Source organism: Homo sapiens, chromosome 3 (genome assembly GCF_000001405.40).
Source record: "Homo sapiens chromosome 3, GRCh38.p14 Primary Assembly".
In the NCBI taxonomy this organism is placed as follows: Eukaryota; Metazoa; Chordata; class Mammalia; order Primates; family Hominidae; genus Homo; species Homo sapiens.
In genome coordinates this window covers 86,636,181-86,780,359 of record NC_000003.12, presented here as the reverse complement: position 1 = coordinate 86,780,359, position 144,179 = coordinate 86,636,181, and the positions used below count along the sequence as shown (strand labels likewise).

Genomic DNA, 144,179 nt, shown 5'->3' with positions numbered 1-144,179 from the left:
GCTATGGTTCCTTTTGCCCCCCAAAGAGCATATGTTCAAAACTCATTCCCCAGTGCAACAATGTTGGGGGTGAAGCCTAATGAAAGGTAATTAGGTCACAAGAGTTCTGTGCCTCATGAAAGGATTCATGCCATTATCTTCGGAGTAAGATTTCTAATCATGGGAAAATGGGTTTCTGATAAAAGGACAAGTTCCTCAATCAGCCTCACCCTCTCTCACCCTTTCACCTTCCTCTATCCGATGATGCAGCAAAAAGACCCTTGCCAGATGCTGCCCCTTGGTCTTGGACTTCCCAGCCTATGAAACTGTAAGCCCATCAGTTTCTGCTCTTTATAAATTATCTGGTCTCAGGTACTGTTTCAGCAGCACAAAATTAAGGAAGACAGAAATTTGGAAATGGAAAAGTGGGATTTTGCTATAACAAATACCTGAAAATGTGAACGTGGTTTTGAAACTTGGTAATGAATGGAGGCTGGAAAAATTTGGAAGAGCAGGCTACAAAAACCCTGTGTTACTGTGAACAGAGGATTAAGAGCAATTCTGGTGAGGGCTGAGAAGAAGAAAAGAACTATAGGGAAAAGATGGAACATCTTGGAGATTGATTAAGGAGTTGCATTCAGAATATTGGTAGAAATATGGTTAGTAAAGGCCATTGTGATGAGGTCTCAGCAGAAAATAAAAAATACCTCATTGGAAACTGGAGTAAAGGCCATCTTTGTTATAAATTGTCAATAAGGTTGGCTGAATTGTGTCCATATCCCAGGGCTTTGTGGAAGGCAGAGCTTAAAGAGATTAAGACATCTGGTGGAAGAAATTTTCTAAACAAAATATTGAAGGAGCTGCATGGCTACTTTTACTTACGTATAGTATGATATGAAAGGAGAGAAATGACGTAAAGATAGAATATATAGTAAGCAAGAGAGCAGAGTGGAAAGATTTGGAAAATTCACAGCCTGGCCACATAAAGAGTGAAAAGGCATCTTTAAGAGAGTAAATCAAGGGTTTGGCCAAAAGTCTGTTTGCTCGAAAAATTAGTACCCATAGGATCCTAAAACACATTTCTGAGATCTTTGAGGCAAGCTAAGACCTTGAGGGCCAGGTTTCTAGAGAGGCACTTTCAGGATCTCAGCCATTGCTGCCCCGTGCTGCCTCGAGTGTCTGATCCTTGCATTCAGGCACAGTGCTCTCCTGCTGTCCCATCTGTGCCTCGAGCAGAGTATAAGTAGTAAGCTTTGGCAACACTCATGCCGTGCTAACTCTGCAAGCCAACAGAGTTCCTGAGCTATGGGGGTATGGCTTCTTCCACCTAAATTTTAAAGGATGTTGCCTACAGCCTAGGGGTTCAGGCATAGACTTGCCATAAGGATGGAGAAACTGCAGAGAGTACCTAGTAGAACAATGTCCAGCAGAAATGTGCAATTGAATCTGCCACAGAGAGCCTCCACCAGGGCAATGCTTAGTGGAGCCATGGGAGCAATGCCACTTCATAGACTCCAGAACTGTTGAGCTGCCATCATGCAACAACAACTTTGGAGAGCTGCAGGCATGAGATTCCAACCTGTGAGAGCTGCTATGTGAGTCAAGCCAAGTAACGCCATATGAGTAAGGCTATCTGAGGCCTTGGGGGCCCAACCCCAGCCCTAGTGTGACCAAGGGGTGGCACATAGAGTAAACAATTTTTCTAGAGTCTTAAGATTTAGTGTTGTGTGTCCTGTTTGGTTTTGGACTTACTTGGGTCATATTACTTCTTTCCTTTTGCTTATTCCTACCTTTGGGAATGGGAATATTTATCCTATGTCTGTTCTACTTTGTATTTTGGAGAGAGATAACTTGTTTTGATTTCACAGTCTCATATTTGGAAGGGAACTTGCCTTAGGATTAATCGTGCCTTGGTTCCCAGTGATATCTGAGTTAGATGAGACTCTGGACTTTGGACTTTTAAGTTGGTTCAGAATGAGTTAAGACTTTGGGGCTACTGGATTGGAATAAATGTATCTTGCTCATGAGAAGAACATGCGTTTTAGGGCAGTCGTGGAATGCTATGGTTTGAGTGTGTACCTCAAAAAGCATGTGTTGGAAACTTAATCTCCAATGCAACAGTATTGGGTGGTGGGGCCTAATGAGAAGTGATTAAGCCATGAGGACTTTGCCCTCATGAATAAGTTAATGCCATTGGGAGTGTGTGTATTATCACAGGGATGGGTTCATCGTAAAAAGGCAAGTTTGGTCTCCTTTTCTCTTCTCTCTCTCTTATCCTCTGTCTCTCTTATCCTCTCTCTCTCTTTGACCCACTCTTATCCTTTTGCCTTCCATTATGAGATGACACAGTTTCTTTATAAATTAACCAGGCTTAGATATTCTATTATAGCAGCACAAAACAGACTAAGGCAAGCTCTAAGCTCCATGTGGATGAGGACTTTATTCTGCAATTCCTTAACATTCCCGCCAACATTTAGAAGACTTAAAAGCAGATTGTGAGTATTTTATGAGTTTACATGACTCCTAACTTGCTAGATTCTCAAAATAAAATTAGATAATTAATCTATTATAAAGCTTCTATTTTTTAAATAAGCACATGATATTCTTTTTGTAACATTATAAATGGCTTAGTTTTCAATGGGATTTAAACTTTTCTTGAAAAACAAGAGATAGATATAAGATAATAAAAGTATAAAATATAATAGCGAAATAAAAGACAAAATATTTAGGGATAATATTTATCATGTCTGCTGTATATGAAAGTAAAATGAAAATCCAATTGTTGAACATCAATTATGCATGACACTGAGAACATCCTGGGCCACTAACAGTGTATTGCCTTGCGATGGTTTGTGTTGTATGAAAATATTTTAATGGAATGACATAGAATGTGTAGAAAAAAAAATCTTTTCTTTCTTCTCAACATTGGTTAGAGTCTTAGTAAACCCCTGTGTATAGTATCATATTCTATTAATATAAGCAGATGTAGAATGTAGAGAGAACAGCAAATAAAATGCTTCAAATAGAACATGACTGATGCTAAAAACATATTTTTCTAATGTGATCGTTTTATCAATGCAAAAGAGAGTAGGGTGTTTCTCAACTGAAAAATATTTTTAAATGGTAAGTTTGTAGTTGCTAAGTTCGGGTTAACTTCAAGAATCCAAAAAAACAGGCACATATTTAAAGTTTAGTAGGACAGTAATATCAACTAGTGTCTTTAGTTGGTGATGTTTTTTCTCTTTTCTTTAAGTCTGTCAACATCCATTATATCTAGGGAAAATGTGGTCATAGAGGGTTGTGGGTTTTTTTTCATGAAAGTAACATTCTGGATAGATTTTTTAAGGGAAAAATAATTAGATTTTATGTGTGTGTATAATATGTATGTATATATCATTTTTCCTTTGAGATGAAAGAATTAGTAAGAAATTTTTAAGAACTAGTAAGGAACTAATCTATTCAGCTGTTGGCAGATTGATATGTGGTAAGGGTTTCCTAGGACGATTACAAGAGTGAGCTAAAAAAAATCAAGGGAAAAATTCAAAATATTAGGAAAAATATATCATATATATGTCAAGGTTAATAGATTGAAAAATATTCCCCCATTGATTTGTGCAGCAAAACTGCAGGCAATTTTAGCCTACAGGTGACATAGTAAATACAATTTTTGTTCTTGAGCTTTTTGACATTGTTATCTTACCACGTTTAGCAAAAGGTATCAAATCGATTTAAGCTCTTAGGATAATGTTTGGCATATTATAAGAAATCAGTCTGTGTTGGTGATATTGTTGTCATCATCATTGTGGTTATACTTCATAATTGGTGGATTGCTAAGTAATCTAGCAAATCTGAGAAATGGACCTTTTGGACGATAGAACTCCACTTCTGAATAAGAAGATGGCAGTTAGCACATATTTGGGAATCCTGTGCTTATATTGATTACCACTGGGCAGAAAACAATCCCAAGGCAGAGTGATGTGTTCAGTCATAATCTGCCAAAGAGTAACCTGGATCTTGCTTTTAATTTTGGGGCCTGGGGAGGGGAATTCCAATTTAGCCTGGAAATTAGAGGCTACTAAAATTACCTATAGGTGATGGTTTTTATCCAACTTGTCACTCCTAGCCTGAATAGAAATAGTAGGAGTTACTGAAAGTCCAGAATCTCTGGAAAATGTTGAAGGCTCAAACCAGGTGCCTGCAGTGGTCTTGGTGTGGCTAATGAATTTCTGTTAATATCTATCATTTTGATTTTTCTGAAGTTAGGTGATAAGAAGGTAATCAAATAATCCACAAATATTTATTCAATGCCTATATAATAAGAATCTCCAGACATTTAAAATGTTTCAGATACTGTCCCTGTCCATAAAGTGTTTACCCTCTTTCGATGAGAAAAATACTTTGAAAATATTTATTTTTTAAATATATTACTAGTAACATCAAAGGTATAGCAGAGAAAGTAAAATCTCATAAGACTTCAAAATGTTGCCTATATACTGTGTGCTATCATAATTGCAAACAGGTTTTAGTGTTTTGTAAGCACAGCTATGAAAATAATTTACCTACCTGAAGTGAGCATATCAGTCACAGAATTAAAGACTTAAAGAGTTAAACTTATTTATCTGTTTTTGTTGCTTGGGATTGTAGATATTTTAGCAAATAATAACATGTTTTAGAAAATACAGAAATGAATTCCAAATTTCTGCCCAGCAACTCAGCAATGAGAATCTTCCTTATGTCCAGTCTGCTTTATTTATGCTAAGTCAATGTGCCAATGTTTTTTTAAAAATTCCCAAAGAGTTCAGAAAAACAGAACAATCCGTATCCCTTTGCCCCACCAAGTAATTCTAAATCATAACTTTCTGATTCTTCGAGATCTTATCCCTATTTTCCAACTCATTCATTCAAACAACAAATGAGGAGAGGTGGAGAGGGAATGAAGGAAGATAAATAATAGGTGATAAATTTGGGGAGGAAAAGTAAGAAATGAAAAGACCAATCAGGTAGGATGGAACGTAGGAACACTGTAAAAATTCAACCTGAAAGTAAACAAGTAAGCTTATAATAGTCTAAAACTGAGTAAAAAATTTCTATCCATACACCTACTATGTACCCACAAAAATTAAAAATTAAAAAATTGTAAAAAGTTCCGTTCGAGCTTCTCTAAACCTGGCAACTAAAAAAAAAAAAATCAATTACATATTAATGAAGTCATTCTCCTCTCCTTCATTAGAATTTTAGGTCACTAAACTCTTTTCACTTATTAATTGGCATCAGTATGTTGATTTACTAAGGATCACAGAGTATATCCGCTGTGGAAGCAAAACCGGACCTGACATTTGCTAGCTCAGTCTGCTGCTTTCACATATTTTTTTGTTAGAAAAAAAAAAAACTGTCTCTCTTTGCGAGAGTAAAGACGAAGAATTATCAGAGAAAATATGCTATTATTTTACCAAATTCATCAACTATAGAAAGTAGAAGCATTCCTTCAAATATCAGTAGCTGTTTGAAACTTTTGATTAATCAGTAACCCTACAAAAATAATATGAATATGAATAAAGATAATTTAGAAGACACCTATGAGTAGCAAATTACATTGATTATAAAATATAGTAATTTAAATACAGTCATATATGTAATGATATAAAAGTAAAATGTTAGAGTTTATGAATATAAGTTATATTGAATTATTCTTAGCTAGAAAAATTTTAAATTAAGACTTTATCACAAAAGAAAATGTGAATGTAGGATGTCATAGGATTAGTTTACATTTTGCTTTTTCCTAAAGTATTATTCTATATAGGGTATAAAATTTGCCAGTGCATACACACTCATGTACACACATAGTGTTTACATATCGGAAATGTATTATATATTTCATATATGTATATATCACAAAGAATAAAATATTTCCTGTTAAAATGTATTTGGTAAAAATCTTTATAAAACATGTTTTCATAATAACTAAAAGCATACTGAGACCGAACACAATTTTATATATAAAATGTAATTCAAGAAAGACTTTTAAGTGCACTATAAATACATTTTAATACATGAGTATGTAATGGAAATTTTCTGATCTTTCTCTGCCACCTAGTGGTATACTCGACAGTTTGTCTTTTTTAAAAGGCTAGTGCAAAACTTATTGAATTGGAATTTACATATTGGAATTACAGACTCAGTCATTTAATACATATGAAGTTATGAGTAAACAGAAACAGAAATGCAGTGTATGCATTGTATGGTATTCATATATTACCTTGTCAATTACAAGGTTTTCCAAGGCTTGCTTTGCTATTTACAAAATGTAAAACTTCAAGGTTAGAACGAACAGGATAGAGCTGTTGCCGTAAGGCATAATCTTCCAAATCAGGTTCCAAAGGAACTGTCAAATGTTATGTGAAGTTTTAAAAGTCTAACTAGCTATCATGTACTGTTTAAGTATTTGTAATCATGTAGGAATTTCTCAAGCACTTGTATGTACACTGGTTCACTTAGTTATGTCACATAAATTAAAATGTATATGATGTATTTGTTGTCAATACTAACTTTAGAAATTAATTACCTATAAAAGCAGAAAAATATATTGAAGTTATTTGGATAGAATGATAATTAGACAAACAAAAATAATTATTGGTTGCACATTCATGCTCTTCTGTGTGGTAGAGAGTCTATTTTCTTGAATGAAGGAGAGGTTTGCGAGAGCAGATACATGTAGTTTCAAAATAAATGATAAATACAGAAAGCCATACATTTCTAAAATAAAACACTCAAAATGAAAAGTTCAGGTGTGTGTTATTTAAAATGCTCATTATACTCAAGGACAATATTGATAAGTTAATATCTTTCCTTTGAAATATTTGCTTAGTAAAAAGAGCTTGTTATCAGCCTCCCGCTGCCCCTGTCTTCATCCACCTGCTGGGAGATGCACGTGCTTTTGTGAGGGAAGGCTGGTGTATATGAAAAACTTACTGGGTCTTTATAATTATCTGTAGCTAAGAGAAGCAACTTTTTCATATAGTGAGAATTGACTAATGCAAAGATTAAAATGTCCTGGTACCTGGACACAATTAATATTACATATTATAGAAAGGGAAGTGATTTATTATAAAATGAACGAAAACATATGACTTATTTGTCTTAAAATTAACATTAATAGAAAGGAATGAATATCATTTTTTTTCTTTGAGAAAGGTCAATGTACCTTTGCACCTGTTTCTGTACTCTTAATCTGGGAAATGACTATTCTATAAGATTAGCATTCATAATTAATTTCTAACCCTGTTATATTGTTACAGGATCATTGGGGTGTCATTTTTCTGGTCGGAAACCTCTGTGGGTGGCATTGTTGCCCTAGTTGCCCTAGTAGCTCGGGCCTACTGGGCTTGTTTTACCTGCTTGTCCTGGCAATCTGCACTCAGCTCACACTACCAGCCTGGGTCCCATACTTGCCAAGCGTGATTCAGGTGTGGAACAGCAAAGGGTGTGTGAATGAATGTGGGGTCTAGCCACTGAGCACAATCAGATGTGACAGCTACCACAGCGGGACAGGCAGCTCCAGGTGCTGGCTTGAGATGCCAGGAACTGCAGAGCCCCAAAGAGTCACCGCCCTGGCTACAGAAGCTTCCAGGTCTGGGATTTCTGAAGGGCCTCAGTTCTTCTTTACTCTTCAGCAGCAGTGTGTCGAGCAAGGGACATGTTTCAGCCCTGTTTGTGTTACAGCTCTTTTAGCCCCACCATTTGACAGATCCAGAGTTCTTCTCCTACCACCATGAAGAATGAGATATGGAAACAAGTGGGACTATGAGCAAGATGAATAGGAGCTTTATTGAGTGATATAACAGCTAAGTCTCCTGCAGGGGGGCAGCTCCTTTCCACAGCCATGCAGCCACAGTGTCCAGATGAGTGTTCAGCTCCTAGCAGAGAGGAGGCCCTGGAGTGGGAAGCTTCTCTCTGCAGGGAGGTTGTCCTGTCTCCCCAGCTCTCAGCAGAGAGGAGGCCCTGGAGTGGACTGTTCCTCTCTGCAGCTAGTTGTTCTGATGTCTGTTCTGCTCTGTCTGAGCCCTGGGGTTATATGGGCCTCAGATGAGAGGAAGTGTGTGCTGATTGGTCCATGGGTGGCCATGGGTGGCCCGGAAAAGGCACCACATGCACTTACTCCAGTCTGCATGACTGGCAGCCTGACTGCCAGCCTTCAGGCCTTCCCTGGCCTGAAGGTGAGGCCTCACTGGGGACTGCCCCCTTCCACCCAGGAGCTTGTCTGTCTCCTGCTGCCATCTATGGTGCCCAGGCTGCTCATGCAAAGGGGCATCTGTAGGCCAGCACAGGGCTGTCCTTAGTCTCCCTTGGCCTCCCTCACATGCCTGTTGGCGCCCGAAGTCCAGAGGGGCTCGAGGCAGCAGGGGCCTTGTGTCTCAGCATTGTCCCAAGTGTGTGCATCCCTGGCCAGGCTGCAACAGTGCCCAGGCTTGGCCCCACATTGCTCCAAGACTGGAGTGGATGCTGACAGTGGGGAGAAGCCAGACAGTGGGAGCAGGTACTTCCAAGCCTGCAAGGGCAGGAGGGGTCTTCCTGAGACCCCAAGAGTGCAGGGATGCATGGATGCACAGCTGTGGTTTGGGTGGCTGCAGCTGTGCCTGGGAGGATGGGGCTCCTGCCTGCTCTGTGGAGCATGCTGTCCTGACCAATGCCTTCCTGCTGCAGCCGGCGTGATGGCAGTGGCTGCTTCAAACTGCTTGCCATTGCCATCAATATGACAGCCTGATAGAAAGGCACAATTTTTATAAAACTGTCTACAAGAATGGATGCAAGACTTATTTTTATAGGAGATAATCTATTAAAATTTTTTGTGGAAACTGGTGCTTATGAGAATATAAAAGTTAAAATGCAGATAGATTATTAAAATTATGAAATTAGTATATATTGTGCAATTGTTTTCCAATGAATATCCTAATACTATACTCACTAATAAGGTCAAAATGAGAAGAAAAAAAGGATGGATTTGCTGTGTTCCACTGTATACTTCAAGCATAGAGTCTTTTTGGCACTAGGCTAGGCTCACTCCTGATGGAAGTACGTATTTTATTCACAGATTTTAATTTATGTTGAAAAGGTATAGTATAATGTAGTCATTACAAATAGAAATTAATGCTATACAATATGCCGTATGTTTATTTGAAATTATAACTGCCAGGTGTCTAAAACATGGTAGTTATTTCCAAAAGTATTTTTCATAGTTTATTTTCAAATTTGCATTCCTCTTTTATTGTATGTACTTAGTATAAAAAATGTCATTCTCATGCAAGACTCTTACAAATGAAGCGTGGTACAAACTTATTTGTTTTTTCTGATTAAAAAATATATTTTTGACATAAAAATACATGTACAAAAACAAGAGAAAAGTAATACTGAAAAATACATTCTTATCAGGCCTATGTGTATATATAATATATATTTCAAAATATTTAAAACATATGTGTGTTTATATATGGTTTTATAACTAAGTTTGGAATCTAAACTATCAAAAATAATTTTATATCATTACTTTTTGCTTCAATAATATTTTATTGAGTGTAATATTTCATGCTATAGAGCTTTGTTCATAAGCTTTTGGTAACCAACCATTATTGTTGAATATTCTCTATTAAAATCAATAAACAGCTCTGATTATTTTAGTCTATCCATTATAATTATTTTTAATACAAATTTCTAATACCTAAGTTAAATAACAAAGATACATGGTAGATATTGATATGTATTTTTATATTGCCCTCAGAAACTTAGTTAAAATGCTGAGAAGCAATTGTTAACTAGGTATCAAAGCCTTAATATTTTACATCCTCTTATTGTATACTTCTAGTCCTTTAAATCTCGCCAAAGGAAAAACTCAAAAATGTATACAATGCTGTAAGCCTAAAATTTCAGTGTCATTTTTTACTTTGAAATATTAGAAACCTTGTATATACTTTAAATTGTCATAATGCTTAAGTAAATTCTAGTAGAGTAGTTTTATGAGATATTATGTAGCTATTATTATTATGACAAAGAATCTATAATAACATGAATAATATAGGTGATATAGCATTAAATAAAAATAATGACTTATAGCATATTAACATATTTTAAAGAAACAATACAAGGATACTAGAATATACACCAAATTAACCCTAGGCATCTTTGAGTGGTAGGAATAGGGGCCGCCTTTTCTTTTTCCTGCATTTTCTTCTTATTTAAAAATAGGCGTATGTTGATACATCAATAAAATTTGTAATTTTACTTTAAAACATTAATCATGTATGTGTATAATTCCCCAAATTGAATCCTTTGGCTCCCAAATTATTTACTTAATAGCAAAATAAGATTCTAACCATTGACATTTACAATGGAAAATCATAAATATGCTCTCCTGACAATTTCCCTTAAAATTTAAGAGAACTCACATATGAACACATCCCAGAATATGTTTTCTTCCTTTCTAGTTCATAAACGCTACATAGCTGTAATTGGCTACTGATATTTAAAAGGGGTAAATATTCTTATCAGGTGCAGAGTAGGCAAGAAAAACTACTTATAATGTGGAGCAGTACTTTCTAAACTAGCCTAAGGAACTCTAAGGGAGACAGTTTTTATAAAGATTCATGGATTCTTAGGTGTGCCAAATAACTGCCAAAAAATGTGCAGTCTACATATATATATATATATATATATATATATATATATATATATATATATATATATATATAATGTAATTGCAAATTCAATGAAGGGACCAGTGTCAGAGTCTTAGTAATATGAATAAAGAAATGAATGAAAATTTTGAGAAAAATTAACATTATTGTTGCTTTCTTTTTCAGTAGGTAAAAATACCTACATTCAATTCATTCAGTTAATGAATGGTAGAATTACAGTTATTACTATTTAGACGTCTATTATTTATATTAAATATTACATTGTGATGAGGTTTTATAGTAAAAAATTATCAAAATATAGCAGACATATGTTTCTATAAAACAGTTCAAATCAAATCTTAAACAAATGAAGCCTCAAATTGTAATTAAATCTCAATAACCTCTCCAATGAGACAGAATTTAAATGTTAAAAGCACATAGAAGTCCTATTGTATAGTTACTGCTTTTGAGATTTATTGTTGTTGTTTACTTTCTGCCTTCATGTCTTCTCTATTTTCTTCTCATACTGGCTTGCAGCTAGCAGGAGAAACTCTCTTCTAAGATGTGATTTACCCCTGACTCTTGCTGTGCCTGTAGATTTTACAATCTAAGTCAATCCCACTCACAGTAGGGGCCATTGGTAAAGTACTTCAGCTCAGAACAGCAAATTGGCTAAACTCTCATTTTGGGTGTCCAAGGGATGCCCATGGGCAACTGACTTCCAAACATCCAAACAAAAGATTTCTAGTCTTAGTAAGACAAATATATACCATATAAGCTTAGCTGAGATACAGTAATGCTTATAATCTATAGTCTCAAATATATTCACATCTTGCTTACCTGACCATTTTTATTGTTAATTATAATTCAAAAAATGTTTTACAGAAATGTAAACTTCCTACTCTCAAAGAAGCTAAATTACAGGCATATCATAAAATACAGGGTGTCATATTATAGAAATTTCAAACTTGTGGCTTTGCCAATAGCATTCACTTAGTCAAATCAGGTATAAACTGGCTTATTTCTAAATGAAGCTAAGAAGTAAACTTAATCTAAATTCTTGGATAAAAAGAACTTTTCAGATTTCAGCCAACTTCTTTCTCCTTCCTAATTTACTTATAAACAGAGTCTCCAGTAGAGACTGTCTGTTTATAAGTAAATTAATTTTATCAGCCTCTGAAGTCAGACTCCAATTTTAGGGAAAACTTGCAGGTGATTGTAGTGGACATGTATCAGTCTTTTTGGATATCCCATTTGAACTACTATCCTATGCTTGGGAAATTCCAAACTGAACGATGTCAGTGACATGCATATCCTTTCCCAGCATCACTTATGGGCAGAACATAGATGCCTGACCTGGGCTCTGTCAAACACAGCAAGCATGTGCCTAGATTTGGAATTAGGAGATAGTGAGGGAAAGAAAGGGAGCTACCACTGAGTCCCAGTAGAGACAGAAGCAGGCGTGGCTAATTCAGATTCCCAGGACAGTTGTGGCAACAGTGTTGGTGGTAGATCTAGTATCTGGGGTTAGCTTTTAGAGCTTCAGCATTCAGTGATGATTAGCAGCAATAGCTGTGATGCTGTCTTGTTGCAGGATGGGCCTGGGGTTCAGTTTCAAGCTAGAGAACCCTCAGACCAGTTCTCCAGCCCTTTCTGTGATTTTGGAACTATTCAGTATCCTTTTCATAAATTGCCTTTCTGCTTATAGAACTCACAATGATTTCTCTTGCCTGTGACTAGTAACTCTAATAAGTTGTCTAAATCAAAAAGACTGTGATTAAAGATGAAGGAATGCATAGAAATGGCAACAGTGATTGGCCTTCAAGTAAGCTTGATTATTCAGTCTTATGGTTGTTCCCCATTTGTTAGGTGTGAGCACTAGATGGTATAAAGAACCTCTGGCTTCAGTCAAAAGATGATTAAATTGAGTCATACATAAGATTAAATTAGGGCAGCTTTTGCAATAAACTTGTGTTTGGGGAGAAAATGCTTATACATAAATTGGCAAATACATAAACTATCGTGAAGACTTCATTTCATTGCTTAAACACTAATCTATTCACATAGTTCTCCTTTTACATTCAAGCCAGAAACTGTGTTTTTATATTTTTCTTTATCTTCGGTTGTAGCTCTTCAGATAGCAAGTTTACTCTTATACTCCTTGACAAGTTATATACAAAAATGAGTAAGTATATTAAAAACATTTAAAGGTGTTATCATTAAAATTATAATGAAATGATTTGACTAGATATAAATAAACTATAATCATGGGGATAATAGAAAGTTGTACATCAGAAACCAATATTTTTTTGACCATTGCTTTTACAGAACACTATTTCAAATAAGAGATAGCATAGTTTATGTAGAGCATGGGCCAGAAATGGAAATACCTAAACGAGCTGCTAAAAATGATAATTGTATGAATTGTGCTGTGCATAAGACAATAGGAAATGGTGATGGCAGTGACATATTGGTTAATGCATAATTTTCTTAAAGAATTTTAATTTAATTTTAAAATTTAGATATAATGAATACATACACACACACACACACACACACACACACACACCACTGTGAGTACTAGAAAACTTATCTGTAGGCTTAATTTTATCTATAAAACAGACCTTCATATAATTTCTCATTTAGAGTTGGTTTCAGGAAATATAATCCCTCCTCCTCTGTTTCCTTCTTTCTGAAGGTCTTTGTTGGCTTTTCAGTTCTATAACTCGAAGGACAATATATATACCTCTGTAACTCAATGAGTTAAAAGTCTGTTTATCTACTACCCATTGCAGATGAGTCTGTTTTTCTGAATAGACACTATTATTAAACACACAATTCTAAATTTGATCGATAAATTTAGAAGGCTAGTGAGTGAATATTCCTTGATTCCTGTTACATTTAAGGCAAAGATGATCTGATAGTATAAAGACCTTTTCATTAATGCTTTAAGAAAATATATGATTTTTCTTTATTGTAGTACACAATTAAGGGTATCCATCACCCAAATAAAGTAAAAGATCGTATATTGTCATTAGGGAATATGGTGAATTATTAATGTATTTTTCTCAGTTATCTATGTGTTAAGCAAAGCTTATAATATGTTACAAGGTTACATCCATTTTGGATGTGTGCATAATTTCTTAGTCACATAAAATAAGTGCGGAGAATGCAGAAAATATGCTGATGGCTGTGTTTTTAATGTTCATGTTACTGAATGTTAATAAAATTATTTGATCTGGAGGTCAAAAACATTTTTTTTTAATTTCCAAAACTTTCTAGAGCTGTCTGCACTTTTCATTTGGAAAAAGAAATTGTGTATGGAAAATATTTAGCTGTTTGGGAAAAACAATTGCTACATAATACATCAGTTACCACACAACTGTCATACAATACAATGAAGTGGTTACCAAAACAACATGTTTAATTTATTTGTTTGTTTTATGCACATAAATATTTTCCACATGAATAATGTCAAAATGTCTTCTGATTCAAATTGAAATTCACAAACACCGTTTCTTTCTTCTCCAAACAAATTTTAACATGTAAGATTTACTTAGAAGTTCTTGCTGAGACATGAAAGTTAAGGTGAAGCCTATTAAATCATTTGCTCAGGTAAGATACCTTATCACAATTCACAGCACTGCATCTACAATATTCTCTCCTAGGAATAATTTTTTTTCAAAGATTTTTGAACTTCAATATATTAGTGTAGCATAAAAAGGAGTTAAAGAGTTCTAGTGTTTGGGAAGGCAACTGAGAAAATTGTGAGTTCTCAACATAAAAACTTTAAGAAACCACCTACAGGTGTTTTGCAAAGTTTTTTGTCCTTTTTTTTCAGAAGTAACTGCTGCCAACATATATGTTGAGATTTTTTTTGAAATGGTTAGCTCTTAGTAGAGTTACAAAGAGTTGATCACAATCCCATCAACTGCCACCTATACTTGTATTTCAAAAGTGTCTGGTGATCATTTGTGAATCATATAATTTTCAAGACCAAGATCATACGTTTGGTATCATGAGAACCATACTGTAGCAAATCAAAGTGCAACAAATGTAAGTATCAATAACATATCTCAATGATTTTAAGATCAACTTGTTGATTTTGTTAATTTCTGGCCCGATTTTGAAGTTAAATGATTCCTCATCCCTTGAAAAAACAGAAATGTACTCAAAAACACTTTTTATTGTATCTTTGTCTGCTGTCAATTGTTTCTGTATATTGTGAAATGAAACTAACCCATCGGCCAAGGTGAATGAGAGAAGGGTGGTCACACCCACTTTGTTCCCAGAGAGGGCAGCTTCAGAGGAACATCTTGTTTGCACCTCTGAGTTAAGATGGTTCCTGTAACTGGAGCTCAAGCTCTGGTGGGAAAACTCCTTCCACCAGCGGCCTGAAAGGGGCAGCTAAAAAAGACTTCTGGTTTGAGCTTGGAAACTACCCAGCCAGAACTTAACTGTATTCAACCAATTAGGACTGAACAAGTTGGAATTCTTCATATGCATATGTGGACCTCATTGAGGGCTGAGGCAGAGACTTTCCCTATTCATTAAGCAAGGCCTGCTCTTTGTTATCTGGAGCTTACTTCACATTTGTTTCAAAGGTGTCTCCCCTATCTGAATATTGCTTTTTGTTTTTGTTTTAAAAACAAAACTCTCCTTTGTTTTTCCTCTGAAGACCTCATTGGCTTTTGTTAACAATATCAGGTATTTCTTTGATTGCAACATCATTGGGATCTAAAGAGTTTATGTAGAATATATTTCCACTCATTTGAGAATATTGGACATGAATACTTCTAAAGGTAAAAAAAGAGCTAGAGCTTTTTTTTGTTGTTGGTTTTGTGTTGTTTTTATAGATTCAGGGAGCACGTATGCAGGTTTGTTACGTAGATATATTGTGTAATGGTGAAGTTTGGGCTTTTAGTGTGCTGGTCACCTCAATAGTGAACATTGTACCCAATAGGTAGCTTTCCACCTTCTCTCAGTCTCCCTCTCTTGGAATACCAAATATCTGTTATTTTTCTGCCTAGGGCTGTTTTTAAAATTTGTGGAAGAAAATGCTCACAGTTATCTTTAAAATGAAACTTTGGATTGTTTCACATTCAATTGGTATGGAAAATATCCTCGGCATCGAGAAGCATAATAAAGGTGATATTTGCAAATAAAACACAAAAGTAGAATTTTTTAAAGCTACAGTAGAGTTACAACATCAAAACTTTCATATATGTAGTCTCTGTTGTTCCTGTGCAAGGTAACTTTTTGGATTTGATGTAAGAATTTTAAACTCCCGTGTTTTTCCATATGTAACTAAACATTAAAACAAGATCATAATATCATTTCTTATTAAAAATTTGCCTGCTGGTCTTTTAAGTACACAACTTATTCACACATATAAATTGATAATATATTAAATGAGAAATGTAATTAGTATTTGCTCATTTTTCTTCTTTGAGAATTTTGTGAATAAATGTTCATTAATCTAGTGGCAAATGTACCCTAACGTTGTATAATTCACACCCTTTCTGCATGAGTTTACTAAGATGTAATCTATTTTTCATTTTATCTCCTCTCTTTGCTCCAATTGCACTTCTATAGGTACTAAATGTTTATTTATGTACGTATTTGATTATTCATATGTAAACATCTGTCAACTCAATAAAACTCATTGCAGGGTACTCATTACTTTAAAGAGAAAACTGGGCTCATTGCAGTGAAACTAAATGTAAAAACCATCAATACAAATTTTTAAAAATAACAAATCAGAAGTTTGGTCCTTACTTAATTGATTGGACCCAAATACCATCTGAGAAAAGCGTATTCTTTTACTCTTTCAAAAGTCTTTAAAATGTGTTGTGCAATATATTTTGAAATGTCTGTGTTTGGGTATATATACTTTTAAAATGTTCTAAACATAAAAACTTAAGCAAAATATTATACTTGAAACAGCTACAGTATTAAGATTGATTTTTCTTATCTGAGTACAAAGTTCAGTTTTTCCCTAAATAGGTGCATCCTCCTACAAATCAATACCAATAACAATTTAGTCTGTAATACTGAGGATAAAAGTTCTGAAAAATATGGGAACATCAATCATAAAGTAATACATCATAAAATTGATAGCACAGTGTATTCTACAGAATTGTGCAGTGTATTTTCATATATATACATAAGATACAGGATATTTTGGAAATAGGTAACATAGAATGCTGAAATTATTTTTTCTGAATTTTATCATATGTATAATGTTTTTCTCATTTACTCTCCAGAAAGCCCCATCTCTTTTAAGGTTGGCACCCTCCTCCTAGCATAAAAACTTTTTCTTCTTTACTTTGTTCCTAGAGTACCTTCCCCATAATGGCCAATAACTTCAGAAGAGAGGTGGCCTACTCTGAAATCACAGTCTCAGGCAAAACTGAAGATAAGGGAAAGCCACTCCTTCCTGCAGAGGGATACAGCACAAGGCTCAAGTCTGGCTTTATCAAAAGATGTCACTTGAATTTTAACTAGAAAGCTTTTATGGCCTTTCCAGCGGATATGGTTTGGTTATGTCCCCACCCAAAACTCATCTTGAATTGTAATAATACCCACGTGTCAATGATGGGACCAGGTTGAGATAATTGAATCATAAGGGCAGTTTCCCCTATGCTGTTCCCGTGATAGTGAGTGAGTTCTCATGAGATTTGATGGTTTTATAAGGGGCTTCCAGGCTTCCTCCTTCGCTTGGCTCCCATTGTGTCTCTTGCTGACATGTAAGGGAGTACTGTTTGCTTCCCCTTCCACCATGATTGTAAGTTTCTTGAGGCCTCCCCAACCATGCAAAACTTTGAGTCAATTAAACCTCTTTTCTTTATAAATTATCCAGTCTCGGGTATGTCTTTATTAGCAGCATGAGAACAGACTAATAAACCAACCCAGTAATTGCCCTCTCCATGGCCAAAGGTATAATGTGAAGATGAGTCCAAAGGGTCACTTGTTAAAGACCTGTGAGTTTAAGTCTTCCATAAGACCTGATATATGGCCAGTAGTAATTCTATTAAGGTTTGGGTTTGTTTGTTTTTCTTTGGTGGGGTTGGGGGGGAATTTTGTTGTTGTTTTTGTTGTTTTTGATAGAAGGCAGGTTTGTTTGTTTTTGTTTTTGTTTTTCCATCAGAAGCCCATGGGCAATTAATGGCCATCTTGAGTAGGTACAAAGTTCCAAAAAGCATGGTGCCTTCCTTGTCTTGTTCCAGTTCTCAAGGAGAATGCTTCCAGTTTGTTCCCATTCACTATGAAGTTGACCGTGGGTTTGTAATAGATGGCTCTTATTACTGTGAGGTATGTTCCCTTGCTGGCTAGTCTGTTGAGAGTTTTTATTATGAAGGGATGTTTGATTTTAATTCTGTTTATGTGGTGAATCACATTTATTGATTTACAAATGGTGAAACAATCTTGCATCCCAGGAAAGAAGTCTGATTAATCATGGTGAGTTAAGTTTTGATGTGATATTGGATTTGGTTTGCTATTATTTTGTTGAGGGCTTTTGTGTCTCTATTCATCAGAGATATTGGCTTGTAGCTTTCTTCTTCGGATTGCTTTGCTGGATTTGGTATATTATTGGAAGTGCTAGCCATCCCATCAGGAAAGAGGAATAAAAGATATTCAAATAGGAAAAGAAGTCAAACTATCTCTCTTTGTGGATGACATAATTGATATAATTGTATACCTAGAAAACCTTAAGGACTTTACAAAAAGGCTCCTGGAACTGATACATGACTTTAGTAAAGTTTGTGCATATAAAATCAATGTACAAAAATTAGTAGCATTTTTCTATGCCAATAACATTCAAGCTGAAAACAAAATCAGAAAAATCCCATTTATAACAGCCACAAAAAATTAAAACACAAGAATATATATAACCAAGGAGGTGAATGATATCTACAAGGAGAAATGCAAAACACTACTAAAAGAAATTATAGATGACACAAACAAGTGGATAAACAGTCCTTTCCCATAGAGTGGAAAATTCAATATTGCTAAAATGGTCATACTGCCAAAAGAAACTTCCAGATTCAATGCTATTTCTATCAAACTACCAATGACATTTTTTATACAACTAGAGAAAACTATTTTAAAATTCATATGAAACTAAAAAAGAGCCCATATAGCCAAAGCAACCCTAAGCAAAAACAGCAAAACCAGAAGCATCACATTACCTGACTTCAAACTACACTATAAGGCAACAGTAACCAAACAGCATTGTACTGGTATAAAGAGAGACACATATACCAATGAAACAGAACAGAGAACCCAGAAATAAAGCTACACACCTACAGCCATCTGATCTTTGACAAAGTTGACAAAAATAAGGAATGGGAAAAGAATCCCCTATTCTATTACTAGTGCTGGGATAACTGGCTAGCTATGTGCAGAAGAATGAAATTGGACCCATACCTTACACCATATACAAATATTAACTCGAAATGGATTAAAGATTTAAACATAAGACCTCAAACTGTAAGAGTCCTGAAGAAAACCCAGGAAATACTCTTCCTGACATTAGCTTTGGGAAATAATTTATGATTAAGTTTTCAAAAGGAATTGCAACAAAACAAAAATTGACAAGTGGAACCTAATTAAACTAATGAGCTTCTGCACTGCAAAAGAAGCCATCAACAGAGTAAACAGACAACCTACCAAAGGAGAGAAAATATCTCAAACTATTCATCCAACAAAGGTCTAATATCCAGAAACGATAAGAAACTTAAACAATTAAACAAGAAAAAAACAAATAACCCCATTAAAAATGGGCATAGGACATGAAAAGATACTTTTCCAAAGCAGACATACATGCTACCAAAACAATGTGTGAAAAATGATCCATATCACTCACATCACTAATCACCAGAGAAATGCAATTCAAAAACCACAATGAGATACCATCTCATACTGGTCAGAATAGCTATGATTAAAAAATCAATAAACAACAAATGCTGGCAGAGAAAGGGAAATGCTTATACACTTTACGTGGGAAAGTAAATTAGTTCAACCACTGTGGAAAGTAGTTTGGAAATTCTCAATGAACTTAGAACTACTATTTTACCTGGCAATACCATTGCAGGATATATATACAAAAGAAAACAAATCATTTTTTCTTTTCCCCAAGATTGTGGATTGGAAGCAGTGTTAGCATGCCTCTCCCACTTGGAAGGAAAGAATAATGTGTAGAGATTCACACTGTGAACTTTTTTCTAAGAAACAATGCAGGAACTTAATAGGAAAACCAAAAGAATCCACAGACCCTTTGAAAGAAGGAGCATGCTGAAGCCTACTCCACGAGACCAGTGAAAAACTCTTAAGTCCCTAGAGTGTGAGAGGCATAGAGACTTCTTCCAGAATACACATTCCCACAGGGAACCTGAAAATACATGCCATGAGAGAAGGCTTTAACCTCACCCAGAGCTGGAATTGATGTAGAGAGTGGTGAGAAATATAAAAGTAGAAGTAGCAATGGGAAATGGCTTGCAGGCATTCCCAGGCTCCAGCATGGGCCACGGGAAGCCATTCCTGATTATATCTCACTGGCTACCTGGCCTTATAGGCAGATGGGGAGGGACATGGCCTGTAAGCCATGCTATCTCTGCAGGGAAAGCTTATGGCTTGGGGCAGGTCTGAGTTCTGTATGCAGACTGCCTGGATCTTAACCTGGTGCTATTAGCAAAGCACTGAGGGAATGAGAGCTGCCTTGCCAACTGTATAGGATTTGGGTGAGGCTTACTGCTGCCTGCTATCCCCTACTCCCTTTGCAAACTCTTCTGTGCAGCAGAGGCAGTTATTTCCTCTCTGGAATCTTAACCTAGTGGCCTGAGAAGCATCCCCTGACTCTCACAGGGGCTGTGGCTTGCCCCTTTCAAAGAGATTTCAAAATGAAGACCCACCTAAACTTGCCCCCATCTAGCGGTGCCCCTCCACCCTCCCTGGTAGCTTAACACAAAGAACATAAACTTTTAAGAATTTTATAGTCCCACCAATCCCGTAAGAAACCAGAACACTTCCCCGGGGAAATTTAGGGCATGCTCAAATCCCACCGCTACTACCACAGCTGGTGCTTTTTTGCAAGAACCACCTCCCGGCTGGAGGCTAACTGATACAGTCTATTGCAGCATCTCTAGGTAAAATAACACTGCACTCAGGAAAGAGAAAATGGCTGCATGACCTCAGCTCTCCTCACTGACTGCAACACCATGGCTAACCCGAGATCCTGAGTTTGTCTGCAAAACAAGTTCACTACGATTATAACTTGCATAAAAGAAAGCCAGCACACTAGGCCAAGGCAGGAGGATCTCGAGGTCAAGAGATAGAGACCATCCTGGCTAACACAATGAAACCCCCTCTCTACTAAAAAAAAAAAAAAAAAAAAAAAAAAAATTAGCTGGGCATGGTGGCGGGCGCCTGTAATCCCAGCTACTCAGGAGGCTGAGGCAGGAGAATGGAGTGAACCCGGGAGGCGGACCTTGCAGTGAGCCCAGATCGTGCCAGTGCACTCCAGCCTGGCGACAGACCGAGATTCTGTCCAAAAAAAAAAAAAGAAAAGAAAAGAAAAAAAGAAAAAAAGAAAGCCAGCACACTAAGCCTATCTACATTGAAGGAATCTCACAGTCTACGTCACTCCCCTGCCACCTCCATCAGGGTTGGTGCTGGTATCCATTGATGGGAATGTTGAACACAGCTCGCATCACTGGACCCCTTGCAGACATTCCCTAGCACCAACCTAGAGTGTGGCAGTGTTATTAGATGGCTAGACCCAGAAGAGCTATAGCAATCGCTGTAGTCTGGCTCTCAGGAATTCCTACTCCTAGGAAAAAGGAGAGAACACTACATCAAGGGAACACCCCATGGTGTGTCCGGAATTGGTGGGTTCTTGGTCTCACTGACTTCAAGAATGAAGCCACGGACCCTTGCGGTGAGTGTTACAGCTCTTAAGGTGGCATGTCTGGAGTTTGTTCCTTCTGATGTTTGGATGTGTTCGGAGTTTCATCCTTCTGGTGGGTTCGTGGTCTTGCTGGCTCAGGAGTTAAGCTGCAGACCTTCGCTGTGTTACAGCTCTTAAGGCAGCGCGTCTGGAGTTGTTCTTTCCTCCCCGTGGGCTCCTGGTCGCGCTGGCTTCAGGAGGGAAGCTGCAGACTTTCCCAGTGAGTGTTAAGCTCATAAAAGCAGCGTGGACTCAAAGAGTGAGCAGTAGCAAGATTTATTGCAAAGAGCAAAAGAACAAAGCCTCCAAAGTGTGGGAGGGGACCCGAGCAGGTTGCCACTGCTGGCTGGGGCAGCCTGCTTTTATTCTCTTATCTGGCCCCACCCACATCCTGCTGATTGGTAGAGCTGACTGGTCTGTTTTGACAGGGTGCTGATTGGTGCATTTACAATCCCTGAGCTAGACACAAAGGTTCTCTACGTCCCCACTAGATTAACTAGATACAGAGTGTGGACACAAAGGTTCTCCAAGGCCCCACCAGAGCAGCTAGATACAGAGTGTGGATTGGTGCACTCACAAACTCTGAGCTAGACACAGGGTGCTGATTGGTGTGTTAACAAACCTTGAGCTAGATACACAGTGTCCATTGGTGTATTTACAATCCCTGAGCTAGACATAAAGGTTCTCCACCTCTCCACCAGGCTCAGGAGCCCAGCTGGCTTCACCCAGTGGATCCCGCACTGGGGCTGCAGGTAGAGCTGCCTGCCAGTCCCGCCCGGTGCACCCACACTCCTCAGCTCTTGGGTGTCAGGGGACTAGGCACCGTGGAGCAGGGGGCGGCCCTCATCGGGGAGGCTCGGGCGGCACAGGAGCCCACGGAGTGGATGGGAGGCTCAGGCATGGCAGGCTGCAGGTCCCGAGCCCTGCCCCGCGGGAAGGCAGCTAAGGCCCCGCGAGAAATCGAGCGCAGCGCCGACGGACGGGCCGGCACTGCTGGGGGACCCAGTACACCCTCCGCAGCCACTGGCCCGGGTGCTAAGCCCCTCATTGCCCGGGGCCGGCAGGGCTGGCCGGCCGGCTGCTCCGAGTGCGGAGCCCGCCAAGCCCACGCCCACCCGGAACTCCAGCTGGCCCGCAAGCGACGCACTCAGCCCCGGTTCCCGCTGGCGCCTCTCCCTCCACACCTCCCTGCAAGCTGAGGGAGTGGGCTCCGGCCTCAGCCAGCCCAGAAAGGGGCTCCCACAGTGCAGCGGTGGGCTGAAGGGCTCCGCAAGTGCCGCCAAAGTGGGAACCCAGGCAGAGGAGGAGCCTAGAGCGAGCGAGGGCTGTGAGGACTGCCAGCATGCTGTCATCTCTCAATGGGACAAAATAATCCAGACAGCAGCCCTTGATTCCCATATCTTTCTGCTGGTGGGAAGTGTCTTACAGCAGAGACACAGTTGCAGTGCTGGAGTCTGCATCTCTAACCCAACAGTCAGACAGCCTTCGTACTTATGAAGGGTCTTGAAGAAGGGGTTCTTGTTCTTCCCTTATCTACCACTGCAGACACCGCTGAGGTTTCTCTCATAGGAACTCAGTGTAAATGCACCTATGGAGAGCCTTCCTGAAACAATTCGGGGTGATTGCATCCTCACAGGAGGAGCAATCCCCAGGATCAGGCTCGCAGAAGAGGGAAAGTCACAGTTCCTTTCAACCTGGAACATTAACATTCTTATAGATAAGAAGAGGTGTCTGTCTGATCTGAATAGCCAGAACACTGGGACAGGAGTGAGGTTGGGAGGTGGATAAATTTTCTTCTAGCCTGGCAGGGGAGCTGAAATAGCTCTCACTCTTCACTCTGATGAAACCTCAGTACATCTAATTGAGAACTCCCCTAGCCACTTTCATCAAGGTGGGGACCTCTACCAAACATTAGGCATTGCATCTACCCACCTTGTTTAGCTACAAACAGTTCCTACCCAGGGGTACCTCTCTTACTCCCCTGAAGCTTGAATTATCAACTCAGTAAATCAAATACTGAGGAAAAAATAAATAAATAAATGAAGTGCACACCATGGGGGGAGAATGAGATGACGTTCAAGAGATCCTTGCATTTCAACCCCATAGGAGACAGTGAACTTTTCCACACACCAAGTACATACTACTACAGCCAGCATCTAAAAAAGCCAGCACACCATGACTCTCTCAAGGAACCTATATAAAATTTTCACTTCTAAAAGCATCAAATTAGGCTATAACAAACTATAAACATTAAAGTCACATCCTTAAGAGGGGAAAAAAAGAAATATAAAAAACACAGTCAAATTAAAAATAAAGTCAAGAATAATTTGAATAAATGGCCTATCCAAATAAGAAGGAAGCAGAAAAGTAATTCTGGTAATATGACAAAACAGGGTTCTGAGACATCCCCAAAAGATCACACTAGCTCTCCAGCAATGGATCCAAACGAAGATGAAATATTTGAAATGCTATATAAAAAATTCAGAAGGTTGATTATTAAGCTAGTCAAGGAGATACCAGAGAAATGTGAAAACCAACACAGAGAAATTTAAAAGCAATTCAGGATATGAAAGAAAATTTTCACAGACAGATAGAAATCATAAAGAAAAAACAATCAGAACTTCTGGAAATGAAAGGCACATTTAGGGAAATGCAAAATGCAGTGGAAAGTTTCAATAGACTGGAACAGCAGTAAGAAAGAATTTCAGAGCTCAAAGACAAGGCTTTTGATTAATCAGACAAAGATTTTAAAATAAGAATAAAAAATAAACGAGTAAAGCCTCCAATAAATATCGGATTATTTAAAGTAGCCAACCCTAAGAATAATTGGTGTTCCTGAGAGAGAAGAGAAGGCTAAAAGTTTGGAAAATGTATTTGAGGGAAAAACTGAGGAAAACTTTTCTGACCTTGCTAGAGATTTAGGCATTCAAATACATGAAGCTCAAAGAATTCCTGGGAAATTTATGGCAAAAAATATCACCACCAAAGATCACCGAGGCACATAGTCATCAGGCTATCTAAAGTTAACATGAAAGAATGAATTCTAAGGGCTGTGAGGCAAAAGTATCAGGAAGCCCACTCAGAAAAACCTTTCAGACTAACAGCAGACTTCTCAGTAGAAAACTTACAAACTAGAAGGAATTAGGACCCTATCTTTAGCCTACTTAAGAAGAATAATTTTCAGCCAAGAATTTTGTATCCAACAAAACTAATCTTCGTAAATGAAGGAGACACAAAATCTTTCTCAGACAAACAAATGCTGAGGGAATCTGCCACTACCAAACCAGCACTACAAGAAGTGCCAAGAAGAATTCTAAATCTTGAAACAGAAGCTCCATATGCACTAAAATATAAACTCCCAAAAGCATAAAACTTACAGGGCCTATAAAAGAATAACACAATGAAGAAAACAAAGTATCCATGTGACAACTAATATGATTCATAGTTCAGTATCTCACATCTCAATATTAATGTTAAATGTAAATCACCTAAATGCCCCACTTAAAAGATACAGAATTACAGAATGGATTAAAAAATGCAACAAATCAAATATCTGCTGTCTTCAAAGAGAACTACCTAACACATAAGGATTTATATAAACTCAAGGTATGGGATGGAAAAATATATTCCATGCAAATGGAAACCAAAAACAAACATAAGTAACTATTCTTATATGAGACAAAACAGACTTTAAAGCAACAACAGTCAATGAAAAAAATAGACAAAGAAAGACCTTATATAATGATAAAAGGATCAGTTCGACAAGAAGACATTACAATTCTAAATTTATATGCAGCAACATTGGAGCTCCCAGATTTATAAAACTATTACTACTAGACCTAAGAAATGAGATACACAGCAACACAATAGTAGTAGGGGACTTAAATATTCCACTGACAGCACTAAACAAATCATTGAGACAGAAAGTCAACAAAGAAACAATGAACTTAAACTATACCCTAGAACAAATGCACTTAACAGATAGTTACAGACCTTTCCTCTCAACAACTGCAAAATATAATTCTTCTCATCAGCACATGGAACATTCTCCAAGATAGACCATATAATAGCCCACAAAACAAGTCTCAATAAATTTAAGAAAATTTAAATCATATTAAATATCTTGTACATCACAGTGGAATAAAACTGGAAATCAACTCCAAAGGAAACCCTCAAAATTATACAAATACATGGAAATTCAATAATCTGCTATTAAATGATTGTTGGGTTAATGATGAAATCAAGATGGAAATTTAAAAATTATTTGAAATGAATGATAACAGTGACAGAAGTTATCAAACCCTGTGGGATACAGTAAAAGCAATGCTAAAAGGAAAGTACCTAGTGTTAAATGCCTACATCAAAAAGCCTGAAAGAGTACAACTTGACAACCTTATGTAACACCTCAAGGAACTACAGAAACAAGAACAAACCCAAAGCCAGCAGAAGAAAAGAAATGACAAAGATTGGAGCAGAACTAAATGAAATTGAAACAAACCAATACAAAAGTTAAATGAAACAAAAATATGGCTCTTTGAAAAGATCAATAATATTGATAGACCATTAGTGAGATTAACCAAGAAGAGAGAAAACCCAAACAAGCTCAATTAGAAATGAAACTAGAGATATTACAACTGATACCACAGAAATACAAAGGATTATTCAAGACTGCTTAAGAACACCTTTACATACACAAACTAGAAAATTTAGAGAAAATGGAAAAAATTCTGGAAACATATAACCCTCCGAGATTAAATCAGGAAGAAACAGAAACCCTGAACAGGCCAATAACAAGCAGCATAATTAAATCAGTAATACAAATGCTGACAACAACAACAACAACAAAATCCAAGGCCAGGTGGATTCACAGCTGAATTCTACCAGACATTCGAAGAATAATTGTACCAATCCTACTGAAACTATTCCAAAAGAGAAAGAAAGAGGGGTTCTTCCTTAAATCATTTTATGAAGCCAGTATCACCCTAGTACCAAAACCAGGAAAAACCATAACAAAAAAGAAAACTACAAACTAATATCCCTGGTAAACATAGATGCAAAAATCCTCAACAAAATACTAACTGAATCCAATAACACATCATAAAGATAATATATCATGATCAAGTGGATTTTATCCCAGTGAGGCAGGGATGGTTTAACATACATAAGTCAATAAATGTGATACATCACATAAACAGAATTAAAAACAAAAACCATACAATCATCTCAATAGACACAGAAAAAGAATTTGATAAAATTCAGTGTCCCTTTATGATAAAAACCCTCTACAAAACAGGCATGGAAATGACTAACCTCAAAGTAATAAAAGCCATGTATGACCATCCCAGAGCCAACATCATACTGAATGGGGAAAAGTTGAAAGCATTCCGCCTGAGAACTGGAACAAGACAAAGATGTCCACTGTCACCACTTCTCTAAACATAGTACTGGAAGTCTTATCCAGAATAATCAGACAAGATAAAGAAATAAAAGGCATCTAAATTGGAAAAGAGGGAGTCAAACTGTCACTGTTTGCTGATGATATGATTGTATACCTAAAAACCCTGAAGACTCATTCAAAAGGCTCCTAGATCTGATAAATAAATTCAGTAATGTCTCATGTTACAGAATCATTGTACACAAATCAGTAGCACTGCTATACACCAATGGCAACTAAGCTGAGAATCAAATAAAGAACGAAATCCTTTTACAACAGCTGCAAAAAAGAAATAAAATACCTAGGAATACACTTAACCAAGGAGGTGAAAGATCTGTACAAGGAAAACTACAGAAAATGGCTGAAAGAAATCATCGATGATGCAAAACAATGGAAACAAACCCCATGCTCGTGGATGGGAAGAATCAATATTGTGAAAATGACCATACCGCCCAAAGCAATCTACTGATTCAATGCAATTTCCATCAAAATACCATCATCAGTTTTCACAGAACTAGAAAAAAGCAATTATAAAATTCATATGGAACCAAAACAGAGCCTGCATATAAAAAGGAATATTAAGCAAAAAGAACAAATTTGGAGGGATCACATTATCCGACTTCACATTAAACTACAAGGCTATCGTTGCCAAAACAGCATGGTTCTGGTATAAAAATAGGCACTTAGACCAATGGAACAGAATACAGAACCAAGAAATAAAGCCAAATACTCTCAGTCAATTGATCTTTGACAAAGCATACAAAAACATAGATTGAGGAAAGGACACTCTATTCAGTACATTGTGCTGGGAAAACTGGCCAGCCACATATAGAAGAATGAAACTGGATTCCCATCTCTCACCTTCCAAAAATTAACTCAAATGGATCAAAGACTTAAAACTAAGACTTCAGTGAAACCATAAAAATTCTAGAAAGTAACATTGGAAAAACTCTTCCAGACATTGGACTAGGCAAAGAATTCATAGCTAAGAGCCCAAAAGCAAAAGCAATAAAAACAAAAATAAATAAATAAGACTGAATTAAATTAAAAAGCTCTGCACAGCAAAATAAATAATTAGCAGAATAAACAAACAACCCACAGAGTTGGAGAAAAAATTTGCAAACTCTGCATCTGACAAAGTTCTACTATCTGGAATCTACAAGGAATCCAAACAAATAAGCAAGGAAAAAATGAAATAATCCCATCAAAAAGGATATAAATAGATATTTCTTAAACGAAGATATCCAGGCCAGGCACGGTGGTTCATGGCTGTAATCCTAGCACTTTGGGAGGGCGAGGTGGGTAGATCACAAGGTCAAGAGATCGAAACCATCCTGGCCAACATGGTGAAACCCCGTCTCTACTAAAAATACAAAAATCAGCTGGGCGTGATGGTGCATGCCTGTAGTCCTAGCTTCTTGGGAGGCTGAGGCAGGAGAATCACTTGAACCTGGGAGGTGGAGGTTGCAATGAGCCAAGATCGCATCATTGCACTCCAGCCTGGGTGACAGAGCCACACTCCGTCTCAAAAAAAAAAAAAAAAAGATATCCAAACAGCTAACAAGCATATGCAAAATGTTCAACATCACTAATTATCAGGGAAATGAAAATTAAAATCACAATGAGATACCACCTTACTCCTGTATGAATTGACATAATTAAAAGGTCAAAAAACTATAGATGTTGATATGAATCAGGTGAAAAGGGAATACGGCTACACTGCTGGTAGGAATGTAAATTAGTACAACCACCATGGAAAACAATATGGAGATTTATTAAAGAAGTAAAAGTAGATACACCACTTGATCCAGCAATCTCATTACTAACTACACAAACAAAAAGAAGCCATTATTTGAAAAAGACACATACACACGCATGTTCACAATTGCAAAGATACAAACCAAACTACATGCTCATCAACAAATGAGTAGATTTAACAAATGTGGCATATATACACCATGGAATACTACTCAACCATATAAAGAATGAAAATAAAGTATTTGGAGCAACTTAGGTGAAGCTGGAGGCCATTATTCCAAGTGAAGTAACTCAGGAATGGAAAGCCAAATACCACATGTTCTCACTTTTAAGTGGGAGCTAAGCTATGAGGATGCAAAGACATACAGAATGATATAATGAGCTTTGAGGACTAAGGTAGGGGAGGTTAGGAGGGGTGTGAGCAATAAAAGACTACATATTTTGTATAGTGTACACTGCTTGGGTGACAGGTGCACTAAAATATCAGAATAACCAAAAATCAACTGTACCCCCAATACTATTAAAATAAAAATAATAGTAATAGTAATAAAGAAAACAAATCATTCTACCAAAAAGACACATGCACTTGTATCTTCATCACAGTGCTACTCACATTAGCAAAGACATGGTATCAACTTAGATGCTCATCAGTGGTGGACACGATAAAGAAAATGTGGTGCCTATAAACCATGGAATACTACACAGCTATAAAAAAGGATAAAATCATGCCCTTTGCAGCAATATGGATGTAGCTGGAGGCCCTTATCCTAAGCAAACTAATGAAGAAACAAAAACCAAATACCACATGTTCTCACTTATAAATGGGAAGTAAACATTAAGTAAATATGGATATAAAGATGGTAAGAATAGACACTGGTGACAAATAGAAGGGAGACAGAGGGAGAGGGATGAGAGTTGAAAAACTACCTCTTGGGTACTATGCTCAGTACTGGGATGACAGAATCATTTGTACCCCAAATCTGAGCATCAAGCAATATACACAGGTATCAAAACTGCACATGTAGCCTCTGAATCTAACATCTCTTCTAGAACAAAATTTCATGATATTTTTAAAGAAAATGCTTGTGGTATAGTTTATGGCATAGTCTCACTGGCTTGTTGCTGAGTTGGGTTTTGTAATGAACAGACTTATGAGTTACTGTATAATTAAATTTTAATGAAATTTATAAATGCAAATGTTATCTCAAAAATCCAAATAGATCCAATAAATATTATTAAAGTTCTTTAATGAGCATGTGGGTATCTGTATGTGAAAAGAGTATCATCAATACATCTTATACCTGAATTCCAAAGGACAACTAAATTGGGATTGAGATTTTATCTATATAGTTTATATGTGATGTCTGGACTATTCAGGTATTATGGGATGCTGAGTAAAGGTGCATTGTTTCTCTTTGAAGGTAAGAGCAAATTGCAACTAGGTCAAATATGACAGCAAGATATTTTCTAATTTCCAATTACATGGAATTTGTTATTTTAATAATTTTGGAAGTAGATGTTATAGGAAGCAGCACAGAATTATAATTTGTAGTCAGGTATCATTCATTTTTATTTTGTTTGAATGTTGGCTAAATTGAACTATGGAAGGGAAGAAACATCGGACTAATTATCTTTTAGAAGGTTTTATGGGTTGGGTTATAACTTGATAGCCTTTATTAGTTGATAATTTTGGGTTCAATGGCAAATATAAAGAGTGTAGTTCAATAAATTTCATCCTCAGGGCTGAAGATTTAATTGTAGGTAATTAGTTGTATTGGGTTTGGATCTTAGATTTAAAGCCAATTTTTTTCTCCCTTTCTTTATATGACCCATAAACTTTGAGTTTTTACCTAAGAGTTTTTATTTTGCAAAACTGGATATAAATATTTATGACTTTTTTCTCCTTTTTGCGATAATTTTGTATTTATCTTTGTAATTTAGTATACTTCAGGAAGATTTTAATTTTCTTTTCTTCTCTTGAAAAATCACAATGTGGATCAGAACATTGTGATAGAATGGAGGACATCATCACCAACTGTAGCACATTTGACCCTGTAACACAGTGACGTAGTGACATAGTAACAAGTGACCACCTAGGAGATCCACTATCCTTTTAAAGACAATGTTCTAGAAACAGGAAAATCTGCACCTCTCCAAGATGCACCACAATGGCCCTAGTCTCTCCTTTCTTCTTAGCCTCTATTCCCTTTTATGCTTCCCCAACCCAACCTGATATATGGCTCTTTGCAAATTTTCCTCATTCATAAGCGTCAGCTAAAATTGAATAAGTTTTAAAAAGAGTCACCTAGCATCCTCTGTTAGATGTCAGTAAGTGTCCATCCCCAAATTTATGAATGTCAGGATGAATGACACATAGGTGCCAATGGACAGAAAATAAAAGCAAATGTACTAAATAATCAAATAATTACACAAGGAGAAGGGCACAGGAATGGTTTGGAATGGAGGAGCTGGCTGGATTGTGTCCATATGCATCTGATGTTTCGCAGCCCATGAGTCTAGGGCTGGTCTGTGAAATATCAATAGATACACTTTATTTAAAGTTTTATTAAATGCATTAGTCCACTTTCATGCTGCTAATAAAGACATACCTGAGACTGGGTAATTTAGATAGGAAAGAAGTGTAATTCAACTCACAATTCCTCATGGCTGGGAAGGCCGTAGGAAAGTTACAGTCATGGTGGAAGGCACCACCTTACAGGGTGGCAGGAGAGAGAATGAGTGTCCAGCAAGGGGGGAAGCCTCTTATAAAACCATCAGATCTCATGAGAACTAATTCACTATCACAAGACTAGGATGGAGGAAACCACCCCCACGATTCAATTATCTCCAACCTGGTCCCTCCCAGGACACATGGGGATTTTCAGAACTACAACTCAAGATGAAATTTGGGTGGAGACACAGCTGAAGCATGTCGTTTCACCCCTGCCCTCTCCCAAATCTCTTGTCTTCAAAATTCAAAATACAAGCATGCCCTTCCAACAGTTCCCCAAAGTCTTAACTAGTTCCAGCATTAACTCAAAAGTCCAAGTCCAAAGTCTCATTTGAGACAAGGCAAGTACCTTCTGCCTATGAGCCTGTAAAATCAAAAGCAAGTTAGTTACTTCCTAGATACAATGTGGGTACAGATACTGGGCAAATACACCCATTCCAAATGGGAGAACTGGCCCAAACCAAGGGGCTACAGACCTCATGCAAGTCCAAAATCAAATAGGGCAGTCATTAAACCTTAAAGCTCCAAAATAATCTCCTTTTACTCCATGCCTCACATCGAGGTCACACTGATGCAAGAGGTGGGCTCCCACGGCCTTGGACAGCTCTGCCCTTGTGGCTTTGCTGCATACAGCCCCCCTCCCAAATGCTTTCACGAGCTGACGAGTGTCTGCAGCTTTTCCAGGCGCACGGTGCCAGATGTCAGTGAATCTACCATTCTGGAGTCTGGAGGACAATGGCTGTCTTCTCACAGCTCTACTAGGCAGTTCCCCAGTGGGGACTCTGTTTGGGAGCTCCAACCCCACATTTTCTTTCTGCATTACCCTAGCAGAGTTTCTCCATAAGAGCTTTGCCCCTGCAGCAAACTTCTGCCTGGACATCCAGGCATTTCCATACATCTTCTGAAATCTAGGTGGTGGTTCCCAAACCACAATTCTTGTATTTTGCACACCCGCGGGACCAACACCATGTGGAAGCTGCCAAGGCTGGGAGCTTGCATCCTTTGAAGCAATGTCTTCAGCTGCTCCTTGGCCCCATTTATCCATGGCTGGGTAAAAGAGGAGGACTGAATGAACTGAATGAACTGATGAGTGTAAATTTCTTAATGACTTTTTATTTGAAAAAATCCTGGCTCCCTAATACTTTCCATATTTATGTAAACTTCTTTTGTTTCTTTTCTCTTATGGTATAATACACAGCCAAACCACATCATTAAAGTTTAAACTTTTCATGAGATACTCTGAAATTGGTTTATAGAAAGAGAAAGGAAGAGGAGCAAAGACTGGTTTCTGGCTACTGCAAAGTGTAAAATGGGAAGAATAGCCAACAATGAGATCAAAATTGATATTCTGGAGGAAGATCCAATGCAGTAGAATAAAAACTTGAGGAGTGTGATTTAATGAAAGACAAAACAGGGTAGGAAGGTAGACTCCAAGAAAGATACTCAAAACATAATTTCAAATAATGGTAAAAGTATGAACATTCAAGTTGGAGAAGGGCATAGAACATGATGGAATGGTGAGTGACTCTTATTAGGTTGGTGGAAAAGTAATTGTGGTTTTTGCCATTACTTTTAATAGATAAGCCTAATAGATAGGGTTTTCCTGGAAGACATATCTAAAGAAATGATTTCGGCAAATATCTTGATAATTTGAAAGAGAAAGTCATGTGAAGTTCTAGATAAAGAGTTCTCCAGGTCATGAAAAGTACGCATGAAAGCTGAAAAAGGTACACACTTAAATTGTTGCAGGAATACCAGCCTGTCCAATGTGGCCAGAGCTGAAGGAAATGTAGTCTAAGATGTGGACAAGGCCAGGTTAAGTGAGACTTTGTGTACTATGACAAGGAATTGGCATTTATGAATGGTGCTTTTCAAGGTTGGATGAAACAAGGAGTTAAGTAGTATAAGGAATCTTCCAAAAGTGTATAGAATTAAGAGAAATCCTTATGATATTTCCAACAGATTTGACCCTTAAGAATAATATTCAATTGCTTAACATTACCATGTTTACTTCAAATATAACTAGAAGATTTAAAAATAGACAGGTAGGTAGGTAGATAGGTAGATAGATATAAATAGGCAGATTTGAATTAATAGGAGGTATTTGAAAGGTTTTGAGAAAAATTGTATTTAAAAACAAAAAATCTTTATGGGGATAAAGACTGTAAAAAATTTAGAAGTTGGTTTTAGTAGTTCAGACTAGGTATGATGATAGCTTGTATTTGGTGGTAAAAACTGTCAATTTTGACTGGATTTTAGAGGTAAAACCCACAAAGAATAATGATAGATTAATTATGGAATTTGAAGGAATTGAAAGAGTTGGTGCTTGAGAAGAAAAATCACTTTACATTATATGATTTGTATCTGATATATTTACCAATATATTTTCAGTTTTCTGATACCCAAAACAGTAATTGCTTATAGAAAAAGAACAATACATGTCTTTTACATTTAAAAAAATTGCAAGAAAGGGTTGAAAATATTAGAATTCTGCTTGTTACGTTAGAATATTTAAAGGAAAAGAAATGAAGCATCAAAGTTCTTGAAGACAATTTTCCAACTTTTTACAAATTCTACTTAAAACAAAGTAAATAAACAAAAAGCTAACAAAACCAAAACTTGCCCATAGAGTCTAATCACTTCTTCATAGAATCTAATTCTTATATGTGATTGCATGCTAACAGTGATTATAAAATGAAAATAATGTCTACGATTGCTGAAAAGAATTAGAGCAAGCTAATCATGTAAAATATGTCTACAAAAAATATGTAAGAAAATATAAACTTGGGTGACATTTTCTGTGAGCTATCATATATAGATACATGTTTCATTTATACATTTCATATATTTATACGTAAATATATATTTCCATTTTTTAACTCTCTGAGGTGAATAGAGTAAAATTAAGACATTGTGTTTTAGTCTCAAAAATGTAAAGATCGAATCTGTTAGAAATACATGAAAGATTCCTCTTAATTTTATACACTTTTGGAAAATTACTCAAAGCTATTTAACTTATTTTATCCAATCTTGAAAAATGTCACTCATTAACGTAACATGTTTTACATTTAATCTATAAATTAGAACCTAAAAACAAATTATAATCTTTGATCTTGGGTTAGATAATTGGAATATTGTCCTGTAAATTTTCCAAGGGTCCTAAAATATGGAATTATAAAAAAGCATAAAAGATTAAAGGATCTGTTTTGTTAATAATATGGAGGCTGAAGATCTATGAAAACATTGAATGTCCTCCAATATTAAATATGGTATGAATATCCAGATAAATAACTGTGGCAAAATGTTTATAAAACACAAAACATTTGATGATTTTGATGAAAACACATAATCTCATGATAATAATTTTCAGAGTAGCTTATCTAACATAAACATAAATCTATGTTAGATATTCTCTCTCTATTTTTCTCTCTACTTCTCTTTTTTTCCAAATTGTTAGAGCTACCAATGTACTCCAGCACAATTTTAAGACCACTCCAGGAGGCATATCAATCATCTTCTTCCATGTACATTTGGTAAAGCTTAGAACATTTGTACTTCCTTACATGACAGCTAGATCCTCTTGTTTCTCCCCAGTTCTTCAAAGCTGCCAACCACATCTGAAAAAACTAACTCAGAAATAAATACTATACATTTAAGAAATAAATACTATGCATTTAAGAAATAAATACTATGCATTTGTTGTTATACCAACAAACCTAAGGCTGTGAAGTATTGGGCAAATTACTTGCTTTCTCTGAATGTTAGTTTCCCATCAGAAAAAAAGGGCTTTATTATTCCTGGCTCACAGACTCATTGTGGGATGGAATGAGACCACGGACCTGAGAACAACACTGCATAGTGGCCTAGAGCTCAGATGGGGAGTTTCCTGAATGGTCACTATGTTGCTATGTGATGCTCAGGCCCCAAACACATGGACTTATGGGGCCAATTGTGCTTCGGGTGATATTGCTGTCTTCCATTCTATCACAATATTTTGATCCACCTTGGGATAAATATATTCACCAGATGATTGACCCTCAAAGAAATCCACAGCTCTTTGGGGAAGAATCCTTTTGGTGTGTTAATAGTAACGGTTATTGGTATAACATGAGAAACAGGGGTTACCAAGGAAAAAACACATTTACTTGATGACTCAAGTCAAATTCAAATAGATTGTTTTGTCTTTTAGTCTATTTTGTTTTGTTTTATGGGCACACTGTTAAGTCCTTTAAATGAATCTGATATACTATTTAGTCTTTATTTACTAAGTGTGACATGATTTTTGAATAGGTAATTTGTATGAGAATATTGAAAAGTCTGATAACATTCTGGTTTAGAAATTTATAACTTTTTAATTTTTTACAAAACACAGAACTTTTGGAACTTGTGTGTTTGTCAAATAAGTAGAATGTAAGATGTGAAAACTGCATTTTGATATGGCCACAACAAAAATTCTTAACTGTATAAATTTCAGGATTGTCCTACATTGCTGGAAATTTTAAGTACAAGTAAGAATGACAGATTATAATTAAGTGTATTTGTCTGTGCCATCTGGAGGCCTTTTACAGACCATTAATTGGTAGGGCTATTACTATGCTCTCAGTTAATGGATTCTGTCAGATTCAAGCTCCAGATTTTTTTGTAGTTGAAGGGCTGTTTGTGGGTTTGAATTAAGTGCTTAGTTATTTCAATGATGTGTGTGACTATTACTAAATGCTACTTATTCATCTCTGTACGTCTTACTTTTTTAATGGATTGAAACTCAAAAATTTTACTGAGGCTTTTGCAATTTTGGATCAGCAGTAATGAAAATGTACTTATTGTGTGCATAATTGCACACAGTCTGTAGAATACTACTTACCCTTTATTTAGGGCTACCTTAGGTTAAGTGAAATGTCTTCTCAGCATAGCAGGTATTGGGGGGCAAAAACCCCACATCCCTTTAATTAAATATGTATGTCATTGTTGTAAATAAAAAAAAGTCTGGTGTTTTTTTCTATGGTTCCTGGATGGAAACTTATAAACCACTGGGATATTTCTGTTGCTAGGAACAAATCAAAGGTTGAGTAGTGTAGGGTAGGATTTAAACCACATTTGAATTTACGAAAAGGAGATAACTCAGGGTGTGGACTGGTCATATCAGAATAATCGACCATATAGGTAGAAATGTGGGACTTTTGAGCCACATGATATTAGCCTGACTTCCTGGCTTCTGGGAAGGAGAGAGCTGAAGATTGAGTTCAATCACATGGCTAACGATTTAACCAATCATGATTACATAATGAAACCTAAAAAAAAAAAAAAATCCAGAAACTGAAGCTGAGCTGAGCTCCCTGACTGGTGAACACATGAATGTGCCAGGTAGGTGATACATCTGAATTCCATGGGGAGAGGATATGGAAGGTCTGTGCTCAAGATCCTCCCAGACTTGCCCTATGTGTCTCTTCATTTGACTGGTTTTAATTTGTATTCTTCCAAATAAAACATTAGTCATAACTGCCCTGAGTTTTGTGAGTCATTCTAGCAAATTATTACAACTGAGAAGGTCATAGGTATCCCCAAATTTCTAATCAGTTCATCAGAAGTACAGGTGGAGATGGACTGGGACTCCCTAACACTGTGGCTGGCATCTCAAGTGAGATCAGTCTTACTGGGGGCTTGTGCTAACTTTTGGTGGTCAGTGTCAGAATTGCGTCACAATATTTCAGCCTTTCAACTTATTTCCACCTAGCATTCTCCATTTCACCCTAGAAGTGCTGCCTAAAAGCCTCTAAGAAGGCCAGATTTGAAACTGTGTAAAATTGTATTACTTGTCAGCCGAATAAACTGATTTTCCATGTTCTGATCATAGGTACGGTGACCTTCATTATATAAGTCAAACGTAGACAGTGTTAATGTTGTGAAGAGGCAAAATGGCTCAGTGAAAACAGAATGAAACTTGGGAGTTAGGAATTGAGTATTCTCAGAATAACTCTATTGCTAACAAGAACTGTGGTCTTAGAAATAATTGGCTAATCACTTAGAATCTGTTTATCTATCCAGAAAAATAAGGCAGTTGTACTAAATAATCTATAACATCCCTGGTACCCCTTAGGCTGCAAGATTTTTTTGAATTTCAATACCTGTTTCCTTGTCAGCAGAAGGGAGTCAATCTGACTGAATCTCATTCAACTATGATAAGAAATAACTGAACCATTTCTCCCTGTAGAAAAGAAGCAGACTCTATCCTTTCTGAATATGTTAGGATTCTCTTAAAATTTGGCAATGGAAAGTCTCAGTTTTTATGAAGCCTGCAGTCTAGTAGACTAAATAGTAAAAGTGTTAGCAAAAGACAAAGTAAATATGTTTTAAAAGTACCAAAGTTTTTTGTTTTTGTTTTGTTCTTTTTTTTTTAGTTAATGATTAGTGGCTCAAGGATATAAATAAAAAGAAGGGGATGGATGTTAACAGTGGTGGGGTCAGGTACAAATATGTTGATCCTTAATTTCATACACAGTACTTGAAATTCGAAAGACCTACCATATCACTGATACATCAAAATAAACTTCATGATGTTTGCCAGCAGTGTCTATTGTGAGTTTCCTCCCACACCTGGTGTTTCACTTATTTTGGGCACTGTACTTTGCCCATCAGCACTGGAATAAGGGTTGGGAGAGTCAGCATTCAGTCCAATCCTTCCTTCACCCACCTAACTTACATGGACAAACAATTAGACTGTCAAAAGAATGCATTACTCATGAAATGAGGGATTTAGACTAGTCATGGTTCTTAACATGGGTCCATAGACTCTAAAATTTGTGAAAACTACGAACTTAGATTAAGAAAAATTATATATTTATTTTCAAAAACCTCTAACTGAAATTCAGCTTTTCAATTATGAATAACTTTAATAGTAACAGCATTTCCTATGAATACTTCACCAATAGAAGTCACAGATATCTTGTATTACATTAGTGTTGTTATAGATATCTCAAATTATTATTTAGTCCTATAATTATAGAAAAATTATGGCAATTATTAGTTCTTCCTATTAAAGGCCTTAATAAAGAATATACCCAAAGGACTATAAATCATGCTGCTATAAAGACACATGCACACGTATGTTTATTGCGGCATTATTCACAATAGCAAAGACTTGGAACCACCCCAAATGTCCAAAAATGATAGACGGGATTAAGAAAATGTGGCACATATACACCATGGAATACTATGCAGCCATAAAAAATGATGAGTTCATGTCCTTTGTAGGGACATGGATGAAATTGGAAATCATCATTCTCAGTAAACTATCGCAAGAACAAAAAACCAAACACCGCATATTCTCACTCATAGGTGGGAATTGAACAATGAGATCACATGGACACAGGAAGGGGAACATCACACTCTGGGGACTGTTGTGGGGTGGGGGGAGGGGGGAGGGATAGCATCGGGAGATATACCTAATGCTAGATGATGAGTTAGTGGGTGCAACGCACCAGCATAGCACATGTATACATATGTAACTAACCTGCACAATGTGCACATGTACCCTAAAACTTAAAGTATAATAATAAAAAAAAAGAAAAAGTAAGCCTACTAGTTTTAATAGAAAGCACTTTTCCCTCAGCATCCATCAGTGAAGCAAAATATAATTTACAAAGAGAGAAACAGAGACAGAAATTGTCCCTGTAGTTGAATTCTCTAGGGATATAACATCAACATTAATATGGAATGGCAATCTTAGTTAAAACATTTTTAAAATAAGTGACATATCTGCTTACTGCTTGAATGTATGTGTTCAATTTTGTTTTGTTTTGTTTTCTATTTCTCATCGCACTCTGGCTTTTTGAGGGAAATTACTCATATCAGTGCAGAAGCGAAAGTATTAATACAAGTCAGGAGGCTCATCACACATTAAGGCACATGTAATCCTAAGCACCGTGAGAAAGGAGCAACAAGTCTGGAATTTGGAGTAAAGCAGGGCCATATGTAAGTCCAAGCTGCAACACATACCAGCCATGTCATCTTAAACAACTTAAACTTTTCTTAGTTTCAATTTTCTCTTTTAAAAATTCCTACTTTAAGGACTATAAAATATTTAGTGTTTAGCACAGTGATGAGAACATAATACATGATTGATAAGTGGTAACCATTTTCAACGTGATTATGAGATCCTGTTTTTCTTTGTTGGCTTCAATTTCTTCTTTTTTTTTCAAATGAGCCACTTGGACTAGGTAATTACTAAGGATAATCTCATTTTTAACATTCTGAATCTTAATTTTTTAAATTTAATTTTGACATTCTGTCACCACCTCACTCCATCAGTATAATTTACAGAGTCACATTATGCAATTATTTCATAAAATAATTCTCTATTATTTCATGCTATTATGAAATGAGTCTCTATTATTTCATGAAAAGCAAATAATTAACTGAAACTATTTATATTGCCTCTGATATTTCACAATAACTCTGATAGAATAGTATAATAGCTTTTTGGAGTTTCTCCGACCTGTCATCTTTCGGACATATTGCCACATCTTTCAGAGGCATTTAAAACCATAGGTGTATTATCTGATGGTAGAACAATGTTATTTTTAAATAAGTTATCTTAACCTTTGCAGTTTGCCAAAGATTTGTTTAGGAACCCCTATGGAAACAGGAAATTTCCTTATAAGCATATGACTGGCACAACACTTAAATAGACATTCTAACTTAAGTACTCACTTTCAGTAGGTGTACAACATTGTGTTAAATAAAATGTTTGTGAAAATTGAGTAGGACCTAATGATAGGTTTTACAAATAAATACAAATACAAAATTTAGTTAGATAGCATTTACATTTTTGCATTTCAAAAATTAATGATTTACACTTTTCAATTTATATTCAAAATGTTCAAGGGTATAGGTCCCATATAAATAATTAGAACTACAGTCTATGTTGCAGATACTGAACTTTGGATTTTTCATTCGTAATGCGAAGACAGTCATGTAAATTGGATGACTGAAGAACAAGAATGAAGTTTCTAATTAATAGCCAGTTTAAGTACACATTGCAAAGCTTTGGGGTCTGAGTTACTTGTTTTTGGTACTTTCCTTAAAATCTTTGCTCCTAACATAATTACTATGAAGCAAAAACAAAAATCCTTGTCTTTAAAATGGTTGAGGAGGGAAAAAATGGGACAAAAATCATTTATGTAAACAGTTAATTTTGGACTAGTGAGAGAAAAAACCCTACAACGAAAATTGCCTATTTGCTAATGAAAATTGTTAAATAAATATGTTACTTTTTAGAAAAAGTCAAAAGGGTGACTAAGTACTCAAACTCTACATTTTTTTGTGTGTAGCGGTTTACAAGACTATCATCATCCTTTCACTATACATTTGATTTTTATGGGCCTCAAATCTTCTTTGTATTGAATTTCTGTTGCATTGTAATCACAACAGAAGATTTATTACAGTACAACTCTTTTGCTAAGTGGAGGACTGAGCCTGCAAACTGACTTTTGATAGCACATTTATGGAATGGCAAACTATTAGACAGACAAATTTTTTTTGGTGGTAGTTGCTAAAACCCACAACAGAGAAATTTCCTTTACCAGTAAGAATTTAACGACCAATAAAAGCTGTATGGGGAAGGAGAATCAATATAACAATATGAGAAATTTCAGGAAAATGCTGCATATTTTGACCTATCACAAAATGCTATTATTTCAAATAAAAAATGAAAATATATATAAGATTAGATTTATTTTTTAGGTTATGAGAAAAAAATCTTAGAAATGGGCCATATGTAACTTCACTTATAACTTACTGAGTATGTATTATAGTGTCATAAATTCAAAAACAAGGTGTAACTGATTCCAATTGACCTCGATGTAGGTCTATTTCCTAGATGGATGGTTGAACAATTTCTCAATTGACATAGTGTAGAGCTTTCTTTTCCTTTATTTATTTATTTATTTATTTATTTATTTATTTATTTATTTATTTATTTTGCATGGATTATCTAAGGTAACTGATTAGATTTCCACTGCATATTTTCACAGTGTAGAAACAGACTATGAATCTTCCCAGAAGGCAGGTCAAATTCAATTACATTTTTCATACTGGATGTTTCAGTCTCTGATTTCTCAGGTACCAACAATTCATACCAAATGTCCATATCTGGCCCTAACTTTCATCTGGCCCTGATGTTATTAGAAAGCCTTCTAATGGAGTAATAAGCAATTTGAGTGGGTGAATCAAGGACAAAAACATTTTTCCAATATTCTCTGGTCAAAGATGTTGGGAGGGTTAATCTTGATTCTGCAGCTGTTCCTCCAATACATCTTAAAAGTTCTTTCCAAGCAGTATCTTTATTTTAAATATTTTGATTATGCTACATATTCATTAAAATGTGGCTGATGTTAAACTTGCTGATCTGGGCACAATGAGTCAAAAGTCATGTAAGCCTTAAATTATAAAACATAGGAAACAGGCAAGACAAAATTAATAGGCATGTAATTTCAAGTAAAATAATTTCTTTATGTAGATATAAATCAAGAAAAAATAGCATATAATTTTTTTTATCCAAAAGCAGACCACCACTGAAACACAACGAGTTATCTTGGGTGGCACTATCCAAACCACAAATATGGTTATTTTATATGAATCAATAAATAGCTACATTATGATGTTTAATCTAGCTCATAACATTCATCATTAACTAAAATATAATAGTTTGTCCTTTTTATTTTGTTGCTTGTATTCCCGGCTCTTATTCCATTAATGTAAGCTTTCTGATTGAAGGCTTTGTCTGCTATGTTTGTCACTACCTACTTCACTGTAAAAGCTCAATTAATATTGGTGACCAACAGATACTGAGTTCCTATTTACCCTATCTCTAACGGGACTCCAGTGATTCTAATTTTTATGTATGTAGAACTTCACAAAAACTTCTGATACATTATCTTTTTAAACCTCCAACATCGCTAGAGAGCTTAAGATATGCATTCTTTCTTTTGTCATTTAACGGTTGAGAATATAGAGGTATACAAAGTCAAAAGATCTAGAAATTGAGTTGAATCTATGTTATCGCACTAAACAGCTTGTGTTCGCTCACATGTGATATGATTTTAGGAGGCTTCGCCTTTAATGAAAGTGAAGGTGTTTTAGTGTTCTCGTTTTAGTTTCTATTTTATAATGGTCAAAGACTGAATGCATTACACAGGACAAATCAGTCCATTAGTGACAACAAAAGGAATTGAAAATACAACCTAATAACTAAGTAATTGGATTGGTAAATAATGCAGTATGTGATAATCTCTCTCCCAAAATAAAATGTTAAATTCTTCTGGAAAGTTCTATCAACATTATTTGAAAGAGTAACTTTGAACTAACACCAAGATATATTGGAGTAATAACCATCATTTACCTCTATAGTATTTTTACATGACTAAGCCATTGTTCAGAACTCAAATAATTGAATTTGACTGCTAAATTTTTTGTTGCAAAAATCTAATAACTGGAAGCAAATGTAAAGTAAATGTTTATTCAGATCTATGGAGAACTCTTTTTAACTCCAATATTTAATAGAGTGTCAAAGCAAATTGTGACTACAAGTTGCAAATTTTATTTTCTATATGCTATTTCAAGCGTGTTTTGTTTTTTCAGCAGACCAGCATAGATGGGAGTGGGGTAGCAGAATCTGAAAATAGAAAAGCAAATTAATTCAACTGTGGATTTTGTGTGAGATATGATGATCTGGTTACAAAGTTTTTAACTAATGTCATAGGTTTGCTATTTCTTATGCCCAAAGCGATAATCTACTCTGTGACACTGGTTTGTGAGAGATTTGATAATACAAAATTTCTCTATTGTATATATAGTGTCACAGTGGTTGCAGAGTTAAATAATAAGCTTATAAACAGCAATATTTGTTTTATTTCCACCCAGAATTCATATAGTAGGATTCTTTACTATGAAAAACGTTTATTAATAAGAACAATTTATACTAAAATATACTTATAATACTAAATTAAGGTGGATTAGCATGCTTTAAATATAGTACAGACTCCAATATGATATATATGTTATGTTAACTTTTTGAGGGGAATATTTGAGGGGCATATAAACAGAAAAATTTTAAAACTGAAATCATACTTTTGGAATGAAAATTCAGGGCTTAGATAAAATAAAGCCTTAGTAATGCAAGACTAAAATGGCTCTTACTCTTATGGAGTCTATTTGTGCTCATATTAAGTTTTTACTCAGTTTTGTAACTTTCATTTTTCTATTTCAGAATTTAACCACTTCCTTTTTTTTTTTTTTTGAGACAGTTTCACTCTGTCATCCAGGCTGGAGTGCAGTGGCGTGATCTCGGCTCACTGCAACCTCTGCCTCCTGGGTTCAAGCGATTCTCCTGCCTCAGCCTCCTGAGTAGCTGGGATTACAGGCGCCTGCCACCACGCCCGGCTAATTTTTGTATTTTTAGTAGAGACGGGGGTTTCACCATGTTGGTCAGGCGGGTATCAAACTCCTGACCTTGTGATCCTCCTACCTCGGCCTCCCAAAGTGCTGGGATTACAGGCGTGAGCCACCTCACCAGGCCTGACCACTTTCCATTTCATGTCTTATTATTTATCCCAAAACACCAAGAAGGGATAATTTTGTAAGAAAACTGTGTAGTTGTCTAAGCGTTGAAACTGATGCCTGTTGTTAAAATTTATCTGATCTTTTATACAAATTGATCTTTACAAACCTTTTAATGGTTCATTTTAGTTTATTTTTTTTCTAGTATTTTGAGGGAAAATGGATATTAAAAAATAATTTAGTTTAACTCTCTGTTAAGAAAATTATTACTGATGATAGGTCTTTTGTGCAAAGAAAATCTGTTCTTAAAAAAATCTAATACTTCAAAAGATTCTTATTCACCTTTTAAAATCTGATTACTTTTTCCTTCATTTCACTGAAAAATACGAGCATTTTAATGGAGGTTATGGGTAGAAAAGAGAAGGAAGGAATAGTCCTTTCAGAAAATAAAGAACATCAAGGGACAATATACCTAGAGTTGGAAATGAAGCTAAAGGTCTGTTTGAGAAAAGGCATGACAAATTATTGAATAGGGTATCAGAGAAGGAAGAGGCAGAGAAAAACTTTACATTTATCAAAAATTTTGCTGAGAACTTGTTCTGTGCAATGTTCTCATTTTAGGACTCAACCTAATTCAAACTATTTAAAGATGAGAAGTAAACTTAAGAAACAAAAGGATATTTTTTCTACACACTAATAAACAACAGTCAAGTAGGTTACCCTAAGTATTTTAGACATAGTCGACGTGATTTTATCAGTAATGATAACAGTGTGTGTGAAATGAGGAAATTAAATATACACAGTCTAATTCCTCCCGACCTCATAAAATGTTCCAATACTTTAAATAGACTTTAACAGTGTTTCCACAGAAAAGGAATCTATTGCTGCCAGTGGGCTTAAATAGTGTAAAATGCTATTTATAAAATATTCACCAGCTGTAGGTAAAAAACAATTTTTCTCCAAATTGAGAAAATAGAGGCTTAATATTTTTGAACCAGTTATTTCCATTTTGTTGTATTTTTGAAAGTGAATTTCAGCAGTTTTGGGGGACTGGTAAAATGCTGTCATGTTCATTTTCTCACTTCAGTGTTGTGCTTTAAGGCTTATCTTCCTAAGTAGATTTTAACCCTTTACCCTGTTTTTCAATTAGTCAGATATCCTACACTTTAAGGGTAAGTTTTGTTACATCTGCCAGTGAAAATACAAAAAGTCGAATGATATTGCTTGAATTCTAACTAATAAACTCTATCTGAAAGACCTGAGTATGGGTCTAGCAGTAACAATCGATAGCTCAAAGCCCAACCCTAACCACACAATCATGATCATCTTTTTGCAGGTATGTTAGAAAAGTGGTAATTCAATAATGCTGATTTTCATTTAAACCACTGAGCCTCTTATAGGTTCAAGTAAAAGCTTTTGTGAAACTAATATGATATCCATTCAAGGGCTAGATAGTATAGCTGAACACTCTGCCAGGTAAATTGTAGTTTGTTCACCTACGATAAAAGTAACAGCTTTGTGTTCCACAGATTTCCGGTGCCTAAGTTTGGTAGTTTGGTCTTCTGTAACATTTTTTTTTTCCTTTGAGATGGAGTTTGCTATGTCACCCAGGCTGGGGTACCATGGCACAATCTCGGCTCACTGCAACTTTTGCCCCCCGGGTTCGAGCAATTCTCTGGTCTCAGCCTCCCAAGTAGCTGGGACTACAGGTGCACACCACCACGCCCAACTAATTTTTGTATTTTTAGTATAGATGGGGTTTCATGATATTGGTCAGGCTGGTCTCAAACTCTTGACCTCAGGTGATCCACCCGCCTCGGCCTCCCAAAGTGCTGGGATTACAGGCATGAGCCACTGTGCCCAGCCCGTAACACTTTTTGAAGAATGAAGATTCATTAACAAAGATAGCGTTTGTACAGACAAATATTCAAAAGAATACAGAAAATACCTGTAGAGCTTTCTGATTTTCCACTGTGGGGCCTAAATTGCTCATAAACATTATTCATTGCAAATACACAAAATAGAAAAAAATCAACTGAAGTTATTTCTCTGAATTTTCATTTTGAGTTTTGTCATTATTGAGTTTTCACAGAAATATATGACAAAATACAGCCATATGTGTTAGTGTTTAATGTATTCAACATGATGATTGTGTAAGAAAGAATGTATAACTTTGTTTTTAAGAAGAAATTACACCAAGTAGACTCCACATAGTTCAGTCAAATTCAATAATTCTGAGGAAGGTCCTTTGGACCCTGTATAATAAAATGTTCATGCATTTATTAAACACTTAATTCACACACTTCTATACCTATTAGTCTGGCCAGCTGTGTAAGTGTTTATCCTCTTGTACTAAATTCCTGAGAGAACAAGTGTGTTCTTGTTGACATCCCTTAAACTCCTGCTGTCCCATAGCGGTTCAAAGCAATGAAGCAAGAAATTGAGTTGACAAGGTGGAGAGGACTCTTGATAGTATCAGCAGCAAACTATTTTGTGCTAATCATCAGACATGGCCTTGGAGAATTCTGGGTCCTAACTACGTCTCTTTTGATGGCTCTGTTAACCTGCAGGAGTTGGCCAATCAGATTGTGTCTGCAAGAATCTACAATTATAAATTAAAAAGCAAAATAAAAAAGTTGGACATTTAATTCTATGTTGTGAGAGGTGACAATGTGCTAGCAGCCCTCTCTCACTCTCGGGGCCTCCTCGGCCTCGGCGTCCGCTCTGACGCCGCTCCAGGAGCCCTTCAGCCCGCCGCTGCGCTGTGGGGGCCCCTCTCTGAGGCTGGCCCGAGGCCAGAGCCTGCTCCCTCTACTCGCCCGGAGGTGTGGAGGGAGAGGCGCAGGCGGGAGCCGGGGCTGTGCTCAGCGCTCTGGGGCTGGTGCAGGTTCCAGGTGGGCACGGGCTCAGCAGGTCTGCACTCTGCCCGCCCACACTCCGTGCCTGCTGGGCTTCATCTTCCCACCTGCTGGGCTTGATCAGGGGAGGAGCTCCCTCTGGGCTGCCAAGTGCCCGGGCTAGGTGACACAAAGTCCGGCAGCCAAGTGCCATTGAGAGCTGCTTCTGGGTTGGGTGGGGACTTGGAAAACTTTTGTGTCTAGCTAAAGGATTGTAAACGCACCAATCAGCACTCTGTGTCTAGCTAGAGGTTTGTAAACGTGCCAATCAGCACTCTGTGTCTAACTAAAGGTTTGTAAATGCACCAATCAGTGCTCTGTGTCTAGCTAATCCGGTGGGGACTTGGAGAACTTTTGTGTCTAGCTGAAGGATTGTAAGCTGAAGGATTGTAAAGGCACCAAACAGCACTCTCTGTCTAGCTAAAGGTTTGTAAATACACCAATCAGCACTGTGTGTCTAGCTCGAAGTTTGTAAATGCACCAATCAGCACTCTGTGTCTAGCTCAAGGTTTGTAAATGCACCAATCAGTGCTCTGTGTCTAGGTAATCTAGTAGGGACTTGGAGAACTTTTGTATCTAGCTCAAGGTTCATAAATGCACCAATCAGCACCCTGTCAAAATGGACCAATCAGTAGGATGTGGGTGGGGCCAGATAAGGGAATAAAAGCAGGCCACCTGAGCAAGCAGCAGCAACAGGTTTGGGACCCCTTCCATGCTGTGGAAGCTTCGTTCTTTCGCTCTTCGCAATAAATCTTGCTACTGCTCCCTCTTTGGGTTTGCGCCGCCTTTAAGAGCTGTAACACTGTAAAGGTCTGCAGCTTCACTCCTGAAGCCAGCGAGACTACAAACCCACCAGCAGAAATGAACAATTCTAGATGGGGGGAACGAACAATGCTGGACGCATCACCTTTATGAACTTCAACACCACGAAGGTCTGCAGCTTCACTCCTGAAGTCAGCAAGACCACGAACCCATTGGAAAGAAGAAACTGGACACATCTGAACATCTGAAGGAACAAACTCTGGACACATTGTCTTTAAGAACTGTAACACTAACCGTGAGAGTCTGCGGCTTCATTCTTGAAGTCAGGGAGACCAAGAACCCACCAATTCCAGACACAAAAGTACTGTATAACAAACATTCTGACTTTCTTTTCCAATAAACCAATTGGGTGGAAGTAAACATAGATGTGCTCAGAGATCAAGTGTTATCTTGAAAAAATAACATCCTATAATAGAAAACCAAATACATGAATAGTAAGGAGCCTCCTATATAAACACGTAAGGATGCATGTACAGGATTACAATGCCAAAGGACTTACTTATATTTATTTATCTTTATGCAATAATTCTATTTTTTTAAAATAACTATGTTATAAATTATCTGGTAGATTCTACAAGATACTGAGAGGTGACAGTGTGCTGGCAGCCCTCGCAGCCCTCGCTCGCTCTTGGCGCCTCCTCGGCCTTGGTGCCTACTCTGGCCATGCCTGAGGAGCCCTTCAGCCCACCGCTGCACTGTGAGAGCCCCTTTCTGGGCTGGCCAAGGTGGGAGCCGGCTCCCTCAGCTTGTGGGGAGATGTGGAGGGAGAGGCATGGGCAGGAACTGGGGCTGTGCGCAGCGCTTGTGGGCCAGCGCGAGCATGGGCTCGGTGGGCCCCACACTTGGAGCGGCCGGCCAGCCCTGGGCAGTGAGGGGCTTAGCAGCTGGGCCAGCAGCTGCTGCGCTCAATTTCTCGCTGGGCCTTAGCTGCCCGTGGGGCAGGGCTTGGGACCTGCAGCCCGCCATGCCTGACCCTCCCCCGACCCGCTGTGGGCTCCTGCGTGGCCCGAGCCTCCCTGCTCCACGGCACCCAGTCCCATCGACCGTCCAAGGGCTGAGGAGTGCGGGCCCATGGTGCGAGACTGGCAGGCAGCTCCACCTGCAGCCCTGGTGCGGGATCCACTGGGTGAAGCCAGCTGGGCTCCTGAGTCTGGTGGGGACTTGGAGAATCTTTATGTCTAGCTAAGGGATTGTAAATACACCAATCTGTACTCCGTAACTAGCTCAAAGTTTGTAAGTGCACCAATCAGCACCCTGTGTCTAGCTCAAGGTTTGTAAATGCACCAGTCAGTGGTCTGTGTCTAGCTAATCTAGTGGGGACTTGGAGAACTTTTGTATCTAGCTCACGGATTGTAAACGCACCAATCGGCACCCTGTCAAAATGGACCAATCAGCCGTCTGTAACATGGACCAATCAGCAGGATGTTGGTGGGGCCAGATAAGGGAATAAAATCAGGCTGCCTGAGTGAGCAGTGGCAACCCGCTCGGGTCCCCTTCCACCCTGTGGAAGCTTTGTTCTTTTGCTCTTTGCAATAAATCTTCCTGCTGCTCACTCTTTGGGTCCACACTGCCTTTATGAGCTGTAACACTCACCACGAAGGTCTGCAGCTTCTCTCCTGAGGCCTGCAAGACCACAAACCCACCGGGAGGAACGAACAACTCCAGATGCGCTGACTTAAGAGCTGTAACACTCACTGCGAAGGTCTGCAGCTTCACTACTGAAGCCAGCGAGACCACGAATCCACCAGAAGGAAGAAACTCCAAACACATCCGAACATCAGAAGGAACAAACTCCGGACACGCCCTCTTTAAGAACTGTAACACTCACTGCGAGGGTCCGTGGCTTCATTTTTGGAGTCAGTGAGACCAAGAACCCACCAATTCCGGACACAATACAATGAAGGGTAAAAAAAGATTCCTGACCACATGGAGATTACAATCTAAGAAAGTAGTAAGACGTGAGGCTAAAAGCAATTAATGCTAAATACACAGCTGAAAACAACGAAGGCAAAGGTCTGATTTGTGGAGTCAGTAAAGAGAATCAATACGATCTCTTTGATTTAAAACAAGAAGGCCTATAACTTTAAAATTGTCTGTCCCTATGTGAGAGGTACATAAAGGGGCATCTGTTTCTTAGCAGTTTTAATTTAAAAAAATTAAGCATATTTGTATCTGGAAACAGGTTGTCTATTTTTTTAAAGTAAAAGCATCATTAAATGCAAGTGGGAACTGTATTTCAATGCTTAAGTCTCTTCTGATGTCATATTTTCAAAGTGGACTTTTTTTTTTTTTTGAGACGGAGTCTCGCTCTGTAGCCCAGCCTGGAGTCCAGTGGCGTGATCTTGGCTCACTGCAAGCTCGGCCTCCCGGGTGCACGCCATTTTCCTGCTTCAGCCTCCGGAGTAGCTGGGACTACAGGCGCCCGTCACCACGCCCTGCTAATTTTTTTGTATTTTTAGTAGAGACGGGGTTTCACCATGTTAGCCAGAATGGTCTCAATCTCCTGACCTAATGATCTGCCCGCCTCGGCCTCCCAAAGTGCTGGGATGACAGGCATGAGCCACCGTGCCCGGCTGAAAGTGGACTCTTTTTAAAGAATAATTTACACTTAGAGTTTAGACAGATGCTTTTTACAATGGTTATCTTTCTGGATGCATCTGTTCAGTGTGTTTTTCCCAGTTCCAGCAAAAAGGTGATATTTTGGGCTGTGATTCTGTCATATAATCACACGGAAACCTGTTAATTCTTATTAACACCTTGACATTTTATTGCTGTAAATTTATCATAAGTTCTTCTGATATAAGATAGATTTAAATGCATAGAGTTGGGCTTTTTGTGTGTGTGTGTCCATTAAACTCTTGATCCTTTGCTCCTTACATCAGCAAAACTTTCAGTAAAGTAAATCAGCTGTTAGCCAGAATACAAATTATAGACTAGGACCTGAAAGGTTAACAGCTTGCTATTTGGAATACAATTGAAAAGCTAGAGAAAACAGAATAGAGGTGTGTTAAAATCTTTCGTATTAACTTCTACACCAGGTAACTCTGACATGTAAAGCTCCTTGTGTTTAGACATTACCCAGCAGAGGTGCAATGGTTTCTTATTACCACAATATAGTTCTTCTGTTAATAGAAGGTGTTAACCTTTCAATTGCTACAAAATTAAAGGTTTAGCCTGGAAACCTGTATCTAGACACAAAGAAAAACCATTATCTAAGGCTGTAATGAGACTCATCAAAAACCGGAAAGTTTCCAGAGATTATGCTCAGGTGCATCAGGATATAATATATGGAAAATGTCACCGTGATATTTTGTCTGTGTTGCAAAGAATTAAAGAACTATGAACCTAATTCTGATCCAGTATGTAATAAGAATATTGAATGCACATCAATGAATGTATAACAAGAGGCAGCCTAACTAAAGGGTTGTTAAAATTCCATCTAAAAAGAATCACAATTTCTCAACCATTTATACTGTTAATTTAAATAATTCAAAAAATATATATTAAAAATACAATGTAGGACACTTACATTTATTATTATGCATTTATGTCCAAGAATAAATTTAAATTCAAGACAAAATTATTAAAGACTGCTTATTTCAAAAGTATGGCAAGGGAACTCATCTGTTGCATGAGTTCACAGATATTAGAAAATAGTACATTTTATAGAGTACTAAAAAGAAATACTGATACATCCCATGAACAAAGCAATTGTTCTTTGAAGATGAGGTTTTTGGAAGGGAGTTTGGAGGTGAAACTGACCCAATGGATCCATAGACAGGTTTTTTTGTTTGTTTTTTGTTTTTTTGAAACTAAATATAGAAATTGACCTTTCTGGTCTTAAAGCTTGACATTTACATTTGTTTTATCTCAGTTCCCTCCAAAGGAAAGAACCCCAGGTCTCTCAAAAAGTCTCAAAGAACTGAAATTCACATGATGATGGTATCCAGACACTGAGACTCAAGGTCCCTCATTCATCATGATTGCTTTCTTGCCACTCCTGAGTTTTCATTTTCTCACACATGGTTATATTTCTTCCCTGCTAAATAAACCCCCAATTTTAGTTGGTCAGGGAGTTGGATTTGAGACTGATCTCCCATCTCCTTGGCTGTGGCACCCAATCACAGCCTTCTTCCTTGGCAATAATCCTTGTCTCAGTGATTGGTTTTCTTTGAGGTGAGCAGCAGGACCTAGACCAAATCCCTTATGTCTTGGTAACAGAGAGATTTCAAACTAGTTTTCAGGTATATTTGGCAGTCCTTGGTTGGCTACAGGGGACAAGTTTGGAGACATTTCCAAAAGAAAGAATTCTTTATTGTTGAGGTTGGGAAAAGGGCTTTCTGGGGCCAGCCATATCTTGATTCAAGTCAGAATCAATGGGGTGCTTTTTGGAGGTCAAACTCTCATAATGGTTTCCATAGACGGAGAGAGGGAGACTATTACACCAGAGAGTTTTTAATTTGTTAAAGTGAGTTTGCATTTATTGACCATGAAGTGACCTATTTGAAGGTGGAAATTGATGATGACATCTCCCTAAATCTGTTGATGGCAAGGAAAGCCATCCTGCCATGAAGTCTGACATACAGAATCCTCTTAAAGTATACCCCCAAGAGATGTTATAAATATTGTGGCTATTGGAAGACAAAAAAACCCCATAATTTAAAAATGCTTAACTCTATAACTATTTTATTGGTATGAACTGAAAATAGAAAATACATTTCGTTGTCATGTAATCACAAATTCTATTTCTCTTCATCATTAACACAAGAAATGATCACCATTTGACTCACCACAGAAAGCATGAAATAGAACTATCTTGTTTTTTATGAACTACTCTCTCAAGCTTGCACATCCTCCTCCTTTTTCTTAATAAATATAGATTATTTTTCTTAGTCAAAAAATTAATCAATGAATCAGCAAATAGGTAATGGCAAGGTACTTTGCTAGGTGAAGTGAAGAATGGGAGTGTTCCCTGCAGTCTAGTTATTTACAACCTACAAGAAGACACTACACACATGCACCAAAAAATAAGAAACATTAAAAGGCAAGATAAAGTTTAAGTGTGTCCTGAGTTTTACGGCAAGTATAGATGAATTGATAGACAATGGGAACCCTAAAGCATGACTAAGGCATATTACATATTACAGAGTTCAAGGTGGTTTGAAGGACCTGCATGACATGGCATATGAAGAGTCACAACATTCTATATGGAATGCCCTCAGTAAGATTCCACTAGCAGATTGATGTCTCAATAAAAATGTAAATAATTAAATGAATTGCTCCTTGGATGAATGGTGGAATTCAAAGACAAAAGAGCAGAATGACAAGGCAACGTTAAAAATACAATATTTTTGTTTGGAACAGATTAGAGCAGTCTAGTTTTTGTTGCATCTTTGTGTAAACACTAGTGAGGTTAAAAAAAATTGATTGGGGCAATATTGCAGTTGCTAAATAGATGGGACTTTAACCAGGAATTAAGGGTTCTTTATGAGATGATTTCATACCTCAGTCTCTGGCTTTCTTCTCATAGTCCTACTCTCTTCTCATTATCTCTTTCATAACCGAAAATGTAATTATTAATTATCCTATATGCTCACAGTCTGTTGCGTATATATCCCTGGCTGGTAGCATTCTCTTAATATTTAGAGATGTATAGAAAAGTACATATTAGGTGGGTCCACCTCAATGTCCTATAAATATTTCAAACCCAACATATTTAAAGTAAACATGTTGTATTTCTACTGTAAATTTACTTCTTTATTTTCTGTTTCAGTAAATGATCCCACCTAACATTTGTTCTTGATATCTGCTTCATTCTTACTCTCCAATCTGATGCATTACCAAGTTGCAACAATTCTATCTCTCATATATGTTTCGAATTCATTCATTTTTTCAACCCTCTGTCACAAATTTAGATAAAACACCATTCATCTCTTGTGTTGTTGACTCCAGTAGCCTCTCAGCCTCAAAATTGGTTCCTCTGCCTTCAGTCTTGCTCCTTTTCCAGTCCTTCTCCATGCAATAACTAGGATGATCCTTAAACATGCATATTTCATCACATATGCATCAATTAATTTCATAAATATTAAATACCTCATGTAAGATTTTCATAAATTAGTGAATAAAGCTGAACCTGACTATATAGAATTCACCCTAAATATAACGAATATGGACTTCATCATTGCACTTTAAACTCCCCTTTCTTCACAGTTGTTCAGTTTTTCTTACTGTAATTCCTTTTCTCTCAGATCTGGTTGTTAAATATCCACATTTTCCATCAGAGTTTTAAATAATATTAACAACATTTTAAAAAATCACAATAAGAGTATTGCCTTAAATCGTATATGCTCATTTACAATTCCCAAATGTTTCCTCAAAAATAGAACTTTCTAAATTAGTCAGGGAAGACATCATGATTAATACTTATAAATAATATCACATCTCAGAGAAATTAAGTTGTCTGTACAAGGTCACATAGCCATTAAATGGCCACCTCTCCTGTTTCCAGACTTCACTATGAAGTCTCTCTCCGGAACTCTTTTATCTCAAAGCTCATGATATTTGATTTCTAAATATTTTGGCAGATGATAACAACAATCTCTTACATATACAGTGCTTCTATATTTATAAAACCATGTTCCCATGCTAAACTCATTTCTCTTTTTAAATAAACATTCTATATTAAAAATTTTCAATTTACAGAAAAATTACAAGACTTTACTGCGTTCACATAAACATACATCAATTTATTATTAATATATGTTAATGTAGTATATTTTTTCATAAGTAGTGAACCAATATTGATGTAGTATTATTAACTAAAGCCATACTTTATTCAGATTTTCTTACTTTTTAGAAAACCAGTTTCTTTCTTTCTTTTTTTTTTTTCTTTTTTGAGACAGAGTCTTGCTCTTTTGCCCAGTCTGGAGTGCAGTGGCGTAGTCTTGGCTCACTGCAACTTCCGCCTCCTGGGTTCAAGCAACTCTCTGCCTCAGCCTCCCAAGTAGCTGGGATTACAGGTGTGCCCTACCACACTCGGCTAATTTTTTCTATTTTTAGTACAGACCGGCTTTCACCATGTTGGCCAGACTGGTCTTGAACTCCTGACCTCATGATCCACATGCCTTGGCCTCCCAAAGCTCTGGGATTACAGGCGTGAGCCACTGCGCCAGGCCAGAAAACCAGTTTCTCATATTTTAATCTAATATTCTTTGCTTCCATGAACCCATCTAGAATATCACATGACATTTAGTTATGTTCCCTTGGGATTCTTTTGACAGTAATAGTTTCTCAAACTTATTCTGGATAACCTAGATGGTGGTAAACAATACCAATTTTTTTTTTTTTTTGTAGAATATACTTCAGTTGGAATTATCTGTTGTTTTCCTCATGATTACTCTTAAATTACAATTTTTTTTAAAAGAAGACCGTAAAGGTAAAATGTCGTTCTCATCACATCACAGCAGGAGTACATATTATCCAAATGACTTATCATTGTTGGTGATAATCTATATCACTTGGCTAAGTTTTTGTATCATAAAATAGTCGTAAGATTACTATTTTTCCTCTTTCCATATTCTGGATGAAAATAACTACGTGGCTGGGCACGGTGGCTCAAGTCTGCAATCCCAGCACTTTGGGAGGCTGAGGCGGGCAGATCACGAGGTCAGGAGATCAAGACCATCCTGGCTAACACGCTGAAACCCTGTCTGTACTAAAAATACAAAAAATTAGCGGGCGTGTTGGCGGACCCCTGTAGTCCCAGCTACTTGGGAGGCTGAGGCAGGAGAATGGCGTGAACCCGGGAGGTGGAGCTTGCAGTGAGCTGAGATCGCACCACTGCACTCCAGCCTGGGAGACAGAGTGAGACTCTGTCTCAAAGAAGAAAAAAAAAAAAAAGAAAATAACTATGTGCAGCTCACACTTAAACAGTTGGAACTTATGCTTCACTTGCTCAAGGGTAAATTACTTAGGTTATTTGGAATTCTTCTGCATGGGAGATTTGTCTATCACCATTTATTAATAAATTTGCTTATTCATTCAGTCATTTCTTTGTATCAGAATATTTATTTTATACTTTGGATTATAATCCAATAATACTTTATATTGCTGCTTAAATATTTTCAGTTTTGGCCATTGAGAGCTCTGTCAGTTGGCCCTGATTTGTCTTTTATTCTCACAGATTCTTGGAGAAGCTATATCATTCTTTCCTTCCTCAGCATACCGATGCTTCTCCTCATTTTGTATAATATAAAAAGAAAAAGTGTAAACTATTTAGCTAGTTAAATTATCTTCATCCCCTATCCTGACCTCTTCTGGTATCAATCTCCAAATATAAAGGAAATTAACATTGGTTAATCTTTTATAGCTCAGGTATTCTATTAGTTTTTAAAATATTTCTTCAATTTTCCTTTTTTTTTGTTTTAGTAAACATTGGTTGTTGAGTTTTTTGTTTGTTTTTTTTTATATTCCCCATAAAGTATGGATATACAAGATGTTTTTCATGCAGATAACCCCAGCAAGATACTATACAAGAAAATCATCCTCAAGACACATAGTCATCAGATTCTCCAAGGTTGAAGTGAAAGAAAAATGTTAAAGGCAGCTAGAGAGATGAGGAAGGTCACCTACATAGGAAACCCCATCAGGCTAACAGTGGATCTTTCAGAAGAAACTCAATAAGCTAGAAAAGATTGGGGATCTATATTCAGCATTTTAAAGAAAATAAATTTCAACCAGTAATTTAATATCTAGCCAAGCTGAAATTCACAACTGAAGGACAAATAAGATCCTTTTCAGACAAGTAAATGTTAAGGGAATTTATTGCCACCAGATTTGCCTTACATGAGATCCTAAAAGAAGTGCTAAATATGGAAAGGAAAGAATTGTGCCAGCTACCTCAAACACATACTTAAGTACATAAATCATTGGCACTATAAAACAACCACACAATCAAGTCATTGTAATAACCAGCTAACTACATGATGACAGGATCAAACCTGCAAATGTCAATATTAACCCTGAATCTAAATGGGCAAAATGCCCCAATTAAAAGGCACATAGCAGTCATTTGCTTGAAGAAGCAAGACCCAACTGTATGATAGTATTGAAGAGATCCATCTTACATGCAATGACACCCATAGACTCAAAGGAAAGGGATGGAGAAAAATATACCACACAAATGGAAAGTAGAAAAAAAAGTAGGGGTTTCTATTCTAATTTCAGACCAAACATACTTTAAACCAATAAAAATCAAAAAAAGACAAAGAAGGGCATTACATAATAGTTAAAGGGCTCAATTTAACAAGAAGATCTGTCTTAAATATATATGCACCCAACACAGAAGCACCCAGATTCATAAAGCAAGTTCTTAGAGACCTATGAAGAGGTGTAGATAATGCCACAAAAATAGTGGAAGACTTCAGCATGCCACTGACAGTATTAGAAAGATCACTGATGCAGAAAATTAACAGATATCCTGGGCCTGAATTTGACATTTGACCAAATGGGCCTAATGTATATCTCCAGAACTCTCCTCCCCAAAACAGCAGAATATGCATTCTTCTCATCTGCACATGGCACCTAATCTAAAATTAACCACAACTGAGGGACTGGGGTTAGGGCTTCTCATTACTGAGAAAAAAAAGAAGACCCTTTATGACCTTTACTGAAATAATCTAACTTACTGGCAATATCAATTAATTCCACAATAATATAGATTAAATCAGTTATTGAAATCAGTAGTTAGGGTACATCATCCAAAAGTCCTGATGAAACAAAAATTATTGAACTCCACCTCCAGAGTTTCTAACCAGTAAATTTTAGGTGGGACCAGTATTTTTCAGTTCTAATAACTTTCCAGGTACATTAGTTTGCTAGGGATGCCATTACCAAATACCATAGACTGCGCTCCTTAAACAACAGAAATTTATTTTCTCAAAGTCTGGAGGCTGGAAGTCCAAGATGAAGGTTTCAGCAGCATTGGTGTATTCTGAGGTCTCTCTCCTTCTCTTGCAGATGGTGGTCTTCTGGGTATGTTTGCACATGGTATTTCTTCTGTGTCTGCAAGTATCTGGTGTCTCTTCTCTCCCCTTCTTATAAGGATAACAGACATACTGGATTAGGAACCACTCTAATAGCTCCAGTTTAACTTAATCACCACTTTAAATGCTCTCTCTCCAAATATAGTCACAGTCTTCCAAGTTAGATCTTCAACATATGAATTTCAGGGTGACATAATTCAGCCCATACCAACTGGCTATGCTGATGCTGCTGTCTGGGACCACGTGTTGCAAATTACTGGCTTATGTCATTAAATAAATCCAAGAATTTGCCAAGAAAAACTGACAGTGATTGGGATAAGTAATGGTGCAATATCAGTAAGGAGAATTCAGAAGATGAATTCTGGATATAGAGGCTCCTCTTTCTCAACATTGATCGAGAGTGACAATCACACACAAGATCAATTAAGAAAAAGAAGCTGAGTTGTAGTCAACATGATCCTTTGTCCCTTGCCTTCCATGAACCCTGAATCAATAGAAATATTCCATGTGAGGGATATTTAATGTCACTAGAAACTCTTAGCTCTGACAAGTAATTTGCAGGTGCACTGGTTCATATATTGTTTACTGCTTTGTGTTTGCCTTGTGGCTTTCTATAGATTACTCTTAAATGTGTTCACTGTGGGACACTAGATTTTCCAGACTTATGGTGGCATTATTATGAATAAAAGTCCTATGGACAAACAGATCCAAACTTGTATATAAACACCCAGAAGATAAATCTAGGTTCTTTAGAAAACAAGCCAAAATTAGGAGAAAAGGAGGAGAGAAAAAAGTATTTTCACATATTCATTAGATAGATCAGATTATCTAATAGATTCATTAGATAGATCATATTATCTAATAGATCAATCATAGATATTATCTATGATAATGATTATCTAGATATGATTGAACTATAGATCAATCATATCAATTTTTCTGTAAAGTTGACTTTTTAATATCAAAATAATTTACAGTAATAAATTTGAAACCAAACTTTAGTTCAAAATAAATTTTCTTCAAGTGCATGCTCTTTAAAAAATATTTAGATTTGACCTTCAGTCTTCTAATCTGTCAAATGAGTTAACAATACTTGTATTAAGAATTTCCCATAATGTGGCCTGGAGCGGTGGCTCACGCCTGTAATCCCAGCACTTTGGGAGGCCAAGGCGGGCAGATCATGAGGTCAGGAGATCGAGACCATCCTGGCTAACACGGTGAAACCCTGTCTCTACTAAAAATACGAAAAATTAGCCTGGTGTGGTGGCCGGCGCCTGTAGTCTCAGCTACTCGAGAGGCTGAGGCAGGAGAATGGCGTAAACCCGGGAGGCGGAGCTTGCAGTGAGCCCAGATCGCGCCACTGCACTCCAGCCTGGGTGACAGAGCAAGACTCCGTCTCAAAAAAAAAAAAAAAAAAAAATTGCCATAATATTTAATGAAATGCTGAATATTCAGTAATAGATACCTAGGACGTATTCAAAATGGTGGTTATAATTATGAAGACTGCTATAGAGTATTAAACAGAGGTAGTCGATAGTGTACATACATTGTATGATTTGGCAAGTGTCCCACTAAAGAAAATATTTAGTGGAATCGGCTAAGTTATCAGCATTCTCTTCTCCCCTACCTTCAGATAATCTTGACATCTCCTATGTTTTATTCTAGTATGAATATGGCCACTCCTTCAATTCTTTCCTCAAAAAATCTACTCTCAACAAAGCTCACCAGAGTAAGTTGATTCCTGGAGAAAATTAGAAAAGTTTTCAATGCCAACATGGGAGATTTGTCTAAGAATGCAAAATTACATGATAATTTCTTTTATTTTGAGTGGCTATAAGAATGCCATGCATATATGAATAAGGTCTTCTAGAGCTGACATAACAACATATCTGAGACTGGATAGCCTAAACAACAGGAATTTGTTTTCTACAGTTCCAGAAGCTAATAGCCCAAGAACAAGGTGCTATGAAGGTTGGTTCCTTGTAAGGCCTCTCTGCCTGACATGTAGATAACCTCTCACATGGCCCTTTCTTTGTGTGTGTTGGGGAAAAGAGAGAGAGAAATCTCTTGTGTCTCTTTTTGTTCTTGTAAGAATACTGGCCTAGGGCCCAAAACTCATGACCTCATTTAAACTTAGTTACCTCCCTAAAGGCCTTATCTCCAAATACAGTCACATTGGGGTTCAGAGTTTCAACATATGAATTTTGGGAAGACACAATTCAGTCCACAACAGAAAGTAACTAATAATATGTTAAGGTTTGCAAATCATCAACAATATTTCACAATATGAATAGGTAATGAATGCATACACGTTTTATTTTTTCACATCATCTTTAACACTAACGTGCAATGATTCTGAATGGTTTTATTTTGATCACACAGAGCCCATATACAATTTTGTTTGCTGTGTATTTGCCTTTTTAAGTAAAATAAAAGTGTTTGACAAAGATTACGAGACATTCATAAAATCCCGTAAAATAAGTGGAGAAAATTATTCTACAGTGTTTTCTACTTTTTATACCGTGATATATTTGGAGATATGTCTGGAGATTGAATAGGAAGAAATGTACAGATAAACAACCAAAGGTGACATTAAATCTAAGAGTTTATGGTAAGAGTCAAAAATATTTTTATTTTCCATGGAAACAGTCAACTATGAAATTAACATAAAACTTTTTCAATAAAACAATTTTGTTTATTTCTCCAAATAACTTATCCAAACTAGAAATCTACAAATGTAGATCAAAGCATTCTGGTTCTTAAAGAGTGACAAAATATTCATTTTTACAAATATTTTCAATCTTTTCTTGCAACTTCTTATAAAAGTCATGCTTGACTCTTGGGCAACATTTGATATGCCAATATATGTTTGGTATATAGCATTCAACACTTTTCAGGGATTTGAAAATACAACCACATTAAATAATTAGTGATTTTCTTCTAAAGCTTGTGACAAATAATGTATTTAAGAAACAGAACTAGGATTTGTCAATTTTCATTCATAAATGCATTCAGCCATGTTTTCAAAGCATGCCAGGAATATTAAATCCACCAAGTCAAGAAATAAAATGAATTGAATAAATGCAATTCAGATGAAATTCTAACTGAGACATTGAGTAGTGAAGGGAAAATGTATTATCTGTTAAATTTTTCTCACATTAAAATAAAAGAAAAAACTTTAACCTGGTTAAATATCAGACATCAGTTTAGATAAGAATTGTATACATTCCTCAAATCTGTTCCAGCACTGAGTCTTGATTGTGATTCAGAGAACAAGTGTCTGCATTGCCTGTTTATTCTGATTCAGTCCAAATCTTTTAAAACAACAAAGACAGAATTAAGTCAATATGACCTACTTTCACAATTTTTTAAAAAAATTTTTTCTGCAATTCCTGAAAAAGACCTAAGCCTATTATATATTCGGTAGCATTTTATGTTAGAATGATCACTAGAACCTGGAAAAAATATTCTTTAAAAAGCTAACACTCTTAAAGTTAAAAAATAAATCTCACTCTTTTTGCTGGAATATTTTGATGAGACCACATGTTTTATGAGCTTTCACTGGAATATCTCACTGAGTAGAAAGAAAAGGAGAAGCCTCATTGAAGGCATTGTTTCAGTACATTATCAAACTGCTCTTATATATTGACAAGCATAGTGGTTCAAACAAATCCTTTTGGAAAAAGTATTGAATTTGGATGGTAAATACACATTTTGTAACTGAAACTAGTTTAAAAATTTTAAATTATACTAAAGGAAATGGCAAACTATGGCAGTGGAAAGGAACATGACACGTCATTACCACAGAATAAAATTTCTTATTCCTCAAACTGAAAACAAGCTGACTCCAGAACATACAAGTTTACTTTTTCTAATTAGGAAAATACAGGACAATAGAAATAGATAATATAATAGTTTAGGGATTACAGAATAATTCTTATCTTGGGTTAGCAAATTTATAACACAATTTACTTCTGTAAAAGTGCAAAAGACATAACTGTGGGTGCTTTTTTATATAAACTTCATGATAAATAAAAACTATACATTCTAGGTTATCTAATTATTAGTGGCTAAGCAATTAGAGGTCTGTGTTAGTCCATTTTCATACTGCTATGAAGACTGGGTACTTTACAAAGAAAACGAAGTTGAATGGACTCGCAGTTCCACATGGCAGAAGGTGAAGTAGGAGGAAAAGCATGTCTTATATGGCGGCAGTCAAGAGAGTACGTGCAGGGGAACTGCCCTTTATAAAACCATCAGATGTTGTAAGACTTATTCACTATCATGAGAACAGCATGAAAAATCCTGCCCCCGTGATTCAATTACCTCCCACTGGATCCCTCCCATGACACAAGGGGATTATGGGAGCTACAATTCAAGATGAGATTTGGGTGGGGACACAGCCAAACTATATCAAGATCCTTAACCAAAAATGTGACAATATAATCTCAGATTTGGGATTTTAAATTTTAAAATTTAGTTTTCCAGATGTACTTATTCATATATCTTGTATTCATTCTAACAAACACGTATTAACTGCTGCTTTTTCAGATGGTATAGTTGACCTTATGCAAAATGTCTAGAGTAAGGGTTACAAACCTGAGTGCCCAAAGGAGTAACGTAAATGAGCAAAGCTGGCCTGTGTGAAATGAAGCTCCCTGGAGTGTGAGCATCCACCAAAAAGGGACAGGTTGTCTTCAGCTACAATATGGTTATGTGGGCACAGTTTTTCCAGATTTACCATTTTTTAGAGGAGATTGGAAATCTGACATTGTAATTGCAGACTTCTGATTTTAAAGTACCAACAACTAATTAAGTTTAAAAAATCGTGTTTTTTTAATATATAGATAGCCAAACAAAACCGACCTGATGCAGCCTGACTGTTTAAAGTTTTTCCCACTGATACAGAGATTTATCAATACGTTTGAAGTCTGACATTTTATTCAGATTTTTGGCAATGAATAAATAGCCTCCAAGTCTATCATTGGTTCTAAAGATAAATACCTGATTCTCTGTTGTCTGTTCTGATTCCATGATACTCAATCTTTCTATCAGTCCCTTGGAAAATGACATTGTCAGATCATCTTTAAGTTTGTCTGATGATACCTATTTGTAAAAGGAGAATGTTACACTGTTTAATACAGGTCAGAACTGAAAAAGAAAGTATTCTGAGAAAATAAAACAAGATATTATTTGAGTAAAAATTATTTTATGTGTACATCATATATATACACACATATCTATATGTATGCACATTTTATATATATACATGCACACACACAGTAAAAGATTCACAGAGATTGAATCAATAGTCATCAATCAAACTTTATGTTAGTAGGAATTATCTGAAATAAATGTATTTTTTAATATGTGGTTTTACTCCAAGAGATGCAGATTCTGTAGTATTTAAAGAGGACCCAGGGCCTTTTCAAGAAGGCTTCATATGATTTCAGGCTCATGGTTATAAGATTGATGTTACAAACACTATGGTAGATTAAAACACTGATAAAGAATAAAACATCAATTTGATACAAAATTAGCATCATTTCAGTGAAAGTAGTCAAGGTCCTACCCTTTACATTTTCCTTTTCAAATAAATGACAGTTGACTATTGGATCATCCTCTTTAGTGTGAATATTCTATATAGTGGAAGAGTAAGTAAATATAGATGGTCCCTGACTTGTGATGGTTGAAATCACAATCTTTTCTTTTTTTTTTTTTTGAAATGGAGTCTCACTCTGTCACCCAGGCTGGAGTGCAGTGGCACTATTCCAGCTCACTGCAAACTCAGCCTTCCAGGTTCAAGCAATCTCTGCCTCAGCCTCCTGAGTAGCTGGGATTACAGGCACCCGCTACCACGCCCAGCTAATTTTTGTATTTTCAGTAGAGATGGGGTTTCACCATCTTGGCCAGGCTGGTCTTGAACTCCTGACCTCGTGATCCACCCGTCTTGGCCTCCCAAAGTGATGGGATTACAGGCGTGAGCCACAGCGCCCGGCCTGAAGTTACAATTTTTCATTTCTATGATGGTGCAAAAGTGTATTCACCTTTCTCATGCAACTGATAAAAACATACTCAAGAATGAGTAATTTATAAAGAGAAAGAGGTTTAATGGACTCACAGTTCCGCGTGGCTGGTGAGGTCTCATGATCATGGTGGAAAGCAAAAGACATTTCTTACAAGGTGGCTGACAAGAGACAATGAGATCCAAGAGAAAGGGGTTTCCCCTTATAAAACCATCAGATCTCATGAGACTTACTCATACCACGAGAACAGTATGGGGGAAACCATCCCCATGACTCAATTATCTCCCACTGAGTTTCTCCCACAACACGTGGGAATTATGGGAGCTACAATTCAAGATAAGATTTGGGTGGGGACACAGCCAAACCATACCAAAAATCAATACACATTTAGTAGAAACCTTACTTCAAGTACTCATACAACCATTCTGTTTTTCACTTTCGGTGTTCAATAAATTACATGAGATATTCAACACTTTATAATAAAACAGAATTTTTTGTTAGGTGCTTTTGCCCAACTGTAGGCTAATGCAAGTTTTCTGAGCACATTTAAGGTAGGCTAAGCTAAGCTGTGATGTTTGGTAGGTTAGTTGTATTAAGAGCATTTTTGACACAGGATTTTTTGATATTTTGAACTCACGGTTGATTTATAGACCCCATTATAAGTCAAGGAGCCTCTGTACTATTTCACAATTGTTAACCAGATGGTTGTGCTCATTGGCTGACAACTTTAAATAAATATAAAAATAACAATAAAAACAGTAAAAGCTAAAATTGAAAACAGTACCCCCAAACACATAGTTATTATTGTTATTCTGATTTTATAGATAATGAAAGGGATTAGCCAAATATCTTCCAGTGAGGCAAATTGCCAAGCATCATAATATTTAATAAATGGTTTCTCCATGGAGAAAACAACCAGAAATCCCTCTCATTACAAGGGGAGAGAGGATAAGGTAGTCATTGTCCTAAGCACCAATCTCCCATGTCACATTTAGTTGGCATTTCAAGCACAGGGTGGCTAGGATACAACAGGCAATATTTTTACATTTTGTGAGTATATACCACCTTAATCATGAAATCATATATAATTTATCTTTTTTTTTTTTGTGATCCAACAATTTTCTCTCATCCCTCTGTCCTAAGCATGTAGCCATCCTAGAGTTTTCTAACAGAGGCATAATCCTCTTCTGAGATAAGCCCTTGATATTTCCAATTGGTTAAAAGTGACACTCACTGTTTGATATTTATCTGTCTCAGCTCTCATTGAATAGAGACATTTAATAAGATGGCTAGTTAAATCTTGCCAGTCAATCTCTTTCTTCTTCCTACACCTATACTAGCATCATGCTGGTCACAGATGACAGTACGCTCGCAGATCTTGATCTAGTCACAATGTCAGAGGATTGGAAATAATATAATGGCCCTCTCGGGACAGAATAGGGAGGTAACATGATGTAATGTAAAGAGTAAAAGAGAAGATTTTTCGGGGGGTTGAATCCTAAATATATTAGTTTTCTAGCTCTTTGACCTAAGGTAAATTAACTAAGTTATCCTTTCTCAGTCTCCTTACCTAACATCTCTACCTCATAGGGTCATTGTCAGTGTTCACTCAATAACTCTTTGCTATTGTAGTTATCATTAACAAGGAAATATGCATGGCTCACGCCTGTAATCCCAGCGATTTGGGAGTCCGAGGCGGGTGGATCACGAGGTCAGAAGATGGAGACCATCCTGGCTAACACGGTGAAACCCTGTCTCTACTAAAGATACAAAAAATTAGCCGGGCGTGGTGGCGGGCGCCTGTAGTCCCAGCTGCTCTGGCGGCCGAAGCAGGAGAATCGCTTGAACTTGGGAGGCGGAGCTTGCAGTGAGCCGAGATCGCGCCACTGCAGTCTAGCCTGGGTGAGGTGACCGAGCAAGACTCCTTCTGAAAAAAAAAAAAAAAAGAAACAAAAACTGGGATTTTTTTTTTAATGCATATGCCAGACTACAAAATGTAAATCGTGTGAAATTCCGTACTCACTGCCATCATTTTATTCTCTTACCTGATTATAGTGGTACAGATGTAACACTTCCATATGATACAAATTAAAATAAAGGAGGAGTTATAACAAAAGGAGATCTAGGAGAATCATTAAAACTAAAGTTGATACTAAGCTCTGAGATAGAAAAAGAAGAAAGGGGGAAGGAGAAAGAAAATACTGCAATAGCTTCTGAATATTGATGAGTATTAAAATTGTTGAGATGATAAACACATAATTTTGGCATTCTAGACCCAGATATTTTGACTCAGGAAGTCTGGGGTTAGGTCCAGAAACAAACACTTAAATTTCCCCTGTGATTTGGATATTTAGCTCACTTAGACCACCCCTACATAAATACTGAAAGAGGGATCGCTTACTCTGAAAAGAAAGCTCAAAAGGACTTTTTATCACTACCTTCACATTCACAAATAATACTTCACTGAGTAGTATCGTCATTGTTTTTTCCATTCTCTCTTATAACTAAAAGTGAAGAAATAAAATTAATATACTTGTTAAGGAATTTTATCTTAGCTATCAGAAATTTTTTAAAAAATTAAAGAGTAAAAATATAGAAATCAAATACTGGTTATCTATGGTTATGGATGTCCTAGTTTAGCAATCTTTTAAAACAAAGACTAAGTATTATCATTTTAGTTACAGATTAGGAGTTAAACTGTCTAGATTACTTTTAGGAAAGAGAACTAATACTTAACAGCCCTCCTATATGTGAACATTATTTTTCTTCATCTAATCCTCACAACAACCTTTTAGGGAGGTCTCACTCACCATTATTTTTTACGTGAGTATGTTAGGCTTGGAAGCACCAATAACCTTGCCCAAATTTACATTATTAGTCAACTATTACACCAACTTGCAAACTCAAGACCCCCCCCCAACTAGAAATTCCTTCATTTTCTTTTAGCTGGCCTCTCTCCAGACTGAAATATTCCACAATAAACATATTTCCATTCATCAATTTTTTCTCCATAGCACAGCACTACAATTTCTCTCCAGCTACTGCAGGCCATCTACCAGCACTAAAATCTTTAGTAATTTCCCACTTCTTGCGGAATTAATTCAAAATTCCCTAACAGAGCACAGAAGATCTTATGTAACTTGTTTCTAACCTATTTCTTCTGCCTCACCTTGATTTCTCCCCAGCCTTTTATTAAATAGATTTATCTTTCTTTGTAGAATGACAAGGTATCTTGATCAGAGTTCTCTGCCTGGAATACCTTTAACAGTCTTATCTTCCTAGCTCATTCTGAGCCATTTTTTGAAGCCTGCCATAAATACCTTTTCTCTGACACCAACAACAGAACTAATTTTTACTCTTTTGTAATCTCAGGCTATATTCTGTACATTTCTCCCTTTGTCATTCATTCATTTGTTACATGACATTACCCACGATTGAAATAAGCAACTTGAAGCGAGATCCCAGCTTTATTCAATTTTGTATCCCCAGTACCTAGTTCTTAGTAAGTGTCCATAAACCCTAATGAGGTAAATAAAACTATGATTATAAAATAGTTAGTGTTGTTGTTAGTCTTCTTTAGCAATACATTTCAATCCACCATGGATGCATCCCATTATTAAAATATGAACTTTAAAATTCACTACATATTTATAAGGGTGGTAATTATAACTTATTTTCATATTTTCATTAGCATGTCAAGGTATCTTCCTAATAAATAATTACAAAAAGTTTTAAAAATTCTCCTCATCAAGGATGAAGAGATTATCTACTATTAGCTAAAATATGACTTTGGCTTGTATTTAAAATTAACGGCAGGTGTATTGGCATAATTAATATGAAGGTATTTAAAATACTTAACATTGATATTATTTTCCATACCAAGAAATAGATTGCATCATGCAGTTATAAATTTTTTCTCTAAACTCTATTAAAATATGACTTTGTAAATATCTATAAATTATACTCATTTTATATTACTAGCAAGATATAGAGGACAGACAAAAGAGTCAGCTGATGGGCCTACACATTTGTAGGATGAACTCCTTTGAGGCTCTGTGGGATGAATACAAAGACACCCTCAATAAATTTGTATTTATTTTTTATAAACAAATCTGGAAGCCAATTCAAAATGTATGCTCTAAGCTATTTTATGCATATCTTGTATGCTTGTGCATTTTTCTGGAGACATGCATAAGGACTAAATACATTTCTTCAAAACCCTTAACTCTACACTTACTATATGAGATTATAATGACTGAGGCTCCCTTTTCACACGCTTCAAGCCCTTTGTAGTATTCTATATCCATTAGAATATATCTGCAATTTATGAGTAACACTAGAATTTTAACACATTCTTAGAATCTTAACACACCTTTAGTTTCATTAATTTTGTGATTTTTCTTTTTTCTTTTGGATTCTAAGTATGCTGGTAACTAGACCATTCTTTGAAATACATATTTCTAAAACTTTTCTCCCTGTTCTCTCTTCTATCTTTCAGTCTCAGTATAATAAGTTCAACTGATTTGATTCCAATTAGAATTTTTTTTTCTCTTTCAGTCCACGTGAATTCAGTTCTCTATGTAGCTTTGGAAAATTGCCCGAGAGAGGACTGCATCATTGATAGAAACAGGTGGAGTGGTTTACTGAAGGAATGCATTATTTCTAATCTCCTCCATTATGTGTCAAGGCAACATCTTGACTGATGTTGCTGAATTACCTTTAACAAGACCATTTGCAGCTGCAATTTGAAAGTGATGTATTCTATGAAGTTCCTGATACTGCCAAGAGCAGAGGCTGGGTTTTTGTGGCCTTGATGATTGTTAGCCAAACACTTGAATTACTGGACTTCACCAAAGTATAATTCAGTAAAATTGGAGGAAAGAAAAAACAATTTTGGAAGATAGCTACATGTACTTTTAGGAAACATTGGACCTTGACAAATCATTTCAAAGACATCTCAAATTAATTAAAGCATCTTAGTTCAAACCTCAAAAATACTATATTCCTTTATGTGTTAGATTATAGGAAAAGCCTAAAAATGCTGATCTAATCTAAAGTGGTAGAAAGCAAATTTTAAAATAGAAAACAAAGAGTAGAAAACCTCGAAGTGCTATTTTGAATTTCATTTAAAAATATAATAGTATGCTTCAACAATAAGGTTTTTAAGCACTTCAAACAAATGGTTTAATATACTCCCCTTTTTACTTTTTCACTAAAAGTGGAACAATAAAAGTAATTCTAATTAGTTCTTCACATATGTAGACTACAGTGATGTCATTCATGGGTTAAGGATTTTAACTTTCTCTGCTGTGTTTATCCATTTCACATGAACTATCCAGCACCTAAGCCGGAGATATTTGTTCCTTTTCCTTCATTATTGCGGGCCTTACAGGTATGTCTTGTCCCTGAGGAAAAATTCCTCTACAAGTCTAGAGATAGAAAAGCTATGTCTCACATCGTAGGGTAGAAGCTTTATTGCTTTGCCTTCATTTTACCATAGCTGTGAGATGTCCAAAGCTAAATTTTATTCGCCATTATTCTTTGCTCTTGGATTTTTTAAGATAATTTTCTTTGTTTCTTATATGGTTCTTATATTTTTATCTAAATTTTAATTGTTTTATCTTTAAGCCATTCTGTGAAAACCATCTTAAATCTTTTTTGAAAACTTGCTTGTTACAAACAATTTAATAAATTTGCAGGAAAAAGAAGTAGGATAGCCTATGTTAAGCTACAAGACAGCTTTTGAATAGCTGTCTGCACAAAATATTTTCTCTAGTGACATTCAAAATTCCACTCTTGTTAAAAAAAATGGTAACAAAGAAAAATAGCATTCTTTCCGCAGCCATTCTCTGTATATGAATTCATCAAATTAATCTCCTTAAGTAACTAACAGAATCATGGAATAGTGGCCTCTGAAAAGAGAGGAATACTGAAGAAAGAAGACATACTCCTTTCTTTCTTTTCTAAGATTGACGCTTCCCTTCCATTACTACATAGTAGTTTCTAGAAAGTACAGAAAGAATAACTTACTGAGATTAAAAAAAAGAAAAAAGAAACCCTCATACAGTGTGGGATCAGTAGAAGGATGATCACAAACTACTGCCATGTAGGAACTTCAGCCATACATAATCATCTTATCTTCATGAAGGAAGACTCAATCACCTTCGAACTCCATGTTACATTATGCAAAACTCTATTTCAGACAGTAGGTTAATTTGTTAATAATTTTTATTGGTTGTGACACCTCTTTAAAAATGTTCCTTGAGGACCCATATGCATGTTTATTTTAGTATTCAAAAGGGCTGGGTATGGGAAAAGCTTTAAAATTTGGTCAGCTTAATATATCATAAAATTTAGACCATTGATCCTAAATGTAAGTTATTTATTTCCTATCTTTTGTTCATAAATCTATATTATATTTTTACTAGCCTTAGAAAACTTTATTAATGTAATAAAGCTATTGTCTCATGTATATAAAAATGTTTTCCCCAGGTTGCTGTTGGCTACAGCCTGCTTTTCTTTCTAAGCTCCTTTATCTGTGTAGTTTTGTATCCAAAATTTAAAGGTAAATCAGACTACTCATTCAACTTCCATTTCCCTAGTAAAAATTTAACCCTGTACAGCTAAAACTAATTATGCACTAGGCTTTTCCTTGAGCTAAGCAATATGAAGTACTAACTCAGGCCCCAGAGTACTATATCATGCAATGAAACACTCACTTTGCTTAATGCCCTAGTGAATTGAAGAATTAATACATTTCTTAAGTGCCAAATATAATCCCATGCATTAGGTCATGTTTTGGGAGAATGTAGTTCAATTTGAAAAAAACAACTTGGTATTAGCACATAAAATAAGAAGTTTATGAAAAATAGAAATAAAATATATCCCTAAGCAAAAAATTTATTTTTTTCCAAGAGATGTTTGTTGAATAATAGTGACAATTTATCAATTATAGTATGCTCTAGGGCTAGTTTCACATTTACTGTTAAGAAAAGTTGTGGTCTCTTCCAAGATGGCTGAATAGGAACAGCTGCGGTCTGCCGCTCCCAGTGAGATGGATACGGAAGATGGGTGATTTCTGCATTTCCAACTGAGGTACCTGGTTCATCTCACTGGGACTGGTTGGACAATGGGTGCAGCCCATGAAGGGCGAGCCAAAGCAGGGTGGGGCATTGCCTCACCAGGGAAGTGCAATGAGTTGGGGAATTTCCCTTTCCTAGCCAAGGGAAGCTGAACCAGAATGTACCTGGAGGAATGGTACATTTCTGCCCAAATACTGTGTTTTCCCACAGTTTTAGCAACCGGCAGACCAGGAGATTCCCTCCCATGCCGGGCTCGGCAGGTCCCACACCCATGGAACCTTGCTCACTGCTAGTGCAGTAGTCTGGGATCAACCTGGGAAGCTGCAGCCTGGCGGGGGGAGGGGCATCAGCCTTTGTTGAGTCTTGAGTAGGTAAACAAAGTGGTTGGGAAGCTCAAACTGGGTGGAGTCCACCGCAGCTCAGCAAGGCCTACTGCCTCTCTAGACTCCACCTCTGTGGGCAGGGCATAGCTGAACAAAAGGCAGCAGACAATTTCTCCGCACTTAAAACGTCCCTGTCTGACAGCTCTGAAGAGAGTAGGGGTTCTCCCAGTATGGCGTTCGAGCTCTGAGAATGGACAGGCTGCCTCCTGAAGTGGGTCCCTGACCCCCATGTAGCTTGACTGGGAAACCCCTCCCAGTAGGGGCTGACAGACACCTCATACAGGTGGGTGCCCCTCTGGGACGAACCTTCCTGAGGAAGGATCAGGCAGCAATATTTTGCTGTTCTGCAGTATTTGCTGTTCTGCAGCCTCCGCTGGTGATACCCAGGCAAACAGGGTCTGGAGTGGAACTCCAGCAAACTCCAACGGACCTGCAGCTGAGCGACCTGACTGTTAGAAGGAAATCTAACAAACAGAAAGGAATAGCATCAACATCAACAAAAAAGACATACACACCAAAACCCCATCTGTAGGTCACCAACATCAAAGACTAAAGGTAGATAAAACCACAATGATGGGGAGAAACTAGAGCAGAAAAGCTGAAAATTCCAAAAACCAGAGTGCTTCTTCTCTTCCAAAGGATTGCATCTCCTCACCAGCAACAGACTAAAACTGGATGGAGAATGAGTTTGATGAGTTGACAGAAGTAGGCTTCAGGAGGTTGGTAATAACAAACTTCTCCGAGCTAAAGGAGCATGTTCTAATCCATCACAAGGAAGCTAAAAACCTTGAAAAAAAGGTTAGATGAATGGCTAACTAGAATAAACAGTGTAGAGAAGACCTTAAATGATCTGATGGAGCTGAAAACCATAGCATGAGTACTTCATGATGCATGCACAAGCTTCAATAGCCGATTCAATCAAGTGGAAGAAAGGATATCAATGAATGAAGATCAAATTAATGAAATAAATTGAGAAGACAGGTTTAGAGAGAAAAGAGTAAAAAGAAACAAACAAAGCCTCCAAGAAATATGGGACTATGTGAAAAGACCAAATCTACATTTGACTGGTGTACCTGAAATTGATGAGGAGAATGGAAACAAGTTAGAAAACACTCTTCAGGATATTATCCAGGAGAACTTCCCAAACCTAGCAAGGCAGGCCAACATTCAAATTCAGGAAATACAAAGAACATCACTAAGATACTCCTTGAGAAGAGCGACCCCAAGGCACATAATTGTCAGATTCACCAAGGTTGAAATGAAGGAAAAAATGTTAAGGGCAGCCAGAGAGAAAGGTCGGGTTACCCACAAAGGGAAGCACATCAGACAAACATCAGATCTCTCAGCAGAAACCCTTCAAGCCAGAAGAGAGTAGGGGCCAATATTCAACATTCTTAAAGAAAAGAATTTTCAACACAGAATCTCATATCCAGCCAAACTAAGCTTCATAAGTGAAAGAGAAATAAAATCTTTACAGACAAGCAAAGGCTGAGAGATTTTGTCACCACCAGGCCTGCCTTACAAGAGCTCCTGAAGGAAGCACTAAAAATGGAAAGGAACACCTGGTACCAGCCACTGCAAAAACATGCCAAATTGTAAAGACCATAGATGCTATGAAGAAACTGCATCAATTAGTAGGCAAAATAACCAGCTAACATCAAAATGACAGGATCAAATTCACACATAACAATATTAACCTTTAATGTAAATGGACTAAATACCCCAATTGAAAGACATAGACAGGCAAATTGGATAAAGAGTCAAGACCTATCAGTGTGCTGTATTCAGCAGACTCATGTCACATGCAGAGACACACATAGGCTCAAAATAAAGGGGATGGAAGATAATCTACCAAGGAAATGGAAAGCAAAAAAAAGCAGGGGTTGCAGTCCTTGTCTCCGATAAACAGACTTTAAACCAACAAAGATCAAAAGAGACAATCAAGGCCATTACATAATGGTAAAGGGATCAATTCAACGAGAAGAGCTAACTATCCTAAATATATATGCACCCAATACAGGAGCACCCAGATTCATAAAGGAAGTCCTTAGAGACCTACAAAGAGACTTAGACTCCCACACAATAATAATGGGAGATTTCAACACCCCACTGTCAATATTAGATCAACAAACAGAAGGTCAACAAAAGAAGGTTAACAAGGATATATAGGACTTGAATTCAGCTCTGCAACAAGCAAACCTAATAGACATCTACAGAACTCCCCATCCCAAATCAACAGAATATACATTCTTCTCAGCACCACATTGCACTTATTCTAAAATTGTCCACATAATTGGAAGTAAAACACTCCTCAGCAAGTGTAGAAGAACAGAAATCACAACAAACAGTCTCTCAGATCACAGTGCAATCAAATTAGAACTCAGGGTTAAGAAACTCACTCAAAACCACACAACTTCATGGAAACTGAACAACGTGCTCCTGAATGATGACTGGGTAAATAACAAAATGAAGGCAGAAATAAAGATGTTATTTGAAACCAATGAGAACAAAGACACAACATACCAGAATCTCTGGGACACATTCAAAGCAGTGTGTAGAGGGAAATTTATAGCACTAAATGCCCACAAGAGAAAGCAGGAAAGATCTAAAATTGACACCCTAACATCACAATTAAAAGAACTAGAGAAGCAAGAGCAAACAAATTCAAAAGCTAGCAGAAGTCAAGAAACAACTAAGATCAGAGCAGAACTGAAGGAGATCAAGACAGAAAAAAAACACCTTCAAAAAATCAATGAATCCAGGAGCTGGTTTTTTGAAAAGATCAACAAAATAGACCACTAGCAAGACTAATAAAGAAGAAAAGAGAGAAGAATCAAGTAGACACAATAAAAAATGATAAAGGGGACATCTCCACTGATCCCACAGAAATACAATCTACCATCAGAGGATACTATAAACACCTTTACACAAATAAACTAGAAAATCTAGAAGAAATGGATAAATTCATGGACACATACACCCCCTGAGACTTAACCAGGAGGAAGTTGAATCTCTGAATAGACCAATAACAGGTTCTGACATTGAGGCAATATTTAATAGCTTACCAACCAAAAAAAGTCCAGGACCACACGGATTCACAGCCGAATTCTTCCAGAGGTAAAAAGAGGAGCTGGTACCATTCCTTCTGAAATTATTCCAATCAATAGAAAAAGAGGAAATCCTCCCTAACTCATTTTCTGAGGCCAGTATCATCCTGATACCAAAGCCTGGCAGAGACACAACAAAAAAAGAGAATTTTAGACCAATATCCTTAATGAACATTGATGTGAAAATCCTCAGTAAAATACTGGCAAACTGAATCCAGCAGCATATGAAAAAGCTTATCCACCACAATCAAGACGGCTTCATCCCTGGGATGCAAGGCTGGTTCAACATATGCAAATCAATAAACATAATCCATCATATAAACAGAACAAAAGATAAAAACCACATGATTATCTCGATAGATGCAGAAAACACCTTCAACACAATTCAACAACAATTCATGCTAAAAATTCTCAATAAACTAGGTATTGATGGAATGTATCTCAAAATGATAAGAGCTATTTAGGACAAACCCACAGCCAATATCATACTGAATGGGCAAAAACTGGAAGCATCCCCTTTGAAAACTGGCACAAGACAAGGCAGCCCTCTCTCACCACTCCTATTCAACATAGTGTTGTAAGTTCTGGCTAGGGTAATCAGGAAAGAGAAAGAAATAAAGTGTATTCAATTACAAAAAGAGAAAGAAATAAAGTGTATTCAATTAGGAAAAGAGGAAGTCAAATTGTCCCTGTTTGTAGATGACATGATTATATATTTAGAAAACCCCATCATCTCAGCCCAAAATCTCCGTAAGTTGATAAGCAACTTCAGCAAAGTCTCAGGATACAAAATCAATATGCAAAAATCACAAGCATTTTTATACACCAGTAACAGACAAACAGAGAGCCAAATCGTGAGTGAACTCACATTCAATTGCTAAAAAGAGAATAACGTACCTAGGAATCCAACTTACAAGGGATGTGAAGGACCTCTTCAAGGAGAACTACAAACCACTGCTCAAGGAAATAAAAGAGGACACAAACAAATGGAAGGACATTCCATGCTCATGGATAGTAAGAATCAATATGGTGAAAATAGTCATATTGCGCAAGGTAATTTACAGATTCAATGCCATCCTCATCAAGCTACCAATGACTTTCTTCACAGAATTGGAAAAAACTAATTTAAAGTTCATATGGAACCCAAAAAGAGCCCGCATAGCCAACACAATCCTAAGCAAAAAGAACAAAGCTGGAGGCATCACGCTATCTGACTTCAAACTATACTACAAGGCTACAATAACCAAAACAGCATGGTACTGGCACCAAAACAGATATATAGACCAATGAAACAGAACAGAAGCCTCAGAAATAACACATAACACTACAGATCTACAACCATCTGATCTTTGACAAACCTGACAAATACAAGAAATGGGTAAAGGATTCTTTATTTAATAAATGGTGCTGGGAAAACTGGCTAGCCATATGTAGAAAGCTGAAACTGTATCCCTTCCTTACACCTTATACAAAAATTAACTCAAGATGGATTAAAGACTTAAATGTAAGACCTCAAACCATAAAAACCCTAGAAGAAAACCTAGGCAATACCATTTAGGACATAGGCATGGGCAAGAACTTCCTGACTAAAACACCAAAAGCGACGGCAACAAATGCCAAAATAGACAAATGGGATCCAATTAAACTAAAGAGCTTCTGCACAGCAAAATAAACTATCATCAGAGTGAACAGGCAACCTACACAATGGGAGAAAATTTTTGCAATCTACCCATCTAACAAAGGACTAATATCCAGAATCTACAAAGAACTTAAAGAAATTTACAAGAAAAAAAACAAACAACCCTATCAAAAAGTGGGCAAAAGATATGAAAAGACACTTCTCAAAAGAAGACATGCAGCCAACAGATATATGAAAAAGTGCTCATCATCACTGGTCATTAGAGAAATGCAAATCTAAACCACAATGAGATACCATCTCACTCCAGTTAGAATGATGATCATTAAAAGGTTAGGAAACAACAGATGCTGGAGAGGATTTGGAAAAATAAGAACACTTTTACACTGTTAGTGGGAGTGTAAATTAGTTCAACCATAGTGGAAGACAGTGTGGTGATTCCTCAAGGATCTAGAACTAGAAATACCATTTGACCCAGTGATCGCATTACTGGGTATATATCCAAAGGATTATAAATCATGCTACTATAAAGACACATGCACACACATGTTTATTGCAGCACTATTCACAATAGCAAAGACTTGGAACCAACCCAAATGTCCATCAGTGATAGACTGGATTGAGAAAATGTGGCACATATACACCATGGAATACTATGCAGCCACAAAAAAGGATTAGTTCATGTCTTTTGCAGGGACATGGATGAAGCTGGAAATCATCATTCTCAGCAAACTAACATAAGGACCGAAAACCAGACACCTTATGCTCTCACTCATAGGTGGGAGTTGAACAATGAGAACACATGGACACAGGGCAGGAAACATCACACATCAGGGCCTGTCAGGGGATGGGGGCTGGGGGAGGGATAGGAGAAATACCTTATGTAAAGGACAAGTTGATGGGTGCAGCAAACCAACATGGCACATGTATACCTATGTAACAAACCTGCATGTTGTGCACATGTACCCTAGAACTTAAAGTATAATAGAAAAAAAAAGAAAAATTTTTGCAAGCTACAATTTTAAAAAGTGATATGCAATTTATTTTAAAGAGACAAAGTAAGCACAGTTGATTATTACTTAAGTCCTCTCTGTTGCATACCAATATGTCAGATTGTAAGCATGGCTCCCCAAACTTCTTGAGGAACAAGTAGCGAGTTCTGCTATGAAACCAGAAAGTGGAGACCTTGTACAATGTCAAGCAGATGATTTTATAAATTTTTGATGAAAAGGGTATCAATCTATGCCAATTCTGTAGTTTCTTCACGATAGAAAATATCTTGCTAGCATAATCTCTATTTAAAACCATAAACAAGCTCAAACTCAAATATGACATTATGAGTCACTCATCAATAAAACTTGCCCATCAATACAAAACAATTGGTAAGACTGATTTTTTGAACTGATTTCTATTAATTGCACATACCTAACTGGAAATTAAAGGCTAAGCTCCAGATAATTGCTTTGTTCACAGAACCTTCACTCTAATAAAGACATCCATCTTACTTTTTCCCTAGTATAATAAACCAAATTTATTATTAATCCTAAAGTTTTCTTTATATGCAACAGACATGCACCTGAAGCTTCAGTAGGAAATAACAAAATTTGAATTAATACAAACCCATATATTATATCTGTCAAATAAGAATAATGAGCTAATAGTTAATTAAGAGTTTACTTCTTTATTTTTTTTAAAGATAAAGGGGAGTTGGGGCTGTTAGAGGGGGAACCTTATCTTGAGTGACATCTAGTGGACTGCTGCAAAATGACATTTTTAAAGGTTCCTTTTTTTAAAAAAAATAATTTCAACTTTTAGATTCAGAGGGTACACATTTTTCTAAGTTGAAGCTACTACAGATAGAGTAGCTGTAACACGTTAACACTTTGCATTTGTGCAAGTAAAATAATAATCTACTCAAAAACCTTTATGTAAGCAGTAAAATTATTCTCAAAGGGAAATTACAGACGACCTAGAAAATCTATAAATGGAAAAAAGAATATCTTAACTTAAAAAAATTTCCTATAAATATAACTGCTTATGTTGTAATATATTATTATTGGAAAAAAGTTTTTAATACTTTTGAAAGCCATTAATAGTTGAGATCTCTATTTCAAGTAAATAAAAATATATACTCTATATTTTTACTCTAAAACCTCAATCTTGGAATCTTTAAACTTTTGTTTTATTGCTAAATTAAGAAGCTAATTTATTTTCTCAGAAACACTTATTCTCACTGTATATTTTCATTTGTGATTATTTGAAGTGCAAAGTCATAGTCTTTTGTTAATAGTGGAACATTGGCATATTTTCTCATTGTTCCTTGACTATCCTTTTTCAGTAACATATAAAATAAGAATATTATGTGTGATTTCCATTGCTTTATTTCTGTTTAGCTCTTTGCCTTTGAGGCCACATTGATCTTGTATTGTTGTTAGTGTTTTTTCATCTCCATTCATAGTGTATCTATTGGTAAGACATTTGGTGCTTGACCTTTATTTTGTTTCAGTATCTCTTTGTAAAATTTCCTCTCAATTCTGTTTTTCGTATGCCTTCTACAACCCTGTTCATCTCATCGGAATTTTCCTTTCTGTGTCATTTAGTTCTTGTACCTTCGGATGTATTCTAAATTTCCTTGCATTGTTCTTACCACCTTAATGCTGTCTCTGTCTGTTTAAATATTTGCCACTAATCCAAACACTCTCACAGGAGAGAACAAGTGGTGATCTTTAATTATTTTCTTTAATATATCCTTTTTCGCTATTTAAACACTGTTTACTCATTTGTCATATCCACTTTCCTGGGGTTCCTAAGGTGATAACTGAGTAATTAAAAAAAATTTTGATACTTCACTTTAAGAATATCGATATTCACTTAAAGGAATTTCCTTAACTAGCTTTATCACCATTTTTGAAATTAGCAAACTCAAGTTCTTTTAGGGTTACTGAGGAAATACAGCTTGTTGTCTATGCCCTGAAATGATTAATCTAATAATATCACATGTGAAGAAGATAATAAATAATCAAGTGCTAAATTTTGTAGTATTAACACAAGTGTTATGTTAAAATTTTAGAGAAGGTAGAGAACAAGAAGGAAAGAGTGGTATTAAGGAACTCATGGAAAGAGTAGAACTTACTTGCTATCTCATAGCAGAACCATGAGAAATAAATTTCTGTTGTACATAGCTATCCAATTTACAGCATTTTACTAAAGCAGCTAGAAATCTAAATGGACAAAGTCTTTAAATCATTTGAAAATAAATAGAAATAAAACATGTATAATTTATTTGTTTTTCATAATTATCTATATTTTCTTATAAATAAATGCTTTCTCCCATAAATCCTACTTCCATAGTATTAATTTTATGTCTTTTAGCACATAAGTAAATAATAGATGAATAATAAACTTGTATTTAAGAATATTTTATAGTAAAAATAATAAGAAAGGATTAAGCAAAGTTCATTGTCATTTTCTAGCATTTCTAAACATTTGATGTGATGTTAATATTCCTTGTCTTAGACTACATAAAACAATAGTATAAATTTTAGATGTGTTGATAATTAGGTTCCCATTTTTAAAAGTCTGAATATTGGAATAGTGATTGGAGAGAAGGGAAGAAATCAGTGAGCTTATAGAGAAAAGAGAGGAAATGAGTGAGCTTATAGAATTCAGGGCAAATGTGAGACCAAGGAGAGAAGAAAATAGAGTGTGCCTGAAGAAAGGTGTAGCAAACAACTTAATTAAATCCAGAAGCATATATGGGGAGTAAAAAACCAAAAAAAAAAAAAAAAAAAAAAACAGGCAAACAAATAACATGAAAGTACTTGAAACAGTGAAAATTTTAGCATCAGGAGAAAAAAAATCATCTCATAAGTAGTAAATGTGGTCATTATTTTTTTTACCAAGGAGCCACTAACAGTTTTTAAGAGGTGGAATAACTTGATCAAAGCACTATTAAATGCCATAAAACTGATCATGGTACATATTGGAGAAAATAAACCAATAGATTGGGAGATCATTAAATGAGCATCACACAGGCCCAGGTCTGAAATCCTGGTGAGCCTTGTCTAAGACGCGGAGTGGTCAGTTTAGAGAAGCAAGGACAGAAAACAGACATTTCAAGAAGAAAAAGCTTAATAAAACTCTAACACTAGCTGCAATTCTATCAACATAGGTTTTTATTTGAAATCGCAAAACAAAATTATCGCTGATTAATTAGTCAAGAGTTAATTAAACGGCTTTCGTGCAGCTCACAGGATCATTTGGAAACCTGGAAGTAGACTCAAGCCAAAGCTTCCAGGAGCAATATCCAAAACAATGGTGTCTGAAGAAACCATTACTATTGGTGTTACTCTGTGAGCACTGGAGAAAACAGCTTGCTATGTTGCCTTTCTCCAGCAAAATGAGTACATTACGGTGTTTTATTTCATAATGTGGATTTCCCAATTAAGGTCTCACGTGGACAAGTCTGACTGGCAAAGTCATCATCATATGCTTATAGGTTATGTATGAAATAGATTGGGGAGGTGAGATGAGATTCATAAAGGCTGTCACTGATCAAACATAGCAAGAATACTCAGAACAAGCTGTTCTTGGAATCTTCTTCTAGCGATTGTCGCTTTGAACCAAACTTCTTACTGAGAACAACTAGAAAATATGGAGAAGATTCAACAAAAGTTATTGTTTGAAGGTCAGTTTACAGGATTAGAATCTGAGTAGAAGTTTGACATATGTCAAAAGAAAAATCGGCCAGGCGCGGTGGCTCAGGCCTCTAATCCCAGTACTTTTGGAGGCCAAGGTGTGTGGATCATCAGAGGTCAGGAGTTTGAGACCAGCCTGGCCAATAAGAAAGAAAGAGAGAAAGAGAGAAAGAAAGAAAGAAAGAAAAGGAAAATCAAAATTTCATATCTTCCTGAAAGGAAGAGAAGATTAAATTCTACAGAGCCTTAAATTACCTCTAAAACTTTCAGTCTACAATATCTTCTGTTCATTGAAGTACACAGAAAGATAAGTTAAAAACTAGATAAACTTTCAATACAAATTAAGAGAAAACTTATATAATAGGAGAGGACCCGGAGTAGGGCAAGATATTTAAGTTATCCGAGAGAGTATTTAAAATTAAATGTTCAAATAATTAAATAGGAAGATAGAGAATTGGGGGAGAAATGGAAACACTAGAAATATCAAACAAAATCTAGAAATAAAAAATACAGTAGCTGAAATTAAAACAGGATAAATGGCTTCAATAGCAGATTAGATATAGTATAAAATATGTAAAAACAAAATAGCACAAGCATAATGAAACAAAGAAATATAGAACCAATAAAAGAGTCTATGCAGGCCGGGCATGGTGGCTCACGCCTGTAATCCCAGAACTTTGGGAGGCCGAGGCGGGTGGATCACGAGGTTAGGAGATCGAGACCATCCTGGCTAACATGGTGAAACCCCGTCTCTACTAAAAAATACAAAAAATTAGCCAGGTGTGGTGACAGGCGCCTGTAGTCCCAGCTACTCAGGAGGCTGAGGCAGGAGAATGGCATGAACCCGGGAGGCGGAGGTTGCAGTGAGCTGAGATCGCGCCACTGCACTCCAACCTGGACGACAGAGCAAGACTCCGTCTCAAAAAAAGAAAAAACAAACAAAAAAAAGAGTATATGCAGCATATGGGTGAAAATATTTAACACATATGCAAATGGAGTCCTAGAAGGGAGGACTGGGAGAGAAGCAGGCAATATTTAAAGAAAAGACTGAGAATTATTATTTTTTTAATTAAATTGCTTTTTAAAATGTATGTGGGTACATAGATGTATATATTTACGGTGTATATGAGATGTTTTGGTACAGACAAGCAATGTGAAATAAACATATATGGAGAGTGCGGTATCCATCCCCCCCCCAGCATATGCCCTTTGAGTTACAAACAATCCAATTACACTCTTTATTTTAGAATGTACAATTAAGCTATTATTGATTATATTCACCCTATTGTGCTATCGAATAGCAGGTCTCATTCATTCTTTCTAACTTTTTTTTTTTTTGGTACCCTTTAACCATCCCCACTTCCCCTCCAACCCCCTACTACTTTCCCCAGCCTCTGGTAACTGTTCTTTTACACTCTATTAATATGTACATGAGTTGAATTGTTGTGATTTTTATATCCCACAAGTGAGTGAGAGCATGGGTTTGTCTTTCTGTGCCTGGTTTACTTCACTTAACATCTCCAGTTCCATCCCTGTTGTTGCAAATGGCTGGATCTCATTCTTTTTTATGACTAAACAGTACTCCATTGTGTGTACATGTACTACATTTTCTTGATTCATTCAACTGTTGATGGACACGTGCGCTGCTTTCAAACCCTGGCCATTGTAAACAGTGCTGCAGCAAACAGCAGTGCAGTTATCTCTTTGATATACTGATTTCCTTTCTTTGGGATATATACCCAGGAGTGGGATTGCTGAATCATATGGGAGCTTAATTTTTAGTGTTTTGAGGAACCTCCAAACTGTCCTCCCTAGTGGTTGTACTAGTTATATTTCCACCAACAATGTACAGGATTCCATTTTCTCCACATCCTCGCCTGCATTTGTTATTGCCTGTCTTTTGGATATAAGCCATTTTAACAAGGGTGAGGTAATATCTCATTGTGTTTGATTTGCATTTCTCAGATGATCCAGTAATGTTGAGCACCTTTTCATATGCCTCTTTGCCATTTTTATGTCTTATTTTGAGAAATGTCGATTCAAATCTTTTGCCCATTTTTTAATTGGATAATTAGATTTTTTCCTATAGAGTTGTTTAAGCTCCTTATACATTCGGTTATTAATCCCTTGTCAGATGGGTAGTTTGCAAATACCTTCTCCCATTCTGTGCATTGTCTCTTTACTTTGTTGATTGTATCCTTTGCTATACAGTCATTTTTTTATGTGATCCCATTTGCCTATTCTTGTTTTGGTTGCCTGTGCTTGGGCAATTGCTCAAGAAGTCCTTGTCCAGACCAATGTGCTAGAGAGTTTCTTCAATGCTTTCTTGTAGAAGTTTCATAGTTTGAGGTCTTAGATTTAAGTCTTTAATCCATTTTGATTTGATTTTTTGTAGATAGTGAGAGACTGGGGTCTAGTGTCATTCTTTCGTATATGGCTATCAGTTTTTTCAGCACCATTTATTGAAGAGCCTGTCCTTTCACTAGCTTATGTTCTTGGCACCTTTGGCAGAAATGAGTTCACTGTAAGTGTGTGCATTTGTTTCTAGGTTCTCTGTACTGTTCCAGAATGTGATTCTGAGAGGAGGTGCTAGCCTGGCTTCCTGGGTTGAGTAGGGGCTTAGAAAGCTGTGAAACTTACTTATTTCTTGCATCAGGACTTCTTTCGGTCCTGGATAAATATTATTAAAGATATATGCTTAAAATATTCCTAACACTAGGATTTGTGCATGTGTTTTCTTTCTCAGGAAAGCTATAAACAGCGAAAATTTTGCTGTAAGTTTCCCTGTGTCCTCTCTCCCTCTCTCCCTTCCCCCTCCCCTGAAACTAAAAAGAATGTTAAATGCCCGTTTTTCCAGCGGACCTTATCTATGCTCCCGATTCCAATTCGTTTTAAACATACTTTGTAAAGTCCCGTGAGATCCTGTCTCCTTTGCCATGCCGCTGCAAGGTCATAAAGTAGATAAAACCTAAGTTGCAATTCCAGTTTTCCTCAAAATCTAAGACATGTCACAAAATAATTTACAGCCTTTGTTTCTCGCTCTAGTAACATCTTCCTGCCGCATGTATTTTCCGCCTTAAAGAGTTTAAAAGGCAATCACCCAAAACCAACAATGGCTACCCACTAAAGACCCCGTCCACGCTGTAGAAGCTTTGTGCTGTCACTCTGTTCAATAAAGCCTGCAGCTTTTTTTTCTCTTAGTCTGTGTCTCCATCACTCGCCCCAAGCAGCCGCCACACCAATTCTTTGGCATGGCTAAGGCAAGAACCTTTAGTGCTACGTTTTGGCAAGCCAGCCAGGAGATCCAGGAAAGGTATCTAGGTTGTCACACGGTGAGTATGATCGGACCTCTTTGGCTTGCTATTCTGTCCTGTCCTTCCTTAGAATTCAGAGGCTAAATACCAGGCACCTGTATTAGGGCCACTTAAAGGCGATTAACGAGGCTGCCGGACTAAAGACACAGGTGTCAGGCTGTCTGGAAAAGGGCTCTCTAACAACCCCCTACCCTTCAGGGTTAGGAGCATTAGTTAGCCTGGACTCAGTTCTAACTCTTTCACTTTCCATGGTGGTCCTGAAGTACACCCCGCAGTGCTCACCGGATGTCTTAGTCTCCCAGAGATCCTGGTTGAGACCATGGCCCCACCAGAGGCTCCCCCTGCAGGGGTTGCTGAGCGTAAGACTGCCACATCTTCTGACCTCTGCCTCCTAGGTCCTAATGTCCGCCAGCTAGAGTTCTTTTCTCATCTGATAAGATTCTTCCCTTTAGGCGGGATCAATATTCCCTGTTTAGAAGTCTTAAATTCTTGAGGTGACACCCAGAAGATCCCTGTTTACAATGCCCTCCAAGGTTTAGGCAAGTGTTGCCATTTGATGGCTATTTTGAAGGGCCAGTTACCCACCATAGTTTATGGTCCCCTACATCAGGACAATTCAAAGACAGGTCTGTAATTTTCTAGTGGATAGTAGAATCCTTAAGGCATTTCCTCCGTTGCTCCCCAGATAGACTTTCCCCTTCCTTGGGGCCTCTCAAGTACAATCTGTGGTGCATAAGTACAGCTCTTAGAGCCATTAAATTGTTGTTTCAATCATTCAGTAATTAGTATTGGAAGGAAGAGAATATAGTCAGTTAGGACACGGGATACTAGTACTGCCTTGAGAGAGGGGCTTACTCCTTTAATGGCAAGTGAGGACAAAAGGCTAGAGTACAGCAGCTGTTCTCTCAGCCCTGGCCTAGAGGACACCCACCACCCCCTTTAAGTTTACTATGTCTCCTGTCGCTAATTCAGAGATTTCTCCGTGAAGGACAGTTTTATGGCCAGGCCCACGTAAATTAAGCCTTAGTATGCAAGCATCAGTGGTGCCCCCAACCCAGGCCTTGCCACCCTGGAACAGGTAGGATGCATTAGTAATAGGACTACAATAAATCCAACAGTCCTTGTGCCCCGTTTAGTGGTCAATAGGCACATGGCAGGGGCAAGGGAAGTTTTCATCCCACTGGTAAGCATGGTTAAATCCGGTAGATGGAGAGCTCAGGAAAAGCGGCCATGAGCTTTGAGCACAATTAGACCTGACCCTACGCCCTAGAGGAAAACAAGTCCCAGGACCAACCAGGGGTGTGGGCATCCCTGTGTTTAAAATTCCAGATAGGCACCACACCTTCAAAACCAGACACTCCTTTAAGATGTATCCTGAATAACTGGGACAAATTTGACCCTGAAACCTTCAAAAAAAAAGTGGCTGATTTTCTTCCGTATCACTGCCTGGCCACAGTATTCCTTACAAAATAGAGAAACTTGCCCTCTAAAGGAAGTATTAATTATAACACCCTTCTACAACTAGATCTTTTCTGTAAACAGAAAGGTAAATAGAGTAAAGTCCCTTATGTACAAGCTTTCTTTACCCTTCGTAACAATACTGCCCTGTGCCAAGCCTGCAAGTTTTGCCCAAATGGCAGAGGCCCACAGTTGCCTCCATACTCACGGCCTCTTCCCTCAGCCCCACTCTCCTCCCCCACTGACTCTTCTCCATGCGGCCCCACCAAAGTGTTAAAGGCACACCGGAAAGAAAACACAAACTCCACAAGCCAGGCACCCAAAGTATGTTCCTTATGAACAGTAGGAGGAGAATTTAAGCCCATTCAAGTGCATGCCCCCTTCTCACTCTCAGATTTAAAACAAATAAAGGCAGATTTAAAGAAATTCTCAGATGATCCTGATAACTATATAGCTGTCCTGCAAGGATTAAGGCAGTCCTTTAATCTAACATAGAGCGATATCATGTTACTTCGTGATCAGACCTTAAGTCCTACTAAAAAAAAAAAAAAAAACGCAGCTTTAGCAGCAGCCCAACAATTTAAAGATCTGTAGCACCTTAGCCAGGTAAACAATCTAATGGCCCTAGAAGAAACGGAAAAACTCCCCACAGGGCAACAGGCAGTCCCCACTATAGACGCTCATTAGGATACTGACTCAGATCATAGAGATTAGAGCCTCAGGCATTTGCTAACTTGCATTTTAGAAAGGTTGAGAAAGACTAAGAAAAACCCTATGAACTACTCAAAGCTATCCACAATTATGCAAGGAAAAAAGAAAACCCCTCCACTTTTCTAGGATGGCTAAAGGAGGCCCTAAGAAAGTACACCTCCCTAACTCCAGATTCTGTAAAAGGCCAGCTTATTTTAAAGAATAAATTTATCACCCAATCAGCAGCTGACATTAGGAGAAAAGTCTGCTTTAAGCCCAGAACAAAATTTGGAGACATTATTAAACCTGGCAACCTCGGTGTTCTATAAGGACCAAGAAGAATAGGCCAAAAAGGAAAAGCGAGATAAGAGAAAGGCTGCAGCCTTAGTCATGGCCCTCAGACAGGCAGACCTTGGTGGCTCAGAGGGAACCAAGAGAGGGGCAGGCCAATTGGCTAGTAAGACTTATTATCAGTGCAGTTTGCAAGGAGACTTTAAGAAAGGTTGTCCAACCAGAAACAAACTGCCCGCTCGCCCACGTCCAGTGTGCCAAGGTAATCACTAGAAGGTGCACCGCCCCAAAAGACAAAGGCCCTCTAAGCCAGAAGCACCCAATCAGATGATTCAGCAACAGGATTAAAGGTGCCCAAGGCAAGCTCCAGTTCATGCCATCATCCCCACAGAGACCCAGGTAAGTTTGACCATTAAAGGCCAGGAAGCGGACTTCCTCCTGAACACTAGCAAGGCCTTCTCAGTTTTAATCTCCTGCCCCAAACGACTGTCCTCAAAGTCCGTTACTATCCGAGGACTCTTAAGACAGCCTGTAACTAGGTGTTTCTCTTGCCTCCTCAGCTGCAATTAAGAGACTTTGCTCCTTTCATGTGCCTTTCTTGTTATTCCCGAAAGTCCCACATCCTTATTAAGAAAGAACATATTAGCCAAAGCTGAGGCTATTAGCTACATAAATATAAAGAATAAATTACCCATCTATTGTCCCCTACTTAAAAAAAGAATCAACCCTGAAGTCTAGGCCTTAAAAGGACAATTTAGAAAGGCAAAGAATGCCCATCCAGTTCAAATCAGGCTAAAAGACCTCAGCACTTTTCCTTATCAAAGGCAATATCCCTTAAGGCCTGAAGCTCACGAAGGATTACAAGATATTGTTAGACATTTAAAAGCTCAAGGCTTAGTAAAAAAATCTAGCGGTTCTTGCAACACCCCAATCCTAAGAATCCAAAAACCAAATAGTAGAGACTAGTGCAAGACCTCAGAATCATCAATAAGGCAGTAATTCCTTTAAATCCTGCTGTACCCAACCTCTATATACTACTCTCTCAGATATCAAAAAAAGCAAAGTAGTTCACTGTTTTAGACCTCAAAGATGCCTTCTTCTGCACTCCCCTGCACTCTAACTCCCAGTCCACATTGCTATTTCATTAACCAATCAGAAATCATTACTAAAAAGGTCAAAGAAATAAGAAAACGGATAGAAAGTAAAAAAAAAAGGAGCTTAAACACTCAAGACCCTAGAATATGTTGAACCAATAGATACCTTAGCTCCTCCCTTTCTAGGCCCTGTAATAGCCATCCTACTATTACTTGCCTTTAGGCCTTGCATTTTTAACCTCCTTGTCAAATTTGTTTCCTCCAAGATCGAGGCCATCAAGCTACAAATAGTCTTACAAATGGAACCTCAAATGAGCTCAACTCACGGCTTCTACTGAGGACCCCTGGATTGACCCGATGGTCCTTCACTAGCCTAGAAAGTTGCCCTCTGAAAGACATCACAACTGCAAGTCCCCTTCTTCGCCCCTAACCAGCAGGAAGTAGCCAGAACGACCGCCACCCAGTTCCCAACAGCGGTTAACGTGTTCTGTTTAGAGGGGGCACTGAGAGGAGGTGCTAGCCAGGCTTCCTGGGGCTCAGAAAGCAGTGAAACTCACTCATTTCCTGCATCAGGATTTCCTTTGGTTCTGGATAAATAATATTAAAGATATATGCTTAAAATTTTCCTAACACCAGGATTTGTGCGTGTGTTTTCTTCCCCAAGAAAGCTATAAACAGCGAATATTTTGCTCTAAGCATCCCTGTGTCCTCTCTCCCTTTCTCCCTTCCCTCTCCCCTGAAACTAAAAAGAATGTTAAATGCCCATTTCTCTGTGACCAGCAGAACTTATCTATGCTCCTGATTCCAATTCCTTGTAAACATACTTCGTAAAGTTCTGTAAGATCCTGTCTCCTTTGCCATGCTGCTGCAAAGTCATAAAGTAAATAAAACCTAATTTGCCATTCCAGTTTTCCTCAAAATCTAAGACATATCACAAAATAATTTACTGCCTTTGTTTCTCGCTCTAGTAACATCTTCCCGCTGCACGTAGTTCCACCTTAAAGAGTTTAAAAGGCAATCACCCAAAACCAACAGTGTCCACCTGCTCAGGATCCCTTCCACGCTGTAGAATTTTTGTACTGTCACTCTGCTCAATAAAGCCTACAGCTTTTTTTCTGTTAGTCTGTGTCTCCATCACTCACCCCAAGCAGCCGCCACACCAATTCTTTGGCGTGGCTAATGCAAGAACCTTTACCATTACAATTCTTCAAGTTTTGTTCTTTTTGCTTAGGATATCTTTGATTATTCCGGGTCTTTTGAGGTTCCATATACATTTTAGGATTATTTTTCTATTTTTCTAAAGAATGCCATTGATATTTTGATAGACATTGCATCGAATCCCAAAGATTGCTTTGGGTATTATGAACATTTTAACAATGTTAATTCTTCCAATCCATGAATATAAAATACTTTTCAATTTTTGGCTCCCTCTTCAGTTTCCCTTATTAGTTTTCTATACTTTCCATTATAGAGATCTTTCACTTCTTTGGTCAATTCCTAGCTATTTAGTTTTATGTATGGCCATTGTAAATGGGATTACTTTTTTATTTCTTTTTCGCGTTGTTTATTGTTAACATATAGAAATGGTACTGATTTTTGTATGTTGATTTTGCATCCATAAACTTTACTGAATTTGTCTATCAATTCTTATAGTTTTTCTTGTGGAGTCTTAGGTTTTTCTAAATATAAGATCATATCATCTGCAAGCAAGGATAATTTGACTTTTTTCTTTCCAATTTGGATGCCCTTTATTTCATTCTCTTTTCTGATTGTTCCAGCTAGAACTTCCAGTAGTATGTTGAGTAACATTGATGGCAGTGGGCATCCTTGTCATGTTCCAGATCTTAGAGAAAAGGCTTTTTAAGTTTGTAATCATTCATTATGGTACTACTGGTGGGTCTGTTGTATATGGCTTTCATTATGTTGAGGTATGTTCCTTCTATCCCCAGTTTCTTGAGGGTTTTTTCATGAAGTTATGTTGAAGTTTATCAAATACTTTTTCATCATCAATTAAAATGATCACATGGTTTTTTTCCTTTATTCTGTTGATATGGTGTATAATTGATTTTGAGCTTTGCTTTTGCTTTTCTAGATATTTTAGATGCATCATATGGTTTTTATCCCTCATTCTGTTGATATGATGTATCATGTTGATTGATTTGTGCATGTTTAATCACCCTTGCATCCCAGAGATAAATCCCACTTGCTCATGGTGGATCATCTTTCTAATACATTGTTTAATTTTGTTTGCTAGTACTTTGTTGAGGATTTCTGCATCAATATTCATCAGTGTTACTGCCCTGTAGATTTCTTTCATTCATGTGTCTTTGTCTGGTTTTAGTATCAGGGTAATATGGGCCTCATAAAATGAGTTTGGAAGTATTCCCTCCTCCTCTATTTTTTGGAATAGTTTGAATTGTATTAGTATTAGATATTTTTTAAATGTTTGGTAGAATATAGCAATGAAGCCATCAGGTCCCGGGCTTTTCTTTAGTGGAAGACTTTTTATCATAGCTTTGAGCACATTACTTGTTACTGGTCTGTTCAGGTGTTGGATTATTTTTTTCCTGATTCAACCTTGGTAGGTTGTATATATCTAGGAATTTGTCCATTTCTTCTAGATTTTCCAATTTTTTGGCATATAGTTGCTCACAGTAGCCCCTAATAATCCTTGAATTTCTGCAGTAACATTTGCAATGTCTCCTTTTTCCTGATTTTGTTTATTTGGATCTTCTCACTTTTTTTCTTAGTCTGGCTAAAAGTTTGCCACTTTTGTTTAACTTTTCAAAAACCAACTTTTTGTTTCATTAATCTTTTGTATTTTCTTTTCATGTCAATTTCATTTCTTTCACCTCTGATCTTTATTATTTCTTTTCTTCTACCAATTTTGAGCTTGGTTTGTTCTTGCTTTTCTATATTTTTTAGATGCATCCTTACATTGTTTATTTGAAAATTTTCCTCTTTTTTGAGGTAAGCACTTATACTTATAAATTTTCCTCTTATTACTGCTTTTGCTGTATCCCATACATTTTGATATGTTATGTTTCCATTATTATTTGCTTCAAGAAATTTTTCAATTTACTTATTAATATTTTCATTGACCCACTGGACATTCAGGAGCATATTGTTTAATTTTCATGTATTTATATATTATCCTAAATTCCTCTTTTAAGAATTTCTAGTTTTGTTCCATTTTTGTCAGAGAAGATGCTTGATATTATTTCAATTTATTTGAAAGTCTTAAGACTTACTTTGTGACCTAACATATAGTGTCTCCTTGAGAATAATCCACATGCTGAGAAAAATAATGTGTATTTTGCAGCTCTTGGATAAATGTTCTGTAAATATCTATTAGATCTGTTTGGTCTATACTGCAGATGAAGTCCAACATTTCTTTGTTGATTCTTTCTGGAAGTTCTGTCCAATGGTGAAAGTGGGGTGTTGAAGTCTCCAGCTATTATTGTATTGGGACCTTTCTCTCTTTAGCTCCAATAATGTTTCCTATATATCTGCGTGCTCCTGTCTTGGGTGCATATATATTTAAAATTGTTATATCTTTTTGCTGAATTGACCCTTTACCACTATGTAGTGACCTTCTTCATCTCTTCTTATTGTTTTTGTCTTGTACTCTCTTTTGTCTAAGTATAGTGACTCCTGCTCTTTTTTGGTTTTCATTGGCATGGAATACCTTTCTCAATCCCTGCATTTTCAGTCTATATGTGTCTTTATAGTTGAAGTGTATTTCTTGTGGGCAAAAGATCAATGAGTCTTGTTATTTTATCCATTCAGCTAGTCTATGTCTCTTGGTTAGAGACTCTAGTCCACTTACAATCAGTTATTAATGATAAGTAAAAGAACTTACTCTTGCTGTTTTATTATTTGTTTTCTGGTTGTTTTGTGGTCTTCTCTTCCTTCCTTTTCTTTCTGATCAAAGTACTCCCTTTAGCATTTCTTGTAGGACTGGTCTGGTATTGATGAAATCCCTCAGCTTTTGTTTGTCTGGGAGAGTCTTTATTTCTCCTTCATGTTTGAAAGATATGTTCACTGGATATACTATTCCAGGGTAAAACTTTATTTCTTCAGCACTTTAAATGTGTCATGCCACTCTCTCCTGGCCTGTAAGGTTTCCACTGAAAAGTCTGCTGCCAGACATATTGCAGCTCCATTATGTAATTTGTTTCTTTTCTCTTGCTGCTTTTAGGGTCCTTTCTTTATCCTTGATCTTTGGGATTTTGAGGTAGTCTTCTTTGTGTTAAATCTGCTTGTTGTTCTATAACCTTCTTGTACTTGGATATTGATATCCTTCTCTAGGTTTGGGAAGTTCTTTTTTATCTTTTTGAATAAACTTTCTAAATCTATCTCTTTCTCTACCTACTCTTTAAGGCCAATAACTCTTAGATTTGCCCATTTGGAGCTATTTTCTAAATCCCGTAGGCATACTTAATTGCTTTTTATTCTTTTTCTTTTGTCTCCTCTGACTGTGTGTTTTCTAATAGCCTGTCTTCAAGCTCAAGCTCACTCATTCTTTCTTTTGCTTGATCCATTCTGCAATTAAAGAACTCTGATGCATTCTACAGTATGCCAATTGCATTTCAGCTCCAGAATTTCTGGTTTACTTTTTAAAATTTATTTCCATCTATTTGTTAAATTTATCTTATAGAATTCTGAATTCCTCCTTTGTGTTATCTTGAATTTGCTTGAGTTTCCTCAATGCAGCTATTTTGAATTATCTGCCAAAAAGGTCACATATCTCTGTTTCTCCAGATTGGTCCCTGATGTCTTATTTAGTTCATTTTTTGAGGTTATTTTTTCATCAATGGTGTTGATATTAGTACATGTTCTTCAGTGTCTGACCATTGAAGAGTTAGGTGTTTATTGTAGTCGTCTCTGTATGGCCTTATTTGTAGCCATCCTTCTTTTGAAGGCTTTCCAGATATTTGAAATGACTTGGGTGTTGTGATCTAAGCTATTTCTGCTTTAGAGGGCAGCCAAAGTCCAGTAATGCCGTGGTTCTTGCAAACTCATAGAGGCACCTCCTTGAAGGTCATGGACAAGACCCAGGAGAATTCTCTGGATTACCAGGAAGATACTCTTGTTCTCTTTCCTTACTTGCTCCCAAACATACAGTCTCTGTCTCTGTTCTAAGTCACCTAAAGCTGGGGATGGAGGGGCATGAGAACCCCTGTGGTCATCATCACTATTACTGCACTGGGTCAGATCCAAAGTCAGTACAGCCCTGGGTCTCACCCAAGGCCTACTGTAACCACTCCCTGGCTACTTCCCATGTTTGCTGAAGGCCCTGGGGCTCTACTATCAGCCCCAGGTGGCAAAGCCAACCGAGCCGATGTTCTTCCCTTCAAGGCAGCGAGGTCCCCCAGGCCTCAGGTTGGTCCAGAAGTGTTGTTCAGGAGTCAGGGACTATAGTCAAAAACCTACCTGGTGTTCTATTGTATTGCAGCTGAGCTGACACTCAAACCAGAAGATGCAGTTCTTCCTACTCTTCCCTCCCTTTCCAAAGGCAAAGAAGCCTTACCCCATATCCACTGCCATCCCTGGCCATGAGGTGTATTGCCAAACTGCATCCATGTTCCCTTAAGGCCCAAGGCCTCTCTTATGTCAGCTTGTAGGGAATGATGACTGGCCTGGGACTCACCCTTCAGGGTACTGGGCTTCCCTCTGGTCCATAGCAGGTCCAGAAATGCCATCCAAGTATCAAGTCTTGAAACTGAGAACCCCAAGAGCCTGCTTGGTGTGATACCCTCTTGTGGCAGTGTTGTTGGCCCCCAAAGCGCAACACAAAGTCCCTTTTACTTTTCCCTCTGCTCTTCTCAAGCAGAAGGAATTTTGCCCCATAGCCACCATGGATGGTAATGTTCTGACTCTTTTCTGAAGCCAGAAAGTCTCAGAAGCTCACCAAAGCCCTTAATGCAGTACCTGGGTATCGCTGATATTATTCAGGGCCCAAGGGCTATTCAGGTTAGCAGGTGATAAATGCTAGCAGGACTGGGTCCATTCCTTCAAGGCAATGGGTTTCCTTCTGGCCCAGACTGTGTCTAAAAATGTTGTCTGGGAGCTAGAGAGACTGAGAATTTTCTGAAATTGTCTAATAAATAGTTTTTAAAAGCTGATTTGATACTTAAAGTAGTATAAAAGAAAGCAACTACCAATACAGGACTCTACGTCCTTTAACATAGCTTTTTTTTTTTTTTTTTTTTGACAGAGTCTCACTCCATCACCCAGGCTGGAGTGCAGTGGCTCTCTCGGCTCACTGCAACCTCTGCTGCCCAGGTTCAAGCAAGTCCCCTGCCTCAGCTTCCCAAGTAGCTGGGATTACAGGCACCTGCCACCATGCCCAGCTAATTTGTGTGTGTGTGTGTGTGTGTGTGTGTGTGTGTGTTTAGTAGAGACGGGGTTTCACCGTCTTGGACAGGTTGATCTTGAACTCCTGACCTCGTGATCCACCTGCCTCGGCCTCCCAAAGTGCTGGGATTGTCAGCATAAGCCACTGCACCCAGCTTAAAATAACTTCAATAAATTAAGATAGTAAATATATTTAAAGAAAATAAATTCAAAATATGAGAGAAATTTTCACCAGCTGACAGGCACTAAGGAATACTAAATGAAGTCTCTAGGCAGAAGGAAAATTATTCCATACAAAAAACAAAATTTGTAGAAACAAATGAAAAGTAACTGAAAATGTAAATAGAAGAGTAAATACAAATTGATATTAACTGAATGTGAAGCCCTAAAGGATAATATTAATATCTCGTGTTGTTTAAAATCTATAGAATAAGAAGCCTCCAAACTATTTTCAAGAGTGGCACTTTAAAGAGTACCACTTTGTTTCCTCCATTAGTGTATAAGCGATACTGTTTCTCTGCATCCTTGTCAACATTTGATGTCATCCCTGTTTTCTACTTTTGTCATTCTGATAGGTATCCAGTAGTATCTCATTGTGGTTTACATTTTATTTACCTAATGGTAAATGCTATTAAATATCTTTTCACGTGTGTTTTTGTTGCCACTTTTATAACTTTTCCACTAAAATATCTGTTTCTGTAATTTGTTTTCTAATTGGCTTGATTATTGTTGAATTTTGATAATGCTTTAATAAATTACAAATACAAGTCCTTTGCCAATTATGTGTTTTTTACATATTTTTGCCTAGTCTGTACCTTGTTGTTCTTGGCAAGGCTTTTGCAGAAGAAAAATTTTTAGTTTAGATAGGGTCCAAATTTTCCTTTTCTTTTTCTTTTTCTTTTTTTTTTTTGAGATGGAGTCTTGCTCTGTCACCCAGGCTGGAGTGCAGTGGTGCGATCTTGGCTCACTGAAAGCTCTGCCTCCTAGGTTCACGCCATTCTCCTGCCTCAGCCTCCTGAGTAGCTGGGACTACGGGCGCCCGCCACCATGCCTGGCTAATGTTTCTGTATTTTTAGTATAGACGGGGTTTCACTGTGTTAGCCAGGATGGTCTCAATCTCCTGACCTCGTGATCCGCCTGCCTTGGACTCCCAAAGTGCTGGGATTACAAGCGTGAGCCACCACTTCCAGCCTAATTTTAAGAATCATTCTTTTGGTGTTACGTTCAAGATTTCTTCACTAAATCTTAGTTCCCAAAGATTTTCTCTATAGTTTTCCTAAAAAAGATATGTACTTTAACATTTTTAAATTTAAGTCTATGATGAATTTTCAGTTAATTTTTGTATAGAGTGTGAGGTTGAGGTTAGGGTTCTTTTACAGCTTACCATATGACATAGCAGTTGCATTTTTGCAACTTTTGGCATTATTTCAGTCAGCTTAGGCTGCCATAACAAAATATCAGAGACTTGGTGGCTTAAACAAAAGGATTTATATCTTATTGTTCTGAGGTCTGTGAAATCCACGATCAAGATGCCAGCTGCTTCAGATCCCTGGTGGGGCTCTCTTCCTGGCTTACTGATGACCAGCTTCTTGCTGTATCTTCACATGGCAGAAACAGAGAAAGCAAGTGCTTTGTTGTCTGTTCGTATAAGGGAACTGATTCTATCATGAGGTATCCACTCTCATGACGTGATCTAAACATGATTACTTCTCAAATGCTCCACGTCATAATAAGAACTTTGAGAGGACACAAACATTCAGTTCATAATAAGTATTTTTTCCAGGAAAATGAAAACTTATGTTTACTTTAAAACCCATGTTTTAAAGTAGTTTAAATGTTCATTGTAGTTTTATTATAAAAGCACCACACTGGAAACAATTCAAATGTCCTTCAGTGGGTGAATGATTAATCAACTCTGCTACATCCATACTACAGAATACTAGTAATAGAAAGGAGAGGACTATTAATATATAAAATGACCTGATAAATCTCAAAGGCATTGCACCAAGTGACAGAAGTCCATTTTAAAAAGTTACGTACGGTGTAATTCCATTTATATAACATTCTTGAACTGACAAAATTATAGAGATGCTAAGAAAATTACTGGTTTCCAGGAACTAAGGACCAAGGGATAGAGGCAAAGATTGATATGGCTATCAAAAAGAATCCTTGTGAAGATTGTACAGTTCTCTATCTTAACTCAGGCGGTTATATAGATTTTACATGTAACAAATTTGTGTAGAACTAAATGTGTATATGCATGCAAGTAAATTTGAGAAAATACTAATAAAGTTGGTGTACTATACCAATGTCAATTTTCTAATAGTAATATTTTACTATTGTTATGTTAGATGTTAGCACTGGTATAAACTGAGTAACGGGTACAGGAAACCTCCCTCTATTATTTCCCAAAGTTTTGTGTAAATCAATAATTATTTCAAGATAAAATAATACACAAACAGAATGAAAATACAGAAAAATATAGAATTAAAATATAGAAAGACAGTAATTTAAAAAGAGAAAAGTAAACCAAGTGGAAAGATAGAAATGAAAATAAAGTTTACAATAGTGACTGATAAAAAAATAACAACAATCAGAGCATAGCAGAAAGAATCAAAATCAGTAAAAACTGCTTCTCTGATACACAATGGATTTATAAAATTTTGTTAAGACTGATTAAGAATTTAAAAAATACAAAATCAATATTAGGAATTAAAAACAGGAACATTACTATATATAGTCTAAATGTTAATAATATAATAAAGAGACATAATGAGCAACTTGATGCTACACAGTAGTGAAAAAGCATTCTTAGAAAAACTCAACTTACTCAAATGATACAGAAGATAATTTAAAAATTATCTTGGATCTATGAAAAAATTGAAATGTCTAACTAAAAGCGTTTTCACAGGTAAAATGTTATGATCAACTGGCTTCACTGATAAATTTGACTAATTATAACATAAAACATAGAAGGAGGGACAAGATGGCTATGACTAGACACAGACAGGAAGTACTGCTCCAACAAAGAGAGAGCAAAAATTTGAATAAACCAACATAATTTGAATAGATCTTCAGAGAGAAATTGGCAAGAGAGGGATGGAGACACAGCACAGACACTGAGGCTGAAGAAGGAGGAAGCTAGCAACCCTCCATGGGGTACCCAAACACTAGGACTGGTTCCAAGATCCAAATGGTTCATAAGGAAGGGGTGAATGAATGAATCGTGGGGCTTTCCACTGTTGCCAAGGATCTCTGGGAATCTAGCTAGAGGTGAGTGCACAACCCCAGTGGACATTTGATCTGGCAGGAGGATCTTCTAGGAGAGCAGACAGAGACAGGGCTTCAACTGGTGTGGAGCCAGGGGCCTTTGTATCCAAAAGCACTCATTTCCTCATTTCCCTCTAAGAAGCTCTAGCCCCAACTAATCACTAAGCCAGGAGGAAGTGGGCCTAATTCCTCCATGAGACTGAAGCACATTTGTTCTGCAGACCCTCCTGCTCAGCAGTCCCTCCCAGGGTCCCTGTATGTCTCCCCTCAGGAGTATGTAGACAGGGCAGCCTCTGCTGCCCAGCTTGGGTGAACTCTTTTACCTGAATACATTTTTGGTGGCCTGGGAAAATTTCAGATCCCACAGTTTACCTGGAACCTAACCCTGAGAGTCTAGATGGTGGAACTGCAAGCCAGTCTTGGTGCTCCAGGGCTGCAGTGAACAGGTCAGGAGTGCTAAGCCAAGATCTGCAGCCAGCACCCAAGCAAAGGATCAGCCCACATTCTCAGAGCTCTGAGAGGAGTGAGATGCATAGGCTTGTTGGCTGGCATAGGAATGGGGCATGCCTCCCTCCACAGGGATGGTCTAGAAAGGATATGCCCTATCTCCCTGCTGCAGCCTCTGCCTGAGGGAACCCTGTGGCCTTGAACACCTACCAAAAGAATTGCAGGAACATTGCTAGTGATTGGAGGGACCTCACCCAAGGCCCAGGAGTAGACCTGTGAGGGGGTCACCTCTCTCTCTTGTGAACTTCACAGCACAACTGCAAACATGAGGAAATACAAAGAAGTCATGTAGGCGGGTAAGAGCATATCAACCACCCATTACTCCTAAGTGCCATCTACTGGATTGCAGCCTAAGGTCCAACACTAAAAATATTTTGCTTATATCACCCCCTGCGAAAACAAGGGCAATAATTCAATCACAAATAAAAACCTTGTACAGAGCCTTGGCCAGTTGAAAACATCCAGAAGGACTTTAACTGACTTTACCCAACTTACAGCCCAGTTAAAGAAATAACATCCTTCCCAGGTGAGACAGAATCACCTCAAGAACTCTGGAAATTAAAAAACCCAGAGTGTCCTCTTACTTTCAAACAAGTTCACTATGTCCCCAGCAATGATTCTTAACCAGTCTGAAATAATGAAAACGACAGGCATTGAATTCTGTCTGGAATCTGGATGGAAAAGAAGTATATCAATATTCAGGAGAAAGTTGAAACCCAATCCAAGAAATCCAGTAAAATAATCCAAGAGCTGAATGTTGAAACTGCCATTTTAAGAAGAACCAAACTAAGAGTGAAATGGCTCATGCTTGTAATCCCACCACTTTAAGAGGCTGAGGCAAAAGGATCTCCTGAGCCCAAGAGTTTGAGACCATCCTGGGAAATATTGTGAGACTCCCTCTCTGCAGAAAATTTTGTAAAAACTAGATGGGTGTGGTGGCATGTGCCTGTGGTCCCACCTACCCAGGAGACTAAGGTGGATGAATCACTTGAGCCCAGGAAGTTGAGGCTGTAGTGAGCTATTGTCATGCCACAGCACACCAGCCTGGGCAACAGAGAGAGACCCTGTCTCAAACAAACAAACAAACAAGAACAAAACTGAACTTCTACAGCTAAAATATCTACTATAAGCATTTCATTATACAATTGGAAGTATTAACAGCAGAATACACCAAACTGAAGAAAGAATCTCAGAGCTTAAAGACGAAACCTTCAGATAATATTAGACAATAATAAAGCAAAAAGAATTTTAAAATGAAACAGAACATCTGAAAAATATGGGATCATGTACAGGAACCACGTGTAGGACTCATTGACATCCCTCAGACAGGAGAGAGAATAAGCAGCTTGAAAAACATATTTGATAATATTGTTCAGGAAAATGTCCTTAATTTCACTAGAAAGGGTGACATGCAAATTCAAGAAATACAGAGGACCCCAACTAGGTACTATACAAGACAACAATCCCCAAGACATCAGATTAGCCAGGGTCAATGCAAAATAAATAATCTTAAAGGCAGCTAAAGAGAAGAGAAGAGTCAGATCATATATAGAGTGATGTCTATCAGGATAGAAGCAGACATCTCGGCAGAAACTTTACCTCTAATGTCTAGTAAGACATTAGAGGCCTATTTTCAGTGTTGTTAAGAAAAGAAATTCGAACCAAGAATTTCATTTTCTGCAAAACCAGGCTTCATATCTGAAAGATAAATAAAATACTTCTTAGACACGCAAACACAGAGGAAATTCATTTCAACTAGACCAGTTTTACCTAAGACCTCTACCTAGGATCTCTCCTTTAAGAAGTCCTTAAGGGAATGCTAAACATGGAATCAAAAGAATAATATCTACAACCACAAAAACACACTTACACACATACCCCACAGACACTATAAAGCAACTACACAAGCCTCCATAACAATGAGCTAAAAACACAATGACAGGATCAAAATCTCACATGTCAATACTAACTCTGAATGTAAATCGCCTAAATGCTCCACTAACAAAACAGATTGACAAGCCGGATAAAAAGAGAAGACCCAACAACCATCTGGTATCTTCAAGAGACCCATCTCACATGTAACAACATCCACAGGCTCAAAGTAAAGTGATGGAGAAAGATTTACCATGCCAACAGAAAGGAAAAAGTGGCAGCAGTATCAAATAAAACAAACTTTAAACCAGTAACAATTAAGATGAACAAAGCAGGATATTATATAATGATAAAGGATACAATCCAACATCAAGACTTAACTAACCTAAGTATATATGCACCCAATAATGGAGCACCCAGATTCATAAAACAAATTCTTCTTGACCAGAAAAGACTTAGACAGTCACACAATATAGTGGAAGACTTCAGCACTCCACCTACAGTGTTAGACAAATCAGCAAGGCAGATAACTAACAACAAAACTCTTAAACTTGACACTTACCCAGTTGGACCTGATAGACATCTACAGATCACTTCATCCAACAATCACAGAATATACATTCTTCTCATCTGCAAATGGAACATATTCTAATATCAACCACATTCTCAGTCATAAAGCAAGTCTCAATAAATTCAAATACACTGAAATTATACCAAGCACACTCTTGGACTACAGTTCAACGGAAACAGAAATCAATATCAAGAACATTTATCAAACTACTTAAAAACATGGAAATTAAATAACTTGCTCCTGAATAACTTTTGGGGGAACACTGAAATTGAGCAGAAATCAGAAAATTATTTGAAATGAATAAAAATAGGAATGCAACTTAACAAAATTTTGGGGATGCAGCTAAAGCAGTGTTAAGAGGAAAATTTGTAGCACTAAACACCTTCATCAAAAAGTTAGAAAGATCTCAAATTAACAATCCAATATTGCACCTAAAGGAACTAGAAAAAAAAACCCAAAGCTAGCAGAAGAAAAGAAATAACTAAAATTAGAGATGATCTGAATGAATTTCAGATGCAAAAATCCATACACAACATGAATGAAACCAAGAAACATACTTTCTTCAAAAGAATAAACTAGATTAATAGACTGCTAGCTAGATTAACAAAGAAAAATAAGAGAGAAGATCCATTAAGTACAATCAGAAATGGCAAAGATGACATTACAACTGATACAAAAGTTCCTCAGAGACTACTCTGAACAACTCTATGCACAGAAATTCAAAAACCTAGAGGGAATGGATGAATTCCTTGAAACACACAATATCCCAAGATTGGATCAGGAAGACATTGAAACACTGAATACAGCAATATTGAGTTCTGAAATTGAATCAGTGATTAAAAAACCCACTAACCAAAAAAAGACCTGGGACATTTGGAATCACAGATGAATTCTACCTGACATACAAAGAAGGCCTGGTACACATTCTACTGAAACTACTCCAAAACATTGAGAAAGAGAGGCTCCTACTCAACTCATTCTTTGAAGCCAGCATCATCCTGATAGCAAAATCTGGCAAAGACACAATAAGAAAAGAAAACTTCAGGCCAATATCCCTGATGAATATAGACACAAAAATCCTCCACAAAATACTGGCAAACCAAATCCAGCAGCACATCAAAAACTTAATAAAGCACAATCAAATAGGCTTTATTCCTGGGATACAAGGCAAGTTCCACATACACAAATCAATAAATCTGACTCACCATATGAACAGAATTAAAAGCAAAAATCATATGATCATCTCAATAGACATAGAAAAACCTTTTGATAAAGTCCACCATCCGTTTATGATTATTAAAAAACCCTAAACAAAGTAGGCATTGAAGAAACATATCTTGAAATAATGAGTCGTCTATAGCATACCCATAGCCACCATTACACTAAATGAGCAAAATCTGGAAACATTCCCCTTGAGAACTGGAACAAAACAAGGATGCCCACTCTCACCATTCTGATTCAACATAGTACTGGAAGTACTACCAAGAAAAATCAGGCAAAAGAAAGATATAAAAAGCATCCAATTAGGAAAGAAGAAGTCAAACTATCTCTCTTCATGAATGATATAATTTTATACCTAGAAGACCCAAGAGACTTCGCCAAAAGCCTCCTAGAACTTATATACAACTTTAGTAAAATTTCAGGATACAAAATCAATGTACATAACATCCAGGCTAAGAGTCAAATCAAGGACACAATCCTATTTACAATAGCCACAAAGAAAATTAAATACATAGGAATAGAACTAACAAAGTAGGTGAAAGATCTCTACAAGCCACTGTTGAAAGAAATCAGAGATGAAGTGAACAAATGAAAAAAAATTTCATGTTCATGAATTGAATGAATCAATACCATTAAAATGGCCATACTACCCAGAGCAGTTTATAGATTCAATGCTATTTCTTTCAAACTACCAATGTCATTCTTCACAGAATTAGAAAGAAACTATTCTAAAATTCATATGACTCCAAACAGAGCCCAAATACCCAAAGCAATCCTAAGCAAAAGGAACCAAGCTGGAGGTGTCACAGTACCCAACTTCAAACTATACTATGCAGCTACAGTAACCAAAACAGCATGATAGTGGTACAAAAACAGACACATAGGCCAATGAAACAGGAAAAAAAAAAAACCTCACAAATAAAGCTATACACCCACACCCATCTGATCTTCAACAAGGCCTAAACAGAAACAAACAATAGGGAAAGAACACCCTATTCTATAAATGGCACTGAGATAACTGGCTAGCCATATGCCAAAGATTGAAACTGGACAACTACCTTTCACCATATACAGAAATTAACTAAAGATGAAAGATAAATTTAGATGTAAGACCATAAACTATAAAAATCCTAGAAGAAAACCTAGGAAGTATCCTTCGTGACATTGGCCTTGGGAAAGAATTTTTGGCTAAATCTCCAAAAGCAATTGCAACAACACCAAAAATTTACAAGTGGGACTTAATTAAAGAACCTCTGCACAGCAAAATTAATAACAAAATAACCTACAAAATGGAAGAAGATATTTACAAACTTTATATTTGACCAAGGTTTAATATCCAGAATCTGTAAGGATCTTAAACAAATCAAAAGCAAAAAAAAAAAAAAAATCTTATTAAAAAATGGGGCAAGTTGCGGTGGCTCACGCCTGTAATCCCAGCACTTTGAGAGGCTGAGGCGAGTGGATCACAAGGTCAGGAGTTCAAGACCAGCCTGGTCAATATGGTAAAACACTGTCTCTACTAAAAATACAAAAATTAGCCAGGCGTGGTGGTGGGCACCTGTAGTCCCAGCTACTTGGGAGGCTGAGGCAGAAGAATCACTTGAACCCAGGATGCAGAGGTTGCAGTGAGCCAAGATTGTGCCACTGCACCCCAGCTGGGTGACAGAGCAAAACTCCATCTCAAAAACCAAACAAACAAAAAAAACAAAATGAAAAGAAACAAAAAATGGGCAAAGGACATGAACAGACACTTTTCAAAAGAAGACCTACAAGAAGCCAAGAAACATGAAAAAATGCCCAACATGACTAATCACCAGAGAAATGCAAATCAAAACCACAATGAAATACTATCTCATGCCGGTGAGCGTGGTTAATCTTAAAAAGTCAAAAAAACAACAGTTGCTGGAGATGCTGCAGAGAAAAGCCAATGCTTACACAGTGTTGCTGAGAATGTAAATTAGTCCAGCCACTGTAAAAAGCAGTGCAAGGATGTCTCAAATAATTTAGAACTACTATTCGACTCAGCAATCCCATTACTGGGTATGTATTCAAAGGAAAATAAATCATTGTACCCCAAAAATTCATGCACTTGTGTTTTCATGGCAGTGTTGTTCACAAGAGCAAAGATGTGGAATCAATCTAGGTGCCCAATAATGTTGGATTGGATAAAGAAAATGTGATACATATATACCATGAAATACTACACAGTCATGAAAAATAATTAAATCATGTCCTTTTCAGCAACACTGATGCAGCTAGTGGCCATCATTTTAAACAAACTAATGCAGGAACAGAAAACCAAATACCACATGTTCTCACTTATAAGTGGGAGCTAAACATTGAGCACACATGGACATAAACATGGGAATAAGACACTGATGACTCCTGGGGAGAGAGGGAGGTAGAGGTCTGTGGGTTGAAACACTACCTATTGGGTGCTACATGGGTATTGGGATCTGCACCCCAAACCTGAACATCATACAATATACCCATGTAACAAACCTGAACTTGTACCCCCTGTATCTAAAATAAAAGTTGAAAATAAAAGAGAAAGGGTGGTACATATGCATAATAGAATATGATCCAGCCACAGAAAACAATGAGATCCTGTCATTTGCAACAACGTGGATGGAAGTGGAGTACACTGTGTTAAGTGAAATAAGCCAGGCACACAAAGGTAATCTTTGCATGTTATCACTCATATGTGGAAGTTAAAAATTAAAACAATTGAACTCATGGAGATAGAGAGTAGAATGATGATTACCAGAAGCAGGAAATGCTAGTGGGCTGAAGTGGAGAGAAGCAGGAATAGTTAATGGATGTATTCATCTGTTCTCACATTGCTATAAGTTCCCAGTAAGTTCCTCATTTCCATCTGAGACTTCATCAGCCTGGCCATCTCTGTCCATATCACTGTCAGCATTTTGGTCACAACTATTGAACAAGTGTCTAGGAAGTTCCAAACTTTTCCTCATCTTCCTATCTTCTTCTGAGCCTTCCACACTCTTCCAATCTCTGCCTGATACCCAGCTCCAAAGTCACTTCCATATTTTCAAGTATCTTTATAACAATACCCTGCCCCTAGTACCAATTTTCTGTATTAGTCCGTTCTTGCATTGCTGTAAAGAAATGCAAGGTTTGATTGTTTCATGCTGTATGTTTCCTTAGGCAGTGCAGAAATCATGATGGCTTCTGGGGAGGCCTCAGGAAATTTTCAATCACGGTGGAAGGCAAAGGAGTAGCATGCATGTCTTACCTGGCTGGAGAAGGAGGAAGAGTCGAGAGCAGGGAGATGCTACACACTTTTAACCTATCAGATCTTGTGAGAGCTCTATCATGAGAATAGTGCTAGGGGGATGGTGGTAAACCCTTAGAAACTGCCCCCATAATCCAATTACCTCCCACCAGGCTCCACCTCCAGCACTGGGGATTACATTTAAACATGAGATTTGGGTGGGGACACAGATTCAAACAATACCAATGGCTATAAATATATAGTTAAAACAAAAAAGTAATATCTAGTATTTAATAATACAGTGGGGTGACTATAGTCAACAATAATTTATTGTACCTTTAAAAATAACTAGAAGAGTATAATTGGAATGATTGTAACACAAATAATAAAGGCTTGAGGTGATGGGTATCCCATTTATCCTGATGTTATTACACATTGCATGCCTGTAACAAAATATCTCATATACCAATACATATATGCACTTCTATGTACACATAAAAATAAATTTAAAAGTATATACATGATTTTTTCAGGATATAAACAACGTTGCATAATTTTCAACTTAATTCATGAGACAAGTATAACCAATAACAGAACCTGATGAGGACATTACAAGAAAGAAAAACATAGACCAATCTGTCTCATAATATGAAGCGAAAAATCCAAAAGACGATACTGAGGAGCTAAATCTAGAAACATTTTTTAAAAACATGTTTAAAAATACTATTTTATTTTCTATTGCTATCCATAATGATGTGGATTAATCTCACAAATGTATTGAGAAAAAGAGGACATAAAATTAAATAATACATACTGTGTAGTTTATGTATGATATAAACACAGAGAAAGCCTATCTGTGGCTTTTAATGTCAGATTTTTTATAACCACTATGAAGAAGTAGAAAATAATGATTGAAAGAAATCACAAAGGGACTTTTAGAAATATGGTAAATTTTGTTACTGGCCTGGGGTAGTGGTTACATAAATGTGAACAATGCTATGCTATATTACACATTACTTAAAATACTTTAAAAATTAAATTAAGAAATATAAGTACTGTTTGCCTAGAAAACCTGGCAAGCATTTACTTCCATTGAAGAGAAAGTGAGTCAAATGTTATATGACATTGCTGCGAGGTAGTGCATTAAGACAAATGTTTTTTGAGAAAAAAATCAGTTCAGGAATATATTGAAGTGATGGATTTAAATAAGTTGTTCTTAAGATGATGTTCTAGTATCCCCCCAAAAAAATGTTCCTTAGGCTGTTGGAGATTGGCACCAAAATAAGAACTTAAACATGCTTTTTATAGGTGGCATGTGAAAAAGTATATAAGTAAAAGCTGAGAAAGTATACTTTTGAATCCTTCCTCTAGGGCAGAAAAGGAAAGCAAGTCAGCAAAGGAACCATTTCTTGAAATCAAATTAAAAGTAAAACAACTATAATTTATTACTCTTTACTTAAACTCTAAGTTGCTAACCAACTAATGAAGTTTGGGTTGAGAGTTTCTCAGTGGAATGTGGGCTGTGTACATTGGAAGATATCAAATGACATGAGTCCTGTGTTCTGCTTGCCCAGTGACTGGTCCTGGCAGTGAGTAGCATGGATTTTAGAGAAAAAATACAGATTATTTGTCATCCCAGAAGACTTCTTGGAAGACTAAGGAATTATTTGAAAGGAGTACTATTAAATATATAAGAAGAATTCTAAGATCATGCAGATGATGTTCTGCTAAATTTTGTTTGTGGGGCAGTAAGTGGTACAATCATACTAGTGAACATAGTTCATATTAAGAACAGTGGGAAATTAAGTTTGCAAAAGACTATTAAAAATAGATGCTGGAATATTCTAGTTTTAGCAGTTCTCTGTCTTGCCAGCCTCATGTATTATTTTAGTAAAAATATCAATTGCTTATTGAATGGTGGGCACAGTGGAACCCACTTTTGCAAAAGTGTCTTTTTTTAACATAAAGCAGAATTATTAATTCTTTTTATCACTTTCCTTCCATATATCATACTGGATATTACTTATTTTCTCACTAGACTCTCATAGATCTTGTCTGTCTTCAGGGTACAGTGGGGAAAGATGGTGTGGAAGAAAATAAAAGAAAATAACAACCTTTCTTTATAAGTTTCATGCTCCCAGGACTAAAATCTCCTCTCTGTAGAAAGTCTGCTTTCATGGAGGGGGATTAGAGCAAACCTTTCATCTTCCAGAGCTCCATGGGCTGCATCCCCTGCTTTCAGGGTCTTAATGTTATTGGCATCTGTTGTGTTCTGGTCACTGGTTATATTTGTCCAAATATCCACCTAGAATCAGTAGTTTTTCAAGGGATTTTAAAAATTTCTTCTCAACTGTCTCCACCTACCAATTTTTTTTAAAAGATCACTTATCAAGATTATTTTAAAACTCTGTCTCATTTTTCTAAATATTATCTCTGGACCTCTAGCTGAAAGATCAGAGTACAAAAAGGCCTTCATGATTGTCTTCACATTTTCTCCCAGCTTCTTTGAACACCCTCCTTGTATGAATAGGATTGACGTTTATCTAAAATCACTGCAACAGAGGGATGCTGAAAAGCTTTCTAAATTTAGATACCTTTGTTTGTTTATTTTATTTGGCAAATAAAAGAAGAGAAGAAATGGAAAGATCATCCTTATTTGCTAACACCCACAATAGTCATTTTGTTTCTCAAAAGTGGAGGTCTATTTAATAACGTTTTCTGTGGAGTGACTCTACAGCCCTGCTATCATTGCAGAAGTCTGATGTATATGACACTTAACTCCAAATTTGAGATCAAATATATTAAAAGTTTAAACTGTAGCCCTCTCAATAAACATGTTGAACTAATCCACACTGCAGTGGCCTCTCTTTTTCTCAAAAAAGCAAAATGTGAGTATAGACACCAAACGTAAGTCAGTTTTTCATCTTTGAGCTCATTCTCATTGTTTAATACAATCAATAGTGATTCTGAGGGATAGCATACCCATTAAATTGCTGATGATACCATTTTCTGGACAGGTGAAATGTAGTAGATAATATTTCAACAACGATAACAAAAAATGTTACAATGAAATTAAATTCAGTAAAATGAAGATAAGTTTTTTAAATGTAAGTATTATTTAATGGTATAAGTTTAAGTCAATGCTCTCAAAGAGAAGAAAACCAATAATGGGAACCAGTAGATACCACAAGCATGCTGCATGGCAAGATCGACGTGAGTATTTGTTTTTCCTTTTTTTCATTTATTCACTCATTCAATGTATGTAGCTAGGAAAGATCATTAAATTGAAGCTTGTTTTACCAAAATACCAGGGTTTGGTCTAGGTACTGCTGCTCCCTGCACAGAAAGCCAATGACTGAGACAGGTGCTGCAGCTGAGGAGATGGGAGCTCAGCCTCAAATCCATCTCTCTGACTGACTAAAACTAGGGGTTTATATAGCATGGAAGAAATGTAACAATGTGTAAGAAAACAAAAGCTGGGGGACTGGGGGAAAGGAGGGATCTGGTGCTCTGATCTTGTGCAACTCAGTAGTTGGCCAATCATTCAGAGTTATTTTTCACCATTTTAAAGCATTTTATTTTAAACTCAAAGCAATCTGGGAAAACGGAAAGGTATTAAGAATCATCACTGTTTCTGGCTTGAGTTACTGTAATCACTTACTAACATACTCAGGACAGAGTAATACATTTAAATACCCACTCCTGGACATGCTGTGCTATTTGAGAATATTCAATAGACCATCAGTCTAAAGCCCCTGTGCATCCTTCTGTGAAAATACTGCACAGTAATTATCTTGTCACATGTCTTTCCTTACCATGAACCTCTTGAGGGAGATTATCTAACCAGCATATTGCTGGCATCTACCTCCATGTCTGACACATGGTAGTTGCTCAAACTTAATAATAAATTTAAAGATGATTAACATTTGACTTAGAGAAATTGATTTAATACCTTTAACATTTTTTTCCAAACTATAACTGCACAACTCAGATTGTTGATAACCAAACTTTGATCCCTGGATCAGCAGCATCGGCATTACCTGGGAACTTGCTAAGAAAAGCAAGTACTTGGGCCTTATACTAGACCTACTGGTTCAGAAACTCTGGGGGAGTGCCCAGTGACCTGTGTTTTAATAAGCCCTCCAAGTGATTCTGATGCCCACTGAGGTTCCAGACCACTCTTTATACAATAGATGTCTCTGTACGGAATGAGTTGGTTTTACAACATAATTGGGCCACAGATATAAAACTGCAGCATATTACTGATAAGATAACAACTTGTTTTTCATTATTCTTCAAGGTATGGGTATGGTTTACACTTCTGCTGGTGCTAACTGGGATGTTTTCTGTGGATTCCATAAGAAATATTTTTTATATGTATGTTTTAAATTTGCAAGTTCACTTAATGTAACTTTGCAAGTTGACTTAATTTATTTGCCCACTTCCATTATTCTTTATAAGACATCAGGCTGAGTTCAACAACTGATAAAGATTCAGAAGCCAGAAACTTAACTCAGTACTTTATCGACTTATCTATGCAAATGATGGAGAAATTTGTTATAGAACAGTTTTAGAGCTATTAATTAGCAACAACATTCAGATAAAGAATGAGAAATGACAATTATGAACTCAGGAAATAGAAGAAAACACAGTCTGCTTTATTGATTCAGGCATTTCTTTGCCATCCGGATCAGTGGGTCAGGCGTAACATAAATTATAACAATAATTTTATTTTTCCATAACTGGTTATCAGTATTTATGGGTTTCAATTGCTTCCTTTGTTTGTTTTCTTATTCACAAATTTGTTCTGGCTTCTTGTCCTCTTGTTTAGAAAGGTAAATGCATTAAGAGCAAATTGACAGAACAGTGTCACATTGAATACAGTGGTCACTATCCTGTTACTAATTCCTGTTTCACAACGATCAATTAGATAATTTTACACTGGAAAGCCTTTTCAAAATATAATCAATAAACTGTTTTAGGCTTCTGTCGCTACTGAAAAATATAAATCAAACCAAACCAAACAAGAACAGAAACAGAAGCCTTTATTCTCCATGTCAGTATATACTTATTTAAAATATATCAAACTATGTTGCTCTCAATTAGATTTTCTTTCTTGCTCAAATAATAAGGAATTATAAGATATAGTCACTCGCAAATCATCTGGATAGACTCAAAGCATCTTGGAATGGAAAATATTATACATTTTTTCTTTGTTTCTTCTATATTTTCTTCATGAGTTATTTGAAATCCAGAGACAGTAAGTGACTTTTCTGAGGATAGTTAGTTTGTGACAGAATCTTAAGTAGAAAACAAGTGTATTTACTTAAGTTTAGTGCTGGTAAAGGGAATATTTATTAACTTGAATATATATATGTATATAAATATATGCTTAATTTATATAAACATCTAGGTAACATTTAAGACACTGTAGATAACAGAGGAAAATTGGGAAGTCATTTTTAAATGTTGGATAATTTGATAATTTTTATAAGTATTTCTAAGGTTTTAGTTATATTTCCAATTTTCTATTTTTTTTAAATCTATATTAGAGGTGAAAGTTAAGAAGACCAAAAAGGAAGAAATAGCTCAGAATATGATGTTTCACTTCTGTTTGTAGTAATGAGTCAGTTAATTAAATATGGTAACAGACTTTCAAAAAGGAAAATAGTGATCTACTCAAATATTCTTTATATTTAGAAAGGTTATATTATTCCTTCAAAAATATGTATAAAATCCTAAGAAGTTCCAAGTACTATTTGTGGTGGTGAAGATATAGAAGCCAATAAAACAGAGACAAATTCCTGCCCCAAGGAAACTTGGAGTCTAGTGGAGGAAGCAGGATAACAGACAAAGGCATCGGGAGGATGCATAGTGTATAACACGGTAATAGATAGAAAAATTAAGACAGAATAATAATAATAGGAAGAACAGGAATAATATAGGATATATTTGAAATAAAATGGCCAAGATGATACTTGGAAAACACCTAAAATAATTATGAGAGCAAACAACATGTATTTCTGGGATAAACGTGTATTACAAAGAAAAGCAAGCACAAAGGCCCTCGAGCAGGAGTAGGCCTGGAGAGTTCAAGGGGCAGAAAGGAGGCTAATGTATTAATAGGAAAAGAAACCAAATGGAAATTCTGAAGTTCCAATATATAATGACTGAAACAATAACTGCACTAGAGGAATTAATGATAGATTCGAAGTGAAAAGTTAAAAAAATCAGCAAACTTGATTATAGATCAACAAAATTCATGCAATCTAAAAAACAGTGTAAAATGAATAAAAAATAAATAAACAGTGCCTCAAACAAATATGGAATACCATTAAGTACATTAATGTACATATGAAAGGATTACTAGAAAAAAAAGAAAAGAAACATGAAGAAAGAAGGCCAGAGAAATAATGCTTGAAAACTTTCCAAATTTGCTGAGAAACATTATGTAAATGTTATACTGTAAATATACTCAAAAAGCTCAACGAAATTAAGGTAGATTAAAATCAAAGATTAATTCTCAGAATATCACAGTACAATTGTTTTATGCCAAAGACAAAGAAAATTTCAAAAGAACAAGAGTAAAATGACTCACTGTGTACAAGAGAACCACAATAAGACTAACAACTAACTTCTCATGAAAAACAAAGCAGATCAGAATGCAGAGAGCTAATACAATCAAAATCCTGACACAAACAACAAAAAAGTCCATCAATCTCATGTTCATCAAATCTGCATTTCAAAATTAAAGAGAAAATAAATTACCAGATAAATAAGAAGTGCGGGAAGTTGTTGTTCATAACCAGTGCAGAGGAAGCCAGAGGGAGAGATGAGAGATTCAATCCATTACTGCCTTTCACATATTCCCCTTCTTGAATTTCCTATTTCCCATTGATAAGGTAGACAGGAACACCTCAAAAGGTATAAAGTACTTTGGAGAGCAGGCATGGTTTCAGGAAGTTTCCCATATTCACCAGACTCTCAGAGTTGGCCTAGAAAATCCCCTAGGGTTATTTGCTATCTAAGCCACATCATTTTGCTCCTACCAAATGCTATTCCAGAGTAGAATTTCTGGACCAGTTTTCAGAATTCCATTTCAGAATGCCAGATATCACCAAAGATACAGTCAGTGGATCAAGAGTAGATAGCCTCCTTAGATAAGCTGGCTGCTGACTATATTAAAAAAAAAAAAAAAAAAAGACTTGGCTGCAAAGTCTGTCTTGTTTTACAGTTGAATCTGGAATGAAACCTCAGAGGATTTAAAACTGGATAAAATGCAGAAAATTAAAATGTTATTTGAGATTTGGCAAAAATGTTGGAACTTTTATATTATTTCAAATTTTTCTTCTATGAATATAAATATTGTTGAGAAGTTCACTGTAAAACAATTATATACTCTTTCAAGTATTTTGAGAAAGAGTTGACCAGCTAAACAGTAGATTTTCTTTTTCATGTCATATACTTTATATCATTATTTTTAGTAAAGAATTTTTAAAGATCTATTTCAACATGTCTAATGTTACTTCTCTCTTTGATTGCTATTTTTGAAGACTAGAGTAATAGAAAAATTAAAAATTACTATATTTTTATTTCACTGCACCCTCTCAAAATGCTTTCGTAGATGGTAAAATTAACTGACACCTCCCACATGGAGATCACAGAACATAAGGTGAAATTTCTGGAAACCACCTAGGTTTTTTCTCACCTTTATCCTAACTTAAATCTAGTTGTTTATTTGTTTGAGTGTGATGAGTTCTCAGGGCGTTAGTTCTACAAATGATTAGAAGCTTTTGGATAAGGTTCCTACAGTCTAATTACACTTTCACCTTACAACCTTGGGAAAGTAATTTAACCTCTTTATGTAGTAGTCTTATAATAATTAAAATGGGTTATAACTATCAAGTTCTTTGGATTAATACAAAATATATAATGATACTGTATGCCTCAATAGTATATGATAAAGATTAAATGAAAGAACTATGTATAAATAATCACCACAATGATGGTTTTATATAATTATTTGTAGTCAGGAATTTTTTAAGACCTATTTCAACATGTTTAATTTTATGAGTGCCTTCATTTGATGAGCATTCAGTAATTGCTAGCTGTGATAATTAACAAATGTCTTGCTTGCTAAACACTGAGTTTGCTTTAACACATTAGACATCTTTATTTTAATTATTGAACATATTCAAATATTTTTCAGAAATATGACACTCATTTTATGTTCTTCTCCATTTACACAATATAAATTGTGCTTACAACATATTGGCACCTGAACTACACCTTAAATTTTCTGCAAAGAAAACTTTGGCCAAAGAGGGACAGTATCTCAACCTCATTAGAAGTTGTGTTTTGCTTTCATGCTGGGCCAAACTTCACACTTCAGCAATGTCAAGGTTTTTACTTTTCCCTATAAATTATTGGTAATATTAATAACAACAATATTATACTATTTAATATGAATTAAGAGTTTTCAGGGCACTTTCACATATATGATTTTATTTGATTTTTACAGGAACTCTGTTGTATTAGTGCATTCTCACACTGCTATAAAGAAACACCTGAAACTGGGTAATTTATAAAGAAAAAGGTTTAGTTGGTTCATGGTTCTGCAGGCTGCAAAGGAAGCATAGTGGTTTCTGCTTCTAGGGAGGCCTCAGGAAGCTTCCAACCATTGTGAGCGAGTCATCTCACATGGCAGGAGCAGGAGCAAGGAGTGGGGAGGTGTTAAACACTTTTAAAAGACCAGATGTCACGAGAACTCACTCACTAGCACAAGGACAGTGCCAAACGGATGCTGTTAAACCATTAATGAGAAATCTGCCTCCATGATCCAATCACCTCCCACCAGGCCCCACCTCCAAAATCAGGGATTACAATTTGACATGAGATTTGGGCAGGGACAGAGATCCAAGCCATGTCACCTATCATTCTCAGTATTCAAGTACTTTCAGTTTCTCAATGGTTAGGTGAGTAGCCCAAATTTGAGCAGGTAATAACCAGCAGCTCTATCATGGAAGCCCCTATCTTCTGATTCCTCATCTAAGTTTCTTTCTACCCTGCCACATTACTTCTACTTCCCATGTGAAAGAAATTCTTTGGCATCATGTAAGGACAGGCACAACAGACTTCATATTCTGGGTGGTAAGAAATCTGAGGGAGATACATCTTAACAAAACTGCAAACTTTATTAGTCTTCTTCAAATGATACCTGTAGTTTTATACTGATATTCTCTGATTGTCTTTGAATTGATGGAAAGATACTAAGAATATATTAGATTAAATTGCTGGAGTCAATCTGTTAAAATCAAAACGTTTCTAATATTTATTTGAAAAAATATACACATAAGTATGTATATATCTTCATTTTTACATAAAAATATATTGTATATACATAAGTATGTATGTATCTTTATGTTTACATAAAATATATTGACAGAAAGAATAAATTTTGCATATCTTTGGGTATTCATAAAGGATTTTTCAACTTTTATTGATTTTACTATAGTTATAAGTAAAGAAAGTTGGGACTTAAAATTTTCAATACATATTTTCATTACAAAAATATGTTCAGAAATATTTACTTAGGTTAATGGATTATCTTAAACAAGGCAATGAGTGCATATATGTGTCAGTGTGTGTATGTGTGTTCATCTGTGTACATAGCCACATATTTGCTAGAAACATGTGGATGAGAAATAAATAAGCTAATTGCAAGGGGGTATTTAAAGAAATTTAGCATTATTAGTCCAAGGAGAGAGGCGACACGTGCGCACCAGCAATTTCTTAGGGGACACAAAGTTCTTGGAAGTAGACGAAGGAAAGAAGATATTTCTTTTGTTAGTTTAGAGGAGGTAGAAAAGCAAAACGAACAATCAAAGAAAAAACATTTAAAAAAAGAGGAAAGAGGAGAGGAGGAGAGGGGGAAGATTTAGTTTAAAGCAGTGAGTTCAGACTGTTCTTTCCCCTTCCCTCCTGTAAGTATTGCAAGCAGATGGCTACTCCTGTAATTTAGTCCTTGCTTGCTCTGATACAGAAGGTTTAGGAGTTTTCCCCCTCCTGTAGATCTCTTTGCTAAAATTATAGTCTCTTTAAAACAAAAAGACCAGTTTTAGGTGTGCATTTGTGAATCATGTAAGATAACATTTTCTAATTTACATTTAAAAACTGGCAGTGAAAATGCAAATAGGAAAGGTAGATGAAATACTACTGTTCAGATTTAATCTTACGTGACATATCAGCAACTCATTGACTGGTTCAATCACAAGTTAGCCTACTGAAATTTTTAATTACAATAACTTTTAATGAAAGAACATCATTGGAGCTTGGATGCATTCCATCAATGAGAAAGGAATGGAAGAAATATAAATACTATGTAGGCTATGTAAATTTTTCATTTTTAATATGCTTATATGTTTGCATGAATCACAATGCATGTATCTGTAAATTGACCTAAAATAGGGCAGAGCTGTTCAATAAACCAATTATTTAAGCAGAAAAGCTTTAAAGATACTCATCAACAAAAACTCCATCAAATAACCCTTGAAAGAATAAACTGCATAATGAGAATTAAAAGTTCCAACAATACCCATTAGGGTATTCTACTGCACCATCGATTCCACTAGTATCAATTGCTTTCAGTTAGCTGAACCTTTGAGTGCTTATTGGAAAGGACTAATAAACCACAATCAATTTTCTTTTTAACGTCACAAGGGTAGCTCGAATGAACTAAATGCTCTTCCCCTGTTTTCCATTTCAGACATGTAAGTAGCAGGAAAATCTTAAACATGGCCTTTTATAAGTCCTTTCTCCCATAAATAAAAACAAGAAAAATGTATGAATCTATTCTGTCTGTGATGAAAATATTAGCACTTTTCTCATGCTTTATATCATTATTGTACCTATTAAATTTTACAGATGTGCTTCTCTTTGTTTCGGGTTCAAAGAAGCAAAAGCATGAGACCGCTAAACAAATTTGGTGCTACCCATTAACTAATTCAATTTGCCTCAGTTTTATTGAGGTAACAACCTGTACATTTTTAAAAAAATAGATAGGTATACATATAAATAGACAAACAAATAGATAAATGGCTTATATGTCCAACATCAATGCTTTCAGGTATTTGACAATTGCAGAGCAAGATAGATTTAAACTGATAATTCCTTAGTGTTTGTGAAATGAAGTTGTGTTACCATGTCAAGGGACAGAACGTTTGCCTCTGTACTAAAGATACAATTAAAATTTGCTCATAAAATATAATAAATCATTAGACTTAAAATTACTAGAAGTATATAGATACTATGATTATTGATGTTTGCATTCTGATTTTTACTCCTAATTTGCTCTAAAATAATAGCATAACTTTCAAATATTAAACACAATGCTTAAAACAAACGCTTAGAAAATTCTGAAATTATATAGAATGGAATTAATGAAACATTTTTATTTTGTCTTGAATGATTTAAATTGTTATAAGAATGTAGCTACTAATAAAAATCCAGTTATTTTCTGCTGAAGATCAAGTGATGAAATTTTGTTAAATGTGAGGTTGAGATGTTCCAAATTTACCTGAAAATCTTTCTATGAAAGGCAGTTTTGAAGTACATTATTTTATATTGTATAACATTATTTTTATATTGTGTATATAAAGTAAAAAGACTATTATTAATGTTAAAATAGAAAAATAATGACTTATAGCCATCAGTGTTTCAGCCAAAATCTCAGTTGTCAGCCTATAATACTTCTGTAAAAGAAGATATCAGATTTGTACATCATTGTTAAGATTTGGGCCCATTGATTTTTATTCAGAACTATCTGAGTTTAGAAATTTCATCTTTCCCTAAATATATACCTCATGAATTTCCTGTAATCTTGAGATAAATTTGAGTTGCTCACTAATATGTCAAATTCTTATGCATGAATACAAAATTTTGTTTCCCTGGAGCCTAGAATGTGTTTGTTGCATAGAAAATTCCTGTTGATTGCTGTTGGCTTGGACTCTTTTTTTTCCTTCAACTTTTATTTTAAGTTTTGGGGTAAATGTGCAGGATATGCAGGTGTGTTACATAGGTAAACGTGTGCCATGGCAGTTTGCTGCAAAGATCATCCCATCACCTAGGTATAAAGCCCAGCATCCATTAGCTATTCTTCCTGATGGTATCCCTTCCCCCACCCCCACTGACAGGCCGCAGTGTGTGTTCCCTGCAATATGTCCATGTGTTCTCATTGTTCAGCTCCCACTTATAAGTGAGAACATGCGGTGTTTTGTTTCCTGTTCCTGCATTAGTTTGCTGGGGATGACGGCTTTCAGCTCCTCCTATGTCCCTGCAAAGGACATGATCTCATGCCTTTTTATGGCTGCATAGTCTTCCATGGTGTATATGTACCACATTTTCTTTTTCCAGTCTATCCTGGATGGGCATTTGGGTTGATTTCATGTCTTTGGTATTGTGAATAATGCTGCAGTGAACATACATGTGCCTGTATCTTCATAATAGAATGTTTTATATTCCTTTGGGTATATACCTAGTAACGAGATTGATGGATCTAATGGTCTTTCTGCCTCCAGATATTTAAGGAATCACCACATTGTCTTCCCCAACGGTTGAACTGGTTTACACTTCCATCAACAGCGTAAAAGCATTCTTTTTTCTCTGCAGCTCGCCAGCATCTGTCATTTCTGGACTTTTTAATAATCATTGATCATTTTAGAATTTTGGGGGAGTGTGTGGTTTGCAATTGTACATTTAAAATAATATGCAACAAATTGTGATGAGATATAACCTAACAAATCATAACACAGGGTGATTTTCAATTTGTGAAATCTCCGTAGGACACATTCAGTAGTGCGCTAGTGATTTTTAACAACTGGCTCCCCTGCCTATCTGTTCTCTCAGACCGCCTGCTTTAGTGCTCGAGGTCCTGACCTGCTGATTATTTGTACGGCAATAAATATATAGCAGTTGAGAAGTGTACCATCAAATGTAGATTTCAATGTGAATGCATATTTAACATGCCATCCATGCATGATTATGTGAGCTGTGCTCTCTTAAACTAATTATCTCAGAGAATTAAGATGAATTTTTATAATAATTTCTGAAATATAATCACAAGAAACTGATATAATTTACCAAATATGTTAACAACTAACTCCAAAGAAAACTTTCAAGGACATTAAACACACAGGACACGGTTTACCACTGAGAATTTACTCATTGAAATTGAGAAACTTCATCCACTTTCCATAAATAAATATCACTGTGGTGACAGACAGAAAAGTAAATTTCTATCCATACTGAATAATAAGTCTTTAGGAAAACTGTCATTTGATAAAATAAGCCGCTCATTTAAAGTGAACATAGTCTATGAACTGGTAATTTTTGAAAAGTTGTCAACAATTTTTTCAAAGATTAATTTATCAGTTTTTGGTTCTCTCTAAAGCTTCCTTCTTTTCCTCAGCTACACAGACCGCTTCTGCCTGTAGGGAAAAATATTAAAATGGCTACAGCAACTTGAGCTTTTCACGGAATGGCCACTATAATGAATGAATGAATGTCCATGGTTAGCCCCTCTCCCAGCGTACCTGCAGGGAGACTGAATCATAGCTGTGATAAGGTAATGAATCTACTTTACATTGTTTCAGGCCCTGCCCTGCAGATGCTCCCTTTTAGTCTGTGGAGGCTGGAAACTCATGAACCACTGTAGCATAAGATAATTTTGCTGAGTCTGTGTTGAGGGAGGGGCAGATGCTAATGGTAGCTAAGGGTTCATTTACTATGTCTAAATGAAAGGAAAATAGAGTTGAATATTTAATGTACCCTCAAAGTCCATTTGACTGAAACTTGCATTCAGATAAGCTATTTAATCATTGTGTGCATGTGTGCACTGTGTGCATGTGTTTGTAGGCATTTTAGAAAACTACAAATTCTCAAAACAAATATCTCCTGACAATTACCTCTGCTCCTCTGCTTGTTTACCTTGGTTCCCCATCTTACACACAATAGACTCATGAACATTTTCCCGGACTATTATTTGGAGTGGAAAATTAAAATCATACATTTTCTCCCATATTATTACCAGGTCAGTAATACCTTTGGTCTTAAAAACTATCTCAGAGGAAGTGTCAGAACTATTAGTTTGGAAGCTAATACAGTATTCAGCATGTGAATTTTTGAAGGCAAAGGGTCTTGATGCAATTTGCATCTTCGAGCAAGGAGTGGTTGACTTTTCTCCATCTCCTCTTTGTGCCCAAATGTAAGTAAATTAACAAAGTATCAACACTACAAGCCATTCATGATGGTTTTATAAAACATATATATTTTATATTGAATGAATTTGATATACCACACACAATATGCAAACACAAAATTTACCCATAAATGTTTTGAAATATATTTTTATCCATACCACAAGTATGTAACATCTATCAGCTATGAGACCAGGTATAGACCATAATGTTGCTCAAAAGACTCATAACACAGTCCGGGGCAGGACGATATGTGTAAAAGAGCAATAGATACTACATGTGCTAGCAGAGGTTTTCTAAAAATATTTGGGACAGTCAGAAGTGATGGTCAGAGATCTCACAGATGAGGTGGTATTAGATCTGAGGTTTTAAAGGGTACCTAGTAGACCTCCAAGCTGTCAAATAAAGGAAGAGTAGCATATTCAAGCCACATTTAGAAACTGTAATTAGTTAGCTGTCATTAAGGGTTGAGATTGACTGGGGACAATCTGGAAAGAAAAGATTCAATATGATCTGCATTTTGGACTTAATACTGGGTCACTGGAGAACGAGAAAGGGTTTTTAATGGGGAAATTTATGTAATTAGTCACTTTTTAAAATAAATGTATTTTGACAACAGGAGAAATAAGAGTCTAAAGGCAGAAAAAGTAGATAGGAAGCTATTTTGATAGCCCAGAAGGGAGATGAAGTCCATGGAGGTAAACAGTCTAGTGCAAGAGGTAAACATATTGAAGACTATGAAAGGAAGTATGAGACTATAGCAAATGTAAGCTTGCTTTCACTACCAAGGACAAATTGAAAACACTCAACACAAACACACACAGGCACACACAGAAGTACATATACATAAAATCAATGTGCCAAAGAGAAAATGAAAAACTTTGGAAATTTGGGCAACAAATTGGTACTAGCTTCATTTTATCCCCTTTATTATAAGGATTTTATTCTGAAAGTTGATTTAAGCATATAACAAATATTGATTATAAGTTATCTGTGTGCAAATGTCCATTCTAGGTGCTGAGATTTAGAAACTTAGAGACAAATTCCCTGCCAATATGGAATTTGTATACTAGTAGAATGTCATTGACATTGCTTCACTTTAAGCCTAAAAGATAAATCAATGGAAGAAATTTAATTTAGAAGACTTAGCTCAGTAATAACAAATAGGATCTGCTTCTATGGGACTTTTTCCTGAGAGAGTGATGATTTCTTAGTAATTATCAATAAAAAGCACCCTGAAATTTATTGTTTTACAGAAAATACCTACAGAAGTAAAAACTCTTAAAAAATTAGATGCAATAAAAACAGAAATAATAATGCCATAGTATTATTGTATAACTCAAAACCATCTTTGAAAAGTTGACTTAGAAAAGATAATTATAATAGAAATTGGACTTTTTTTTTCATAATTTGGGTTAAAGGCCATCTAGAAAAAGAATCTGAAATTACTGGTTCTATCATAAATATTCTAATTAGGAACAATTAAATTCAATAATTAAATTACATTAAATTCTAATCTCCCATACTACATAATTAAAATATGTGTAAAGCTATATAAATATGTACATATAATGTTACTAGATATATTTATGTACACACATATATATATATCACTTCTGTTTCCTGATTCTAGAAGCTTTCTGTCAGTTTTCTTGTTTCCAAGTACATCAAATACAAAAGCAAAAAAAAAAAAAACATCATTTTTACAGACCTCAGGCCAGTGACCCAGGTGAAAAGAGAAATGAAACAAAGCTTTCTTGATGGAAGAATAAGAGCTTTCTCATCATTCTTGACCAAGCTTTGAGCCATGTATAAAAAGTAATTTATTTTCGGAGAAAAAAAACAACAAAATTACTCGCTGGTGAAAATACAATTGGAGAACTAGAATTTGGGGAGACAGACACCCAGATATATCTTCTCTTGAATCATTACACACATGATATCTAGATGCTAAGAAATTGAAAGGAAATTTTAAAAAAGGTATATAGAATTCCCAGAAATGCCCTTATTTCTCAGTTGTTTTCACTAGTGAAATATATCTTTTTAAACCAGTTAGTGGAGAATTTTATATGCCCTTGTAGTTAAGTGAGAGTTTTTTTACAACAAACTGTCAATTAGTACTGCTCTAGACACACCAAGTGGCCAATATCTCTCACCCTGTTTGCTGTATTTACTACCTAAATGTTTAAATCTTGAATACTTAATGGATTTGTTCATAGTTCTTTACTCACTTCCTTGTCCTCTATTCAGCATGTTCCAAGTCTGCTCCTGTTCTCCAAATATTATCTACGTGTCTGGCACTTCTGTTCCCATATATCCAGATGAGTTAACTGCCAAATACCTAATCTAGAATTTACTCATGTCAAAATGGAGGAACCCTGCACTGACCTCCCAGGGGACCAGATGGTGCAGGCAAATGTCACAATAGCAGATGTCACAATTAGATGTCACAATAGTACTTAAGTTAAAACAATATTGAAATGGTAGTGTGCAAATATTTTATACATATTCATTTAATTAAATAAAACATTGTGTAATTGGTACACAAGGAAGTTTTTACAAAGTGCAGATATATAATGGATAATGAGGTCACACTTTTAAAATAAAAAGGATCCTATTTATGTACATCTAGCTTCTTCCTCAGTCTCTCCTGATTTTAATGTTCAAATAAGTTTCCCCAAGTGAGTTTCAAAGTGAAACAAGAAGAATGAGCACAGACGTGCGCCATTGAATAGATTTTCGGATTAGTTTTGGATGAATGCTTTTTAACGTGAATACTATATTTAGGTGCTCAGTACAAAAGGTCATTCCATAAGCACTCCCTAATAGAGTAATTTGTGTTACTTTTAGAGAATTCAGAATGCTCTTACCATCTCAAACGACTGAATTCTGCCTGGCAATTCTACTATTAGACAAAAGATAATTATATGCTTCTCATTACATCTTCAAGAGGCTCACCACAGCCATGTTTTGTTCAATTTTATTTAAGGCCTGCATAGTTTAAAAGTAACCATTTATTATAATTTTAGTTAACATTTACTTAAAATCTTGTGGATTTTTTTATAATTCATACAAGGACAATAATAATAACTAATAAGAAACAGGAATTAGCATAAGCATTTTTATTTTTAAAAACATTTTGCTTTTAAAACTAACAAAGGAAAGACTAGTGACAACACGAGCTTTGAAAAAAATTTTATAAGGATCAATCAAAGAAGAATAATGTTAGCAAGAGTTTTTGAATTATAAATTATAGCACTTGAGTTTGTTTCATAAAAGTAATTAACAGACTAATATGACACCATGTCATTTAAATCTTGCATCTGAGATTGCTTCCCATGTGATTTTAAAGAGGCTGGAGTAAACAAACAGGCAAAAACTTGAAGTGTTTTTTAAGCCAAAGAAGAAAATTTTAAAAAGGAATCTTCTTAAATCCTTAAGAAAAGGACTGCAGAATTTGTAGACTGTAATAAATCTACAATTCACATACACCATGGCTTTTTCAAGTTTTACTGGGTGATCTTCCTGACTGAGTTAATGTGCAGTCATAGACACGAGCTGTTTTTGGATAGATGGTGTTTGTTATTCATGTGTGTGTTCTCCTCATTGTTTAACAAAGAACATTACAGATAGTAAATAGTCAATGAATTTCTGTTTGATCAAATTATGAATAAAAACATTTTACCTATTGTTAAATTCTGATCAAATCACAAATAGATTTTTTTTCCCAACAAATGTACAGTTGTGGTATTGACCAGTGAACTCTTAACTCTATAAATGTAAGGGCTTCACACTATTACTGTGTGTGTGTGTGTATATACAATAATATATAAATATGCAATTAAATAATTAAATTTATTTGTTACATTTTACAAAGCTCAATCTAAAATGATATTCTTATGACACTTTATTTCAGAAAATTATTTTACGGAAATAAAATGCATTTAAAATAACATATATTATTCCCTATTATGTGAAAACATTAAGGTGGATAACAATTTAGGTATGAACAACCAACCACTCACAGTGATAGATATGATTTACAATAATGATGGCTGCATCAAAATATAAACTTATATAATTATTTTAAGTAGTCAAGAAATTAATGCTTTGCTTTCTAACAGTCATCATATCTACTTTTCCTATGGGTTTAGGCAATTCTAAGCAATTGTTTTCCCTATCATAAACAATACGAATATTCACGCTAAAATGAGAACTATTAAATCAAAGCATGAATTATTTACTGTTGCCCAGAGATGCATCAACCTCACGGAATATTACTAATTCACAAAGGCTTTGAACATCTACCTGAGGTCAAACATTCATAATACATGATTCTAAAAATAATATTCCCCAAAGTGTGCAATTTTAAGTTGAAAAAGTCAATACAAATCTGTGATGAACAGTAAGAGTGCATCCGGGTCAGAAAAATGTATTTCTTTTCTCTCTGCAGTTAAGAATGAAATGGTGACTTCTAGACACACCTCTTGTGAAATAGAAACAAGGCACTTGTTCCTGAGAGTGTCCTCACCCCTATGGACTCTTCATAGCGATTGCAAAAGGCTGGGATAATGATGTTTCATGCTGACATTTTGATGGCACCAGTGTCCCATCATGACATGGTGGGGAAACTCAATAGGGTAGGATTAGATAATTTTGCAAAAGATAATTAAGGGACTCTTTTCTTTTGGTTCCCAACCAATTCATGAAGTTGTGACTGTGTCAGAAACCTTCCCTTACCTTTAGAGTTAGTGAGGTGCAGTGCAAAGAACACAAATGTGAAGCAGACTCATCTGTGTAATTTTGTGCAAATTAATGAATGTTTCCAAATTCTTGGTTTTATGTGTTAAATAACTACATCCTAGGGATGATGGGTATATTAAATAAACTAATGCATGTTAATTACTTCTTATAGCTCCTAATGAGTTAGCATGAATTTACAGAATTGGACACTTGGGTTCAAATTATCAGTCTGCCTCTTGTGCATTTTGGTAATTTAGAGGAAGCTATTTAATTTTTCTCAACTCCATTTTCCTCAGTTGGGAAATGGAGATAATAGTATCACCCAATATGGTGTGTTGTTGTTTGGGTTAGGGAGTGAATTAGCGTCATAAATAGCATACCATAACATTCTATTCAGGTTAACTTTTATTTTATAATCAGTTATTTTCATTTCTATGATTCATTTAATGATAATAAAATTAAATGACCCTACTGGCTGCTAACATTTCAATTTTATGGGAAAAATGTAGTTTTAATATTTGGAGAAGGAATATGCAATGAATATCTAGCATGAATATTGACAAATTTACATTAAAATTATTTTAAAGTACTCGTTATTCTGGGTTACTGAAGACAAATATGTGTCTTGGTCTTCAAGAGGCAATAACTAAATATGAAGAATCTTTTAGAAATTTATTATTTTAATTTTTTTTTAGATACAGGGTCTTACTTTATGGCTCAGTGTGGAGTGAAGTGGTGCAATCATAGCTCAATGCATCCTTGAACTCCTGGGCCCAAAGATGCCTCAGCCTCCCAAGTAGCTGGGACGACAGGTGTGTGCCACCACATCCAGCTAATTTTTGTATTTTTCAAAGAGACAGGGTCTCACATGTTGCTTCCAAGTGATCCTCTCACCTTGGATTCCCAAAGTGCTGAGATTTACAGGTATGAGCCATGATGCCTAGCCTAGAATTTTTTACAAGACTTGTAAGAAGAGCATGTGTCAAATTGCATTGCTAATTATTTGGCTAATCTCAGTTCTACTAAAGAAAGAAAAGAGAAAGTTTACATTAAGCACTTTTGTGGCAATATTGTCAAGTCATCTGAAGATCTGAATTCAGAGCTCCTCTTAATGAGGTATAAAGTTCAATTTATTTATTCAGTCATTATAAAGCTATTTATTAGGTGACTATCGTGTTTGTCCAACACTTTTCTAAACTTTGAGCATGTAGGACTAAAATCATAGGCAAAAATCTATGCCCTTATACAATTTTTTTCTGGAAGAAAACAATATTTAAGAAATACTTAAACATGGTATAGGTTAGATGGATTTAAGTGATTAAGAGTAACAGACAGTTGGCAGGGTATGACACAGCAGTGAGGTGCTGCAATTTTAGATGGAGGTTCTGGGAAGGCCTCGCTGAGAAGGCGACATTTCAGTAGAGACCTGAAGGAGGTGAGCGAGTAGCTATGTGAATCTCAGAAAAGCGTGTTCCAGGAAGAGAGAGCTGCAAGTGCCAAACCTTCAGTTAAAGCATGTGTCTGATGTGTTTAGAATGATGACCATTCCAGAAGGATATACTTAAGTCTGCAGACTTTGTAGGAGTCCCTAAGCCACCAATCTTTGTTATCTGCCTACCTTAATTCATAGCTGGTGCCAGGAAGGGAAAGCTTCAGTCTGCAATTAGAGAATGCCTGCCAAGACCACGTAGAGACTCGCATAGGGACTCTTTCCACCACTAGCCTGGAGATTTCTTTCTTTGTTTTTAATTTCCCTATATGCACATACATGTCTTGTTACCAAAAATAGATGAAACATCTTGTTCCCTACCTTCTCAAGTTGTTTATAGGATCTTCCTTAAGAATATTGCCTTTTTAAGGGAGGGAAACAGGAAAAAGAAATAGAATAGCTGGTAAGTGCCAAGGGAGTGAGTTTTCTCAAAGGCTGTTTCAGCTGGGTATTAATGTAGTGATATAAGGATTATTTAATATAGTTTTATGTGGTATTATCATAAGAAGGAAAAGAGAGATGAACATTTTATCTTACCATAAAATAGCTCACAAAACTGCTAAGCAATAGAGAATTGTCATCTTTGCTAGCAGACTGCCTTATAGGTAAAATACCTTATTAAGAAATCCTCTTGATATTATAATAATTAGTATCCCATTTAATAGGTTTAAAAATTTCTACTCTTTATAAAATTTATTAAATAATCTGTATAAGACAGAAGCCTCAAATTATATTTATTTAAATAAAGAAAAAGCCCACATTGAAAAATAGTGTTTGGTTAGAAGGCTGCAAATAAAATAAAAACTGATAAGAGTGGCTATCTCTGGGGTGGTGGGACTTGGAATGATTTTCTTCCTCTGTGCTTTTCTGTTTGTCAAAGTTCTCCAAAATGAATACTAAAATGAATACTAAAAAAAAAAATGTAAGAACAAATAACTCAAAAACCTTTATGCCAGAAATGTAAATGCTTAGGCACTGTTTAGATGTAATAAATAAATAAATAAATAAAGCCTTCTACGTTATTCTGGTCCAGATGACACTCAGTTTGTGTTTTCTATGCATAGCATTTGAAAGATAGGACTTTTAACATAAAGTAACAATAATAATAATTGTAATAGCAGCAATCTCATGAGGTCCGCCGGACTCCAGCTGGGTTACTTGAAAGTGAATGAAAGCAATGCCTGGCTTGCTCAATTTAACTGATCAGTTCAGGAACCATTGTTACCACTGCAGCAACCAGATGTCACTGTAGACTGTGAGAAAATGTCAGAGAAAATGAAGCAAATCTAAGGAGTAGTAGAAATGAAATCTCACCCTTCAAGTATATTCTTTCTCACCCTGAAGATTGTCAATTTGAAGACTCTTGTTCGTTTTCAGCATTTACTCTGACTGGAACTCGTAGTCTGAAAATATTTCCATTTATCTCGACCCAGTATCTCAGCTCCTCCACAGGCTCATTAGGCTTCGAGGGATCTGACCAAAGTACAGGTACTTCAGAGTCTGATAAAAAGAAGCATGAAACCTTCCCAGGTGCTGAGGGTTTCACAGAAAGGGGAGGTGGGGGAAGTGAAGAATGTTATTAAGTTGCAATATAGAGTATGACATATCATTTTCTGGATAGATAGAGTAATGCATGTGCTGATCTCAGCTCTGCAGGAATAAAATACATTTAGTGCAATCTGCTTTTTACTGCCACTACAAACAAGCCTTCTAAGGACTTTTTCATTAAAAGGAAAAGGCAACCATCTCTAAGCTTCAGTTTGGAATTCAAAAGCGCAATCCTCTAAAATGAGAGACACTTTATAATAGGGGAGTGGAATCTTCTTTCTGGGGCTAATTTTCTGGTCACTCAGGCTGGAGAGTATTTAACTTTTCACAGTGAAATATTGTGGCTTGGTAACAAAATTCTATTTCTTCAAATAAAAGCTTCATAAAATATCTTTATGGTACACATTCTTCAAATTATAATTTTATCACTAAAATGAATCAATAATGTATGCATGTATCATACTTGTTTATTTTATTAATAACTTATGTATTCAACTTTTAAAATATACTTTAGGCATCAACATAATTAAAATACTGGTGTGCATTCTGTCTGTTGACTTTACGATAATGCTGATCAAATTTTGATAGTGGTAAAAATGTTATAAACCATTAACTCTGAAGTGAAAACAAAATAAAACCTGAGGACCAATGAAACAGAAAATTAGTACAGCAAATTGAGGCAATTATAAAGTTCATGGAAGGTGGAGATACAGAAACCGTAAAGAAAATCACTCATTTTCTTTCCATGAAAACACTTTTTCAAAATTTCATTAGAAATTGATTAGTTGTAGATGCAATTTTTGTCAAAGCTATTATCTCACAGAATACTTCAGAGCAGTAGTTATAGAGAGAAAACCACTGGATTTCATGTCTCAGTTCAGTTATGCCTGTTGTGGGTTCCTAGGACAATCATCTGACATCTTGGCATCCTCGTCCTCAAAATGGCATAAGAACACCAGAGGTGCTCTTAGGACGTTGCCTGCAATGATACGCACCTACACAATTTGTAAACTGTTGACGTGTTAAAAATGTAAGTATGAATTATTATATGTCAAGTATTCAGCCCATTGGAATTAATAAATGTGTGCTTTAGTAGTCGTGTGCTGAGTCAAATAATGTGCAACTTGGCTCAATTGCAGATCTTGGTGTGCTTGTTCGTGGTGTGAGACCTCAAAGCTGTGAAGAAGCCTAGTGCATCTCCTAAGATTGGAAACATATTCTCTTACTAGTGCCTTAATTCTCTGCTGTAGAGCTTTAAAAAAAAGACAAGGATTTTCTAAAGCAACCAAGATAGATAAGTCTGGTTTTATAATTAAGGGCTCTCACAGCTTAGGTTCAATAAAATAAAGAATCTGAGTTTGGAGGAAGAAATGATTTCTCTCTTATAATTAGGAAACCTATTCCCCAGAAGGAAGGGCAGAATGGGAATGAATATTTCTGATTTCTTGCTTTTTCCATCCTCCTTACCTCCTTTACTGTATAAATTAGCAGATTTGCATACATAAAATATGTCTCAAAAAACTCAACGAAAGCATGGTTTAAAAATATGCAGCTAATTATATGAGAATGTTCATCTCTTTTTCCTATAAGGCAAATGAATATTTATCAAGCTAAATTCCAAGATACTTATTATCTCACTTGCATTTTGAATATAATTACATTGGAAGGCAATTGTTCTGATGGGTGTAGGCAGAGATTAAAAGATTTGTATGCACTTTTTAAAAATGCAAAATAATCATAGTTGTTTTATCATTAACAGAGTAGCTCAACCCTTCCCTTCAGATGAAAAGTAAGTTAACATTGAAGCATAGTAACTCTAAAATTATTACAGCAAATGAAGACGGTCAAATAAAAACTAGGTTGCAACTATTTTTAGGAAGCTCAGTTTATAAACACTAGGAAAAACGCCTGAAATATTTAAAGGGGCTATTTAACCTGTTATTTTAAAATTCAGATTTCTAAATAACTGCCCCTAAATTATTTCTTTAATACAATCTAGATAAATAATATAAAATTGAACAAAACTTATGAAATAACAGTCAAGATTGTCTTTAAATTAATAAAATGGTATATGATTAAAAACAAGATTTTATATATCTATATTCATATAACTTTTATACCTTTTTCAATTATATCTCTCATTATACTTATAATAAACAACAACAAAATTCAGTTATTCACATCTGTCATATTTTCCCATTTATCTCTGAGCTTCCAGAAACCATGGCTTATGTATTATATTTATTTTATTGATCCCAAGTTTCTTTCAAAATGGACTTATAGCTACTTGGTATTCCATAAATATGCTAACTCCTAGCAATAGAAAAACAATAGCATAGAATATTTTTAAAACTGTAGCCAATTATATATATCACTGGATCTAATTACACTACAAAGCAAATACCTGGTCTACTAGGTATGCCTTGTTACATATAAAATCTATCTTTTCATATCATAATTTTGTTCTCTGATACATCTACCTGTGTTAGCAAATTTTGCTAGTGTTTTTCAAGATTAAACATTGGATATAAACAATAGCTAAAGCTGCTCAACAGCAGGCATGCAAACCCTACTTTCATGTTTGACCAAAACACTTTAATAATTGTGTTAAAAGAAAAACTTCAGTTGAATTAAATTTAAACGAGTTTAATTGAGCAATGAACAATTCACTAATCAGGCAGCCCCCAGAATCACAGGAGATTCACAGAGACTCCAGTGCAGCCATGTGGTGGAAGATGATTTATAGACCTAAAAAAGGGAAATGATACACATAAATTGGAAGTGAGGTACAGAACGGCTGGATTGGTTACAACTCAGCATATGCCTTATTTGAGCACAGTTTACACACTCAACGGTGTATGAATGATTGAAGTATGGCTGCTGGGATTGGCCAAGACTTAGCTGTTGTTACAGGTGCATAATCCTAAACTCAGTTTCCAATCTTGTCTATTAAGCTAGGTTACAGTTCACCCACAAGGACTCAAACATAAAAGTACGGAGTCCTTCTCAGGCCACATTTAGTTTGCTTTTACAATTGTAAGGAGTAAAGTTAAAGTGTTGGGTGGTGAAATTTGATAGAAATTCATACAACAACTGCCACTGAAATAGTGAAACAAAGTCCTAAAAAGGCAATAAGTTTTAACTTAGATTATCTCTGGAGAATTTTATGGCCAAATAGGAATAGAAATATACTGCTGTTTATAAAAGAGTTATGCATTGTTATTAAAAATACTATATGTATATGTAGTTTGTTTGAACGAGGAAAAAAGAAAACAATCTTTTGGGCTCTGGAGTCCTTTTATAAAATTTCTAATTAATGTCGATAAATTCCTTTGAATATTGCAAGGAGTTCCACTCAGGCTTATCAATTTAGGAGTTATGCTTGTACTCAGTGGACTAGAAACTGCCCTCAGCTAGTTATGCATAACACCTGCTAAAGTTAATAGATATTCCACATGAGTAGCAGATTTTGCTATAGAGTCATGTGGAATTAAGTAATAATGAAATTTGACTGACACTATCTTTGCTTTTTCCATTTAAAGACTCTTTATTACCTTGGATTGCCTTCTTATATAATTAATTATTTTTGATATGCATTCATTACATGTCTGATGTGTCATCAATATTTCCCCTGACGCTATATAATTAGGCAACAAAAATATTTCTAAAGTCTTATCTCCTAATTTTTATTACAAATGAGGTAGCAGCATATTAATACAAACGTAGAGTATAAATTTAAGAAAACTTGTAAGTGGACAATATATTGTTTTTGCAAAATCCCTGTGGAATCAGAAAGGCAAGGGTATGTCCTTTTGAAAAGAAATACAGTTATCGGTTTAATAATATAAATAGTAAAATTTTTAGAGACATTATTCTTAGTAAAAAAAAAAATTGGTCAAACAGAAATACAAGCATGACTGCCCTGCTTGAGTTTAGTCACCCTCACAGTACTGCTTTCTTTACTGTGTTCACCACACCCCCATATACATTGTTTGTCTCTCTTGGAAAACCCTTTCGTTGCTTGTCTCTCTTGGAATACCCTTTCTTCAATTTCTTTTACACAGAATTTTTAGAGTTTAAGTCCTGACTCACATGCTTGGTGCAGTCTTTCCAAACCTACAGAGGTTACTCCTTCCATCAAATTATTTCCTCACTTATTACTTGTAGTTTACTTAGAACAAACTGAGATTATATCCCATGTCTGTGTCCCTTGTTTTCTTATTCAAACTGAAAGTTCCTTAAGCACAAGATGTGCTCTTACATTCAGGGTTTCTTCTTAGGTCCCTATCTAGTAAATAATATACAGGATGTGTTTAGAAAAGAATCATCAGAGTGTTTTATTTATATTGATGTAAAATGAATTGGTATATATATGAATTCTATATAAGGTATTAGTGTGATGCACTTAATCTGGCTAGCAAAACCAAGCACTATTTTCCTGTCAGAATATAATTTCTGTAAGGTGAAGAATACTACCATGCATACTCATCATATATCAATTTATTGAAAAACAAAACTAGTTGCTGATATATATGTATACTAACTGCTGATATATATGATGTTTTTCTAACAGTTGCTGACATATATGTATATGTGTACATATATATAGAGAAAACAGAAGTCTATATATGTACATATATATATACACATATAGTGTTATTTCTGCTACTAAAGTCCAATGTTTTCACATGAAAAATTTCAAATATATACATTTTTTTGAGATGGAGTTTCGCTCTTTTCATCCAAGCTGGAGTGCAATAGCATGATCTTGGCTCACTGCAACCTCTGCCTTCTGAGTTCAAGCGATTTTCCTGCCTCAGCCTCCTGAGTAGCTGGGATTACAGGCACCCACCACCATGCCCAGTTAATTTTTGTATTTTTAGTAGAGACAAGGTTTCACTATGTTGGCCAGGCTGGTCTTGAACTCCTGACCTCAGGTAATCCACCTGTCTTGGCCTCCCACAGTGCTGGGATTACAGGCGTGAACCACCACGACCGGCCGATATTACTTTTTTATATCACTTCTTAGGGTCCATATTTGTATCCTTTTATTTTATACTTATAAATATTTATTTTATATAATATACTATGTACTCAGCACATTAAAGGTTAGAAAGAAATTGGAGTTGTAATTACTTCTCCAGGGAATTTCAACTTTTATACTATAAAAAATTAACATCTAAGAAAATGTTACAATTATCTGAAGCACAAAGATAGTGAATAATTGTTCATGGGTCTACAAATAGTTCAGGGGAATGACGCTATGTGCTCAGACAAGAATGAAGATTTTTTAAAAGGCATATTAGATATTATATGTGAATGAGGGATCTGAATAGGGATATTCTAGGCAGATGTTGCATATCCTCTGAAGAGTGGATCATAGGAAGCAGGATATGAATAAGGGACATCAGCATATTGGTGGTGGTTAAATCCACTTGAGTACACACACTACCAGAATGAATGTAAATAAAGGAGATTAGAGAATCAAGTACCAAAAGTTCTGGGACAATCACTCTCAACAAGCAAAGTAGGATTTATGGAAAAAAAAAAAAAAAAAAAAAAAAAAACCTAAGCTGAGAAAAAACTAGCAGAGAACAGACGCCCAGAAACTGACAGAGAATTTCAAAGAAATTCATCAGTGGATATTTCTCAGCTTTCTCAACAGCCCTCTTTCACTCTATACACTTTTCTTTGTGATCTCTTTAATCTACATCTCTTTAACCACCACATATTGTCATCTTCATTTCAGATCTCTTTTCTGATTTGTGAACCTGTATGATCAGCTACCTTCCAGATATCTTGTGCTTGCCTTCCAAAGATATCAAACTTAACAGAACTTGGCTGTGGCAGAGATAGCTAGTTATCCCTTGTTCCTTAGTAATAAAATATCCAAAATATTTCCAGGCTCATAAGCAACGGGAATAAAATCTACGTTTTTTCATTCTCACTGGTAGGTCATTGTAGCCTCGTGACTAAGTATTGGCCAATGGGGTGGAAGCAGGAATGTGAAACTTCCAGTATGTATATGTGAATAGCACAAGCAAGCCATCTTCGACTCTATTCTGTCTTCTGCTGTCTGAAATACAGCTACTATAGTTGAATTTGGAGCTGACTAAGTGATACTAGATTATGAGATTGATCCGAGAGCCGAGGCCATGTAAAACAGAGCAACAAGATCAAAGGAGCCTTAGTTCCTGACGCTGTGATGAACTCTACCAGCTATGGACATGTAATTGAACTTTTATATGAGACAAGCCTCTGTCTTGGTTAAGTTACTATTATTTGGGGTCTCCTGTCACTATCCAGCAAAAAATAATTCTAATTAATACAGCATATTTAATTACATTTTTTTTAACTTTGTATGGCACCACTAGTCATTCAGGTATGCAAAACAGAGCCTTTTCTTTTTTCCTCATCCCTCAAGAAACCAACACAGGTAGTATCTCTACTGCCCCTACCTTAGTTCATGCTCTTGTCATTTCTTGTCAAGATTATTTCAACACCTGCTACTTCCCATTTTTAGTTTTGTTCCCCCTCAATCCAATATCCAATATCTCTACTTTGCAGCAACAGTTATCTCTTTTATAAGGTAAAAAATCTTGGCACTCCCTTGTCTAAAATCACGTAAGGGTAATATGCAAATTTCCATGTATTATCTCTGTCAGCTTTTTCCTGATTGGCCACTTGCCTACGATTCTAATCTCATTGTTCATAGGTTTTCAACCTTCTTCCTGCACTCTAACACTTCGAATCTTTTACAGAAACTCATTTGGCTTTTCATCATTTCCTATGACTGTTTCATTTGTGTAAAACTCTGTTTCTCCTTCTGTGTGTTATTTAGGACACTTGTTCTTGCCGTTAAGTCTCTGTTCAACAATCTTCCTTCTGGATACTTTGGACGAAGACCGCCCACCTTGTGTATTCCTCGGTGCGCCACCACCTTCTGGGTAAAGTTCCTGTTCAACGTGATCTCATTGTTCTGTGCGTCTTATATCTTGAGAACCATCACAGTGTAGTTGATACTTTACTAAACAGTATACAAAGTGAACTGTAAAGAGGGAAAAACTGAAGTTTGTCTTCTTAGAGACAGTTTTAAAGCCTAGTACTTTTACGGTTTTTACAGTGCCCCCTAGACAATCTCATTTTTATTTTCACAATAACCCTTTGATTCAGATACTGCCATGATTATTCTGTAGATACCAAACATGAGGCTCAAAGAAGCCATGATTTACTCAAGCTTATTAATTTGCATATGCATATAGGAGGTACAGTAGTTGTTTTATTTCAGAAATCTAAAGACTAATAGATGTGATGAGTGAAAATTAAGAGTAATATGGAAAAAACTATTTGTTTAACCAAGTTAAAATCCATATCATTTTCTTCAATGACAGTATTTTATAAAAATAAAACCTTAAAAAATAGCTGAGTGACATTTTAATCACTCTATTTGTAAAATCATGCATGATTAGACTGAGTTAAAGAAATCCAAATAACCGTGTATAGGTATGTACTTATCTCAGTCATTTTTAACTGCTTAGTCTAATCCTTATTCATCTTCCAGATTTGAAGAATACAGGGCCCCTTAATTCAGCTTGAACCTTTTCTTAGCGTCGAAATCATTTAGGGTTGTATAAAGAGTGTGAGTGTCAAGTGATGCAGAATATTTTTCTTGTGTGGCAAGAAATCTTTTCTGTTAAAGTCTTACATTCACAGCTCCATACATGGATCTAGCCTTGGTGCTTGGGACTTGAGGGCATTCTGGTGTCAAGAGCCCTTCAAAATCCTTCTACTTAGCCTTTAATCTTTTCTCTAGATGGAGAGATTTGACTACTTCTAACTTAATAAGAATGTTGGATTTGGTTTACTTTATAGTTCTTCCAATTAGCTTTTGGAGTGTTTTTTTGGAGCCTTTAATCTTGCCTAAACTTGTGGGAAACTAGAGAGAGGAAAAAAGAACACTCTTACTTAACAAAATATATTACAATTAACTGTCAGTACAGTTGACTTAAATCATCTCATAATTTGACTATGTGGAACTTAGTTTTATTGTATGATAGATATCATTGCTTCTAAATGAGTGCCATTTTTATTAAGAATTGGACAGAATTTGAAACTAAATTGAAGGAAAGTTCTATAATGAGACCAATGGAAATAAAGTTGTAATAGTATCAAATACAGTATTTTCAATACTTCCAAAACTCCCCCAAATTAATGCAGATTTAGGGCTATTTCATTGTATATCTTAGGCCTACATGGAGATATATATGTGCACATATTTATGTCTTTTTTTTTTAAGAAGTAAGAGTTACAGTTTGCATTTCTGTCTGTGATAAGTAACCAGAGTTGTCTGCTGTTTTAAGTCAACTGAGTGACCTACACTTCACTAGAGCTTTACCACAACTAACTCGCATGGAACTTCACTGGTCTGGAAATATCAAAGTAAATTTCACAATAGGTTAGAGAACTGAGTTAATTACAGAAATGATTTCAATAATTATATATTTGTCTCCAGGGACATAACAATACAGCTTAAAAATTATATGTCCAGACTTTAAGAAGATAACTGCTTTATTTTTTGAATTATGTTAACTTTTCCTTAAAATAGTTGTAATAGTAGTATATAAATAACACTACAATTTGATAACCAGAATCATTTAACCTACTAGAGGTAGCTCAAAAAAGTATCTAAATTAATAAAAATCCACAGGTTTAGGTACTTCAGCAACAGGAGTAATTGTATCTTCTGTAAACTTGCCTCTCTGGAAACATATAGAAAAAACAAATAATTATTTATGACGATATTTTAAACCGATATTTAAATGCACCCTTTTTCAGAGGAAATAAATGGAAATACACAGCTTTCACAACAAATAATGAAGTAATTATCAGAAAAGTGCTAATGTTGAGGAGGCTTGAATGGGTCTTATACTTGTCTAGGTCCTGTTGGATCAAGCTCAAGACAGAAGCATTCATCCACAACTTGGCAAATAGTTGCCAAGCCTTAGCCACTCAACTCCACCCTGAAGAGCTGCCCCATCAATGAAAAGTGATCTGTTATTCTCTGCTTATAGGCCAGGTGGACAAGGATATTTGAAATCTGTCATAACCATGCATAGGGGAAATAAATCACTGGTGAAAAATAGAAGTCTTAGTCCTGCGTCATGCGTAGTTGCAGACTCCAAATTAATACTGCAGCATGATGTTAAGAGCCCAAGCCAATCGATTAACATAAAACAGAATGGTTTACTTCCTTAGAGCTCTTGAAAAGGAAACAAAATCATCTCTTTAAAACTTTTCACAACTCAGGGATCATAGCAGTCTGAGAGGAAACCAGTCTCATTGAATAAGAACTAACAATATTGCTTTAAAAAAGATGTCCAAAAATTAAAATTAAAATTAAAAAAATCAAAGGAAGATGGTAAATAGAAATAGAAAACTTGATATTTGCTTTTAAATAATCAGAAGTGATGGAACCATTTGAAAAACATTGTAACATATATGTTTTAGATGACTAAACATATAAAATAAAATATATGTGTCAAAAATAAATTATAGAACATGAAATAAGAACAAGTACCTTTGAAAGACAGCTTAGCAAAATTGCAAATATATTTTAGAAACAAATGAGTCATTGTTATTTTTTTAAATCCTATGATTTAATTACAGTTAAAAAATAAAATTGTGTCCTCAGTGGCTATATCATCCAGAATGTCATACTGGGACATATACAGGTGTGGAAAATGTTAAAGAAGCTAAAGAATATAATGAACAAAAAAGAAAAACAGATCTACTACATGTTTGTTAGAACTTCCACTTCTTATTAATCTATATGTCTTTCAGAATATTCAATAAATCCTAAATACATAGATGGATGAACATATGCTTAAAAAGTTAATGAACAAATATGATAAAACTCTATGTCTAACAATCAGTAGCGTGATACTTTGTGATGGATTTATTTTTAATAGAGTTATTTTTAATCCATTTCATCACCTTTTATAACTTGTGGGCTTTATTTCCTGATATCTAAAATTGGCTTCATTTCTAATTTGCATCAAATTCTTAAATTCACTCATTAAATATTTCCCTTGGCTATAATTCCAATTTCATGGTCTAGCTTTTGACCTAGACATTACTTTTACTTTATAAGATACAATTATAAAAACATTTTAAAAGTCTATGAAAAGCTTTCAATAAAGAAATGTAGTGTGATTTCACCGCAGTATATATTTGATAGAAACATTTAATTCTACTTTGCTGGGGAAAGTTTCCAGCTAAAATCATTAGATGAATGTTCTTACAAAATTTGCCTGTAATTGGAAAAGCTACATTGCAGCCAGGTATAGTATCACGCCAACTTTCTCCTAAATCCCCAGAAGGCACGCTTATGCACCAACCATACAGAGATTGAGGGTCGCAAACTCAAAATTCCATAGGGGAAAAACAGGTCGTATAAATGAATGAAGCTGGCTGGCTGTAAGATGAACTTATTATTGATTTTATTATTAGAGAAACATGCTCTATATTTCTAAAGATGCGTGTCTTTTTGGTTCACCTTTTATTTCCCCATCATTGAAGAGATCTTCTTTTCTATACAAAAATGTAAATGTTTGATGAGGCATCACAAATAACAATAGACACAAACCACTGTGTCAGGAAACAGTGAGAGTAGTAAGAATTTGGGGAAAGTATATGTATCGTAGGAAGCAGGCAGCCACTATTTATCTACAGTGTTTTGGGAGAATTATAGGCACAAAGCTGCCAGTTATGCAAAAAATTCAGAAACCTCAATGTAGAAGTGTTAATGTGGTCCATCAAAACGTGTTTACAGACTTTTGGTTTGCACATGTTTTCTTGGATCCTAAAAGAAAGTTTTAATAGCCCTATTTCAATAATTCACCACAGAAAAATATTCAAGAACCCTTAGCTTACCCAACATTGACTTGCGTAGCATGATTTTACATTGCTGAATTTCAATCTTGCATCTCAGGTTCATGGTTCCTGGGCCCTGACAATTGCTGTTCAGACTCTAATGACTTCCTTACTGTTCTGTCAGACTAATGGTTTCCCAAAGATGTCTACATCTTAAAACCCATTTATTCCTAGTGTTTCATTATTGGAATGCTAAGCATGAGGGATTTATTTATATCCTACTGCTCAATGTCATCGCCAATGTCTAATTTCAAAATTCAAAATATTGCATCTTCAGGCATAAATGGGTTAATCCCTGGAATCTGTGAATAGGTTAAATAGAAAAAGACACTAAATTTAGCAGATGAAGGCAAGGTTTCTAATCAACTGACCTTAAAAAAGGGAGATTATCATGGATTTTCAGGATCAAATGTAATCACAGGATCCTTAAATGTGGAAGAGAAGGAGAGTTTGTGTTGGAGTGACAAGGTGTAAGAAAGACTCAACTGGTCGTTGCTTTCTTTAAGGGTGGAAGGGGGTCATCACACAGGAACGAAGACAGTCTCTAGAAGCTAGAAAAGGCAAGAAGATGAATTCGTTCCATGAGTCTCCAGAAAGAAACACAGCCCTGTTTGCACCTTGGTTTTAGACTGGTGAGACCCTTTCAGACTTCAGACGTCTAAGGAAGATGTTTTAGATCAATATATTTATAGTAATTTTTTACCATAGCAGTAGGAAACAAATACACTCACTCATAATTCCAATGTTCTGCTTACTAACTGATCCTATTAACCTTCCTGACCTTATCACCTGTTAGATGGCATTATTGAAAACTGACCTATCCAATTGAACATCCCTTTTTTACTTCCACATGTGGTCCTAAACTATCTGGGATAGTTTGGAGTCAGGATTAATTTGTATTTTAATCTGACTTTTACCATTTACCTACAGTGAGCTTTGGTTTTATAATCTATTAGATGCCAATCTCATAGGCTTGCTGAAAGATAAATTTAGATACTGAATGAAAAGCAAGTGTTTAGTTCAGTGTAGGACCCCTAGTGAGATACAGAAAATCTAGGAAATTGTGTTTTTATTATTTTATCCTTGTTAAAGCTTTAGACAGTTTTGTCAGGTGATGTAGCCCTTAGTTACGACTTTCCTGCGTTACTCTGAAATAACAGTTGTGAATCTTTGACCAACGATTTATTTCATTTGCTGACATTCACGTTCATCTTTTTCCTTCAGACTGATATCTACCTGTAGGCCATACCGTCTGAATTTTAATGTCAATGTCTTTACTCTGGTACTGGCATACCGCAGTTGGCTTTATTCAGCCATCACAGGAATCTCATGTCTGACACATTAGCTATTCTCTGTTGTTTAAGATTAGAGCATTAAAAGTGATCTGATTTGAATGTAGAAATTCATCCATTCAGAATGGACAAACAATTGTGATTTGTTTGCAAGAATACTATCTTACAAATAAGAAAAAAGAGAAAAAATAGACTACAAAGCAGCACAACTACCTAATACAGTGAGATCTAGACATTTCACTAGCTTTATTTAAATATACTTAAAATGTCAGCTTATCAGTTACTAACAAGGTGTACAAGTATAGATGAAGATCAAAAAGTCAGAAATTGAAGAGATATCAGCATTGACAGACATCCTGTAATGTTTTTACTAAGTACATAGCACATTTTTAAAAATGACTTTCCTTTTTTTGAATTATATACCCACACATTTTTACTACAAATATTGTAAATAATTAGATTTATTAATCAATGACTAATTTTTGCTCTTGATTTTCTTAAATAACCCAATGTTCCATTATTTACATTTTATATTCATTTCAATAAAGGAAAACATGTTAAAAATCCAATTTGAGCAGGTTGTAGGGAGAGATTCTACTCTAACATTGTATAAAGTAAACATGTTTTCTAGGGCTTCTGTATTTGTATAGTTCTCAAATAGTGCCTATAGAATCTGTAAGAGCAGCTGCATATATGTATATGTGTACACGTATTTGTGTGTGGATATGTACATATATAAGCACATATATTTAAACAGATGATAGTCATCATGTTGAGTTACATAATCTGCCTAAATAAGACTTTCTAGGGAGGTAAGACTTGCCTTCAATTCAATATTAGCAACAACTGGCACATAATTTATAAAACTATCTCCAAAAATAAAAATTTTTGGTACATGCACGATGAGAATAACTATAAAGCTGTCATTCTTTGTCATATGAAAGGGCTAATTACACAGTGGATAATTACAAGTGCAGTAAAAGCTATAAAGTGGCTTTATAGTTTGGCAACCTCCTTTGAAAAATAGGTAATTTTTGATGGATTTACTTATTATATTATTTTAAATATTTACTTGACAATGTCTAAATATCTCAAGCATGCTATTTTTAAAGAAATGTTTTCTAAATTTATTTACCTCATCCTCTCTCTCTATATATGAACTGCATGTGGTAGCAGGCAATATTATAAATGATCCTTTGAAGAACAAATAATATATAATGCCTTTGGGTACCAGAATACACAGAGTATGCATGGGAGATGCTTAGTTAATTTCTGAGACACTGGCATTTCACAAGTCTCCTATTTAATCATCATGAGATCACATTGCATTCTGTGGGACCACGATATTTCTTCCTTTAGAAATAAGGATCAGGAAGTAGAAGTTGGGCTCTAAGGATTTTTTGTGTCTCTATCTCCTTCAGTTCTGCTTTGATCTTGATTATTTCTTGTCTTCTGCTAGCTTTGGGGTTTGTTTGCTCTTGGTTCTCTAGTTCTTTTAGTTGTGATGTTAGGGTGTCCATCCAAGATCTTTCTAGCTTTCTGATATGGGCATTTAGTGCTATAAATTTCCATCTTAACACTGCTTTAGTTGCGTGCCAGAGACTCTGGTTTGTTGTCTCTTTGTTCTCATTGGTTTCAAATAACTTCTTGATTTCTGCCTTAATTTCATTATTTACTCAGGAGTCATTCAATTTGTTCAATTTCCATGTAGTTGTGTGGTTTTGAGTGATTTTCTTAATCTTGATTTCTAATTTGATTACACTGTGGGCTGAGAGACTTTTTGTCATGATTTCAGTTATTTTGCATTTGCTGAGGAATTTATATGATCAATTTTAGAGTAAGTGCCACGGGGTGCTGAGAAGACCATGTATTCTGTTGTTCTGGGGTGAAGAGTTCTGTAGATATCTATCAGGTCAACTTGATCCAGAGATGAGTTCAAGTCCTGACTATCTTTGTTAATTTTCTGTCTTGATGATCTGTCTTATATTAACAGTGGGGTATTAAAGTCTTCCACTATTATTGTGTGGGAGTCTAAGTCTCTTTGTAGGTCTCTAAGAACTTGTATTATAAATCTGAGTGCTCCTGTAATTTGTGCCTATATATTCAGGAGCTGGTTTTTTGAAAAAAATAAGAACATATATAGACCACTAGCTAGACTAATAAAGAAGAAAAGAGAAAAGAATCAGATCGACACAATAAAAAATGATAAACCAAATATCACCACTGACCCCACAGAAATACAATCAACCATCAGAAAATACTATAAACACTTATATGCAAATAAACTAGAAAATTTAGAAGAAAAGGATAAATTCCTGGACACATACACCCTCCCAAGACTGAACTGGAAGAAGCTGAATCCCTGAAGAGACCAAAAACAAGTTCTGAAATTGAGGCAATAATAAATAGCCTACCAACCAAAAAAAGCCCAGGACCAGATGGATTTACAGCTGAATACTACCAGAAATACAAAGAGGAACTGGCACCCTTTCTTCTGAAATGATTCCAGACAATCAAAAGGGAGAAACTCCTTTTATGACGACAGCATCATCTTGATACAAAAACCTGGCAGACATACAACAACAACAAAAAAGAAAATTTCAGGCCAATATCCCTAATGAACATTAATGCAAAAATTTTCAATAAAATACTGGCAAACTGAATACAACAGCACATCAAAAAGCTTATCCACCACAATAAGGTTGACTTCATCTGCGGGATACAAGGATGCTTCAATATACACAAATCAATAAACGTAATCCATCACATAAACAGATTTAAAGACAAAAACCATGATTATCTCAATAGATGCAGATAAGGCCGTTAATAAAATTCAACATCCCTTTATGTTAAAAACACTCAATAAACTAGGTATTGAAGGAACATACCTAAAAATAATAAGAGCCATTTATGACACACCTACAGCAAATATCATACTTGAATGGCCAAAAGCTGGAAGCATTCCCCTTGAAAACGGGCACAAAACGAGAATCACCTCTCTCACCACTCCTATTCAACATAGTATTGGAACTTCTGGCCAGGGCAATCAGTCAAGAGAAAGAAATAAAGGTTATTCAAATAGGAACAGAGGAAGTCAAATTGTCTTCGTTTGCATATGACATGATCGTATATCTAGAAAACCCCATCCTCTCAGCTCAAAAGCTTCTTAAGCTGATAAGCCACTTCAACAAAGTCTCAGGATACAAAATCAATGTGCAAAAGTCACAAGCATTCCTACATACCAACAACAGGCAAGCAGAGAGCCAAATCATGAATGAACTCTCATTCACAATTGCTACAAAGAGAATAAAATACCTAGGATTATAGCTAACAAGGGAAGTGAAGGACTTCTTCAAGGAGAACTACAAACAGCTGCTCAAGGAAATCAGAAAGGACACAAACAAATGGAAAAACATTCCATGCTCATGGATAGAAAGAATCAATCTCATGAAAATGGCCATACTGCCCAAAGTAATTTAAAGTAATGCTATTCCCATTAATCTACCATGGACATTCTTTACAGATTTAGAAGAAACTATTTTAAAATCCATATGGAACCAGAAAATAGCTTGTATAGCCAAGACAATCCTAAGCAAAAATAACGAAGCTGAAAGCATCACACTACCAGACTTCAAACTATACTAAAAAGTTACAATAACCAAAACAGCATGATACTTGTCCAAAAAAAAAAAAAAAAAAAGACACATAGACAAAGACACATAGACCAATGGAACAGGATAAAGAATGCAGAAATAAGACCACTCCTCTACAACCATCTGAGTTTTGACAAACATGATACAAACAAGCAACGAGGAAAGGATTACCTGTTTAATAAATGGTGTTGGGAGAACTGGCTAGCCATATGCAGAAAATGGAAACTGAACCCCTTCCTTACACCTTATACAAAAATTAACTCAAGATGGATTAAAGACTTAAATGGAAAACCCAAAACTATAAAAACTCTAGAAGAAAAACAAGGTAATACTATGCAGGACATAGGCACAGGCAAAGATTTCATGACAAAATTACCAAAAGCAAACTCCACAAAAGCAAAAATTGACAAATGGGATCTAATTAAACTAATGAGCTTCTACACAGCAAAATAAATGATTATCAGAGAGCAGGCAACCTAAAGAGTGGGAGAAAATTTCTGCAATCTATCCAGCTGACAAATGTCTAATATCCAAATCTACAAGGAGCTTAAATGAATTTACAAAAAAAAAAAACCATTAAAAAGTGGGCAAAGAACATGAACAGACATTTCTCAAAAAAAGACATTCATGTAGCCAACAAACACATGAAAAAAAGCTCAACATCACGGATCATTAGAAACATGCAAATCAAAACCACAATGAGATACCATCTCATGCCAGTCAGAATGAGGTGATTATTAGAAAGTGGAGAAGCAAAAGATGCTGGTGAGGTTGCAGAGAAATAGAAACACTTTACACTGTTGGTGGGAATGTAAATCAGTTCAACCATTGTGGAAGACAGTGTGGCAATTCCTCAAAAATCTAGAACCAGAAATATCATTTGACCTAGCAATCTCATTATTGGTTATATACCCAAAGGAATATAAATCATTCTATGACAAAGATACATGCATGTGTATGTTCATTGCATCTTTATTCACAATAACAAAGACATGCAATCAACCCAAAGGCCCATCAATAATAAACTTGATAAAGAAAATGATGTACATATACAATATGGAAGACTATGCAGCCATAAAAAGGAATATAATGTCCTTTGCAGGGACATGGATAGAGCTGGAAGCCATTATCCTTAGCAAACTAATGGAGGAGCAGAAAAACAAACACCACATGTTCTCATTTGAAAGTGGAAGGTGAACAATGAGAACAAATGGACACAGGCAGGGTAACAACACACACTGGGGCTTGTTGGAGAGTTGGGTGGGACAAGGGAGAGCATTAGAAAAGGACCTAAAAAAAAAAAGAAGCTGGGCTCTGAAATTTAAAAATTACTGCTCCATAGACTTGAGATAAACACTATCTATCGATGATGCTGAATTAACTGTGTTTTAAAACCAAGATTGAGATATTGCTAACATTGGAAAAAAGCACATACTTTGGAGTTATATCGACTTCATTTAATCATGGCCTCACACGTACTGAATAGGCAAATACGTACAATCTGCTTCACCTGTTTGAACCTGATTTCTTATCTATAAAATTAGTATCATAATACATACAACCTCAAAAAATGAGTATTAAAATGAGTTTAATAAAATAAAATGTTTACCCATGCAAAGTACTGCCTG

At 36.1% G+C, this 144,179-nt stretch overlaps 1 long non-coding RNA gene across 4 annotated transcripts, besides 1 other annotated feature; it reads right to left on the bottom strand.

Moving 5' to 3' along the window:
* Positions 1-43,084: 43,084 nt before the first annotated feature.
* LOC101927518 (uncharacterized) lies at positions 43,085-121,291 on the bottom strand. Of its 4 annotated transcripts, XR_941026.3 has the most exons (4): positions 121,126-121,291; positions 62,833-62,934; positions 61,012-61,142; positions 57,707-57,876 (listed from the first exon to the last, which is right to left on the bottom strand). It is a non-coding gene; the product is annotated as an uncharacterized LOC101927518 (long non-coding RNA). The 4 variants fall into 4 exon arrangements; XR_941027.4 differs by lacking the exons at positions 57,707-57,876; positions 61,012-61,142 and adding an exon at positions 43,085-43,182; XR_245083.4 differs by lacking the exon at positions 57,707-57,876 and having other exon boundaries at positions 60,167-61,142.
* Positions 65,614-65,814: a silencer, noted in NCBI's record as "peak4735 fragment used in MPRA reporter construct". NCBI's record gives its function as "represses an SCP1 promoter by STARR-seq MPRAs in K562 erythroleukemia cells {active_cell/tissue: K562}" and the evidence as "EXISTENCE:reporter gene assay evidence [ECO:0000049][PMID:32103011]".
* Positions 121,292-144,179: the final 22,888 nt, after the last annotated feature.